Source organism: Musa acuminata, chromosome BXJ3-4 (assembly GCF_036884655.1).
Source record: "Musa acuminata AAA Group cultivar baxijiao chromosome BXJ3-4, Cavendish_Baxijiao_AAA, whole genome shotgun sequence".
Lineage (NCBI taxonomy): Eukaryota > Viridiplantae > Streptophyta > Magnoliopsida > Zingiberales > Musaceae > Musa > Musa acuminata.
The window spans coordinates 10799371-10936563 of NC_088352.1; the positions used below are offsets into that span (position 1 = coordinate 10799371).

The 137193-nt window shown below is 40.6% G+C and overlaps 21 protein-coding genes and 1 long non-coding RNA gene across 38 annotated transcripts in view; 12 read left to right on the top strand and 10 right to left on the bottom strand.

The window, feature by feature from the left end:
• The first annotated feature begins 2704 nt into the window (after positions 1–2704).
• On the top strand, positions 2705–4512 carry LOC103981381 (ethylene-responsive transcription factor ERF118-like). Of its 2 annotated transcripts, none has more exons than XM_009398099.3 (2): positions 2705–3245; positions 3327–4512. In XM_009398099.3, the coding sequence occupies exon 2, from the start codon at positions 3446–3448 to the stop codon at positions 4286–4288; it is 843 nt and encodes a 280-aa protein (XP_009396374.2). In that variant the 5' UTR covers positions 2705–3245; positions 3327–3445; the 3' UTR covers positions 4289–4512. The 2 variants fall into 2 exon arrangements, with proteins under 2 accessions (XP_009396374.2, XP_009396375.2); XM_009398100.3 differs by having other exon boundaries at positions 2705–3149.
• A 4615-nt stretch (positions 4513–9127) lies between these two features.
• LOC103981382 (F-box protein At4g02733) lies at positions 9128–24973 on the bottom strand. Its single transcript, XM_065150018.1, has 13 exons — positions 24579–24973; positions 23081–23256; positions 21855–22049; positions 21670–21780; positions 11876–11965; positions 11676–11793; positions 11295–11359; positions 11111–11183; positions 10940–11002; positions 10763–10827; positions 10615–10686; positions 10254–10506; positions 9128–9421 (listed from the first exon to the last, which is right to left on the bottom strand). Exons 1-12 carry the CDS (start codon positions 24888–24890, stop codon positions 10287–10289), a joined length of 1560 nt encoding a protein of 519 aa, XP_065006090.1. The 5' UTR covers positions 24891–24973; the 3' UTR covers positions 9128–9421; positions 10254–10286.
• Positions 24974–25642: 669 nt separating this feature from the next.
• Positions 25643–27505, top strand: LOC103981383 (uncharacterized). Its single transcript, XM_009398104.3, has 8 exons — positions 25643–25804; positions 25880–25945; positions 26043–26140; positions 26232–26269; positions 26380–26467; positions 26550–26792; positions 26879–26944; positions 27023–27505. The coding sequence occupies exons 1-8, from the start codon at positions 25720–25722 to the stop codon at positions 27203–27205; spliced, it is 867 nt and encodes a 288-aa protein (XP_009396379.2). The 5' UTR covers positions 25643–25719; the 3' UTR covers positions 27206–27505.
• Positions 27506–27624: 119 nt separating this feature from the next.
• LOC103981384 (cycloartenol-C-24-methyltransferase 1-like) lies at positions 27625–32138 on the bottom strand. Of its 2 annotated transcripts, XM_009398105.3 has the most exons (13): positions 31758–32138; positions 31263–31376; positions 30748–30814; positions 29626–29699; positions 29413–29497; positions 29278–29333; positions 28992–29046; positions 28815–28862; positions 28645–28728; positions 28340–28540; positions 28143–28268; positions 27953–28050; positions 27625–27860 (listed from the first exon to the last, which is right to left on the bottom strand). In XM_009398105.3, the coding sequence occupies exons 2-13, from the start codon at positions 31343–31345 to the stop codon at positions 27800–27802; spliced, it is 1038 nt and encodes a 345-aa protein (XP_009396380.2). In that variant the 5' UTR covers positions 31346–31376; positions 31758–32138; the 3' UTR covers positions 27625–27799. The 2 variants fall into 2 exon arrangements, with proteins under 2 accessions (XP_009396380.2, XP_065000990.1); XM_065144918.1 differs by having other exon boundaries at positions 31263–32138.
• Positions 32139–41703: 9565 nt separating this feature from the next.
• Positions 41704–42240, top strand: LOC135635516 (photosystem II 5 kDa protein, chloroplastic-like). Its single transcript, XM_065146628.1, has one exon. The coding sequence runs from the start codon at positions 41748–41750 to the stop codon at positions 42081–42083; it is 336 nt and encodes a 111-aa protein (XP_065002700.1). The 5' UTR covers positions 41704–41747; the 3' UTR covers positions 42084–42240.
• A 2603-nt stretch (positions 42241–44843) lies between these two features.
• LOC103981388 (calcium-dependent protein kinase 20) lies at positions 44844–50063 on the top strand. Its single transcript, XM_009398108.3, has 8 exons — positions 44844–46282; positions 46868–46991; positions 47203–47346; positions 47526–47678; positions 48142–48257; positions 48453–48620; positions 49029–49259; positions 49571–50063. Exons 1-8 carry the CDS (start codon positions 45782–45784, stop codon positions 49724–49726), a joined length of 1593 nt encoding a protein of 530 aa, XP_009396383.2. The 5' UTR covers positions 44844–45781; the 3' UTR covers positions 49727–50063.
• A 5950-nt stretch (positions 50064–56013) lies between these two features.
• Positions 56014–61092, top strand: LOC103981389 (zinc finger CCCH domain-containing protein 24). 8 transcript variants are annotated; one of them, XM_065149046.1, is made up of 4 exons: positions 56014–56263; positions 56503–58934; positions 59468–59652; positions 60559–61092. In XM_065149046.1, exon 2 carries the CDS (start codon positions 56526–56528, stop codon positions 58773–58775), a length of 2250 nt encoding a protein of 749 aa, XP_065005118.1. In that variant the 5' UTR covers positions 56014–56263; positions 56503–56525; the 3' UTR covers positions 58776–58934; positions 59468–59652; positions 60559–61092. The 8 variants fall into 8 exon arrangements, with proteins under 8 accessions (XP_065005118.1, XP_065005120.1, XP_065005119.1 ...); XM_065149048.1 differs by having other exon boundaries at positions 59474–59652; XM_065149047.1 differs by lacking the exon at positions 59468–59652 and having other exon boundaries at positions 60559–60799; positions 60951–61092.
• An 842-nt stretch (positions 61093–61934) lies between these two features.
• LOC135635368 (oleosin 18 kDa-like) lies at positions 61935–62661 on the bottom strand. The gene has a single exon (XM_065146400.1). It carries the CDS (start codon positions 62529–62531, stop codon positions 62103–62105), a length of 429 nt encoding a protein of 142 aa, XP_065002472.1. The 5' UTR covers positions 62532–62661; the 3' UTR covers positions 61935–62102.
• A 2861-nt stretch (positions 62662–65522) lies between these two features.
• LOC135634757 (uncharacterized) lies at positions 65523–66901 on the top strand. Its single transcript, XM_065145318.1, has 3 exons — positions 65523–66124; positions 66201–66386; positions 66467–66901. Exons 1-3 carry the CDS (start codon positions 65627–65629, stop codon positions 66764–66766), a joined length of 984 nt encoding a protein of 327 aa, XP_065001390.1. The 5' UTR covers positions 65523–65626; the 3' UTR covers positions 66767–66901.
• Positions 66845–68486, bottom strand: LOC135634758 (uncharacterized). Of its 2 annotated transcripts, none has more exons than XM_065145321.1 (6): positions 68339–68486; positions 68183–68241; positions 68021–68082; positions 67454–67927; positions 67175–67379; positions 66845–67084 (listed from the first exon to the last, which is right to left on the bottom strand). In XM_065145321.1, the coding sequence occupies exons 1-6, from the start codon at positions 68484–68486 to the stop codon at positions 66974–66976; spliced, it is 1059 nt and encodes a 352-aa protein (XP_065001393.1). In that variant the 3' UTR covers positions 66845–66973. The 2 variants fall into 2 exon arrangements, with proteins under 2 accessions (XP_065001393.1, XP_065001392.1); XM_065145320.1 differs by having other exon boundaries at positions 66845–67102.
• Positions 68487–68905: 419 nt separating this feature from the next.
• LOC103981393 (E3 ubiquitin-protein ligase BIG BROTHER) lies at positions 68906–74923 on the bottom strand. Of its 2 annotated transcripts, none has more exons than XM_009398115.3 (8): positions 74689–74923; positions 73857–74014; positions 73101–73335; positions 72441–72475; positions 71641–71685; positions 69782–69909; positions 69340–69448; positions 68906–69251 (listed from the first exon to the last, which is right to left on the bottom strand). In XM_009398115.3, the coding sequence occupies exons 2-8, from the start codon at positions 73995–73997 to the stop codon at positions 69198–69200; spliced, it is 747 nt and encodes a 248-aa protein (XP_009396390.2). In that variant the 5' UTR covers positions 73998–74014; positions 74689–74923; the 3' UTR covers positions 68906–69197. The 2 variants fall into 2 exon arrangements, with proteins under 2 accessions (XP_009396390.2, XP_018681066.2); XM_018825521.2 differs by lacking the exon at positions 74689–74923 and adding an exon at positions 74502–74674.
• A 1145-nt stretch (positions 74924–76068) lies between these two features.
• Positions 76069–76720, top strand: LOC135634747 (cysteine proteinase inhibitor 1-like). The gene has a single exon (XM_065145302.1). It carries the CDS (start codon positions 76202–76204, stop codon positions 76568–76570), a length of 369 nt encoding a protein of 122 aa, XP_065001374.1. The 5' UTR covers positions 76069–76201; the 3' UTR covers positions 76571–76720.
• A 1379-nt stretch (positions 76721–78099) lies between these two features.
• Positions 78100–79247, top strand: LOC135635783 (cysteine proteinase inhibitor 1-like). Its single transcript, XM_065147117.1, has 2 exons — positions 78100–78459; positions 78727–79247. The coding sequence occupies exons 1-2, from the start codon at positions 78100–78102 to the stop codon at positions 79012–79014; spliced, it is 648 nt and encodes a 215-aa protein (XP_065003189.1). The 3' UTR covers positions 79015–79247.
• Positions 78476–81381, bottom strand: LOC135635782 (putative pentatricopeptide repeat-containing protein At3g01580). The gene has a single exon (XM_065147116.1). The coding sequence runs from the start codon at positions 81345–81347 to the stop codon at positions 79326–79328; it is 2022 nt and encodes a 673-aa protein (XP_065003188.1). The 5' UTR covers positions 81348–81381; the 3' UTR covers positions 78476–79325.
• A 9234-nt stretch (positions 81382–90615) lies between these two features.
• Positions 90616–96539, top strand: LOC135636936 (WRKY transcription factor SUSIBA2-like). 5 transcript variants are annotated; one of them, XM_065149159.1, is made up of 7 exons: positions 90616–90946; positions 92634–92828; positions 94235–94310; positions 94383–94775; positions 94861–95026; positions 95117–95275; positions 95919–96539. In XM_065149159.1, exons 1-7 carry the CDS (start codon positions 90671–90673, stop codon positions 96481–96483), a joined length of 1830 nt encoding a protein of 609 aa, XP_065005231.1. In that variant the 5' UTR covers positions 90616–90670; the 3' UTR covers positions 96484–96539. The 5 variants fall into 5 exon arrangements, with proteins under 5 accessions (XP_065005231.1, XP_065005233.1, XP_065005232.1 ...); XM_065149161.1 differs by having other exon boundaries at positions 94404–94775; XM_065149160.1 differs by having other exon boundaries at positions 94235–94298.
• Positions 96540–96712: 173 nt separating this feature from the next.
• Positions 96713–99007, bottom strand: LOC135636937 (polyol transporter 5-like). The gene is made up of 2 exons (XM_065149163.1): positions 98773–99007; positions 96713–98298 (listed from the first exon to the last, which is right to left on the bottom strand). The coding sequence occupies exons 1-2, from the start codon at positions 98897–98899 to the stop codon at positions 96884–96886; spliced, it is 1542 nt and encodes a 513-aa protein (XP_065005235.1). The 5' UTR covers positions 98900–99007; the 3' UTR covers positions 96713–96883.
• Positions 99008–107382: 8375 nt separating this feature from the next.
• LOC135635461 (probable polyol transporter 6) lies at positions 107383–108953 on the bottom strand. Its single transcript, XM_065146541.1, has 2 exons — positions 108863–108953; positions 107383–108785 (listed from the first exon to the last, which is right to left on the bottom strand). Exons 1-2 carry the CDS (start codon positions 108951–108953, stop codon positions 107383–107385), a joined length of 1494 nt encoding a protein of 497 aa, XP_065002613.1.
• Positions 108954–117807: 8854 nt separating this feature from the next.
• On the top strand, positions 117808–119357 carry LOC135634920 (transcription repressor OFP7-like). The gene has a single exon (XM_065145674.1). It carries the CDS (start codon positions 118037–118039, stop codon positions 118982–118984), a length of 948 nt encoding a protein of 315 aa, XP_065001746.1. The 5' UTR covers positions 117808–118036; the 3' UTR covers positions 118985–119357.
• A 953-nt stretch (positions 119358–120310) lies between these two features.
• On the bottom strand, positions 120311–123253 carry LOC135635087 (indole-3-pyruvate monooxygenase YUCCA2-like). Of its 2 annotated transcripts, none has more exons than XM_065145937.1 (4): positions 121898–123253; positions 121537–121785; positions 121333–121455; positions 120311–120600 (listed from the first exon to the last, which is right to left on the bottom strand). In XM_065145937.1, the coding sequence occupies exons 1-4, from the start codon at positions 122621–122623 to the stop codon at positions 120424–120426; spliced, it is 1275 nt and encodes a 424-aa protein (XP_065002009.1). In that variant the 5' UTR covers positions 122624–123253; the 3' UTR covers positions 120311–120423. The 2 variants fall into 2 exon arrangements, with proteins under 2 accessions (XP_065002009.1, XP_065002008.1); XM_065145936.1 differs by having other exon boundaries at positions 120311–120609; positions 121898–123250.
• A 3568-nt stretch (positions 123254–126821) lies between these two features.
• LOC135635352 (uncharacterized) lies at positions 126822–129624 on the top strand. The gene is made up of 4 exons (XR_010495603.1): positions 126822–127199; positions 127357–127662; positions 127757–127869; positions 127947–129624. It is a non-coding gene; the product is annotated as an uncharacterized LOC135635352 (long non-coding RNA).
• Positions 129625–131195: 1571 nt separating this feature from the next.
• On the top strand, positions 131196–134554 carry LOC103981400 (zinc finger protein GAI-ASSOCIATED FACTOR 1). The gene is made up of 4 exons (XM_009398128.3): positions 131196–131786; positions 131874–132270; positions 132366–132592; positions 133116–134554. The coding sequence occupies exons 1-4, from the start codon at positions 131624–131626 to the stop codon at positions 133862–133864; spliced, it is 1536 nt and encodes a 511-aa protein (XP_009396403.2). The 5' UTR covers positions 131196–131623; the 3' UTR covers positions 133865–134554.
• A 413-nt stretch (positions 134555–134967) lies between these two features.
• LOC135635753 (vicilin-like seed storage protein At2g18540) overlaps positions 134968–137193 on the bottom strand; it is a 2925-nt gene continuing 699 nt past the window's right edge. Inside the window, exons 2-5 of the mRNA XM_065147052.1 lie at positions 137143–137193; positions 136936–137016; positions 136523–136828; positions 134968–136454 (exon numbers count right to left, since the gene is read on the bottom strand). The exon at positions 137143–137193 is cut by the window's right edge and continues 134 nt beyond it. Of these exons, the coding sequence (XP_065003124.1) occupies positions 135198–136454; positions 136523–136828; positions 136936–137016; positions 137143–137193 (1695 nt within the window). The 3' untranslated portion in view covers positions 134968–135197. The remainder of the gene's footprint in view (positions 136455–136522; positions 136829–136935; positions 137017–137142) is intronic.

Here is a 137193-nt window from a genome sequence, read left to right on the forward strand (position 1 = left end):
TACAATTTGGCTACATAGAATATTGTCATGAGGATTCCAACCACCATGTTCAGTAATGATGAGGGCTTAACTTCTCTTTCTTCCACATCTCCACCCTGCTGCATGAATAAGTCATCATCTTGTTTGGCTTGTAGAATGGTTCAGAAGTTCTTGTGATGCATGCAGCATGAAGATACTAAGCACCGAAGCATGCCAAGGGATTGCTCAACATATAACTGCAGGTTGTGGGTCTTTACAGCCACATATCTGCTGCCTTTTTTTTATTTCAGGTGGATTGAGCATGGCCTTCACTCTTCGTCAAGACATAGCTCCTAAGTGCAGCACATGATTGATGTGAAGTTGCACCCTACACAGTAAATAAGAAAAAGGAGAAGATAACAAAGGCAATTATTAGTTTGAGCAGCAAATGGAGTCACCCAAGTCCTGATTGGTACTACTACATCCCTCAGTAATTCTATAACCAAATGGGAGGTGGATTAATCCACATCCAAGAAAAATAAGCTGCTTGGTTTTGATTGATCTCTATACAGTCAATACAGTGACATCACTCTGTGAGGGCTGTTCATTTGAAAGTATGAAACTGAAACTCTAATCAAAGCATTTCTTTGTTTGATAGACAATAATTAGGCTCCAGATATGGATCAAAATGTGTGCTCTTAATCTAATGATAAATTCTTGTGGTTTAGATCACCAGGAGTAGGATCAATATAATAGGCCATTAAGTGGAAGAAGAAGAAGAAGAAATGATTCGGATCAAATTCTATGCTGTTGGAGGAAATGAGACTCATGTAGGCAATACCATTCTCTGAAAATAAGTTCAAGTCCATCTAACATTTCACACCAAGATGCTGCTGTTCACAGGGTAAATATATGTATGCACATAAATAGGTTTCTGACACCAATTACCTGAACTATACCTGTGAGCACAAGCTATAAATAGGTTTCTGACACCAATTACCAATATGATACCATGTAATTATTGGGCATGAGGGTCCATTTACTTGATTTGCCTGCTATTTCAGATTTATATTTACTTGTGCCATATCTATCATGCTTTTTGAACATTTAAAACACAAGCCAACAAAATATCTGCAGAATTTCTAGTGCTTGCAGGCACACTACACAAGAGTTCGGATCTGATCCATTATTTCTTTTTCGGTATGAAAATTTCATAAGAAATCATTAGGAAAAGACATATTATACTCCATCAGCACATATTAACCTAATTAAATTGAGTCTTGGAAGATATATTATAGTAGCCAAGATGCAATGTCCACAGTTTAAAAAAAAAATAGAAGTTCCAAATCCTGCTGTAAGCGCCGAAACGAAATGAATACTTCATTTTCTTGAAAAAAACCTTATTGTTCAGTTGCCTAAGAGAGTGTTCAACAAAGAGAGAATAAATTCTTAATGCAGTTACATTCCTCCAATGTAAGGATTAGTAGCCATTAAACCAAAAGAACTTGTGTATGAAGGACCTCTTTTCCATATAAATTTGAGATTCAAAAAATAAGGTATATTTTGAATTGCATCTCAAGTTGTATATCTGAAGTTGGACATGTTTTTGCTACTACATCATTTTATTTCATTCTCCAAAAATAGGAGGCATTCACTTCTTCTTGAAAGGTTTGGTTATTACTCAGTGATCTGAACTCCCAGTACATGAATTGATGACTCCCTATACATATATATGGCTTGATGCTGAGAATTGATTCATGGAATTAATTGCCTGTTATGCTAAACATGAACAACTGGGCTTTGTAGAGTTTGCCTGTTTCTTAGTTAGGGACACCTGCATCTGACACATTTTTCAAGGCAGGCAGGTGATGCTCACAAATGCACATTGATGTTGCAAGAGCAATCATGACTCTGCAATGTTTGGACTACCTTGAACTCAAAGGCATGGAATTGTTCTCATTTCTGAGATGCATTGTGTATCAACAATTTGGCCCATTCAAAGGAGTCCAAGCATCTCTGGGCTCAACCCCAGTCTTGTTTGGATCCTTTCATTTCTTTATTGAGCATGACGACAGCGTTATTAGATAATGTTAAAAATATGGTATTTTCCGAAGATATTTATTTGGGGAAATTCGCCCATATTTCTATCCATATTCATCTCGAATGCAATTAATTGCTGAGTTGACTTGATACAAGTCGATTGGATAAACAAAAGAAGAAAATCCCATTTTACTTGAACATGCAATAAACAATAGAGTAATGGTTTAATTAGTTTCCAAAAGGCCCTTTATTTTTATTTTTTATTATAGAAAAAAAGTTCCGATTCAATCTACACTAAAAGATTGCTTGTATGTAAACCATGTTGTTCGGCAAATACGTAGCTGATAGAAGATAATTCAATTTAGTCACAGTACGGAACAATAATCTTACGAACAATAATCTCTTAATATTAAACAATAAGATAATGGTGATATAAAAAAATCGGAAATCAAACCAAAATGATGCATATTTTATGCCGTTGATAAGTAAAATATACCTGAGATTGCTTACGTGTCGCTGGGAGGAGGTTCCCGCCGCTCTCGAATGGCCCGGCAAGACTTTTGGCGGGAGAATGGATGACGTCTTCGCGCGCTTTGTCCTCGCGGCTTCGCCATCCTTGGCGGGAAACGAGACTTGGCCTGCGCGCCACCGCCTCCTGCACCAATTAAATGATCCCAAGAGACCGAAAAAAAAACAAAGGGAGGGGAGAAAGAATGGGTAATAACCGACTCGGAAAAGCAGATGTTGATGTCGTGTACTGTCACCGCATGCCCTCATGCCAGCCATGACCCATGACATCCACGCTCCGTCTGCGCTTGGTACCCGCTCATCTACCTGCCATACGACTGCCGCACAAGTGCCCATGTGCGACCGACTTCCAATCAAAAGGGAGGTATCGAAGCGGGTAGCCCATGTAGAGTAAGAGATTCCTTTTTTACTAATATTCACGTATAATAAGCTCGCCCCCCGACCACGCCCATCGCAGCAGCAGCAGCAGCGGGAAAAAGTGGCCCCTTTACTCGCTCCGAGAAGGCAACTTAGAAGAAGAGAGACCTGACCAGTAGATATATGTCGGTTGTCGCCGGTCGGCTGTTGTTGTTGTTGTTCTGCTTACTCTTCGCAGCGAACGGAGCACGACCGGTTCTAAAGAGGTTTGACCCACTTCCTTCTCCTCCTCATTGTTCTTCGTCAGTGTGCATGAAACAGAGGCTGCTGCTCCTGGATTCCATGCGCTTCAAACACACCTGGTAGGGATCTATCCAGAGAAAACAAGGTTGTCCTTTGTATCGATGGGTCGAGATGTTCACCTGAGTGTTCCGATTTTGCAGGGCTGGTTTTGGATTCGGAGTGAAGTATTTGGGTTTCCTGCACTTAGATCGGCGTTCTGGCCTTGCCTTCACTTGACGCGTTCGGGTTGTGGTTCCGAGGAAGAGAAGAAAGAAGAAAGATGGGTGCTTTGTGTGAAGGCCGGATGAGGAGGAACAGGAAAACGAAGAAACTGGATCAGTTGGACTCGTCCGGTTCGAATCCGACGAAGAAATCGGAGGGGTCGGCTTCTTTCGAGCCCGATTTATGGAAGAAGACGAACGGTCGGATTGAGGCGGTGAGAAAGGTTCGTGTCTTCTTCGCCGACCCCGAGGCCACCGATTCCTCCGGCGAAGACGAGGATGAGAAACTTGGGACCAGACCCAAGAAGAGGAAGCGAGTTTTGTACGAGATCGCTTTGGTCCCTGCACCTAAAATCCTAAAACCCCCCATCACATCACACCTGAAGGCGCCGCCGAAATCGGTGACCTCCTGCAACCCGGCTGCTACCGAGACGCAGAAGGGTGTGCGGCAGCGGCGGTGGGGGAAGTGGGCGGCGGAGATCAGGGACCCCATCCGTGGCGTCCGCCTCTGGCTCGGCACCTACGCCACCGTCGAGGCGGCAGCCGAGGCTTACCGAACCGCCGCGTGTCGGATCGAGGAGGAGAAACGTGGCTTGCTACACCAACGCTGGGACACTTGGGACGACGGCGCCTCGGCCGCGAGTTCCGTCTCGTCGTCCTGCGTGTCAGCGCCGGCGCCGCCCTCTCCGTCCTCCGTGCTCGATGTTTCATTATCCGCCAAGGGGAAGGCGGTGGCGGCAGCTGATTGGCTGGGGGAGCCGGTGGTGCCGGAGATGGAGTTTGGGCTGGACGAGGAGCCCTTTTTGGTGGGCGAACTCGGCGAGGACTTGATCGGGCTGGGTGATTTGCCGCTGTGGGAGCAGCAGTTGGACGGTGGCGATTTCTCCTTCCTCGATTCGTAGTCCATCCGACGCCTTTCGTTATTTCCAGCTTCGAAATGTGGTGTTTTCTATTTCGTTAAAATGTAAATGTGTTGGAAAAAAAATCCAATATATGTCCTATTATTATATATAAACCACTGTAATGTTTCCGAGTTATATGCATGTCCTCCTACATCATCATAATATCATCATCCTATGCTATGGTGATGTAGGACTTGTATCGATTCTATCGTCAGATTGGGGTTAGGGCTAAGCTTAATTTTTGAATGTCATGAGTTTCCATGCAACCATGCTTTCTGAACTATACAGTGCTGAAGGCTTCAAATGATCAGCCGTCGTCTGCTGAGGGAAGTCACTACTAAATCTCCACCGGGCAGAATCTTAACATCACCACTGCATTCAATGCTGCTGCAAGAATTAGGTACAACTAGAGATCTCTTGATGGTTCTTCCTGTCATCTTCAAAATCTTTCTGGTTTTAAGCAACAGATTTCTGGTGATGCTGCATCTTATCAGAACGTCTTCAAAGATCACGATAAGATTTTTTACAAGATGCCATGTTCTTTATGGGACAATTTTCTAATTACTTACAAGATTTCCTTCATTGGTTGTGCTCGATTGGCAGTGCACTGTGAAGGTGTTTCACCGTCGAGGAACGTGATGGCCGGACATGGCCGCATGGGCTATTAGATTGTCAGTTGGCCATATAAAAAGAGGTGCATCACTGTGAAGGTGTTTCACCGTCGAGGAACGTGATGGCCGGACATGGCCGCATGGGCTATTAGATTGTCAGTTGGCCACATAAAAAGAGGTGCATCACTATGGGCGACGCACAAGCGGGCGGATCATCGATGTATCGTTCGTAAGACCTGCGCGTGTGTGCGTGATGGAATGCAATAACGATGACATCATGATAATTAAAGTTTTTTTTAATAAAAAATATTTTTATCCTTCAAAAATTACAAAAAATTCAATCTGTGTTCTTAAATTTTATTTTTCTAGTTATGCCCTTCCGAAATCGAATATTTTTATTATATATCCCATGTAAATTTATAATTTTACCTTTTAAAAAGTATTATTATTTATTTATATTCTTAATTATAAAATTAATTAATTTGATTCATTCCAATCAAATATTTTAATCGCACTTGATCATGATTGTATTTTGACTACTGACTGAATTTAGATTTGATCAATCAAACTTTCGAAGGAATTCGAAGAAAGTCAAATTTTGATTTTTTTTTTTTACTTTGATCAATTTTAATTTTGATGGGCATAGATGCTTAACCTAAAACTATAAGCCTAATTTATATAGTCCAATTCTAGATTTATCCAATTAAATAGAGTTGATCGATCTAATTTAAGTTTCTATATAAGATTTAAAAAAAATATAAATTATAGTTTTCTTTTATAATATTCTCATATAACATATTGATAAAACTTTATATATGATAAGTAAACATTAAATTATTATTCATGAATATTTGTTTAGTTATTCATATGCGAAAGTTTAAAATTATATAATAATATTTATTTTTCACACATGGATATGATTAATGATTGTAGTTACCACGTGAGCTTTCTTGTTAGCTAATTAATGTTCAATAATTATTATAATAATTATTATTTATTATTATTAAATTATTTTGACATAAACTATTTTATTACAATGATATTTTCTTTGTTACATTCTTATAAATATCACTATATTTTTATATTAAATTATTATAAATAATTTGAGCATATACAATTTATTTTAGGTATGTTAGATCTTGATTAGACTAGTTGAAAAGATCACAATGATAACTATTGAAAGTCCTACAAAATAAATAATTATGATAAATTATTGTAAAAGGTCTAAATGACTCAATCTTATTATATAATTCATAACTAACGCATTGGAATGTTTAAAAATTAATTTAAATTTATTAACAAGTCATTAGTTGATATTTTAATGAAAGAATTGATTGATATTTAATATAATAGTATTTAGAGAATTCAAGATTATATCCTCGATATGCTTGACAAAATTATAACCTTAAGAACTTTAGGTATAAATATAGTTGAGTCATTTCTTGTATAATTTATTTTTAATCATATTTATTCTTAGTTTGGCCCATTTAAAATTTATTATAATAAAATTAATAATAAATAAAATTTAAATGAGCTGAAGAGTAATATGTGTATAAGAAGAATTTAGATTAAAGTAAGAAATACTCATAATATTTTGGGTACTACTTAAGAAGTAGGTAATAATAAAAGAAAGTTAAAGTATAAATTACTTGAGTTTTTAAATGCTATATAAACTTATAAAAAAAATCATAGTAAAATATTACTTTTGTAATAATAAAAGAAAGTTAAAATATAAATTACTTGAGTTTTGGTTCGAAAAAAAAAGGTATTAGTTTGATCTTTATATGTTTCAAATCAAACATTACATAAATTTTTTTCTAATATTTAATAAATTGAAACTTATGCTTTAACTTATATTACCAATAAAAAAAAATATTTTAATATAAAAATTATGAAATATTCATCATTATAGAAAATTATTTTAAAGCGAAAACAATAGTATTTAGTATTTGTCACTTATGCTTGAAGATGACTCTAATGTTATGTTCGTATAATTCTAAAAATTTAATTTTTTTTATCTAGAATTCATAAGATATTATTTCTTTTTTTATGATTGTAAACTCAACATATTTATAATTTCATAAAAATTAATTTTTAAAATTTATATGATGATTTGTGCAGAATTAATATGAATTTTGAATTTGTAATGACCTCGTAATCAAATATTGGAATGAAACACAATTTCATAAACTCCTTGAGATTATATATAGTTACATCTATATGTCACTCCAAGTTTTTTTGTTTTAGTGGAGAGAGATATTTTATCACCCTTATAGATTACTTATTAAGATATAACTATGTAAGGTCTTAAGCTATTGACACCTTTAGGTATACATATACATAAATAATATCAAAAGATAATTAGATAAAAAAGTTAAAATTATCAAATTTAATAAACGTGATAAATTTTATGACAGTTATGATAAGCTTAATTATAATTTTAGTTCTTTTGCTAGATTTTTAAAGAAATTAAGTATTTGTACTTAGTATGCTTTAAGAGCATAATAAATTATTCTTCTGTACCACAATCGAGATGAACTACATGGCAAACGTCCCGAGCAATGTGGCGATGATGAGGTACATCATGAAGATAATACTATGATTCATATAATATCTTGATTAGTCTCACATCAGAAAGGTAAAATTAAAATTAACTTATAAAATTTTAATAAATATATAATTATTAATTTTACCTTATATATTTTAATTAGTGATTTAGGTTAAACAAGATTGATAGATCAATTAACCTATTAGGCTTGGATCGTAATATTTACTTGTCGACCTTATATAGGATTTTGTATCTCTTACTAGAGAGATTTTGTATCTCTTGATTTATAGGATTAATTTGATAATCTTTTATCCATAACTATAAATAGGATTATATGGATAGTTATTATAGGGTTATGATGTACACCACATATTTATAGGATTGATATCTGTTGCAAAGACATCAATGGTTATTTATATCAATAACTATAAATAGGGACCCTCTAAATCAAATTTTAAATTGCAACAATAGTTATTTATATTAAAATTCATTTATTTACTACTGATGGTCACACTAATTTCTGAGGAATATCGATCAAAATAATAAAAGAAAAGGCAAAGACAGGATTTCAAGGAAGACTAACTTCCGTAACCAAGTTGCTAATACATAGGTAGAACAGAATACTTTATTCAGATATATGTGTCGCAGATCTTTCGCATCACTTCGAGGAAGCAGCTTTGACTTAAATTAAAAATTAATACTTATCTATTATTTTAACAAAATATTGGATGTAACAAAAAAAAAGGGATCAATTGAAAAATAATACCTATCTATTATAAAAAAAAATCACATACTTCATTATTAACGAATATGACAATTAAATCATGTTCATATTCCTCGTTAATCAATAAGATTTAAGTTATCTGTTTGATCATTATTAAAGCTGCTATTATTACCATTCATGTTATGAAATAACCTCTTTCCACGTAACAAATATGTAAAAGCAACACTGCACCGGATGATGCAATTCTACAGACAGTAAAATTACGTAAGTGTATGTGTAATTAGTCTCTATATCGTCATGTAATTGCAAAGCTTCAAATGCCACAGCAAAAAATTAACTCGACCCCGTTACCGAAGACCTCCAATCACACAAGTCCGACTCGGGTTGCACCGAGAAACATGCAATCGACAACGGAACAAAGTGGACCAAGTCAGCGCTGGGAACTGGTCGCTCGGTGGAGCGCGATCCGTGGGCGGAACCACGCGCTCCTCCCCACGTCAATCTGGCGATTCCCAGATCGTACCGCTCCTCGCCACCTTATAAGGACGCCACCCCTCCACCCCCTCCTTCGCCGCAAGCAACGCAATCATCACTTCCTGTTCCATCAGAACCAACCAGAGGTCGGCTTCCACCGTAGCAGCAATGGCGAACACCAAGATGGCGGTGGTTGCCCTCCTCGTCGCCATGCTGGTGGCGTCGTCCACGCCGGCCGCGACCGCCCTCTGCTTCGACGACTGCTACAACCGCTGCGCCAACGGCCAGGTCGGCAGCGTGTCCTGCGCCAACATGTGCACGCAGGCCTGCGTCGTCCCCACCACCCTCCCCGACGGCACCGATCTGGCCTCCTTGTACCCCGGCAGCGGCAACTGATGGTGATGAACTTGTTCTTGTCCCCCATCTTTGTTTGTGACGTGTGATCTGTGTTGTTTGTGGCAGTGGCAAAACTCATTGGTCAATAATAACAATACCGTCAATCATTATACCATTGTGTTTTTGAAGCTCGTATTTGGTTTCCGCAAGCTTGAATTCTTTGGGTATGCACACGGATTATTGCCAGCAATAACAAGTAATCAAATAGCAGCATAACCTGTTTACAGAGTGCTGCTGATTGTCAAGGTGAAGATGTGTATTTGGCGAGACAAATTACATACAGAATAAAAGCACAATGATACGGACTGCCTAGATTTACAAGCAGTGACTGCCTTCGATCCCCATTGTCAATCGTTCTCCATGAATATGTATTGGCGCACCTGTTTGCAAGAATAGACTTCAGCTGAAGGCCACCAAAATTACAAGTCTAACATAATCATAAAGCGCACAAATTGACCTCTTTGTCATTATAATGAGACTCAGCAAACTTCAAAGCCTTTACTACAAGATTTATAATGCTTAGTTACAACATCGGATGCTAAAAAACATAAATTAAGACCTTTCTTTTGGTCATAACTTCCTCCTTTTGTCGGTTCCACAAGACAGAAATCAAGCTGAAGTTTGATGGGGCTCTTAGTTCTTGTAGATTAGCCGGTGCTGAATTTGTTACGTGTATTTCAGAAGGAAGAATCTGGAAGTGGGATGTTCTAAATTTTGTTCATCTTCAGTTGGTATAGGTAAATAGGGAGGTGCATGGGAAGGTCATCAATGGGAAATTAAGGATTTTAACTGTCAGCATCTAGGGTTCAGGGAGGTTCTGCTATGGTGATTTCACGTATGAAAGGTGATGGGTGTTCAAGGGTTGGCATTTGCCCACTTAAATGTATCAAGATAGTCCATCATCTTTGTTCTGTAAGGATTCTCACATCTATCATGAAGAGGGAATTGAGTAGTAGATTTGTTTCATGATGTGAAACCGATAACAAAATTAGCAGATGCTGGCATCCAAAGATCCCGAGGAGTTGTTAAAGTTGAAAGTGCAGTACATGTTGAAATAGTTGTGAAGTTGCAACCGTTCAGGCAAAAATAAAAATAGAAATCAGATGACATTTGTGTTGTGTTTTGGGTTGTCCAATTTGAAATATTATGTTATGAAATTTCAAGACCATTTCAACATTAATCCCAGTCAGAAGGGTTGGTGGATATCCATACCTCTCCAGATGGTTGATGATGCATCGAGTTTTCTTAATCAATCTCCCATGGGAACTCCAACTCATAGAAGCTATCAGCATCATAAAATGGTATTGGATAAGGGGAATCTCCTCCATTCCCGCTGCCCTGATCACTGCTGTAGCTGTTTTCAGATATATTTGTCCAATATGGATCAAATGCGACATTATGCATCACTGTCAAACCCATCCCACAGCTTGTTTGACCGTCACTGAGGAGATTGGCATCAACCAAGCTGCAATATGAATGGATGCAATGTAGAAAAAAAAAAGTTTTCAAAGAGAAATTCCTTCGACAAAATATATACTGTATCACATAAAGGCAAAGAGAAAGGAAGAGAGACCTCCCTCCTGGAAATTTGGCTAGCAAACATACTTCAGGTCTTTGTTTCATAAAATCTGATATCAGCAGTGCACTGCAACATTAAAATTTTTAAAAAATAGGAATTAGTTTCCTGGAAGACTGGAGTTTCTCAAAGATAACACTGTTACCATGGATTATAGCATCTATAGTTCCAGTCATTGTCAGCAGAGAGGCCATCTTTGTTTGAAATATCCTGCTCCAATCAGTCCAAGCACAAAGCAGTTGTCAGCTTACAAACTGAAAATTTTAGTTGACAGGAATCTTCGTGTCTAGTAGAAAGCAAAGCACATGCCTCAGTGACCTACCAAATATCTGAGGAGCTTGAAGTCACCAGCAAGCAGGGCTGATAAAAAATGTGACACTTCAACCTATATAAAGCACAGATATGAAACACCACATGTTCATAACACTGGAGTACAAATGAAAGTTGTCCATTGGTGATATGAAGTGAGTAATCTGGCATTCTATATTCTCACTTCTTTAAGATGCAAACAGTCGCATAAGATCAAGACCTCCAGCATGTGAGCATTCATGTCACTGCCAAGGTTCCTGAACAAGTGAAAGTTGTGAAATACAACTCGAAAGTGACAAAGGCAATGGAAAGCTGGCATAAGCACAAATCAAAAGAATAGAGGCAGCAGATGCAATAAAAATTCAAACCTCAAGAAGGTCCCTGTAATTGAATAACATGTTGAAAAATCAACAAACTTAAGGTGGCGAAGTCCCTGTGTAAGCAAAGAATCATTTCCATGAGCGCTGAAGTTTATATTTCATTTATGTAGATGATAATGCTTTGAAAAATCTGAAGTTCCATGTTAGATATATATTCTGGCAAGCCAAGTCATAACATGGATATGGTTACGTTTGTGATAGGTTCAAACAGAAAATAGTTATTTACAAGTAATTTTTAATCAAGTCCAATCAGGTAAGTTTGTGACATTTTTTGACAGTATAAGAAAATGCTGAGTAGATATAGAACTTCTAGCTCATGCAGAAACAGCTTAATGTGTTTACTAAAGAAAAGGAAGAACAGAGGACTACCTTGATCAGTATACTGACTTTGTGATCATGTAGCTTAAACCCCCTTAGAGCAAGCGACATTAGATTTGGACAGCCATGTACCAGACCAGTGCAAGTTGGGGTGTTCAAACTATAATCTCTGCCTGAAAAGATAGAAGGGTTTTTAACAAGCATGTTAGAGTATAAAATATATGATTTTGAAGCAAATAGAAAAATGGAACTTGCCAGTATCAGAGGACTCGAAGAACAAACGCTCTATAGTGTGGCAATTCATGCTGACAGCATCCAACATTCGCTTGGGTTCAACATGGCTGTTGACATAGGCATGTTAAGAATCTAGTTCTAGCTGTGGTTCAAGAGAATATATGTGCTGGAAACTCACCAAAATCTATCTTTATCAGATTGAACTTCACATGTTCCACAAGATAACATGGAGGAACAGAGACGAGTAATTTGTCAACATGCCTAGAGTCATCCGTGTCTATAAGCCTATAACAATGGATGTCTAGCACGTGTATTATACATACATATACTAAGGTAATATATAATAACGTTGGATGTAACATTGATGTTCATAAAGAAATAGCATATTGACCAGCAAGATTAGTTAATATGATCTAGTTATCATAATTCACAAAAATAAAAGGTGTGATGTCTATCCCCTATACAGACATTCTTCATGCACAGCTTTGCATAATTTTCCATGTCAGGTGATCAAAACTAAACTTAGCATCAATCTGCAAGCACACGGGCCTTCATTGTCTATGACAAGAACCTAAAGTAGTCGACATAGTCAAGATTAAATTCAGTGATTTAAAAAGGCGCTCGGGCGAGGCGAGGCCTGAGCGCCTCGCTAATCTCTCAGGCGGCGCGCTTCAAACAGGCGCCACTTGGGCGCTCGCCCGAGCCCAGGCGCTGGGCGCTTCGGGCGAGCGCTTGGGTTAACCAAGGCGACCGAACCAGGATTTTAGGTCTGGTTCGGTCTATGATGGTTAGTTGGTTCAATCGAACCAACTAAAACTAATATAAGTGACAACCGAACCCTAATCCTCGCCGCTGCCGATCCCGATCCCGCTGCTCGCCGCTGTCGCTGCTGCTGTCGTCGCTCACACCTCCCGCTGCTCGCCGCTCCTGCTGTCGCTGCTCGTAAATGCTGCCACTGTCGCTGCTCGGGCCTCCCGCTGCTCGCCGCTCCCGCTCCTGCTGCCGCTGCCGCTGCTCGCCGTTGTCACTGCTTGCAAACGCTGCCGCTGTCATTGCTCGCGCCTCCCGCTGCTCGCCGCTGTCGCCGCTCGCCGTTGCCGCTTCCTCTTTTCTCAGTCAGCAAGCTCAGCACCCCTTTACACTTCCTTTTAACAGTATACGTATACTGTATACTATATACTGTTAATATTATTAAGTTTATTTGAAATGATTAATTTTCAATACTATTAATAGATTAATAATATATTATTTTGATTTTAATACTATTAATTTTTATTTATTTGAAACTTTTTATTAATGTGACATTGTGATTTTGTATCTTAGATTTTCTTAATTTAATAATATATTTTTATTTAAAATTTTAAATAATTATATTTATTAATTATATTTTATATTTTATATTTTAGAGCCTCGCTTCGCTCGGGCGAACGCCTAGCGCCTCGAGCATTTTTGGATTTTGGCGCCTTTTGGCACCTAGCGCTTTTTAAATCACTGATTAAATTAACATATTAAGATTTTGCAATGAGTCAGATTTGGCATAGTATCTAACAACTACATGGAAGGTGGTTCATGATAAAGTTATCAGTAGTATGAACCAAAACCAAATCAACGGCATCATATGATGACTTAGAACAAAGAGGACTCAACTATATAAATCTGATAAGAATCAAAGAGAATGCTCATAAAAAATTTAAGAAAAGTATGATAAATTGAAGTCCTTATTTAGGGATACCCAGAATCCAGATATTTAAACATGGCAGATAAGCTATTGGTAAGACCCTTAAGGTTTTACCTTAGAAAAAGGGGAAGAAAGGGATAAGATCACTTCGAGGGGATCGACCTCCTAGGGTTTGCCAAAGGCTAAGAAGTATTTCCCTTGATAGCGAAAAGAAGCAGTTACATTCCTATTTATAGAGTTCCACCTTTTAGTCCACAAGGACTTGGACTCCTAATCAAAATAACAAATCTCAAATAGACCCTTAGTCGGCTAGAAGGCCTAGTCGACTCCTACTGGAACTGGAACCCTTAAATTTCTGAGTCCTAAATTGATGTAATGCTCTCTTGAGTTTTCTAGTTCCAGTAGGAGTCAGCTAGGGGTCTTCCTTAAGATTTATTATTTTGATTAGGAGTCCAAGTCTTAATGGACTCAAGAGTGGAACTCTATAAATAGGGATGTATCTGCTTCTTTTCTTCATCAAGGAAATAACATTTCAACCTTTAGCAAACTCTAGGAGGTCGATCCCCTCGAAGTGATCTTATCATTTTCTTCCTCTTCTTCTTTTATGATAAAACCCCAAGAGTCTTATCATCAAGTATTAGAGCAGCAATCCTCGACGTTCCCGCTGCAACTCTCCACATCCTATCTCTCGCTGCAGCCGTCCTCAGCCGCGCCTCTCTCTCTAAACGGACCGACTCCTCCTACGATTCGTGCACCTTGGTATACAGTTGGGCTCTGCCGAAGATTAACCTTTGGTTCTTGCGCGCCTTCTTCTTCTTGGTGTCGAGTTCCTTTTTCTTCGCCAGCACCGACTCCGGGACCACTGCCTTCGCCCCCTCCGCCACCATCTCTCTCCTTAGTGTGCCTCTGCTGGAGACGACGCTACCAACGTCTCCTTCCAGCAGCATGCCTTCCATCCCGCTGATCTGCAGTTCCCACACCGATTGCTCGACGTCCCACTACTAACCAGTTGCATGATTGCCACGTTTTCCCAGTCGAGCCCTTCTTCTTCCCTCCCTTCACTGTCGCCGTTGCATTTCCCCCGTGACTCATCGTAGTTTACTCTGCTCTCACTATAGACACTACCGCATAGAGGGCTAGGGTTTTCGCAGAGACCCTCGGCACTCCCACAACCTCCCAGCGACCGCAATGAGCCCTCGACGACGCTGCTCCCAGCTACACCACCATCGTTGCCTCCCAGCCCTCAACAGCAATGATCCCTCCATGTAGCAACCGCAACGAGCATCGCTGCCTCCCAGCCCTCGGCAGCAGCACCCTCTATGCAACGACCACAGTGAACCCTCGACGACGCTGCTCCCAGCTACGCCACCATCGCTGCTTCTCAGCCTCTTGACGTCCAGGGCTTCATCGACATCCTCGCAGCCACCCTTCACGCCCACAGCGCTGCCACCGATCAGCATTACAACAGCCGCACTGAATAGGGCAGTGTTGATGCCCTTGACCCAACACCAGAAACAAGAGTTGGGAATTACATATTTGCAGTCCTACGCAATGGCTACCGACGATTCACTAAAAGCTTAGCTAGAAGCTTTAGAAGCCAGAATTGAGAACTGGCTGCAGGAAACCCTTAACGATTTCAAAAGGAGCCTATTGAAGAACTTCAACAAGTTTCAACAAAATGAAAACTCAAGTTCGGCACTGAACCGATATGGAGACACAGGAACAAGACACCAAGAACATGACACAAGCTACCCACATATGAAAGTGGAATTTCTAAAATGGGAAGATAGAAATCCGACTAGTTTGATCTCTAGGGCAGAAATTTTTTTTATTTTCACAGAACTCCAAAAGAAGCCAAGGTGGAAATAGCTTCAATCCAACTAGATGGAGATGCAATCCAATTGTATGATTGGTACGAAACCTATCACGAGATCCCCTCGAGGGAGCAATTCAAAAGAGGACTTCTTGTTCGCTTTGGACCATCTAAATACGAGATTGTTGATGGGCAGCTCACCAAAATTCGTCAGACTTCTACAGTGCTAGAATATCATAGCATATTTGAGCGACTATCAAATCAAGCCAGAGACTGGTCTGAACGGCGACTGGTGGGTACATTTATTGAAGGACTTAATCTAGATAGCCAATGTGAAGTCAAGGCCCGCCAACCCCGCACTATGACAACTGCGATCTCATTTGCACATTTGCATGAGGAAAAAAACAGCATGGAGAATCGCCGAAACAGAAGTGACAACAAACAGATAATCAACAAGCCGCCCACCACATCTATTCCCAATCGAAATCCTAACACCCGAAGACTAACTCGAGAAGAACTCAAGAAAAGATCAGCGAAGGGTTTATGTTGGCATTGTGATGAAATGTGGAGTAAGGAGCACCGATGCAAACAAGGGAAGCTTCTAATGGTTGAACCGATCGAGGAACCGGAAGTTGACGATGTGGACTCCGATTATGAAGGTATGTATACTGATGATGATGTTATACCTATCACACATACAGTACATGCATTGGCCGGCTATTTACGGGTGATAGATAAACTATGAAAGTTGAAGAAACTTTGATACATCAAGCCTGTTACTATTTTAATTGATTCTAGTAGCATTAACAATTTTATGGACAGTAAGGTTGTTGCCCAAATGGCCTGCCACATTGAAGGCTGTGACAAATTTTAAGTAAAGATCGCTGATGGACGGATTCTAACTTGTGATAACAAGTGTTCGAAGATAAAACTGATTATGTAGGGCCAAGAATGGCTTGTGGATTTTTTTTTGCTACCCTTGGAAGATTTTGAAATGGTGCTTGGAATTGATAGCGAAAAGAAGCAGTTACATCCCTATTTATTGATTTTCATCTTTTAGTCCACTAGGACTTGGACTCCTAATCAAAATAACAAATATCAAATAGACCCTTAGTCGGCTAGAAGGCCTAGACGACTCCTACTAGAACTAGAGAACTCAAGAGAATACGTTCTTTATATTAGTTTATGACTCAGAGAATTTAGAGGGATCCTAACATTCCTCCCCCTTTCAATTCAACCTTGTCCTCAAGGCTGAGCAGCATCAAACTCTGGGAACTTCTCTTTCAGCGCCTTGTAGGACTCTTAGGTGGCATCTTCCATTGGTAAGTTGGTCCATTACACCAGCACTTCACTCACAAGATATCTGCGGCGCATCACAACCCGTCGATCAAGCAGTGATTTAAAAAGCGCTAGGCGCTAAGGTCCAAAAACACCCGAGGCGCTAGGCGCTCGCCCGAGCGAAGCGAGACACTAAAATATAAAAATATATAATATAATTAATAAATATAATTATTTAAAATTTTAAATAAAAATATGCTATTAAATTAAGAAAATCTAAGATATAAAATTAATAGTATTAAGAAACCTAGCAATAATTTCAAATAAATAAAAATTAACAGTATTAAAATCAAAATAATATATTATTAATCTATTAACAGTATTGAAAATTAATTATTTTAAATAAACTTAATAATATTAATAGTATACAGTATACGTATACTATTAAAAGGAAGTGTAAAGGGGTGCTGAGCTTGCTGACTGAGAAAAGAGGAAGTGGCAGCGGCGACAGCGGCAGCGGGAGCGGCGAGCAGTAGGGAGGCGCGAGCGGCGACAGCGATGAGCAGCGACAGCGGGAGCGGGAGCGGCGAGCAACGGGAGGCGCGAGCGGCGACAGAGGCAGCATTTGCGAGCAGCGACAGCGGCGAGCAGTAGGAGGCGCGAGCGGCGACAGAGGCGGCGTTTGTGAGCAGCGACAGCGACGAGCAGCGGCAGCGGGAGCAGGAGCGGCGAGCAGCGGGAGGCGCGAGTGGCGACAGAGGCAGCGTTTGCGAGCAGCGATAGCGGCGAGGGTTAGGGTTGGGTTCTCACTTATATCGATTTTAGTTGGTTCGATTGAACCAACTAACTATCATAGACCGAACCAGACCTAAAATCCTGGTTCGGTCGCCTTGGTTAACCCAGGCGCTCGCCCGAAGCGCCCAGCGCCTGGGCTCGGGCGAGCGCCCAGGCGGTGCCTATTTGAAGCGCGCCGCTTGGGAGATTAGTGAGGCGCTTGGGCCTCGCCTCGCCTTGCCCGAGCGCCTAGGCGAGCGCCTTTTTAAATCACTACGATCAAGTATGACTTGCGGTTGAACTTGAGCCTCACCAACAGCAAAGATGTCCGACAAATGGTGTTGCACTACCTCATCTTCACCTAGCTTCTTTTTAAGGCAAGAAACATGAAAAATTGAGTGTATCTTGGAGCTAGCCAGCAAATCCAAATGGTAGGCAATTGGTCCAATGCATTCTAATATTTTGTAAGGCCCAAAAAATCGAAGAGACGGCTTCACAGAGGGCGGGACCTTTATAAAAGTTTGCTTATAGGGCTGAAGATGAAGGAAAACCCAATCACCCATGGTAAATTCTCGTTCACTTCGGTGTTTATCAGCTTGTTGCTTCATTCTTGTGTGGCTGTGAGGTTATCCTTTAAAAGCTGAATAATCTTGTCTCTGTGAAGCAATTCCATATCCACATGATCAACTTTAAAGGAGGCAGGTACATATTTTGCAATTGCGAGTGGGGTTCGACCATAAACTGCTTCAAAGGGAGTCATTTTAATAGAAAAATGATAGGAAGTATTATACCACCACTTTGCCTAGGGAAGTCATTTAGTCCATTCCTTTGGCTTATCATTGATAAAGCATCTGAGATAATTTTCTAGGCACCTATTTACTACTTCAGTTTACCCAGTTTACCCATTTGTTTGTAGATGATGAGCAATACTCATGTTCAACTGAATACCCTGTAAACAGAAAAGCTCTATCGAAAAGGTGCTAGTAAAAACTCTGTCTCTGTCACTAACAATGGAATGAGGAACTCCATGCAATTTAGTTATACTCTCAACAAAAATACAGGCAACACATGCGACAGTATAGGGATGTCGTATAACACAAAAATGAGTATACTTCGTAAGCCGATCCACAACTACAAAGATAGTGGTTTTCTGAATATCATCTTCATGTACTCTGATTTGGTGATAGCCCGACCATAGGTCCAATTTAGTGAAAACCTAGGCTCCTCCCAAATCATCAAACAACTCATCTACTACTAGAATAGGATATTTGTCTTTCATCGTAATGTTGTTGAGTGTTCTGTAGTCTACACACATCTGCCATGAGCCATCCTTCTTTCTTACCAGCAAGACTGGGGAGGAATATGGGCTGACACTAGCCCTTATGACCCCTGTTTGTAGCATCTCTTTGACAATCTTCTCTATCTTTGCCTTCCGAAAATATGGATATCTATAGGGTCGGACGTTTGTTGGTGCTCTCCTGGGTAATATCGGAATTCGGTGATCATGAGGTCGAAGAGGTGGGAGTTCCTGTGGCTCTGCAAATACATCTACAAACTCTTTGAGCAATGATTCGACATCTTCGGTTTAGTTGTGCACTGCCGCTTCCTTTTCAATGCTCTGCAACTGTACCAAGAATCCGGTGTGTCTTTCGAAGAACCCTCTCCATCCAATGACCAATGACAGTTGTGAACTTACTTCTACGTCTTCCCTTTAAGATCATCTGCTTTCCATTAATAAAAACCTTCATGATTAGCTTAGAAAAATTCAAGGAAACATTATCTAAGGTTGATGGTCATTCAATTCCAAGCACTACTTCGTAGTCTTCCAAAGGTAGTAAAAAAAAATCCACAAGCAATTCTTGGCCCTACATAATCAGTTTTATCTTCGAACACTTGCTATCACAAGTTAGAATCCGTCTACCAGCAACCTTTACTTCATATTTGCCACAGCCTTTAATGTGGTAGGTCAATCGGGCAACAACCTTACTGTCCATAAAATTATTAGTGCCACCAGTATCAATCAAAATAGTAACAAATTGATGTTTCAAAGTTCCTCCAACTCTCATAGTTTGCGGGTTAGAGTAGTCGGCTAATGCATGCACTATATGTGTGATAGATTCAACATCTTCATCAGTATCCATACCTTCATGATTAGAGTCCACATCGTCAGCTTCCGATTCCTCATCAATCGGCTCAAACATCAAAAGCTTTCCTTATTTGCATCAATGCTTCTTACTCCACTTTTCATCACAATACCAACACAAACCCTTCGTTGATCTTTCATTGAGTTATTCTCAAGTTAGTCTTCAGGTGTTAGGGTTTCGGTTGGGAGTAGATGGAGTGGGTGGCTTGCTGATCACCTGTTTGTTGATACCTCTATTTCGACAATTCTCCATGCTGATTTTTTCCTCATGCAAACGTGCAAATGAGATCGTAGCTGTCATAGTGCGGGGTTGGCGAGCCTTTAACTTCACATCGGATATCTAGATTAAATCCTTCGATAAATGTACCCACTAGTTGCCGTTCGAACCAATCTCTAGCTTGATTTGGCAATTGTTCAAATCAACTCTTATATTCTAGCACTATAGAGGTCTGACGAATTTTGGCGAGCTGCCCATCAACATTCTAATATTCAGATGATCCAAAGCGAACAAGTCCTCTCTTGAATTGCTCCCACGAGGAGATCCCATGATAGGTTTCGTACCAATCATACTATTGGATTGCATTTCCATCTAATTGGATTGAAGTTATTTCCACCTTGGATTCTTCGGGAGTTCTATGAAAGTGAAAAAAAATTTTTGCCCTAAAGATCCAACTGGTCGGATCCCCATTTTCCCATCTTGGAAATTCCACCTTCATGCGTGGGTAGCTTGTGTCATGTTCTTGGTACCTTTTTCTTGTGTCTCTAGATCGATTCAACGTCGGACTTGAGCTTTCATCTTGTTGAAACTTGCTTAAGTTCTCGACTAGGCTCCTTTTGAAATCGTTAAGGGTTTTCTGCAACCAATTCTCAATTCTGGCTTCCAAGGCTTCTGGTTGGGCTTTCATTGAATTGTTGATAGCCATTGCGTAGGACTGCAAATCTGTAATTCTCAACTCTTGTTTCTAGTGTCGCGTCAATGGCATTAGCATTGCCTATTCGATGCAGCTATTGTGACGCCGTAGGGCATGAAGGATCGCTACGAGGATGCCAAGGGAGCCTTGGACGCCGAGAGCAGCATGAGGGCTCGTTGCGGTGGCTGCGTGGAGGGCGCGCGGTTGGAGAGCAACGTCGGTGGCGCGGTTGGGATGCAACTGCGGAGTCAAGAGCAGTGTGAGGGCTCACTGCGGTCGTTGCATGGAGGACATGTGGCTGGAGGGCAGCATCGGTGACGTGGCTAGGAGGCAGCGGCAGAGGCGTGGTTGTTGCAGCGGGAACGCCGACGGTCCCTGCGTGGAGGACGACATGGATGGGCTGGCGGGCAGCGGGAAGAGTAGCAAGATTGCACGATTGGGAAGTTATAGCGGGATGTCGAGCAATCGGTGTGGGGAGTTGCAGCGAAAACGCCGAGGATTACGACTCTGATACCAAATGGTAAGACCCTTAGGATTTTACCTTAGAAGAAGGGGAACAAAAGGATAAGATAACTTCGAGGGGATCGACCTCCTAAGGTTTGCCAAAGGCTGAAAAGTATTTCCCTTGATGGCGAAAAGAAACAGTTACATCCTTATTTATAGATTTCCACCCCTTAGTCTACAAGTATGAGCATATGATCATAGTGCCTTCACTACAATGAATACATACAAGTATCATAGTAAGGTATCGTAGTGCATTCATTGCAACAGATACCACACAGTCCTATACATGTGCATTCCTAGACATATTAAAGCTGACTAATTATGTAAATTAACCAAGCATTCATAAGTTCTAAATTTCTAGAAAGTCTGGAGGATCCTGCACTGCGATCGGTACTGAATGGTTAAAATTGGATAAGAACTATTTCTGTACTAAAAGTATTATTAGAAGAAAGAGCACGGTCATTCGTTCCCTCAACATTAAAGGTGCCTTGTTCTCTAATAGCTTAGTTATTTTTTCATCAAACAAGTCCTCCACCACCTAATAAGTAGTAAATTTTTGTTATATATACAGCAACATACACACCACAATTAAGTTGATTATAATTTTTAATCCTCCTCCAGATAAAAGCGAACAGCATCACATTTCACATAGAACACTAATAACCAAAGAGACTGGAAATATGCCACGACAGTTTATTGTTTATACTTACAGGCCAACAACTTCAAGGTCAAGTAGAAATGGACAGGAAGATAAAGCTTTGCAAAGTGCAAAATTGTCCATTTTATCAATGTTATACAGGTGCAGACTCCTCAAGAAATTCCTTCACATAAAAAAGAAAAACTAAGAACAAAAGAATAGATAACAAAAAGCTAAACAACTTTAATACTTTCATACCCTGCAGCACCACCATCCACACTTAGAGCCAGAAGGCAAGACCTTGTAAGAAGAGAGGTCTCCTTGCCTTGCCTTGGTCTCTTTTGAGTCCATGAAAGGCCTGATGTATCCATGGGATTTCTAGTGGAATAGGACATAGGTCTAGAAAGTTCTGTTGTTGAAGCTGCGTTAGGCCAAATCCCAAGCTTGAGTGATCTGTTTTGGAGAACAGTTTTTAGAAAATAATTGGAATAAGCTTCACAGGTACATTTTGTTTACATTTAAGACAGAAAGAAAATGACTTGTTAGCCATCACTATGGTGAAACCCCTCCGTTTACCTACTCATAAAAACATGCATATGTATGTTGGCAGAGAACTTAAAGTTAGACTTCAATCTCAACTTCTATATGATCCCACTACTAAATTGCAAAAGGGCATAACATTTAACTAGCTCAGTGAAGCACAGGCTCGATTGTAGACATTGCATAATGAAAGTAATTTTAAAAAGCAAGCTATAGGGTCCGTAAGAGATAATATAACACTATTATGAAAATGAGATGGTATAACACTTGGTAACTATGGACAACTTTGTGCTTAAACCAGGTATCTTTAAGTTGTATACTGCCAAAAAATAGGCTTTGTGGCATATATTATGTCCAACAGTATACTCAAGGAACAAGTAACAGCATCCTGAAATTTGTTTGCCACCAACGGCTTTAATCAAGTTGACATCAATCTGAAAATGTAATCTTCAAGATATTTCAATAGCAGGAGGCCGAAACATGAATCCATCACTAGCAACATACTCGATAAAATCAGCAAGTTGATTGGTGATCCTGTTAGCTTCTCAACCTATACGACTGCCTAAATAATAAATTCCAAAAAATGTAATCTTCAAGATATTTCAATACTAATCAACAAGGCCATACCAGACAATTCTCAAAAACCATCCAGATGCATTGGGCTTTCATGCTTAATATAACCAATAAATCTAACACCAGCATGATGGCAGAAAATAAGGCCATGTTCCAACTCAAAGCATAGCTGGTTCTAACACAACATCTTCAATTTTAACAAGATTAGTTATTGGAAAGTAGGATATATAGCCAACAAGTCAATCCAAGAGTCTATCAGAGAAAGGAAGAATTTCTAATTCAGCAAGCAAACCACCAAAGGCAATTGATTGAAAAGAAAGGAGATGAAAATTCTTGAACGAATGGATTTTACTAAAATGAAGGAATCTTACTGAAGGTTTTTTCCTGCTCGTTGTATCATTGTAGAGACAACTGTGTTATTAACCTTCGGCATTTCAGCTGTTAAGTCAATATTCACATAGCACATTGGATCTGTTGCACACTTGTTGAACATTGAACAAGTAGCTGCAGCATAACAAAGACTTTGTGTATCCAACTTAGAGAACACCTTCAGAACACCATAATGCATGAAGTTATTTGTCAAAATGATGCTATAAAAAACTCAAGCAGATGGACTGAAGGAAGAATGCATGGTAGATTCTTAAAAACAAAGTAAAGGGATTATAGAAAAAGAATACTTTTTCTAGAACCACATTGCATGTTGACACTTAACAATTAGACCACACAGCCACATACAGAAAAATGAAGATAATGAGAAAACTAAATGAAGCCAATATATCATAAAGCAATCAAGGAACACGAAGCACAAAAGTAGAAATCTCTCTCATGCAAATGAAACTGAATTCAGTGTTGTATTAGGAAATAAACTAAATCAGCAAAAATGAAAGTGTATAACAAATAAATACAAAAGTAGTACACAATTCTGCAGTGAGCCAGTGAACATGAGTATATATATTCAAATTCTCTGAAGATGAAACTAAATTCAGATGACAAAAAACAGAGAGGACCGTAAAAGGATGGTAAACATTTTAAGTCTACCAAAAGAAAAAGATCCAAGACATTGGTAATTATAAAGCAAAACTCTTGCAGCATTATAATGAGAAAGAGCATACAACTCATGTAGCTATAGAGATGGCGAGAATTAAGCACTAAGAATTCCCAGGATCTGCTGAAAGAGTCATAAAGTCATAACTCAGCCTAAATTTAACTGGATCAAATTTAATTTGTATCAAGAGATAGAGGGTTCATATGAGAAGAGTCCAAAGTAGCTGGAATTCCTTGTTGGCATTGGAAAGGTTGGGTTGCAAACAATGGGACGCCACTTCATCTTTTCTGATAAGAACTATAGAGGGTCGAACAGGAGTGATATGATACCATATAATACACATCTTACAGCTGTAATGAGGGTGGATAATATATGAATGTGTTCTATAGACCTTAAGGTATATCTGAAGTATTATTTTCAACGAAGTCTTCGATTCTAGAGTTCCTCACCATCTCTTCTTTCTTTTTTTTCTCTTCCCCTACGTCTCTTCTCTCTCACTCTTATCTCTCCTTGTTCTCCATCTTCTCTCTATTCTCTTTCTAGGGGTAACAAGCCAATCTAATATCTGTTAGAAACAGCCGCCACTGTTTACGACAATTGGATGCTCACTGATCCATTGTCTTCCTATGCGTTATTATCCAGTTCAAGGCATACTCTGTTCATGTGGACTTTAGTAGCAATAAACTTGGAAGACATTATTAATCAACTACAAGCATACAAGCGCGTGCCTGTCATCACACATCACTGTAAGTAATCAAGAAGAGAAACGGATTCTTCCGGAGTACACCGACAATAGATTAAAGGAGAGGATCCAGGTGATTTACTCTGATGGTGAGATCGGAGGAAAGGGGCCAGGACGAGGAGTTGTGCTTGGACGCGCGCCGCCGGGCGGATCTCCTGGCAGCCTCGAGGATGGCTGATGCAGCCTCAATCGCGCTCTCGACCAGCCTATCCTTCTCCGCTTCCAGGAGACTCGACTCGAGAAGGCCCTCTAGCGAGAGCTCGAAGGCAACGGAGGGGTCCGGGAGGGCGAGCAGTGCCTCGAGGACGCGATCCATCTTCCGGGGCTGGGGCGAAACCCTAGGATAGCAATCGGCGGCGGAGGGGCACCGGCGCTTGGGGCCGATGGGATCCATCACGCCGTGGCGGCGGAAGCGGGGACAGACAGCATCCCGGGACGCGCGTTGAGCATCCCTTTCTTCGGCTTCTTTGCCGTTTTGATGTGCACTTGGTCGCGCCTGATAAGGTGCACCCGGCGGAGCATGGTGGTCCCCCGCGCCAAATGTGGAAAACGTGGGCCCCCGCATGCAGATGTGTGGGCTCGTTATTGAAGCAAATATTTGTTTCCTGCCTTATTCGTTCCAGACGACCTTTGCGGGGAGCGGCCGAATCCGATCCAACCCAAACCCTGATCCGACCCAAATGTTATTAGACCGGGCCGGCTCAAGTCCACCAATCAAGCTTAATTTTTACCGCCAAATAAATGAAATCTAATCTCAACCATTTATCTTTTAATAGTGAACATTACAAAGAAATGCATATTATCTTGTGCATATTCGATCATTGAAAAGAACATACAAAACAAGAACAAGAACAAGAACAATGTCGTTCTTTTACTTGGAAAAAGAAAAGAAAATTAGCAAAACGACGCGAGGGTCAAAGTGTTCTTTGACACGTTTCTGGGCGTGACAACGAGATGTTTACGTTAGCAGGCCATAATTGATTGATAACCCGGACCGGCACGCCAACCACCGTCCACACGTGTGTCCAAAATGAAGCCACGTGGCCTCGACTTGTAAACGTCCGACCGACGTGCCACGATAATATCCTAATCTAAGCTTGTCGATGTTCGATGCCATCACCTTCACGCCATGGCGCCGTTAAATACGTGGCCTCTTCTTGGGGCGGCTCCTTCCCCGACCCTCTCTTCTTCTTCTTCTTCTTCTTCCTCCTCTCTTCTCACGGATGCAGCATCCTCCTCCTCCTGTTGCTTCCGTTGCTGTGATGGAGTTCCGTGGTTCCAAATCCCCATTCGATTGTCTTCTATTAGGTAAAGTTCGTCATCGGAGTCTTCTGTAATCTGCGTAGATTCGTGCCTCTAACTGGTCTTCTTCTATATCTCAAGATCTCGATGACACCTTGTACTCTTCCACAATTGGCATCAGACAAGCTTGCAAGAAGAACATCGAAGGTGCCACCGATGAACACAAGCAGAGACGAAGCATCTAAAGATTCTCTGTTCCTCATATTTCATTGAAACTGTTGCTCGATGGTGTTTCTTTCTGCAGATTTTCTCGCTAGCAAATGCGGTGTATCAGAAGGACGAGCCTCCGCTCTTCGCGTCGAGCACTTTCGGTCCCACGGCAGCTCCCTCGCAGGCCTCCTTGTATTGCATACCCTCTCTGCGTTCTGAATCTTCAGTTGGCATGACCTTCTCGACGAAATTAGACTTGTAATTTTTGGTCCAATTGTTTCAGGCTCTCGGTTATGACGTACACCCTGACGAGTACCACAGGTACGATGGAGACCAATTCAACATGGGCCAAAGAGACAGGAAAATGCATTGACGAAGTAGCAGGAATAGACATGATGTTGTTCTTGACTTGTTTTATTTGATGGCGTCAGCTTCGTTCATGGGAGATTGCCGTACGAACTGATCCGACCTGATGCGGGGTTGCGGGAGCTTCTTCTCAGCATTCCCCAGCCCAAGATCGTACGCGTTTAACCTTACCTTCAAATTCGATGGCATGTTGTGTATCATATCTTGTCTGAGAGATTGCTTTCGGGTGACGTAGCTGTTCACCAACTCGGATAGGCAGCACGCGAGGAGGACTCTGCGGAGGTTGGGCGTCGAGGAAGACTGCTTCCACCGCATCATTTGCTTCGAGACGATGAACCCCCACTTGTTTAAGGACGAGAGGGAAACCGGGTCTTCCGGGCCATTACCGGCCACGAGGAACGTGGAGGTGATCCTTAAGCCCTCTGCGGCGGCGATGAAGATGGCCGTGTGGCTCGCTGGCTTCGCTCCTCATCGCACGGTAGGGACCAACCCAGCGATAACAGTGTATCTACCAGCTGAGGAAGAACAACATGTTTAACATTGTTCTCCTTTTGGGTGTATCAGCTGTTCGTGGATGACAACGAGAGGAATATTGCAGCAGGGAAAGCAATTGGCCTCCGGACCGCTCTGGTAATACCGCCACCATCTCCTTCTCCTGCTTTCCTTGGAGATTCCTATATAGAACAGAGCCATGTTTTGTTTCTGAAGGTCGGGAAGCGTGAGAGGACGAAGGAAGACGATTACTTGTTGGATAGCATCTCCGAGTTGAGGCAAGTGATACCGGAGATTTGGGGCGAGCAGGAGAAGAAGGGAGGTGGCGAGCACGGGGCGGCAACAACAATGAGGCGTGACTTGGATTCCATCAGGGAAACCACCCCGATCGGCGCTTAGTCGCCATCACCTCATGGCCGGCATCGACAGCACGCCAAACTCTACTGCTCCTGCGTCGCCATCGCCATTGCTTTGGACAGCGATCTATGTGATCCTTCTTCCTCGTGCATTGCTGACAGGATCTGCATCCTCTCCTCCGTCATCTTCTCCGCTACTGTGACGCTGATGGCGGCCACTGGCGGTAGAGGTTGCTTGTTGTATGGCCTAAAGATTACGCTGATTGATGGACGCGATTGAGATGTACTGAATGGACCCAAGTTTGCGTAACATGTTTAATACAACGTAAAATTTAACGTGAAATTACTGCGTAACTCAAAAGCTTAAGCTATCAAGAAAACGATGGATCAATTTATAGCATAATTGTTGGATTCTGTCATCAAACAATAAATATAGTTTTTCATGTGTGTGTGAGATAGATAGAGATGAAAACTGAACACCAAGTAATTATTGATCCTCGAGGATGCAAACCAAAGTTTCCAACAACAACATCCAAAGTTGGAAAACGAAAATAGTTAATGACCAGTGTTGTAGTTTTAGACTTTGCGAGATCGCACGGCACTTGTGCAACTAGCAAATTCAGAGCCTTGAACTTTCTCAAGAACGTGAGAGAGGCTTTCTGGCCAAAAAGAAGTGTATTGGTGTGAAGATCTCCTTCCTGCAACAAGAAACAAATTGGAGGCCACCTCAATAAGAACCACCGATATCTGATGGTGTCTCTACAAGCACAAACGTAGCAATCTGTCTCACCTTCCACCTTCCACAAGCCCCTCGGCGGCCGTCTCCAGGAATGATGAGACTCTCGCGCTTCCTGCCGGCGCAATGCGAACAAATTCCAGAGCCTTGACCTTCAAAATAAAACAGCAAGCATTATCCACTTCAACAAGAGCAAATGCGTCGGACTGTGATCAGGTCTTGGATAAGTGGAAACATTCTCTACCATGGCTCTAGTAATCCCTCTCCCAAAAGCCGTCAAGCGGAAGCCACTGAGGGAGAACCGGTTTACGTCCAATGGCGAGTACCAAGGTATAGGAGAACCCACCGCAAGATCCCTCGCCCATACGACCTTAAAAGGAAGCCAAGCAAAGAGGATGTGAGCATGTGCCAGACTGATGAGGGGCATGTGATCCTATTTACCTCGAATCCTGCAAGTTTCAGTGCATCAACACATTCTCTTGTGGTCTTTATATCTGGGAGTCCATTGCCAAGCTCGATTTCGGCCTTTATTTTCTGGTGACTTTGGTTGTTTGGATCGAAGTGATCGGTCATGAACCATTCAGATGCGGCAAAGCACTGGCCGGGCTTCAGCACCCTACAGATCTCTCTGTAGCAGGCTACCTGCTCATGTACGTCACAAGTCCAAGATCACCCATGATTGTATCAAGAGATGGTCACCATTAATCCGGAAATAGCCGAGACAAACTCATAAGAGAAAGCATTACTGGATCTGGTGCATGGCAAAGTGCATCGAACGCGTAGATGCCGTCGAACTCGTTATCCGAAAATGGCATTTTCAGGAAGTCAGCCTGCACTTGTGTTCTCTTCTTTACGTGAAGATTTGGAAAGAAAGAAATAGAATACACCACTAATCATATAAAGGATTGAAACAGACCTTAACAAAGTTGCACGAATGACTTAATCCCGCTAATCGGTTGAGCTCCTGAAAATGATATTTGTTAGAACCCCAAAAAAATTAAAATTAAAATGAGTGAAATATGTAAAACTAGACTTAGAAAGGCCGTCGCTAATGTCACTGATATGCACAGATTTAAAAGGGACATGCACTTACTTCTCCTCTGGAAATCTGATATTCATTGTTGTTGATCCCTGTAACGGAAGTTAAGCTGCAAAGATCCAAAGAAGTCATAATCACAATTGCATTGTCATGTTCAGCAGACATCAAGCTGACCATACTCATCTACAGGTTTCTAAGTAGGTATCAATCTCATGGGCACACTTGTGTAAGAAGGTATCAACAATGGTTCCCAAAGAAACCAGTTCTAGCCAAGATAGTTAAAGAAAAGGCTGAATTACCAGCAAGAAAAAAAAAAAACATTCTCATGATTTGAGCATACCTAAACCTAGCAATCTCTCTTAGAGGTCCACCGATTCCGGAACCCACATCCAGAACCTGCATTAAAGCAAAAATCGGAAGGTGTATGTAAAAAAGTTACTCGATTAGAGTCAAATATAAGAAGAAAGATGACAACCTTCATCCCAGGTTTCAGTCCTAGTTGTAAGGCAATGAAGTGCTCATGGCGCTTAATGCTTTCGCCAAGAGACTCCCCTTTCCATCTTGAGAAAATAAACTTAGAATTTCAGTTTCTGTTTTTGCATACTAAAAATCATGAAATCTATGCAATCGGTATATGCAATCAGATATGTGGATGAATTAAGTTCAGCAGTATAGGGCAAGTGCATGCCTGGGAGCAAAATGGAATGACTGTCCCCAACCAAATTCATAGAAGCTTGTGGCAAGATCATAGTACTTATTTACCTGAAGTATGAGGAAGACATCACAAACCGTCACAAGACTTTTTTTGACAAAACAAATAATTCATTGCAATGCCACAAATTTGATTTTTTTGAGGAGCAAACTACACGTCTGGCAACACAAATAAATATGAAAATGAGTAATATTGTAACTTTGGTAAAAAAAATTACAGAAATCAGATATGCTTGTCCGAGCCGAGAGTAGTTCGTACGAATGAGAATCGCATTCCCTATAATTGTATCCCTGAACTCATGATCTTATTGCTGTCACTCTCGGAAGCTTATTTGAGTACCCATCGACAGAGCACGATGTAACTAATGTTTCACAAAGATTACTGAAAATTCAACTATGCACATGAAACTTCAAATCTGCAGAACAAACAATGGGTCTGAAGTAGTCAAAGTAACAGCAGCAGCATAATTGTCACTCTATGCTGCAGTTGAGCACGAATATATGATTATTTCACTTTAAAATGTCATACGGATGCGACCGTAATTCTTAAAAGTCATAGCGAATGCGGTTTCAGTGTCCAAACAAATTTCTCATAAAAAAGAAGATAAAGAATGAAACTGGTAGTACTTCATACAAATTAATCCTGATTCCTAAAATTGTCACTCTATGCTTCATACAAATAAATTGACCCGTTGACCGAGCACAAACATGTCACAAAGATTACTGAAAATTCAATTATGCACATGAAACCTCAAATCTGCAGGACACCAATGGGTCTGAAGTAGTCAAAGTGACAACAGCAGCATAATTGTCACTCTATGCTGCATTTGATCGCGAATATATATGATTATTTCACCTTAAAATGTCATGCCTATGCGATGGTAATTCTTAAAAGTCACAGCGAATACAGTTTCAGTGTCCAAATAAATTTGTCATAAAAAAGAAGAAGATAAAGAATGAAACTTGGACTTCATACAAATCAATCCTGATTCCTGAAAAATAACTTGAATAGGCAGAAAATTTGGCATGTCCTATGCTAGGCAATACAATTGAGGTGCATAGATGATCGGATAGGCAGTCCAGTTTGCAAATAACATACCATATCGCTGTAGTTTGCTTTTCTTGTTTCCTCTTCACCACCAAAGCAGACATGATATTTTTCGTACCTAAACAAACAGTAAGGCATCGAAAAATACTCATCACTCTGAAAATTTATGCCTCAGGAAACTGCAATCTTTAAGCCAAGTGCACAGTATCGCGGAGCAAATACAAGGCCGACTCGAAAAAAGTTTCAACATTTTTTTGCATCACAAAAATCATGCCTTCCTTCTTATGCCAGTGATCGGAAAAGGTGATTAGTTCCACTACCATTTTCTTGCAACATTTATTTGATGTAAGGATGCGGCAACATGGATTCACCAGGGTACATGCTTTCACAGGGGAAAACAAGGACGCATCTAATGCGCTAAAGCATCCGCAAGCCAAGGTGCAGTGCAGTCACAAATCAAGGTTTCAGTTCAGTGCAAAAGCCGGTGCTTGAGCGCTGGTCGCTGCAGCCTAAGAATGACATGCAGAACAGAACTGATCCTGAATAAGATGAACAGAGAAATATACCGATCCACAGCGGACTGCACGTCTTCCTTCTTGATCGACCCTCCCAGTCTCGTAGCGAGATCCATAGCACCGGATTTCGACATCTCGCGATCACCACTCTATTGTCCACCGAGTCTGTTGATACAAACTATGGGAAGAATCAAAGACGACTAGATAGAGTTAAAGATATAGCATTCAGTTAGATGAATAATGCAGCGAAAGAAGCAGTTGGGTTCTGAAAATAAAGGCCACAGAGTTCTTTAAAACAAGACCCACTTAAAATTGTACAGAAAGACACACATCAAGAAACCATGCGATGGATTTGGACAGTTCGAAGATTAGTTATGTTTACAGTTCCCGCTATTAGTTTTACTTGCGGTAACATTAGAAATAATATCTCATGGATTCAAAAAGGAGAATTAACATTGGCAAAAATATAAACCATAATGAAATTGGAGGGAGGAACATATATGAAAGGCAATGGCTGATCGACGCATTAGCATTGCTGATACGTACTTTTGCCTCTACGTGAGAATATTGACATTGTGGCGCGCGAACGAGGCGGGAATCCGACCGAGCTCAACCGAGATCCGCTGCGTCCGTGGTGATCGGATCGATCCAAGGGTGCAGCTGAGCCAAGTCCATTTAAGGATAGATTCGAGTTCAGATCGAGCTTGCTGTTCTTTAATTGGCTGAGCCGACAGATATTTTCTACCCGGCTGTTGGATTTATGTGTGGTATTATTGATACTTATCCTCTCCTTCATGGCAGTCACACATGATGGCCCACAGCCCATATCTCATCGGTCGACCGCCGGGAGAGGAACATCCCCATACGGCAAAGCCATCCTCCCATGGCTGCTCTCTCGTTCGGCCCTCCTCTTCGCGGAGTCAACAGCAGTCGCCTCCACCCCATCAAGCCCACGCCCAGGGTGGTGAAGCAGTCTCCGCCATGCCGAAGCCAGCTGTCGGCGGGGCCTGCCGGGGGCGGGGGAGAGAATGAGAAGGAGAAGCGGAGAAGCAAGGAGGGGAAGACATGGAGGGGGCTGTTGGTGGAGATGTACGGTGAGGCTGGCAAGCTGGGGAGGGGACTGTTGGAGGGCTTGTCACCCAAGCAGAAGGGGGATTGGAAGGACGTACTGCTCATGAGCTTCTCTTTTGCCGTGTACGTCTACATCTCCCAGAAGATTGTGTGTGCTTATTGTGCATGGATGTCCATGATCAATCACCCTTGACATCTGTGTAGTTTCTTTTGCTTTTTGTGTACATACATATTGTGTATGTACATGTATATGTTGCAGGAACTTTCCTTACAATAAATAAGATTGACTGGCAGTGAATGCTTTTTGTTTATTGACATGTAGTATATATATATATATATGTATATTTTATATTTTTTAGGGGACAGGAAGATATGGAGTCATAAATAGTATCACCCTCGACCAACAGTAATTATGCTATACAAGTTTTGATTGATCTTCTTTTCTATTATTTTTTTGGGCTCAGTTCTCACCACAATGATCGGTGACCTTTGAGTGAGCTGCAATCATTTTGAAAGGTAAAAGAAAAGTGTATAATGATTGCACTGTTGAATAGTGATAAATATGCTTGAGATCGCTTAAAGACTATTATGGAGTCTACACACAGATAGATAGCATCAACCTCAATCAGCAATAATCATGCTATAAAAGTTTTGATCGTTCTTTTTTCCTATTATTTTTTCGGGGTTTAGATCACAGCACAATGATCAGTGACTTTTGGTTGAGCTGTGATCATCATTCTGAGAGGCAGAAGAAAGTGTATATTGATTGCACTGTTGAATCATGAGACAATGCAATAATTATGCTATAAAAGTTTTGATTGTTCCTTTTTCCTTTTATTTTGTTGGGTCTATAGATCTCAGCACAGTGATTGGTGTACCTTTGGTTGAGCTGTAATCATTTTGAGAGGCAAAAGAAATTGTCTATTGATTGCACTGTTGATTCATGATAAAATGGTGATCAACATGCTTGAGATTCCTTAGATGATCAAAAGACTATTATGGTGTCTCTCTTCTAACTTGATTGAATGACAACTATCTTATGACAAGATTAATTTGGAAAACCGATAGACTCAAATGAGAACAAATAATTTTTACTCTAGGATAAGAAATCTTTCCTCCCCTTTTTCTTCTTCTTCTTCTTCTTCTTCTTTTTATAATTGTTGTTCTTATCATTTATTATTATTGCTATATCCTTATTGCGTGTTGATCGTTGTTTTCTTTTCCTTTTTGTTTATTTATATATATTTAATTAGTATTTCTATTTTCTTCTTACTTTCCTTATTATTCTTGTTTCTTATTCTTTTCTCTTTTGCTCACTATTATTATTATTATTATTATTATTATTGGTCATGATATTTTTTTAGATCCTATTTTCTTTTTTGTATAAATAAAGAGTATAGGAAACCTTAAATACAAAACCCTAATACACCTTTTTTTTTCCTTTCAAAGTAACCCTTATCCATCACGATTTTATTATGCTAGAAGGACCAACAACAAGTTCAAAGTTGACTTATGTTAAATTTTATATGACATCATAGTAAGTCCAAACTGATTAAGATAAAACATCAAGTTGCTGATCCTTTTTCTTTTTTTTCTAAAATCACTTAAGTAATTAAATATATAATATCAAATAACTAGTTTTTTTTTATTTTTTTGACGATCAATCCAAATAAACTCGAATCTATTATGATTTAGGACAAGAAAATTTTAATTTACAAAATTGACTGATTCATAATTCATAATTCATAAATCATACTTAGACTTCAAATATAGTTAAATCAGATCTAATCGCGGAAACACTACACTCCCCCTCCCCTATCTTAGTTTCGCACTAATACACATCAATAATAAAAGATATTCATGTCGATCAAAGTATTATAAACATCCATAAATTATATATAAAGAAAAATTATCGCAAAAGGATAGATGCTAGAGAGATAAAACATTATATTTTCCATATAAGACAGGAGCAATAAAAAAATATGAATCTCTACCTTTCTCCCTCTTGGCGAAGCTGTACGGTCTTCGAACGTGGTGGTGATGAAGTATGTATATATATGGAGAAGAGGATTAGTCCTAACTCTGCAGCCCATTATTAGATACTAAATGACGTTATAAGATGACATTACTGGTATGAAAGAGAAAGGGAAAAGATGCATGAACCTATAAAATATGATTCTCTTGCAATTTATGTTTTCTATATTCGATATTTTTTTAGAAAAATAATATTTGTTAAACAAAAAAAAAACTTTTAAGTTTACTAATCAACTCAATTGGCCACTCGATTACACACCTATAGAAATGTTTACAATTGAATTCGCCAAAATTCACAATGATATGCATGATATTAGATGTATCATCCATTATATTGTAGGATATTTCTAATTATTTTTATTTAAATAAAATTATATTAGTTTAGGGAGTCTTTCAATTTCTATAAGTTGTCGCGATACAGCATATAGAATATTTTAATCTTCTTTCCTTAAATATACTATGAACAAGAAAAAGAAAATAAATAATGAAAAGAGGGAAAGAATGTATACCAAAAGGAGGGAAAAAATTATCAATCTATACCAAAAGTATATTATCATTACTCCCATAAAAAGTGAGTCTGAAAGTCAATTACTCCCAAAAAAATCAACTACAATTTTATTTGATCTTATTTTTCTCCTTATTATTTTTTCTTATAATAAAAGACCATTAAAACAGATCAAAATATTACAATATAATATTAAAATTTTTATATTATATGTTTTTCCTGATGATATGATTTCATAGTTCATGTGCATAATGTCTAGAGGCACAGGATTTTTATCATAAGTGTTGTATGTTATTTTTTTTCTCTTTATTTTTATATAAAAATTAAAAGTAAACTTATTGTTACTTGACCTACTTAAGATTTGATATCAAAGCAAAATAATTTTAGTTATTTAATATTTAAATAGATTTTCATTAGTTTAGAGAGTTTTTGTAAATCTATAAGATGCCACATGGCAACATCGGAAGAATAAAAAGAGGAAAAGTAATCATTTTACGAGAAATGGAACACAAAGAAGGGGGATTACTAGATAAGCAAATCCGAAATTTGATCTTCTCCAAAAATACAAAGTACAACGTATTTGATAAGCGTATTTTCCTGCTTCATATTATTATTATTTTTCTTATATTTAAGGCCTGTGAAAAGATGTTAGAATATTAAATGGAACCACCTATTCACATTCTTTGTGAATCGACATTGTAATCTATGATGAGAGTGCTCTGTAGTTAATCCACTTTAGGACTTCTCGCTGTGATTAGGGGATAAGCCAAAATTGAAAGCATGAGACAAATTTCAATCAGGAAGTCGATAGCACAAAAGAAATCACATTTATCCCCTCACCAAATCATACGAGAAAGAAGTGTGTCATGTAGAAGTTGCATGATGGCTCTCTGTTAGTAATATTTGATGCAAAATGTGTTTCTAAATTATTATAATAGAAATATAATAAAAAATAATACGAAAATAAAATAACGTACCTCTAGCAATTGTTGTCAAGAATTTTTACAACTATTTTTTCTTGAACTTTGATACTTCTCGGCTCAGAACTCTCGCTTTAGATAGTATAGAAAATTCTTTTGATTTCAAAGAGATGTTGAGCCCAACGATCAAAATCCTCGTTTATATAGATGTTCTCCCATCAAAAATATTTATTATCACCAACTCATAACGTTCAAGAATTAATTCAAATTTATAATGTTTGGACCATAATTAATAATTTTAATGATATTAAATATTTAATAATAATGGTTATATTTAGAATAAAAAAATTAAAATATTTAAAACATAATAAATAAATAAATAATAAATAATAAACTTAATGAGAATGATTATATTATTATTAAATAAAATATTTAATAATAACGGTTACATTCTCTCACTTAATCTTTATCGAATAATTTTCTTAAGAAATAAATACATGAATCATAGTGATAAGTCCTCTAAAAGAAAGGATTATCATATCACGATGTATTTAGTTTCTTAATCTTAATGTGGTAATATTACTTAATGAATAAACCTTATGTTTATTCTTGGTCCAATAATAATATATTTTCTCAAAATAATGTGCGCATGAATGAGAAAATATCATAATATATAAGAGTTTTAATATCATTACAAAGTGAAACCAAGTCTCATTTTCTCTACGTGATCTCAACAATCATCAATGAAGTGCTAATATGCTCAATGACTACTTTCTTTTCTTTTACACGTTCTCTTATGGCTAAATACTTAATGTCGATGTGTTTACTTGACTTCCACTTTTATTATTTTTAGTCATAAAGACAACAACTAAATTATCACAGAAAATTTTTAATGACGTAGAAATAGAATCCATGATTCTAAGCCCAAAAATGAAACTCTTAAGCCATACACCATGTGAAGTAGCCTCAAAACATAAGACAAACTCAACTTCCATGGTAGAAGTAGCAGTTAAGGTCTGCTTAGAGCTTCTCCAAGAAATAGCTCCACCAGCTATCATAAAAATATATCTTGATATTGATTTATAAGAACCAACACAACCGACGAAGTCTGAATCTGAGTAACCAATCACATCCAGATTGTCTGTATATTTATACATAAGTATATAATCTTTAGTTCCTTGTAGATACATCATCACTTTCTTTTTAGCTCTCTAGTGGTCTATACCTGGATTACTCTAATATCGTCCTAACATCCCCACAACAAATGCAATATCAGGTCTAGTATAGATCTAAGCATACAAAAAGCTTCATATGGCAAAAGCATATGAGATGTTTTTCATTGATTCTCTTTCAAGGTTGTTCTTTGGGCATTGGTTCAAATTAAACCTATCACATTTCATAATGAGAGCAACACTCGGTGAACAATCCTTCATCCAAAATCTTTCTAAAAGTTTATTGAGATAGGTTTCTTGTGATAAACCTAAAATACCTCAAGGTCTATCTTTATGGATCTTAATACCATTAACATAAGATGCTTCACTCATATCCTTCATGTCAAAATGTTTAGAAATGAATTGTTTCACCTCGTGCAATAAACCCTTATCGTTGGTTGCAAGCAAAATATCAACTACTTATAAAATAAGGAAACATATTTTACTCCCACTGACCTTGGTATATGCATTGATCTATAAGATTTTCAACAAATCCGAATGAAGAAATCACTTCATAGAATTTAAAATATCATTGGCGGGACTTGTTTTAAATAATATATAGACTTCTTAAGCTTACAAACCCAGTGTTCACCAAGAGAAACCTTTAGGTTGTTTTATATAAACCTCTTCCTCTATATCACTATTAAAAAATATTATTTTTATATCTATTTGTTGCAACTCAATGTCAAAATGGACAACCAATGTCAAAATAATATGAAGAGAATCTTTCTTAAATACAGAAGAAAACGTGTATGTATAATTGATTCTCTCCTTTTGAGTAAATTCCTTTACAATAAGTCTTTCTTTATATCTTTTAATGTTACCTAATGAATCTTTCGTAGTTTTAAAGACTCATTTGCAACCAATAGCCTTTGCTTCATTAGGAAACTTTATAAGATCCTAAACTTTATTGCTCATCATGGAATTCATCTTTTCTTTCATAGCATCATGTCACAAATTTGATTCGTTGCAACTCATTGCTTACGAAAAAGGTTTCAAGATCATTTTTGGCTCCAATATTATAGTCAAATTTTTATAGATATACAACATAATCACTAGGAATTGCTGATCTTTTATTTCTAGTAGATCTTCTTAATGTTGTATCATTGTTTCCCTAAGGAACTTGTTGTTCAGGAGCTTGTTGTAATTCCTGAACTTCTTGATCTATTAGAATACTGTCAGCAACTTATGAAATTTCAATGATTAGTTGTTCAGCACTAGTTTGTATTTGAGGAGTGCTATTAACTATAACAAATATATTATTTGATATGGAAGGTTGAGATTCTATATGATCATGTGTAGAAACTATGTTCCTAAAATGATCTCTCCCACTAATTATGTTATCCTCAAGAAATTTAGTGTTTCTTGATTTTACAATCATAATTATATGAGATGGATAATAGAAGTTGTAACCTTTGGACTTTTTGGCATATGCAATGAAATACTCACTAATAGTCCTCGGGTCCAGTTTCTTCTTTTGTGGATTATATATCCTGACCTCATACGAACATCCACAAATGCGCATACGTTGCAAACTCTAATTCCAACCTTTTCATAATTCAAATTGTGTCTTTTGGACGACCTTGATTGGAACTATGTTTAATATATACATAGTCGTCTTTAGTGCTTTAGTCCACAAGAACTTAGGAAGATTGGAGTTGCTAAGCATACTCCGTACTATGTCTAATAATGTTCGATTTCTTCTTTTTGCAACACCATTCTGGTCTGGAGAACCAAGCATAGTATATTGGGCAACAATCTCATGTTCTTGAAGAAACTTAGAAAAAATGACTAGGTGCTTGTCCATTTTTAATATATCTACCATAATATTCTTCACCTTTATCCGATCTCACAATTTTAATTTGTTTACTACATTGGTTCTCAACTTCAATCTTAAATACTTTGAAGCCATTCAAAGCCTTAAATACTTTGAAGGCATTCAATGCTTCATTTTTGTTATGAAGCAAATAGATATACATATATCGTGAGTAATCATCTATAAAGGAGATGAAGTATTTCTAACAATGTGTGTCCATATCTAGACAACATATATCAGTATGAATGATCTCTAATATGTCTGAACTCATATTAGCACCCCTTTTGGATTTATTGGTCTGCTTTCCCTTAATATAGTCCACACAAGTCTTAAAATTAGTAAAATTAAGAGATATGTTTGAATCTCCGATGTCATAATATAGAGGAGTCATCATTAATATTACACCTTTTAGTACCAGCTTGAACATGCATTGAACTTTGAGTATCATCATTTTATAGTAAAATATGATAAATACCATCAGATAAAATATCTTTCCCAACACAATCAGATTTATATAATAAATGAAATAATGTATCTTTAAAATTAAAGGAATATCGAACTGGTACGAGTATGGAAATAGAAATTATGTTTCCTGAGAAACTTGGTACATAAAAAGTCATTTCCAATTTTAAAATAAAACCACTACTTAAAGTTAAAATGCATGTTCCAATTGCTTTTACATGTGAGCTTATCTTATTTCCTGATAAGATACTTTGCTCACTTCCCATTGGCTTCCTTAGGTTTTGCATACCCTGCAAAGAGTTTGCAATATGGATTGTTGATCCAGAGTCAATCCACCATGTGTTAATATTAACATTAATCATATTAGATTCATAACACAAACGATGTTGGTTTACCTTTCTTTTCACGTCATTGTTGGAATTTCGTACATTCCTTTTTTCATATGTTAGTTTCTTTTACAAAAGAAACAGTTTGCTTCTTTCTTGATATCAACGTAGGATGGTATTTTATCTTTTCCTGCCGATGAGCATTATGATTGGCTTGATTTTTGTCAGTTTTGTTCTTCTTACGAGTGGTTACCACCAATACACTCTCACCCAGTTCCATCACTAGCCTCTCTTCTTCTTGAACACACATGGTCATTAATTTATTGATTGATTATTTATCCTTATGTGTATTGTATGAAATCTTAAATGACCTATATTGATGTGGAAGGGTGTTTAGAATATAATGCATTAGGAAATATTCTGATATATTAACCTCAAGTTTCTTAAATTGAGCAACAATATCTCGTATTTGCATTATATGCTCAGCACACCCTTTATGTTTGTGAGTCTAAGGGATGATAATTTTATTATTAGGGTACTTGCTAGCATCTTTTCCGAAGTAACGAATTGCTCATCAATAGCTTGTAGCAAGTCTCGGACCTTCTCATGGTGGTCAATAAAACCATGTATGCCAACAGTTATCTTAGTCTTGATAAATATCACGTTGAGTAGATTGGATCGCTCCTATCGCTCATATAACAAGACCTTAGTTAGAGTGCTGGTATTATTGACTACATGTGGTTTGTCATTCCTAATAGCATAATCAATATCCATCTACCATAAATGGAGAAGAACCCTATACTCCCATATCTTATAGTTATCACCCTTGAGTTCGAGAATGTCACATCGAATATCAGATAAATTAACAGTTTGAGAAACTATATAAAATCAAATATGTTTATGTCAAAATTTGAGGCTTAATAGTTTAAAGTGCATATTTTACTAATGTGAAACATGCAAAAAAAAATATGAATCTCATGACATAAAAAATTACTTGTGGGCTAAATTCTTGATTCAAATAGATTCAAATAGTCATTATGATAAAACTATCAAATTAATTATAAAAATAATTTGATATTTTATCTTGATTAATTATATTAAATATAATAAAAGATTATGTGAGATAATAATTATTATATTAAATATAATCAATTATGATGTTTAATTACTTATGATCCTTATTTTAACTTTATATATAATTTTAATTAATTAAGGATGATGTGACTAATTCTTTATTAATTAAGATTATATGGATCACTAGACATTTTGGACATATGAAATTGACTCATAAGCATAAATTAATATAATCAAATATGCATATATAATATGAGTATTTTACCAACTTCAAATATTGAAAGGTTATATTCTCATTATTTTTAACATGAAATATATCAAGAAGTTCAAAAAAGAAACCAAAATAAAGTCATATTCATGGTATAAAAAATGAAAACTCTTTCATATCAAGATAGAGGTCAATTGGCTCCGAAACCAAATCTTAAATATGTTTCTAAATCATTATAATAGAAACACAATAAAAATTGATACGGGAACGAAATAACATACCTCTGGCCATTATTGTCAAGAATTTCTATAACGGTTTCTTCTTGAACTTTGGTATTTCTTGGCTTAGAACTCTCGCTTTAGATGGTGTAGGAAATCCTTTTAACTTTAAAGAGATATTGAACCAAGGACCAAAATATTCGTTTATATAGATGTTCTCTCGTCAAGAACATTTATTATCAACTCATATCGTTCAAGAATTAATTCAAATTTATAACGTTTGGAAGAAGAATTTTAATGATATTAAATATTTAATAATAATTATTATATTTAAAATAAAAAATCGAAATATTTAAAATATAATAAATGAAGAAATTGAATGATAAACTAAATGAAAACGGTTACAGTATTATTAAATAAATTATTTAATAATAACCGTCCTCCGCGTAGAAATGGTTGATCCGAAGCTTGAATACGTGGAGAAGAGAACGGAGACGTCCTCGTGCTCTCGATAGAAGAAATCCCACGTGTATTCGAGCCATTGGAAGGTTCATTCCTCGTGATAAGATAGACGAATTGGCACCTCACGAGTCCCATCTCCTCTCCGCCTCCGTTTACTTCTTATTAGAGCAGTGTTCGATCTACCGACCCACTCAGCTTGCCAGAAGAGCAGCATTGCGGCGACGCGGCCATGGCATCACTCACCATGATGGCTTCCTTCCTCGGCGGCGCCGTCAGCATTCCTGGCCGCCCCTCTATCAGACGTCGCACCGGGCAGGGCCTTGCCGTGGCCCAGGCGGCTGCCAAAAATCGAGACGTGGCCCAGCCCAACCCCGAAGCTCGCGGCGACGGCGAGCGCGAGGGTCGGCGCGCCGTGATGCTCGCGGCTGCCGCGGCCGCGGCGTGCGCCATCGGCCAGGGGATCGCGAACGCCGAGGAGGAGCCCAAGCCGGGGACGCCGGAGGCGAAGAAGAAGTACGCGCCGATCTGCGTGACCATGCCGACGGCGAAGATCTGCCGCAAGTGAGGCTCCTCCATCCGTTTCCCCCTGCTCAGGGAGGTCACTCCCAATCTAGCTGAGTCGGGCCTTGCGCTTTCATGTAGTCCTCCTCCGCTTGGTTTAGTTTGGCGTGTGCCAATCTGTAACTATGCGTGACTCTATATCCATGTTAGCTTTGGGAAGACGCCCTTCGTCATCGTCAGCTTATGAGCTGCAGCACTCGCCAATGGGGATTGAAGGCGACTCGGGTCTTTGGGCTTACCAGAGTCGCCTTCGATCTCGTCTTCCGTATGCCTTCTTCTTAGCTTCGTAAAGACGGCAAATTTTGATGCTTCAATTCTTCTTTCTTCATTAAATGATACAGAAATTATGCACAGTCAAACATCTAGAGAAGTGCTTAATGTCAAAGTAAAAAATAGATCCAAGGAAATCTTTGCAAAGATATTGATGTGTGGGTGTCTCGGTTCCTCTTCACACTAACCTCGTTATGGATGGACTGCCACCTGCTCTGCTCCCCTCACATACACTGAAGTATCTCTGCCGATGGAGGGGGCTAAGTACAAACACATCGACAAAACCCATGCAGATGGCAGAGAACCGAAGCTTCGCAGAAGCTCAACTCCCTGCTTTCCGCAGCAGCGTTAACTGCGGCCCAACCACACGTTAATCAGACCTTCCAACACTTACCCGTACATTGTCTGCCATCTGTACGCAGGAAGACTCCTTCCAAGAACCCTCGCCCTTCTTCTTCTTCTTCTTCTTCCCAGTATTTAAGAGGTCTTCTCCTTCCCGACTCATCCAACTAATGATGGATGATAGATACTCTGACGGCATGGGCGGGGGAATGGCTAAGCTTTTAGTACTTCTTGCCATCTATTTAATACAATTTTATTCGAATTATTCCTTATCTTGTTTTAATTAAATAATAAAACAAGACAGAGATTAAAATTATGCGAAAATTTAATATCAAGATTGAAACAAGTATCGTAGATCAAAGATAAAAATTGTATATCTTTGAACATGATAATCAACATGATATTTCGAATGTCGCAAAGTAACATATTGTAACAATCTATAAATACGTTAATGATACGATTAGGCCCGTCACGTTAATCTATACGAGAAAATAAAAAGTTAAATATGAAAAAAAATAAGAATAGAGGTTAGGATAAGTAATTAGGAGTTTCTCCCATCTCCTAATAAATTATCATAAATAAAATTTCTTTTTATTGATCGATAATCTCATAATTCAATTAAGATCTCAATATATTTTAACCAATTAATCAACATAAAGTGTTATAACTACTGCTAATGGATCAGAGTCGACAGCCTGAGGAGAGAGACAAGGATGGGGATGGAGCACAGGACTCGATGGAGTTTCGTGTGTTGAAGGGAAGGCTGAGCCTTACACTGATGGAGCAGCCGAAGAGGACATTAGGGGATGCTACAGCATCGTTGCTGTGCATCGGACATTTGATGTGTCAGGCGCCATTGCTAAATAAGTCAGTTCTGTTTTTTTTTTTTTGTGTTAAATAGTTTTTTATTCATCATCGTATAAATATTTTAGATGATCACAATACCGAGATATATAATACCGTATCATATCGATGTTTCGAAATTGACTTGATATGATACAGTACCAATGTACCGAGCGATACACCATAATATACCGAATAAATTTATATATTTTTTTATTATTATAACACGATAGTACAGCTACAATATAGCACTGTAACGTATAGTACTATAGCACTACTATAATGTAATAATGTAGCACTGTAGCAGTATCGGACGGTCCGCATATCGGTATATCGTCGGACCGATATGTATCGCCTGTACCGAACGGTACCATTCGGTACTCCATACCATGTGCAATATATCACTATTATATTAACATTTGAGGTATAAATTTATTGAGTGGCATCTTAAACCATCAATGTTTAATAAATGATAAGATTCGTATCTTGGGATGATTTATTAATATTTTTATAGACTTATATTTTCTTATGATTTTTTTAAACCTCATTTGAAAATCATTCTTCTATCATTTTATTCATGACTAAATACTATTAGTTTATTAGGATGATAGATGAGAAAAGAGATTTAAGAACACCATAAAAAGATTAATAAAAATAATAATAAAATACTCTAAATTATCTTTTTGTGTGGTTTGGGACCAAATTATCTTATTTTCCGATGTGTCAACTCCAAAAAAAACAAAGTACTGAGAGTAGATCTCCGTTGATTTGGAATCCCCCCTACGCATCGAATAATCGATTAAGTTGGTTAGCACATTCCAACAAGCGTTATTCACGGGTGGAGCTCCACACAAAGTCAACGGTTTCACGGTCTCCACATGATCCTGCCAAAGTCAAATCAAGTCCAAGCCCCAAGCGACACGTTTTCCTCGATCGAGATTCGAGTTCCACGTAACGTGGTTGACCAATCAACCAGATTTGCCAGGTTTCCATGTCTCTCGTTCCTGTTTCCAACCCTTGGGTTAAGTCAACGGGCAAGGTCTTGGGCTCGCAAACTTTTGACTGTAGCATGCCCACAATAATTTCTCATGTCTCCTTTGATCATACTAAATGGAATTATTTAGTTATACTTCTAAAAATTATCGATTTTATACATTTATATTCCTAAATTTAAATTTAGTGTCTGTAAAACTAATGTGACACAAAGATACGGAAGATCGATATATTTATTGAGGATGATAGCTTCCTTAGTGGCATTCATGTAGCCGGACAAAGATGGAACAGGACGGATAGGTGCTTCTCTGGGAGAAGTCAAGATTTTTAATGCTGCAAATTTCCGGGAAGGTCTCGCAATTTATTATTTGCCTCTCTTCCTACAGCTTGATCTTTGAGCTCAAAACACCGATGTTTTCTTCTGTGAGAGGAACAGCAGAAAGAAATCATCTGCTTTGATTGATAAGACTGCGTTTTCTTTCTTTGTAACTGTCGAGAGAGAGGGGAGAACTGGTCAGCATATTCTTAGATGGTCAAGTCTTGTGTTTGAAAGTGTAGCTCGGTACACAAAGGAGGCTAAAAATAATCTAGAAGTGGGCATCTTCTTCATCCCTGTAAGCCTTAGCTTGTTAGATTGATGTCGCAATTGGAGGGAAAAGAAGGCAGATCTTTTCTTGGTTTGACCAACTTAAACAAGTGATCTTGCAGCGTAAGAAAGCGAGCAGAATTTGCCTCTCGTTTCTCCTTCCTTTTCATTGTTGTTGCGAGTAGAGGGAGGCCCAAGTTGGAATCTTTGACCTTCTCCTCCCACCTTCCTTAGCTGATTCAAACCCCCCATCTGTTGAATGAGTTGTTGCTATTTATGACGTTCTAGTTCTCTTGTTTAAGCCCGGGGATCGTAGCACGCCTCATGACCCCATAAAAACCCTTGCTTTGCACTCGGTTCTGATCAGATTGAGAGAGTTGGAGAGGGGAGAAGGGAAAAGAGAGGCGCCAGAGCCCAAGTTTTTTTTTTTTTGGAAGAAGCTAAATTGGGAGGAACAACGGAGGAAAGAAGTGGATTTGGGTGATTCTTATCCAAACAAAGGCGCCGTTTTCTGTCTTAGATTTTCCAACGGGTTTTACCTTCCAAGCTTGATCCTTTAATTTCGTTGAGGGGTTTTGGAGGATTCCATCTTAGCTAGGCTTGGTTAGGTTAATCCCTGAAGTAAACGTTGAAGATCAGATCTTGATCGAAGAAATTGCTGAACTTTGATGGGGAATTGCTGCGCCGCCCCTGTTGATCCGGAGAAGAAGAAGGCGAAGAAGAAGAAGGAGAAGAAACCGAACCCCTTTTCCACCGATGGCCACCACGGACCCACACCCAGCCTCGTCGTCCTCAAGGACTCCGCCGGCCGGGACATCCGGAGCCGGTACGACCTCGGCCGGGAGCTCGGCCGTGGGGAGTTCGGCATCACCTACCTCTGCACCGACAAGGACTCAGGGGACCTCTTCGCCTGCAAGTCCATCTCCAAGAAGAAGCTGCGGACCATCGTGGACATCGAGGATGTGAGGAGGGAGGTGGAGATCATGAGGCACTTGCCAAGCCACCCCAACATCGTGAGCCTCAGGGACACCTATGAGGACGACGCCGCTGTCCACCTGGTCATGGAGCTATGCGAAGGAGGGGAGCTGTTCGATCGGATCGTTGCGAGGGGGCATTACACCGAAAGGGCGGCCGCCATGGTCATCCGAACAATCGTCCAAGTGGTGCAGGTAGTTCCCCTTCCATTATCTACTTCTTTTTTATTCTAAATTGGATCCCTGTTTTCCATTTGCTAATCCTTTTGATCATAGAATTCATCGACATTCTTGCTATTTTGTGCACTTGGATCTCCTGAGAATATATATACATATTTGTCGTGAAAGGACAATGTTCTTCCTTTTTTTACTTTCTCTGTTGAGGAACTATTTATTTTATGCTGTGTAATCACCTCAAAAATTTGTTGATAAACCATTTGTGAACTTCTACGGACAAAACTTGCAAAACATTTGTTTCTCTTTTTTTTTCCCGGATCTTTAGCCTCCTTATGTTGGTCCTAATTGCTCTCATTCATGAGCAAAATTGGGGGTACTCTGCTTGTTAGTGGCAGTTCCAGGATGCATTCTGCTTAGGTTCAATGGCATAACATGTTCATTCAAGCTGGATTTGAACATTTTCATGCCTGAATTATGACTCGTCTATATATGTCGCTTGAAATACTATGCTTTTCGAAGCTGGATTTTAATGTTGGTATGACTAAAATCTTATCAAATTAGTTAATCTGCTGATATGTAATTATTTGCTCTATGCCGTCGCAGAATTGCCACATGCATGGGGTGATGCACCGAGACCTCAAGCCTGAGAACTTCTTGTTTGGAAACAAAAACGAAAATGCCCCTTTGAAAGCGATCGATTTTGGGTTGTCTGTATTTTTTAAACCAGGTATTACAATAATATGAAGAATATTTTGATGGTATCTTATCATGTTTTCCTGTTATTATCCTTCAGCATGAAACTCAAAATGCTTTTTGATACCTGAGTTGCTATAAGTTCATGAAAATTCATTCGCCGGTCATACCAGTTAATGGAGCAATAGTGTGTAGGTGATCTCATGATTTCTGACAGCTTTGCTGGTTTCATTTTTGCTGCACAGGTGAGCGCTTCACTGAGATAGTTGGTAGTCCTTACTACATGGCTCCGGAGGTTTTAAAGCGAAACTATGGCCCGGAAATTGATGTCTGGAGTGCAGGAGTTATCCTATACATCCTGCTTTGTGGTGTGCCACCATTTTGGGCAGGTAATTTTCTCCATTGAAAGCCAAAAGGAAGAGAATTACAGGGACGGATAAAGTTTGAAATCAAACCATTTGATACTTCATGCGTTACCAATTGATGAACTGTACAGAGCTATATAGTCAAGTCCATATGATAATCCACTGAGCATCTGTTAGTTAATTAACATCCGGTGCTTATGCAGAAACGGAACAAGGCATTGCACAGGCAATTATTCGTTCTGTTATCGATTTTAGAAGAGACCCGTGGCCAAAGGTTTCTGATGCTGCCAAAGACCTTGTCAAACGGATGCTTGATCCAGATCCTAATAGACGTTTGACAGCTCAGGAAGTGCTTGGTAAATCTTCATTACCTACCTGTTCTTCATTAAGTATTGCTTGAACTGACATTTTTCTGTTTGACTAAATCATATTTGCTGTCCTTTCTAAAATGTACCAAGCACTTTAAGGAAAACAATCCTCCTATCATGCTTCCCAATAACATGAGGGAACCGAACCCATGAATAACAACATCCAGAAATGATTGTGTCCGGTAGGCAATCTTCAATTTCTTTTGTTTTTACATCAAATAAAGTGTGCAATGCTGGATACCAAAAACAAACTTGTTGAATTCATCATATGACGAATAGCTTTTTGTCCTTTTCATGTAGGATGTTTTTTTACAATACTAATATACTGTTTCCTTCAACTTAGATTTAGACTTCACAAAAACTATTTGTGCAGTCTATTGGGTTTTATCTACATCTAAAGTAATTCATGTGGCATATGCTTCATTCTTAAAAGTGTTTCCCTGCATTGCAGATCACCCGTGGTTGCAAAATGCCAAGAAGGCTCCCAACGTTAATCTTGGTGAAAGTGTTCGCGCAAGACTGCAGCAATTTTCAGTGATGAACAAATTTAAAAAGAAAGCTCTTAGGGTAAGAATCTGTTGCATGTATTAATGGACTTCTTATCCTCTTTAACACCTCATCATAAGCAATCCTATGTGCATGGCCATGTTTATCGCAGAGTCATCCTTGTGATACACTTGATCAAGATTCACAACTTTTTATATATTCCTTGTCATCTGGCAGAAATTTAATGCTGATACATTTGGAACTGCATTCCTGCAGGTGGTGGCTGAACATTTATCTGTGGAAGAGGTTGCTGATATAAAGGATATGTTTGAGAAGATAGACGTGAACAGCAAAGGGCAAATAACACTTGAGGAGCTAAAACATGGTTTGCACAAGCTTGAATACCCGATTTCTGATGCAGATCTCAAGATACTAATGGACGCAGTAAGTTTCTTCCTGAGCATTTAGTTTTTATTTATTATCCTCTGTAAATTTGTACCTCAGCAAGGTAATCTCATGCTCAATTATTGGTTTAATTTGGTCTGTCATGGAATGTTAAGGGTATGAACATGTGATTTCGTGATTTTTGATATCTTGTTATGCTTGTTTAGGATTTTTTTTGTTGATTGATATGAACATGACATTCCGAGATTAGATGCTAAATTGTATCATTCAATAATGCATGGTGTTTTGGTTGATTTCTCAATAAGCTTGAAGAGTTTAGCTGTGCAGAGATTATTCTGCAAAAGCAGACCCTGCTATGGTGCCCAAGTGTAGCATACAACAGATGCGAGTGCTGAACATGAATACTTACTCTTGCTATTTTAAACTTGTTGACCTTCTTCATGACAGGCCGATGCCGATGGAAACGGCTCTCTGAACTATAGAGAATTTGTTGCTGTCTCTATCCACATAAGAAAGATTGGAAATGATGAGCACCTGCACAAGGCCTTTCGATATTTTGATCGAAATAATACTGGATACATAGAAATTGAAGAGCTCAGTGACTGTTTGGCTGATGAATTGGGTCCAAACCATGAAGAAGTGATTAATGCCATTATTCGTGATGTAGACACCGACAAGGTCAGTTTTATACTTATATGTTAGCTTCCAGTTGTAGCTCTATTTCTCCCCATTTCCTTTTATATTCTGTCTCTTTTCCTCTCAATATAAAAAGAAAAATCCTTCTCAAGGTGTAAAAATATACCTATTCTAGTTTGTAGAATGTAAACATAGATCTAACATGAAGATGTTGGTAGTTTTCCGTATCAGAAGGTTATCGGTCGACAACTTTCTAGATGAATGATAAGTAGGAAAAGTGCATCGTGCTTAGACAGTTCTCATGGTAAAACACTAATAAGTTGAAATTTTCATCTTCTTTTCTTCAATTTCAGGATGGGAAAATAAGCTACGAGGAGTTTGCCATGATGATGAAAGCGGGTACGGATTGGAGGAAGGCATCAAGGCAGTATTCCAGGGAACGATTCAGTAACCTAAGCTCAAAACTGATGAAGGATGGATCTTTGCAGTTGAAAAGCGAGGATAGATGAGAACTGAACAGACATATATTTGCGAGTTTCAAACTTGAGATCTTGTTTGGTTAGCTTTTTGATATATTTTTTTCTTGTCATATTTGTTTCCGTAACGATCCCGAAAGTTGGTTCTTCCCACTTTTTTCTTCTTTTCTTCGGTTTCTTCGATAGAGCAAGGGGATTGTGGGCATTTGAGATTGACAATATGTGTGGACTACAAAGGGATGCCAATGGGTTGTGTGGTTGTATATATGCATGTATTTGCATCTCCACAAGTTGGAAGGGACACAAGTGCTATTTGTATTCTTACACCTTAAATATATAATTCAGCAGATCTGCACATTTGATGTCATCAGATTTGGTTGTCGTTAAAGTTGCTTGTGATACCTCACTTTGTTGAAAACCAACTGACAATTCACAATCAGAACAAATTAGTCAATTCCATAGAAATATAGAGAATGCTGTGAACAGTTGTAGCATGTGGCAAACTTCTATGAATCTGATATTATTTGTAAGATGTGAGACTTCATTGGTCTGATGTCAACTTTAATCTCTCTCCCTTTGATTCCTTCAAATGCAAAGACAATTGTTGTCCAGTTTGTCAAGGATATGACAATTGTGCTTGCCTAATTGTTCTAGACTTGTTGACCTTTGCCTTCCAATGCCATCTGAGAATTTTTCCTGACCTCTTTTCTGATACAGTGAACAGTGACATTTACAAGAACAGGAAATCCTATCAGAATCTCTGTAACTATAATCTCAGTGATTTCTTTCAGCCCCCACTGTGACCTTAATGTCATGATTTCTGTCCCAGTAACAAAAGTTTTGAATCGAAAATCGAATCGGATCAATGATTCGACGGTTTCGAACCGAATCGGAACTGGTTTCGATAGTTTGGTTTTGAATCGGCCCCCAAAAAAAAAAAAAAAAAAAAGAACGATCAAATGCTCATCTAAATAAATAATGAATGATTAATTAGAGAGAAATTAAAAAATAAAATAAAATGTGTTCCTGAATTCGGAAGTGCTTGAAATCGATTCAGTTCTAGAACTAGATCAGAATAATTAAAAATATTTATTATTTTTAAGTAGTGGCCAAATTCATTCCTCGAACTTGCAGATGTAATAATCATTCAGTCGTGATATATATCATCACATAGCCTCCTCCGTTGACTCTCATTCACCCGTATAACAATGCTGACGGTAGCTCCTCACACAAATGCATCCATGACAGTCTTCCCTTAGGACGATCGACATGTCGAACTCTCATCTGCGCCTTGAGCTGCTATTCCTCCAAAGTCGCTGTCCAGCACGTCACGAAAAGACATGGCTGGAGAGATCTCCAAGCTCGACCGCTACTTTTTCTCGTATGATGGCAACGGGATGATGCGAAAGGGAACAGCAAAGAGTGCTTCGTTTCCAAAGAATACGAAGGGCCGTGACATCCTCCCGTCACTTTCCATCACCCCCCCTCCCCCCCCCCCGTCTCCGTCCTTCCCCGGAAAACACCTCTCTTGTGGGTTGGGCATTGAAAGTGAGGAAGCCGTGTGAACTCCTCGAGGCTTGCGTGTAACAATTCACCGGCAGTCCGATAATGATCGGAGGACTGCAGATAAATTTGGTGTCGGCCACAAGCGGTCGGTGTTGAAGGTGAGATGTCCATTGCGTGAGGCTCGTGTCCTGTGCCGGCGGCTTTCGAGCATGAGGTCTCGAACTGTTCTCGATGGGGATGAACCCAAACTGCCCTCCTCTTTATGGTAGAATCGTTTTCACACGAGGACAATTTGGTCTTTTAACACATCAAATTTCATTATTTGAATAGTTCTCTTCTGATTATTTGAATTATAGTCACTATCTTTTAAATCTAAAGTATTAACCAAAAACTATTCATATTTTATATGTTATATATATATATATATATATATATATATATATATATATATATAGTCGATTTGAAACAGATGATTTTAATTTTGATTCTAATTTATAGAAATCGAAATCGAATCGATCCCAATTTTAGTTCAATTCGGAATCATCGAACCATTGACTTAATATCGATATATTTTTAGATCTAAATTATTAATCACTATATCATAAAAATTATTTATTATTTAGTTGTTAACATTTAATCGATTTAAAACTTATTATTTCGATTCTGATTCTAATTTTTAGGAATAATGATCCTAGTTCAATTTAGAATGGTTGACCCGATTCGATTTCGATTTTAGATTGAGTTGATTTTGATTCGAACTAAATATTGATCATCTCTATTTTTAAGTTTATTATTGACAGTTAGTAAATTAGTTTACTTGTGAATAATTGCACTAAAATTTTTACATTCAAAATATTAATTTAATTATGATGTGGCATATGAACGTTAAAACTTCATCGGTTAATTTATTTTGCACTAAAACATTAATGTGGTTTGTGATGGACTCATCCAATTGAGATCCCATCAAATTAATCGGTAAATATCTTAATGTTTGATAGCCATATTTTGAGAGTGGGTTCCATCTTTATCATTTAACTTTGTATAGAAAAAGAAAAGAGGCATGAAACCACAAATTCATTGGATTTTATTTGTGAACGACAAAAAAAAAATTTATTCCACAAAAAAAGGCTCAAGATTTTATAAATTACTATATATATCTTTATTTTATTATGGTTTAAACCAATGAATGAATAGAAAAATAAAAAAGTAAAATTATAAATATAGAAAAATAAAAAAAGATATGGCACTCTTTGATATATTTGAAAAAAAATATAACCCTTGTGGATGAATTCTAAAAACTATAATATTTCCTAATAAAACGCCAACATCATATCATATAAGAAGCATTTTCTAAACGTAAAATGTGAAAATTATCCGTTTGGAACTTAGGATAGTAAATAAAAAAAAATGGTGATAATTAATTAGGAGATTTATTACATATTATCTCATTAATTAGATATATTTAATATTTCAGTTCCTATATTTTTAAAAATTATATTAATTTTTTATAATTATGAAAGTGAAAATTTTAAGTCATTATATATGATTAAAATAATAATCTTATAAGATTAAAAATTAAGAGAGAGATTTTGTTAGAACAATAAAATTATATATTTTACTTTCGTAAATATAAGAATCTTAATATAATTTTAAATTCTAAAGATAACTAATTAATTAGTCCTTAGTGAGGGGTTGATGGAATAAAGATTTCACATATTACAGTGCATGTGTGCTTAGTGGATTCCCACATCTCGATGCCTTGGAAAATGGAGAGGGAATAAAGGCCTCGGAGTTCTCATGTCTCTTTGGCCAAACACCGGAGGGATGGGGGATAGTGTTTAGGATAGAGAAAGGGGGTAGAGAGAGAGAGAGAGAGAGAGAGAGAGAGATGTGACTATGAGTAGCACCACATGACTATGAGAGAAGTGTCAACTTAACACCTATTTCTTGACTGTATTCCTAATTTACAACATGACATCGATTCATGAATGGTTTCACCATCGACAAAGGTGCTTTGGGGAGTGAATAAAATTATTTGTTTTCTTTTTTCTTTATAAAATTTGAATATATCATATTTGGATTTATCAAAGGGATGATTAACTCATTAACTTAAGTTGTAGATTTATTTGGTTTTCTCATAACGTCCAATATCATATTCACTCTAGGATAATTTATTATGCCGAGATAATTGACCTATAGGTATAAATTATTAATTAAAATGCTTAAGCTCGATAGTAATGATAGACTCCCAATTGATATCATAAAATTAATCAAAGACAATATCTTCTACATCGTTGAAGGATGATAATAAATGTTGGGAGAATTTAGTTGTACTAAGTTTTAATTTTGCATTATGATGTTTGTTGATTAAAACTCGATATTTCACCCATATGTTTTGAATCATGTATAGTACTAAAATTAGAATATTTGGCTTCTCTTTCTTCTTTTTGAAAAAAAAATATCTATCTCTTAAGAGAAAATAATTAGTTAATATTTTTAAAATATTTTTTTATAAAGATAAAATAATGAAAGCGAGATTCAAGTTCAAGATGTTGCAATGATGTATCACTCACTTAATGATATTTGATACATTAAAATTAATTAGATATGAAATTTATTACTCATTTAGTGAGCGTTCTCAATATTACGCCTTAAAAACAAAATGAGATTTTGAGTTTCACGAATTTCATCTCTCAAATGCTCTCTTGTATATCCAAAAAATAATTTTTATAAATCTTTTTTTTTCTTTTTGGAAGATAGAAGAGCGAAATAATCAACCTATTGATATATTGGAAGGCAAAAAAAATTCTTCCAATATCTCAATTTTGAGTTCAGAAAATAAGTTATTTATATCACGATTCGAGTTACAAAATTAATTTCGTTATATTTGATATATCTATTTGTATCACGATTCAAGTCTCAATAAAATTGTGTGCATTGACACTTTATGGCACACGAGAGTCTCGCGGATATATATATATATATATATATATATATATATATATATATATATATATATATATATATATATATATATATATATATGATATTCCTAAAAAATGATGTTAACATGATTCATTTTAGTGATTAAATTAATATGAATTTGATTAATGGGGCAATCGATATGGGAATGTACATAATAACTTTGGTTGGTCCATATTAATGGGATTTACTAGTCCATTTAGTTGAGGAGAACTTGTGAGTTGATTTGGTTCACTTTTATCGTGAAATTACATTACTTTCCTAAAAGCCTTGAGATAGACAATATTAAAGTGACATTTGTTGAGATAAAATTGTCAAAGGAAAAAAAATAATATAAGTATTGTTAAATGAGAAGACATCGCAAAATTTTCAATGGATGATAATAAGAAAAGGTGATGAACGTAGTGAAAATTTAGACTCTTTTTCCATGTCATTAAGATTATCCACACTTCAATTGTCATGAAAATAATTTGATATCTGAATTATTATATATATTTTTTATTTTAATTTAGTGATAATGTAATGACTTAGCTAACTAAATCATAATATGCATCGACCATGATTTATAATCCACATGTGGTATGATTAGTATGATTCATAATGATTATAATCCTTTCGTTGATGATATGACACTAATAGAAATATTATTTTTGCACATACAAAGAACCTTACTTGCTTGAGATGATGACTGATAATCTCAATGTCAAGATAAACTATAACTCTCGGTTATTTGGACACATGATTATACAACTCATAGATACGTTCTCTTATTATATTTTTTGAATCATATAAATCTATTATCGACTTAGACATCAAATAAGCCTCGATATGATATCTCGATGTAGTTTTATAGATTATCTATCGAACCTCTTCGGATACTATTAACTACGATGAATTTAGAAGTGAACATCGACTAAATCCGAATTTATTTTTTATCAAATAATATGACTTAACAATCATCATCATGTAGATTGTTTTTATTATTATTTGGATCATGTTATTCCAACAAGATTAATGATGTGAAAGATTGGGCGATTGTCTAGTGACATCGATCGGTGTTCGTCCTTTGACCTTCTCGCGAGAAGCTTTTCCGAGCATGCTGATTTGATTTGACAAAGCAATCTTTGTGATGTCCGTGGTTGGGACATCGAGAGCCACAGATCATGCCATGATTGCTCGTTGGGTGCTTGAGAAGTCATGGTGGCTTTGGAGACAATGTCCGAAGTAACCACGCATGCATCATAAGAGGACATGACATGCCTCCTATCTTTGCCAACCGGACAGAGATGCGCCGTTCATCCATCAAACGTTGGAGGGGCGCGACTCTACTGCCCGAATCTCAAAGCATTCGATGTTCCGACCCGATTCGACCGCGCCACCGACTCGGCGACTCGGCTTTGATAGGCCGGTCTTGGGGTCCAGTACGGCGCCCGGTTCGCGGAACGCACCCGGGATTCCAATCCAGCAAGTCTCGACCGCCCCTCGAGACACGCACGCGACCTTATCCGGTGACCGGATTCACCTACCCACCCGGTTCTCCGCACCCCCGTCCCCTTTTGCACCGGCTCGGCCGGTCACCCGTCGGGATTCGAACTCGGGCGGTCCCGAACCCGTTCCCTACCCCGAAAACCAACAACTTCTTTTAACGGGACCCACGTGGGTCCCATCATAAATACGCAATAACACGGAAGGTAGAGAAGAGATTATTGGCGGACCGTCCATCGCGATTTGGATCGAAATTTAAAGCGCGCTCCGTTTCGACGCGCGTAGGATAAACGACGGAGGCGAGGCGTTAAATGGATGTAAAAAGAAAAAGGTGGCCCTCATGTGGGCGGTGTCTCATTTGGTTTCATTTGGGGGTGGGTTTTGTGGGGAGCGACCGAGACCTCTCATAAATCGGCCGTGGTGGTGTGGTGTGGAGGCGGCGCCTAGTTTGTTCTCCGGATCACCACTTGCTCGCTTGCGGCGTCGGCCGTCGCCTTTTCCCGGTCCCGCTCCCCTGGTGGTTCAAGCATCGGGAGCGCATTGACGCCGGTTTCGATCGCAGCCTTCCCGATCTACTCTCTTCGGCTGACGGGATCCGTGAGCTCTCTCAGATCTCTCTTCCGTATTCTCCGAGTCTCTGCTGATTTATTTGACTCTTTTGGTGTTCTATATGAGAAATAAGGTCGTCGTCTTGGCGATCCAGTCAACTTGTGCGTACTTCGTTGAGGATTGGAGTGAGAAGAATAGTGTTTTGGTCGTTTTCTTTGGATCATTTCAGCGAGTTGGTTTTGTAAACGCGATTTTGTCGAGTCTTCTGATGAATCTGTGGATTTTAGGTCTATTTCATGCCGGCCGCAGCATGTGTGGTGGTCCGGAGCGCATAAACCCTTCATCGTCGTCGTCGCCGGCTCCAACCTCACGGGGAGGGCATCAACAACACGGTCCGGTCTTGGGAATGAATCATCTCACCGTCGAGATCGCTGACTCCTCGAGCCTCCTTGAACTCGCAGCCAACAACGATGCGGAAGCATTCGGGCGATCCCTCGATCGTGACCCGTTGGCCGTGGACGACGTCGGCCTCTGGTACGGCCGCAGGAAGGGCTCCAACCGCATGGTGCTCGAGCACCGAACTCCCCTGATGGTGGCGGCCACGTACGGCAGCCTCGACGTCCTCAAGTTCATCCTCTCCCTGCCGTCTGTCGAGGTCAACCGTGCGTCCGCCCCAGACAACACCACCGCGCTCCACTGTGCTGCATCCGGCGGATCCTTTGATGCTGTTGATGCCGTGAAGGCACTCCTCGCGGCTGGTGCCGATCCTACGTTGGTCGATGTCAATGGGGACCGCCCGGCCGATGTGATTGTCGTGCCTCCCAAGTTGCCTGATGTGAAGAGTGCCCTCGAACAGCTTCTTGGAAGGCGCAGTAATGCGTCGGGTGGTGGTGCCGATCACCATCATCTTCCCCTTGGTGTGATGACCGACTCGACGAGCTCCAATTCGCCACCGCGTTCTTTGTCCCCTGATGAGGACGGCACTCAATCGTCCAACTCGACTTCCTCTCCTCCGACGGCAAAGGACCCTGACCTTCCCCCGGTGAGGGTGTCCGAGAAGAAAGAGTATCCAGTAGACCCGTCGCTTCCAGATATCAAGAACAGCATATATACCACGGATGAGTTCCGTATGTTCTCCTTCAAGATCCGCCCGTGCTCTCGTGCTTATTCGCATGACTGGACCGAGTGCCCCTTCGTCCACCCTGGTGAGAACGCCCGGCGGCGTGACCCGAGGAAATACCACTACAGCTGCGTCCCGTGCCCTGACTTTCGGAAGGGGTCGTGCCGGAGGGGAGACATGTGTGAGTATGCACATGGGGTGTTCGAATGCTGGCTTCACCCGGCGCAGTACCGCACGAGACTCTGCAAGGATGGAACCAGTTGCTCCCGCCGGGTCTGTTTCTTTGCGCACACGAACGAGGAGCTGCGTCCGCTCTATGTGTCAACTGGCTCTGCTGTTCCTTCTCCACGTGCAACCTCTGCTGCAATGGAGATGGCAGCTGCGATGGGGCTCATGCCCGGCTCGCCGTCATCGGTCTCTGCTGTTATGTCTCCCTTCACGCCACCCATGTCGCCGTCGGCCAATGGTATTGGACACTCTTCGTTGGGTTGGCCGCAGCCAAACATGCCCACGTTGAATCTTCCTGCAAGCAATCTCCAGGCAAGCAGGCTGCGCTCATCTCTCAGTGTGAGAGACATCCCTCCGGATGACCTCTCAGCAATATCCGAGTTTGATGCCCAGCAGTTGTTGAATGACCTGTGCTACTCCCGTCTGAGTTCTTCTGCTGGGAATTGTGCCATCCGAACCAATACACTGAATCCATCAAACCTTGATGATCTTTTTTCAGCAGAGGTCGCCATATCTCCAAGGTACAATTCTGATCAGGGGGCTGTGTTTTCTCCGTCACACAAGGCAGCTATACTCAACCAGTTCCAGCAGCAGCAGAGCCTGCTCTCACCCATTAATACAAGTGTGTTCTCACCGAAGGCGGTGGATTCTCAGCAGCTACCTGCTCATTCATCACTCTTACAGGCCTCTCTGAATACCTCTTCTCCTGGTGTCATGTCTCCACGAAGCATGGAGCCTGTCTCTCCTGTGAGTTCTCGTCTGGCTGTTCTTTCACAAAGGGAGAGGCAACAGCAGACACTCAGGAGCCTGAGCTCCCGTGATCTTGGTCCCATCTCATCTCCTGTTGTTGGCTCTCCTGTTAACTCATCATGGTCCAAGTGGGCATCCCCCTCCGGTACACCTGATTGGACAGTGAATGGTGAAGAGCTGGGACGTCTTAGACGATCATCATCCTTTGAATTACGAGGAAATGGGGACGAGCCTGATCTGTCATGGGTCCATTCACTAGTGAGGGAATCACCACCGGAGAAAGTGATCTCTGCTGCAATGGCTTCTGCTGGTCCTTCAAGCTTGTCTGCGGTTGGTGGTGAGAATTTAAATTCAAACGGTCAGATGAATGGGCATGATCAACCTGCATTGCTTGGTGCATGGCTTGAGCACCAAGAAATTTTGGATGGGAAGCATTCAGTAATATTTAACAGTAATATTTAATGACTCTTATTATACAATATTTTTTGGTTGGTTGGTGAAGAAGGAAAAGATGCAGAAAGGAGTGATTTCAGAGATTCATTTCTTCAAAAACCGATTTATTATAAACTTCATGGAGTTCAGTCAATTCAAATATAGGGGTTGAATCAAGACCGACTCCAGGTAAACTGCTTTCCTATATTTTGAACTTTTAACTCTTTTTTCTTTTGGTTTACTTGTCTAAATCCCCAGTATATGTTTTAAGGCAATGAAATTTGTGTAGTTTTCTTTCTTTTTTCCCCTTAGTGTTTGCAATTATAATGTCCATCTTTGGTGGGATGGATAGTGGGTAATGGAGTGACAAGGCTAGTCTCTTTGAAGTTGCATCTTTTTGAGATTTGGCAGGTTTTATTTTGGTTGGAGAGGAAAGATGATCTAAAGGCATTTAGTGAAGTGCCCCACTTGAGGACCTACATTATTGCAGTTGGTCGAACCAAGATTAGGAAAAGTTGGTGCATAAGTTATCTGCTTGATGTAGCACTTGATTAAGCTTTATTTCTATTTAATCAAATACATTATTTTTTATAATTGATCCTAATTTTATGTGGATCATCCCTTGGTTATCTTCATCATATCCTTGGTTGTTTGTTCACGAGTTGTTGCTTTATGTGATGTTCTTCTTATTGATCTACATGTACACATTCTTGATTGAAAAGATGCAGTCATGGTGGTGGGGCAAGTTATAGGAAATTCGGGAAGAACTTAGTCATGCAGCATAATATTTTATGGATGTGTGTTGTTGCCATCTCTTATTCCTTACTGACTTTGTGGGATCCTAATGGAAGCTTATGATGGTGACTGCCTTTTGGATATGTTGTATGCAATCTCTCAAGCAAACAAAGTACGAACTTTGTTTCGATTTTTTGGTTTATGATTTGGTAAATTCTTTGATTTTCTGACTATATTTCGTAAATTGAACTTTACAATGTTCAGCAACACTTCTTGTTCTTTTTATACTGAAGAGATGAGTTCTCGGCTCGGAGTAGTTTGTGTTGGATGTGATAGGGAACAATTCTGTAGTGTGGTCTGAAAGATCAGGAAAATTGTTGTCCATAATTTATATGCATTGCGATATATATCATATTGTTAAAGTTATATGAAGCATTCTGTCAATTTATGTTGCTATTTACATGGCGGCCTTTAATTGGACATTCTTTCTATTTCTAGTGGAACCTTGGATGTAATGTCGCTCTGGATATGATAATTTGGAGAACTGGCTTGTGGCTAATGAACATTTGGTTGTGTTCCTTAATCGTTCTAGGTTCTCTACGAAGATGGTGATTTGTGATGGTTCAAGTCCTTCCTTAATGCCCTGTAGTGAGCATGTCTGGGTTTTAAGGTGTCCTTTCCAAGGTTGTGCAAGAAAAATCAACATCAATGTTTGGGAATTTATTATCGCTTTTGTGGTCTAGATGCCAATTTCATCTTGAGGTAGAAATGAACTTGTGACACCTAACTGGGATGGTTAATATGGAATGTGTCGATTGATTATTGGATGTAGATGGTTGAGAGTTTGGCATTGTTAGGTGAACAAAACAGTTGTCCTAACCAGTGCTGCTACCTTGGGATAGCATTGATCACTTTTGAGTCTTTTGGTGGCAACCGTGGGTTATAGGGGACCACATTTGTGTGTACTTTTTTGTGTTAAGGGACTTTGCATCTTCTCTTCAACCCTTGGCTGTATGACACTATCAGAATTACAAGTGGAGGAACTCTGACATGTTATCTTGCTTGATGGGCCAAGTAGGTGGTGGGTTTAACTCACTGATGGAGCTTGGAGATCTTTGTGGAAGTTTGCTGACGAAGGCATCCAGGATTCAGTGGATGGGCACTGGGAGAGCCTTAACAATCTACAGAAGATGCCATAACCATGAAGGTTATGCAAAGAAACCGGACTTGGAGATTATTATTAGGGAGCATTGGCTACATGTGAAAATGCCAAGAAAGTTCATCCAACATATGGCCTACCATGCAGTTTCATGTCAGAGGTAGGTGACATGTATGTTGCTTTTACTTTTGTTGGCAGTATAAAGGTGAGCAGGAGATTGTTTCAGAGTGATTGACTCTTTATTAATTTGTGATATGTGTTGGATGTTATGCATCTGTCCTTACCTTTTTCTTTTCCTCCCTCTTTTAAAGTGGTCTGATGGGTTGGTGGTGCTGTGTACTAATGCTGTGAGCAACTTTGGTGCATGCACCAAATGCCTGGATCTGAGTTTGCTTGGAACAAGACTCTACTACACATTAAATGGCATTTAAGGAGAGGAATTTGGACTGGTTATTGGCTTCTCTTTATTTTTTTTATTTGTTTTATTTTTTTGATGTCATTAAATTGATGGTCAACACATGTTAAATTGCTTTACTTTTATATAAGCCCATGTTCAATTATTGGTCGGAAAGCATACAAAGAATGTGGCTCTGTTTTCTTCATATGTTGATTGAATGGTTGGAAGCATTAATACTAATAACTTCTCAGACTGAGGCTGAATTGATGTGCTGTGTCTTCTTTGTGATGTGACTTAAATTGAGGAAGTACTGAAAGCAAATTAGAAACCTCTGTGTAGGATAAAGTTTGAAGTGCAAAATGTCCTGGAAGTTCTAATGGTACTTGAGCAAATCTCATGGTTTCCAGTATATCCAACTTAAATTTCCATCTAGTAAAGCATCATCATGTTGAATTTAAGTCAACTGAGCACAGTTTTTTTTTTTTGATTTGAAGTCATTAGCATCAAGTCACAAATTTAGAGTTCACTCAAACCAATACAACACTAGCTTTATAAAAGGAGAACACAGAGTTAATTGTGAGGTTGTTGTTTATGGCATTTGCAACTGATGAAAGGACTCTTAGAAGATGTCCATCAATGGACAAAAATAATATAACTCTAATTATTCTGTCTTCTTTATATGCTAATTAATATGTCTAATTAGGCAAAAACTATGGTTTTTATTTTTCACTTAATTGTAAGAGTAAACATATGTCAGGATTACAAAAAAGAACAGTGTCATGTATTAGATGTTTCAAATAAGTAAATGTCTCGACGGTCATTCATAATTTGTCATCCACCAATGAACATAACATTCGTTCATTAAGTAGTGTTCCGTGAAATCATATCCCAAGAGAAATAAAACCAGAAAGAAAAAACACTTCCATATTTAAGACGAGATTGGAAACACGTAGTGGCAACAACAGCGTAGAAAACAATCATGAGAGCGCTGGAGAAAGAACTCTACGAAGCTATGTACGTCGTAACACAGGAGACGAACGACTACACGTGAACAGACATCGTCGCTTCATGCTCTCTTCGTCTCCTCCGCCCGGCTTCTTGCGGCCTGCGCCGCCTCGCCCACCCTCCGCTTCGCATTCTCCATCTGCTCCGGCGCCTTCTGCACCATCCCTCTCGCTTGCTTCAGCAGGTACCAGATCGACGACAACCCGGTCAACCCCAACGCGCCCGACGTCAGGACCCCCGCCACCGTCAGCGCCACCAGGAGCGCCGCCGGCACCAGCACCGGGCTGAACAGCAGCAACAGCGGCGTCAGCAGGGCGAGCCCGATCACCGAGCCGAGGAGCGTGAGCCCGGCGAGGGCGAGGAGGCCGCCACCGAGGGGAAGCAGTGTGGCCACCGCGAGGGCTTGGGAGGCCGAGGGCTCCTTCTCCGGGAGGAGGTCCCTCATGGCTTCGATCGTGTGGCGCTCGCGCGCGCGGTCACGGTCGCCCATCGTTTGTGCAGGTGACGACGATAGATGGAGGTGGAGCGAGCACGTACGTCGGGCAAGGGGAAGCTCATAAAGGAGGAGAAGGGGTTGACACGTGTGGATAGGCTGACGCGTGGGGGGAAGAAGTGAGGAGGTGAGGGCTTGCATGGGTTACAGTTTGACGCACACGTCTGTTGACATGCACAGAAATCAAATGCACTATTCAACAGCTTCGATCGATTTCAAGCATCGAAGAAATAATTGTTTTGATGATTAATTAAGGAACGAAATCATGCGACCCACCCATTGATAAATCAAAGCTTTCAACAAGAATGCAGCTCTGATGATTTAGTTTGATGATGTGGGTGGCTGTCTCAGTGCAGACCACACCAATCTGGTTAGTCTGATCCGTGCTAGCAATTCATCATGCCCAATGTCTTCATCTCCTCTTTCTCGTATTATCTAAAACCATTATATTTAGTTTTCTATAATAAACAAACAAGAGAATATATTTTTTTTTACATATGATTACTGACAGTACGTGTATGTGTATATATATATATACAGAGGGAGTCAGCACAGTTTGGTTCAGTCCCGGGTGCGCAATATCATCCATGTCGGTACTCGAATGGCGAGGACCGTCGTTTGGTACGGTCGAGCTTGGGCTCTGGCTTCAAAGTCTAGAAACTCCCCTTGGCTGACCGCGTGCCTCTCTATCATCGGTCCCTACACGGGTCGGGGTCAGGAAGGGGACTCTCGATTTCGACCCCTCCAAAGATTTGGTTAGAATCGAGTGAAAAATGAGCCAAATACCACTTGTTGCCGGTCCGACGATGAGTTTTTATCCCTTCACCAAGGGACCAGCTATACCTGTCGTATTTATGATCGTCGTCCCTTCAGACAACGATCTTCCTCTTGGGTCGGATGTTGGGTGTCTTCGGCGTTGTGCAGTGGTATTGTATTCGGTGTCGTCCTGACCTTTATGGGACGACACTATACTTGGTCGACGTCGTCTCGATCTTTGTAGGACGGTGCTGTACTAGGCTGGTGCCGACCTGATCTTTGCGGGACGACGCTGTACTCGATCGACGCTAACCCGGTCTTTGCAGGACGACGCTATACTCGGTCGGTATCATTCGGATCTTTGCAGGACGACGCTATACTCGGTCGGTATCATTCGGATCTTTGCAGGACGACGCTGTACTCAGTCGGCACCGTCTGACTTTTGCGGAACGACGTTGACTAAGGGGTTTGGTCTAGTACGTTGATCTTTACGTTGATGTGATTGTAAATAGTGATTGGAGGGTAGGTTATCAAAATATGCCCTATCAGTTTAGATATGACGGTGTAGAGATCCAAAATATGGAGGATAGAGAGAGGTTTGGATCTTAATTGTTAACTGTCTTAGCACTTGTGCACGCCATTATTATAGTGTAGTGTAAAGCATGTTAAAGCAAAGCGTGCACCCCTTGACATCATTCATTTTCGACTTTTTGCCACAGGATGTCTATGCTTTTTCCTCATGGATGCTAATGTGTCGCAAAAATTAGATCCACCTTTACGAGAGGAATACAAATGAACTGTGCCTTCTTTTAAGGTAGAAAGGCAAGTGATTCACAAATCAATGCACCAAATTGAGAGGCTCCTCGTGGATGCATTGTAAGTGTGAGGTAATTAAGGAGGCAGACTTACTAGTCTTTTCAGAATTGGGATAGCATTTTTTACTGTAATTTGCTGAAAGACTTGGAGGGCAAAAAAAAAATTTTTTGAAGACTTAAAATAAAGAGCACAATGATCCATAGATAATTTCATTTTATTTTTGTTAGTCCCAAAAATTTATAGGAAAATGATCAAACGTGATCCGAATTTATATACATAAAATACTGACATAAAAAACATTAAACTCCTAAGATATTAGGAGTATAAGAATCAAGATAAAAAAAAGTTGTTCGATCTGATATTTTTGACACTCAAATTAAAAGAAATCCTTCTGTTAAATATAAGCTTTTTCTATTTAATAGTAAAGAATACGAAAAAAAATTTACTATTGTATTTCTCTTCATAAATAGCAAAGAGGAAAATCATGAATAAGAAAGGAAGTTTATTTTTTTTATCATAAATGATAAAAAAAACTTAAATTTATCCTCTCTAGTTAGATAGCATATAATAATGATATATGGAATGAGTAGCCATCAGTATATCCCTTATCGTTAATCTATCAACTCAAAAATTATTGATTTAATTATTTTATAAAATCGATGAGTTTTGTTTTCAATCTTCAACGTACTGTTGAAATTTGAGATCAGAATTGTTCTTAAAAGAGAAAATATATATGTATGTTTGATCTCTCTTAGTTCTCAAGGAACAGATATGGATGACCAATTTGGGTGCATGGAAAGACGCGTCTCCATCCCCTAACGCGATCCCAATTGGTCACATCTCCCTCGGACACAGAGTTCCCAATCAAAGCACAATGGATGAGACTGCAGCCCATCTCCCATGGAACAGTAGTGTCTTTTCCAGTCAGACTGACTACCTTCTCCCACTGCAAGTGTTTGTTTGTGCGAGGAAGACAAGCCCTAAGATTCAGCAACAGATGCTACTGTATCCTTCGACAAGGCTGCCAACTCCGGCAACGCTGGCTTTAACCCCACATGTCCGTAAAAGGAGTTATCATTCACGCCATGTTCGTCTGCCTCCTCCTCCATACTTGATCTTCAAGTCATCACATACGCACACACTCTCTCTCTCCTTCCTCCCTTTAATACCTATGGCGTGCTCTTTAAACAATGATCTCTGCCCATAATGACTCGTAGTGAAACCTAAACAACTAGAAAAGGATCATAAAAGGGATGTCGACACATTCTTCAAGTCCTTCAAAGAAGAGAATGATCGCATTCTGAGAGACTGTGCATTCGTTTGCGGTCAACACATGGTTAGCGTAGGGGTACACGACACTTACATGAGGTGAATGATGACTACTTATGTTGCCGGTCCCAACTAATGCACCCTTACCCTTCTTCACCTATCGAACTGCATGCCTTCCCGCCAATAAAGCCACCTCTCCACTGCACGCATCGGCATACGCATCCCATCCCACCGTTCTGCCTCCACCAGAAATGGCAAACCAGCACGTAGGAGAGGAGCAGGAAGCTCTTTTCCACTCCTCCCCATGCGCCCTTTACTACGTGCAGAGCCCTTCAGCTGCCTCCCACACCAACAGCCACCCGGCATCCGAGTCGGCCCTCCTCTCCCCCTTCACCCAGGAGAGCTTCCCCAACAACAGGAACCGCGACGAGGTGTCCCGCTTCACCCTCTCCCGCTACTCCTCCTCCCGCGGCTCCAACAACTCCTTCCTCCAGGAGAAGAAGGCCGGCTACGAGAGCCGCGTGAAGAAGGGGGAGCGTCAGCGCCTTCGCATCGTCGGCGTGAATGACGGTGAGGAGGACGGGGAGGGCACGCGAAGTGGCATGTGGAGGTTTGTTTCGCTCGACCCATCCTCCTCCTGCTGCTGTGTCGCGTTCCAGGTGACATGGAGGCTCATGTTCAGTGTGGGTTTCGCCTTTCTCGTGTTCTTCTTGGCCACGAAACCCCCACAACCCAACGTTTCTTTCAAGGTATTCGATCTATACACACACCCATGATGCAGCGCGGACCAGTCTGGGTTTACATGGATCGTCTTCTTGCCTTCAGATAACATCAGTCGAACAATTCAGCCTCAGAGAAGGCCTGGACAACACAGGTGTCGTGACCAAGATCTTGACCTGCAACTGCTCCATGGAGATGGCGGTGGACAACTACTCGAAGGTCTTCGGCTTGCACGTCCGCCCCTCCGCCATGGAGATGGCCTTCGAGCACATGAAGTTTGCAAGCTCACTGGTAAGTTTGCCGCCTGCCATGCATCCAAGGAGCCACGGGTTCTGACCTCTCTTCTTCCCTTCTCGCTGTCCACACTGCAGAGCGATGGATCATACATCGATACCGACTCTTCATCGGCACTGACTCTATACCTGGGCACCAAGAACAAGCCGATGTACGGGGCCGGGCGAAGCATGCAAGACATGCTCGAGTCAGGGCGAGGCCTGACACTGGTCGTTCGGGTCAGATCAAGATCGAGCTATCGGGTCATCGGAAACTTGGTTCGATCGAGTTATCGTCACGACGCGGAGTGTCAACTGGTCCTACGCGGCGCGTATGATGAGGGGGTCCACACCGTAATCTACAACAGCACCTGTTTCATCTCCACTGCTCATGCGTGATGATGATGATGATGATGAGATCATTTTTTGTGTGAAACGTTACGAATATATGTTTGTTCAGATGCAATACGCCTACTATAATTGCAAACATGTTTTATTCTCCCACACCTATATAATTAATTGAACAGAAAATAAGGCCAAAATTGTATAATGGCCTTAAGGATCTAATTCACCAAATAAGTGCAAGGCTTTAAGAACCAGAATAGGTCAGTTGAGCTCCCTTTGTCTGTTTGTGTCAGCAGCAACAGATAAACTGCTGCAGTGTTCATCAGTTACTGGTAATAATGCCTTCTTCTCCTCTCTGTTCTGCTCCGCCTCCTGAAACATCGCCCTCACCTAATCAAGCATTTTTTAGATGGAAGGAACGCAATCTAATAGATACTCGACGGAGAGGTTGTGATCGCATACCAGAGTTGCTGATTTAGAAGGTTTGCTGAGAGGAGATCTGCCATTGGCAGTGGCCTTTGGGTTCCTTGTACCGCGACTTGACGGGGAAGGGAACCGCTGCGGCGTGGGAGGAGACGCTCTTACTTCCTTCACCGCTATCGGTTTCTCGATCTCAATCCTCACTGCCATTTTGGTGCTTTTCTTTGTTGATGATGAGTCATCTTTCCTGCAGACAATTTTACGAGCTCAATTCTTTCTGAATCCGTGGAAAACCGAGTGCAGATACTTATGTACGATTACTTTGGGGTCAGTGGCATTCTATCCTCTGCTTCTGAGTTGTGAACGATGTTGGCGACCTTCTTCTTGACTTGCTTCTTGGAATCTTCTTCAGCTGGAGGAGTCCTCCCGCGTCCGACCGCTATCTTCTTGAGCTCGTGGCAGAACTCGGAGATCTGGCTCAAGATGTCCTTCCCGGAGAACAGATTCCTGGCGGACAGTGTGCTCCTCAGCCGCGGCTGGGCCTTCCTCTGCTCCTGTACCTGGCTCTCCTCCTCAGCCTTCTGCTGGGCGCTCGACTTGATCATCTCTTTCACGGTGTTCCGCGCCTTGGGAGCACCAAATGGGCGGCTGGGACGTGGCGGCGTCGAATGATTCGGGTTTTGGTTCTCAAGATCTTCCCTGATTTGTTTCGTCGCAGCAGATTTGGTCTTGAGGGGAGAGGCTTGGAGGAGCGGGGCCGCGATCCCTGCTCTTCTCTTCAGGTTGTTCTCGTTTCTGAAACAGAAAGGGACGGAGGAGAGGAAGCCGGCGTCACTCCAACAGCATCTAAAGGAACCAGAAACAAAGAATCCACAGCCAATTCATTACCCGTGAACGCTGTTCCTCTCGCCGAGAGGCACTCTCTCCGAGCTCGACCGCATCAATTTCGCCTAGTTTCGTTCCAATCAACCAAGCAAATTTCAAGGAACAATCAGATCAGAGCTTCCAAAGAAAAAGGAAGAAAGAAGAATAGGAGGCTATGATTCGGACCTTGGGGCTCGGCGCTGCCGCAAGCTTGAAATCTTTGGCGGTCTTCGGATGCTTACAGTCTGGAAAGGAGGGAAGAAGGAAAGAAAGAAAAAAGAGAGTTCAAGAATCGCAGGTTATTGAGCGAGCGACGGAGAGGCGATGGAGCAGGGGGCGTACCGTTTCGGCAGAACCAGGCGTCGTCGTCGACAGGGGATGCGTTGGGGCCGGTGAGATCGAGCCATTTGGGGGCGTTGATGTTCTCGTAGGCCTCGTCGCGCACGTACCTTGACTCGATGTTCTTCCAGTCGATGTCGGCGGGCTCCATCCCTCGCCGTTCCACGGGAGGAACGAATGGGGAAAGAGAAGCAGAGACCGGAAAGGGAAGCCACAGAACTCGAGACACCAGAGAGGGAGAGCGGGGTTTGTTGAGGAGGGGGTTTTGGTTGCGTCGGCAACCAAATCGATTCCGCGGAACGTTACGCCCCGTGTTAATTTTTCGACCGTTGGGGAATGGGTCCCGCCCTAGGTTTTATTGTGTTAATTATTTAGCGGAGCATCTGGATACTCTCTTCACCTCCCTTCATTGTTGATATAACTTGCATCACATGTAACATGTAATTGTTGGAAACTAGAAAATTAGGACCTTCATGGTGAAGAACAAGAATGCAGATGAAAATTCCAGAGTTTGATTTGATTGCATAATGAGGTAAAGTGGTCAAAATTATTAACCTGCATCACCCAAACTCAAACACAATGAGCTTTTACTTGGGAGAATAAGAAGGCAAATAATTCATCATTCATTCATACGACAATCACCTAATCCTGACCAAATGATTGTAACAATTTTTACCTGTTCGGAATCTACAACTGTGTTTGTGCTTCCTACTGTCTGTGCATCACAAATACTAAGTACAACTGTGGAATCAATCAAGTTTGCTGTCTGATATTTCTGACACAAATCGAAAATTAAGGAAAACAAAGCAGCTTCTGCAGTAATTGGCTAAACACATCTTGGACGTTATATGCTAATCAGAAATCACTGGAGCTTTGGTTCCTCACATCGTACCTCGGCAAGGCAAATTGGGCATACCTACAAATTAAACAAAGAACGACTCAGCAATAGTGCAGAAAAAATTTCAACAATACCTTCATTGAATGATAAGAGTAGTTTCGGCTACCTTCTTGATACCAAGCCATCTTGTGACACAGGTGGAATGGTAGACATGCTTGCATGGAAGAATTATTTGTCGATCCCCTCTCTTATATTCCTTCTGGCAAATGACACACCTGGAACCAGAAAAATTGTAAATTTAACAGGACAAAACCAAGATAGCAAAAATGTTTCAATTTTCAATCATTGTATGGCACACATATATTGTGTATATACGTCCACGAGACTGGTATAAGTTCAAGTCATTGATGTGCTGACTGACAGAAGTCAAATGGCCAATGAACATTTTATACAAATTGTCGGAATCTCTGTATTGTTCAGAAATTGCATACTCTAAACTGATAGAGCCCAACATCATTATTTCGATGATGATCATGATGCTATTTATGCTGTGAAGGAAAGCAATATATATGCTTGATAGTCTGAGGCCCATGAGGATGAGGGTTTACCTCTCACGTTGTGATTTCTTTCTAGAAAAGAAGCTACACTTGTACTTTGTGACAGGAAGTGAAGCAATACATTCTTGAGTAAGACCACGACTTTGTGTTCCAACTGTCTCACCCAACTCCAGTAATTCCTGTATGTAAAAGTAGAAGTCAATTTCAAATTTATATCCGTGGGTGACAAAAATGATTATGGAGTATTAGTTGGTGGTTTAAGGATTCATCAGTCAAGTACCACACATTTATATAGACCATATTGATAGTGTCAACATACCATGCAGGTCCAGTCCAAGCATGGAATTCCATATCGACCAGTATTTGAAAATTGGAACCTCAGTGGTCAATGCATTGCAAGAGTATCTTTTGAATTTTTTGTTAGTCATTTTGAAAGGCTATATATATAACATTTTTTTATGCTGAAATCTGATAAATTCATTTCTTCAGAGTCAAGTGACATTAGTTGAGCTAAATATTCATTTAGTCTTAAGATAAAATTCACTTGTGTCAAGCTTTCCTTTTTATTTTGTCAACTTATGTTCCTCAATAGTGAGTAACAACTGATTGATCTAATGTGGTAACATACTTTATGACTCTCTATTTTCTGCTGGTTTTTCCATCTATTATGTTTCTGTTTGTTACCAACAATTCTCTTTCAATTAAAAAGTGCATTGTATAAAGAAATAAAGTTTACATCTTTTGTTTTTTTTTCATGGAGTGCACAAAAGATGGTTATGAAATTGTCTTCACAATTCTGACTCTTTAGTTTCAAGTTTTTTCTTACTGGTTTGTGCCTAAAAGTTACTATATCGTGGAGTCATTTCAGCATACTACTATTGTTGAAAATTCCCTTGGAAAATGGTTGACAAACATTTTCTTTTGTTATTCTGCTTCTATCTTAAGTTGCCTATGCTTTATCATCAACTCTTCATGTCATACAAGAAACAATTTCCTTGCAAAATAAAGAAGAAAATTATGAATTTGTTAATTTTCCCAATTTTACTTCACCCATCTATGTTCCAAATAGCACACCTTAGACCATCCGCAAGATGTTCATTTTAGAAGTATCTGATTTCAAAAAGATCGCTTTCTCATGATAAAACACAACTTTTCCTACAAATAAATTGTGTTGATGTAATTGCAACATGGCACCAACAGTAGGCAGCAAGTAACAGCAATGACATGGAGTGCTTTGTGGGAAATAAGCTGTAACAAAAATATTTTCATTATACAAAATTAACCAATTTGCTCCATATAAATTTATGAAATAATAAAATTTGCCATCAATTTATGTATTAAATATTTGCTATTGCTAGTGGACCGCGCTGATGATATTTCCCATCCAGGTTTCTTTGTTCCACACAACCAACTTTTACCAGAGTCTAGACAAAATTAAAATCTTCTCCATCCTTCAAAAAGAGTTTACCTAACTAAACCTTATAAAATCTCCAATGATGTGATTGCTATCAATAGAACTTCTCACATACACAGATACTTTATGTTTTCTATCATTAGTACATTCAATGATTCCAATTAGTTGCAAAACTGCCGGACTATAAGATGTATGGTGTTGGGTGGAAGCTGGCTAATCCCAATATCCTATAAAAGCACAGTCCCTTCTAGTGTTTGTTATGAATTTGATTATTTTGTGCATTTAATTTTTAATGAGAAAACAGAGCAATAAATCCCCCAGGGAAATTTTAAATAATAATATCAGATGACATATCTGAATGAGCTTGTTATTACTTCACTGAATCCAGAATCAAGTATTTAACCAGTCAAATTGAGCATGAATGTCAAGAACCTAGTTAACATCCTAACATGGTATATCAAATCTATGTGAAATGGTCCGAGGATAAATAACAGACCTCGTACGTCATGTTATCAGGATCAACATTGTCTTGCCAAATGACCTGTAACCATGTAAAAGGAAGAATTAGCAATCTGAGATACACAATTGAAGCTAATAAGTGAAAATTTATTTCTTGCATAGGTGACTCGGAAATCATATTTATTCTTACTTATCAGTCATATTAGAATTTCTCAAGTGTCTAATTCAGTTTATATTTAACATTGAATTTTCATATATTTTTATTCTCATATTATATCATATTTATTGATGAAACAAAGAAATTTCTACAATATTCTTTTTTTTTTGTCACTCTAATCTCTCTTCTAAATGTTAATATATCTTCCAGTTCCCCTCTTCATCTATACTTTTTGTTTGATGAATATAATGAATCTAGACATATTAAAGGAGCTTCCAAAGTAATTCATCAAACCAAGTAGGAATTTCCTGCAACTAAGTACTTAGATGACTATCAAAAGACTAAAATGAACTTCTCAATTTTATTACCAAAGGTCAAAGTACATGCAACTATCAGGTTAATGATCAACAATCTGAACAGAATCGTGTCCCTTGACTGGATAAGAAATCCAATATGGAAAACCAAGCATGAAATGTTGCTAAAGCACCACCACAAGCATAGAAATAGAATAGGACATCTTTTTATTGGGAGATTAACACTTTGTTTTAATTTATACTGCTTGTATGTCACATCAAAAAATCCTGGAATCTTTATGATGTAAAAGAATGTGCACACACGGCTATAGGAACAAAGAATTGGTTGCAAGTTTTAATCACAATACATGTGGAAGAACTTCACACCTGAGAACCACTGGCATTCTGTTGCAGTTGAATGCCTGCATGAATATAAATAAAATTAATTTGTTGACATCATAAACCAGAAACTGATAAAGTTAATTAGACAAATGACTCGAAAGTGATAATTGTATTATCTAACATACAAAGATCGTCGATTGACTACTATGAAAATAATGTATACTATATTAACTAAAGTTTCAGAATTTGCTTTGATTGGACTAATGGTTCTCTAGTTTCCTTTCGTATAACTTGAAATTATCAAAATTATAATCATACATAAGGAAGAAAGTTTGCCGAAGATTTACATACAATTGTTGGATAGTTGTCTATGTACTTAAATTTCCCAGATAAGAACATCAATGGAATGTACATGTAACAGAGAGTGATGCCTGATTGAGGTAATTTAATCTCCATTATCACACCTCAAAAAACAAACTATTATACCACTAAATCACAAAGCAGAAGATTTTTTCTTTGAAATAAAGGAACCTATCCTGAACAAACAAATTATCAAGCAGTTAATCCAGAGGCATTAAACAAACAAATATATAGATATCTTTCAAACCAAGTGATTGTATATCACCCATGATTGGTGTTTCAACAATTTTTCCAGTAGAACACTAGATACATATGGGAAACATGATGAACTGAAAAGTTACTTACATTCCTCGGTTCTAGGAGTTCTATTTGCATGAGCAAATTCATTGCTTTGCTGGGTCTGCTGTGGCAAGCCTAAGTTGTTCAAAGCTGCAGGGTTGTCCCATGCTCTCCTTCCTCCATCCAATCTTTGTGTATAATCATAGATATCAAAAGTGTGACCAAAATCATAATATGAATTATTAGAAGATCCAGAGAATCCATATTTGTATGGGTGCATCGTTGACCAGTATGTGTTTCCCTGCAATATTAATCACACATATATTTACTCAAAATGACTCAAGGATGAATATATATTATGATGCAGAGTTAAATTCTTCTTGGACACTAGCAAACATAAGTTACTAAAAACACGCATAGAAAGGCGATAATATAGTAGTTGTCTTGTGTTTTCACTAGAAACCAATACTTACTGATTTGTTCTGAAAAAAAAATAAAGAAAAAGTTCTCATCTTGCTTAGAAATCAAGTGTAAAACGACATTGCCTTGAAGGATGCAAATAGGAAAAGCACAAGTTTCTTATATTTTGTTAGGTACACTTGGGTAGAAGTCACATAAAATGCTTACTAGTGAATCTGAAAAATCAGCAGAAATAGCTTGCTGCTTGGTATTAAGGAACTTGATCGTTACTTAATCAAACCGATCGACTGATCATGATATCGGCAATATTAAAATGTCCATATTTTCAACAGTTAGCAGAAGCATGAGTAATATTCATGTTACAAGATACTGGAAATAAATACACAACATTGTTCAAGCTACCTGGTCATGAATAGCTTCTGCAAGGACGGCATCAGCCTGAGCATAAGTGAGGCCTTCAAACAAATCCATCAAGCTTTCCGTAACAGTGTAAGGAAATCCAGTATTTATATAATGAACCTCCATCTGTCTGTTACCATCCATTTCTGTTAGAGCAAATCCTGCCAAGCGACAATCATCAAATTTTAACCACAAAGATCTGAAAACAAAAAGAACTACACAAAACAGGAACTAACATAAAAAAAGAATTGCTAAAGAAAGAAAATACAATTAACACGAACTGCAGATATGAAAAAATAGCTAATGAAAAGAAATGCAATCAAGGCCAACTGCTTATTTAAAGAGTATAATCAGGAAATAATAAAGTGTTCCTTTCTCGACAGGATTCAGAGTCGATCCAATTTGCCAGAAGATCGGGTAAAGGGCAAATCGTAACAGCGCATGCAAACCCAAGTTGCCCAACCTTGTCGCCTAATTCGTCAACGTGGCAAGTCATACTCCAACCAAGATTGAGATGGATTTTACATTTCAAAGATGTGCTTAGATTAAAAAGAAGAAAAAATTGGAATTGAGGTGAATTCGTTCGGTCAAATTGCTGAAATATGACAACTTTCCTCCGAGAGGCCCATTGTCAAGCTAAAATCTAACCTGTTGAAGTTGGTACCAACAATGAATCACCCACATGTGGCATCAAACTATAAGCATCATCCCTTGTCAGAGATCAAGAAAAGCATGGATAAGCACACGATCTAGTGGGTATCAGAGTATCACGACATGATCTTTAAGAAAAGCTCAAAGATCGCCGGAGTCCTGAACGGGAAGCGAGCATCCGCACCTCATTCGAACGCGATCGAGCAGGCTGCTTCGGCCTCCAGCGGAGGTCGAGGAACCGATCAACGCCGGCGAGAGGATCGCAGGTCGTGTGGCTGAAACAACAATGGCGGTCGACTTAGAGGAAGATATGTTGTTGCGGGTGGGGGACGAGAAAGAGAGAACGAGGGGGTTGGCCGGTCGTTGCGTGTTCGTTCACCCTCTTTATACACTCCCATCTCTCACTTCCCCTTCTCCTCCTCGCTGCTTTTGTTTTCTTCCAACAAGCTTTCTTCATATCCATATCATTGTTGACGCTTTTACATATACACCCTTACAGAGTTCATAAATACCATAAATGTCCCTATAAATTTGTATATTCATTAAAAAAATCATATCAATCACTACTAAAATTATCAAAAACTATTATAAATTATCATTTTTTTGTCATTAAATTACACAGAAAGCGTCGTCCCCAATTTGGTGGTTGTATCACTTACAACCATAATAACCAAACTTAATTGGCAGCATTCAACGACTACGAGGAGAAAACATTGGTTTACCGGCACCTAAATTGATCCACACCCAAATCGATGATGTGAGTCATCCAGGGATGGGACCCACGCACGCTGGAGTCGCTGCCCGGCCTTGGGACTCTTTTCCCTTGTTTTCGCCGAAAGGAGAGAACAGTGGTGGTGGTGGGTGGGGGCACGCATTCATCTCCCTTTGGCCGAGCGTGAAAGAGAGCATTGAATCAGGAGACATAGTAACGTGACGTGATGCTCTTTTACCAGTAACTTTATGTTCTCTGTGGGTCAGATCGATTGCTTGCTTGCTGTCGCCGATCCGCCGAAACCACGTTAAACGCAATGCCAAAGAGAAGGTGACAGTTTAATTAGTTGGATAACCATTGAGAGTGTGTGGTTATCCAACTAATTAAACTTTGCTTCACGTACGAGAGAGTGTGTGGTTGAGTGCCGGTCGCCAAATCTTGCCCACGTCGCACCCGTAAAGTAAGCTTTAATTCCGGTCACGACTCCATTATATCTGTCGTTAAGAGAAAGCTACAGTAGCTCGCAGAGGAGTACCGTTGTTGGTGGTGTGCTGGAGAAGCGGGGCAGCCTCCTCAACAAGCAAAGCAGCTTTCTTGGGTGGAGTGACAAAGAGAGAGAAGGGGAATCCAATGGTTGCTGAAAGGATGCTGAGCTTAAAGTGTGTACACAAGTGATTAGTACGAGTCTTCCACCTACAAGCCTTTCGCTTGAGATTTAGGTGGTAGAATGATGATGTCTTGTGACCGGCATCCTCATTCAATCATGCATGGGGGATTCTGGGATAAGATTGTACATTTCCAGCAAATATTAATAATGGATCATTGGAATGAATGCTTGGCTTCAATGCTTCCCAGCTCTCAGAATGGGCTCCTCCACCGCACCAAAACAGTGCATGCTTTAGGCATGGCTACCTAACCCTCTCGGCGTGCCTCATCGCCTATACAAACCAAACCAGATCACCACCCCACCGCGACGCGTACAACCATGAGACCCCTTGTACCTCTTCTCTTTCTCCTCCTCTCCGCCGTCGTCTCTACCTCTCACGCTCTCGCTTCCGCCCCGTCTTCCCGGAAGGCTCTCGGTGGCTGGACCCCCATCAAGAACACCGACGACCCCCACGTCCGCGAGATCGCCGAGTTCGCCATCGCCGAGCACAACAAGCAGGCGAATGCCAGTCTCGCCTTTAGCAAGGTGGTGAAGGGCGAGACGCAGGTGGTGGCCGGGACGAACTACCGCCTGGTGCTGCAGGTGAAAGATGCAAGCGGCGCGCGTGTGAAGTACCAGGCGGTGGTGTGGGAGAAGCCATGGGAGAACTTCCGCCAGCTCACCTCCTTCAAGCTGGTCAAGAGCTAATTACTACGTGCAGCAGGGTTTGTGTTCGTCATGGAAGCTTGCATTGTGTACCTTAACAGCGTCTTCTTCTCACTATTATAACGATAGTCTTATGCTTAAACGAGTCTTTTCGTGGGACCAATATTGAATCTGAGAAGAACTGTTCATGGTTGTGGTTTGTGAGAAAGGATAAGATCACGAGGGATGAGTTGTAGTCCTCTTCTGCGTGATGGAGATCCGTGACAGAGCATGGCCAGCTCTCTGCAGAAAGCATATGTTCCATCATATGCAGATGATGCTGGGATTCATATGCCCCTGCTTGCGGCTGGGCCCTGTGAGCTGGAACAAAGGGATGCCCACCGTCTGCCTCTGCTCTACTTTGTTGCTAGAAGCTACCAGCTTTACCATGTAACACTGATTTTTTGGATAATAGTCTAAGCTAAAAATATGTTAGGCCAATACTAAGGCAGGGTTAGTATAAATTACATATTTCTCTGTTATATATATATATATATATATATATATATATATATAGTTAGTTAGTTAGTTAGTTACACCTTAATACCATGATTTTTATAGGTTTGATTAAACTTTTTTGAAGTAAATTCATCATCCTTATTAATCAAAAATCATTTTTTTATTCATTAAAACCAACTAAAATAATTTTTTTTTTGTCAATTATTATGATGTAAGAAAATTTTTTATCATAAAATTTTATCATTAAAAATTATTTTCATCAAATCTATGTAATAAAGGATGTCTAAAATTATAACAAATTTATTATTTATATATTTAATTTTTTATTTTCAATTTAGATGATCTTTTTATTTGTCCAATGTTTTTCTTTTTCTATCAATCATCAGAAAGAATATGATTAATTTGAAGGTGTTAGCTACTCTAATTGGTAAAGATTTTGAAAGGTTATCGTAAAATCTTTTAAAAGAAAAAATCATGATCACTTTTGATTGTTCATCTCCTATTATCTTTTTATAGTGTAGTGTATCTTCCTTACATTTGAAACTCATCATATCCCAGTATATCTCCTTTGATTATTGTCCTAATTAGCAATATTAAGAATCAAGCCCACTGTTAGGACTAAACTCATCGTATCGGAAAATTACTTTAAAATGTTAAGGATTTAACATTGGTTAAGAACGAAGGATATTTTTAAACATAAATAATATTATTTTGATTTTGATGAATTCATGCAGTAGAATAGTCTTTAGAGTAGTGTAAATATAAATTATCATTTTTTCATGTGACTAACATTGAAGCGATTCCAATCCATTGATAAATGGTGCCCATTTGCCGGAAATGGAGCCTACTCTCGAGACTCACAGGAATCGGTCAAACTGTGGGCGACACGTCACACGTAGATATATTAGAATAACTGCGAAGTCCCTGTCGGCATTTAGCGGCCGCATTTGGATTCGAACTCGGCCGCGTAGGATGGGCGCCAATGAAGTCGGTTCACGTGCGTGCGGCGTCGCTGCTTTAAATGCGCCCACAAATGCCCACGTCTCCCCGTACAGTTACATCCATCGATCGCCATGAGATCCCTTCTTCCTCCTCTTCTCTGTTCCCTTCTGGCCTCCACCGTCTTCGCCACCTCCCACGTTCTGGATCCCCCTCGTAAGGGGCTCGACGGCGGATGGACGGCGATCGAGGACCTCAAGGACCCCCACGTCCGCGAGATCGCCGAGTTCGCCGTCTCCGAGAACAACAAGCTGGAGAAGACCAACCTCACCCTGAGGAAGGTGGAGGGGGGCGAGACCCAGGTGGTGGCCGGGACGAACTACCGGCTCGTGTTGGAGGTGAGAGATGGTAGCGGCGCGTCGGCGAGGTACGAGGCGGTGGTTTGGGAGAAACCATGGGAGAGTTTCAAGCAGCTCGCGTCCTTCCACAAACTGGTGAGCAGCAGATCTGTGCATGAAGCTTTTTGCATCGTTATTTCCTTTATGTCACTAATAGCTTCGAGTCAACAGACAAGGAGAAGTGCACCAATCTGATCTCACATCCTACGCAGTTAAAAGTCAACACTCCTGAGACAAAAACTCGACTCATCTCTGATTCCTTATATGATTTCATCTATCCCAATTTCTTAGTCGACCTCTCTCTGCCTAATATGTGACGTTTGTCTTCTCATCCTCACTCCCCCTTTGTCTCATCTCACAAAGGTGATCGTCGGCGGCTGGACCCCGATCAAGAACATCAGCGACCCCGACGTCGGTGAGATTGCAGAGTTCGCCGTCGCCGAGCACAACCATGAGGCCGGGACCAATCTTACTCTGTGCAAGGTGGTTAAAGGCGAGACCCAGGTGGTGGCGGGGATCAACTACAAGCTGGTGATCGAGGCCAAAGACGGCGGTGTCGGCGTGGTGTCAGAGTACGAGGCGGTGGTTTGGGAGAAGACATGGGAGCACTTCAGGAGGCTCACGTCCTTCAAGCTGCTTGAGGCCCACTAAGTTCACATGAGAAGGTTGCGTCATGTCGTCGCGCGCTTATGCTGCTAATGCGACTAATAAGATCGATTAGTCTCAGAAAAGAAACACTAGCTGTAGTTGGGAGCTTTTCCTCGATGCCTTTGAGCATCTTCCTGAAGGGTTTTTTCCAGCATATTGGCAATGGCTCTTCGACTTATATCCTCTCGACGTTTTGCAATGTTGAGAAGCTTAATGATCTTATTGTGGATTCTGCTTGGAATGTGTCTTTCAGGAAAATAACCTTCCTCCCTCGTCTTCACTGTCAATTCTCTCAATAATCTGCAGATCCTCTCCTATCCTTGATGGAGCCCCTCACCAGCTAAGAAAGCGTGAACCTCATTATTCACCTCAACTGAACTATATGCTGGTGTTTTCCTTAACCCTCTGTCCATCATCAGTTTCTTAACCCCCACCATTTGATCCCACTTCCCATCAAAAGCATAGATATTCGAGAGAAGGTTATAGTATCCAGCATGCTCGGCCTCTTGTTTTAGTAGGATCCGTGCTGCCATCTCTCCCATGTCGATGTCGTGGTGGATTGCACAACCAGCAAGCAATGCACACCAAACGTGAGGGTCAACAGGGCCTGGCATGCGTTCAATGAGCCTGAAGGCTTCTTCCAACTCTCCAGTTCGCCCGAGGAGATCAACCATGATACCACAATGCTCTGAAGTAGGTGTGACCCCGTAAACATGGCTCATGCTATCAAATATCCTTCTCCCTTGCTCAACCAAACCAGCATGGCTGCAGGCAGACAATAACGTCATGAATGTGACAGCACTGGGTGTAATCGATGACTGAATCATACGCTCAAACGTCGCAATTGCCTTCGTTCCAAGACCGTGCATTCCATATGCAGCTATCATAGAACTCCAGAGCACCGCATCCTTCTCACTCACTGTTTCGAACACTTGGACAGCATTACCCAAGCTGCCAGACTTGGAGTACAAATCTACGAGCGCTGCACCAACGAAGACCTTATTGTCGAAACCACTTTTGATCAAGTAGCAATGGAGACAAACAGCATGGCGTAGAACTCCTAACAGCGAACTTGCTGTCAGGACCTTCACCATTGTGACGGCATCAGGATTAGGTCCATCCGATAACATGTCCTGGAACACTTTCAGTGCCTCATTGGCCATACCATTTTGGGCATAGCCACCTATGACAGCAGCCCACGAGACCACATCTTTCTTCGGCATTCCATTGAAGATATCTATTGCTTCGGTATAACATGAACACTTCATGTACATGTCAACAAGAGCAGTGGAAACAACCAGCTCTGAGTCGTATCCTCTTTGAATTGCATACTCATGAACCTTTCTTCCTTCACCAAGATCGAGAGCCAGCGTGCACGCTCGTAGCACGCTAACCAAAGTGATGGAATTGGGTTCTACTCCTACCTCGATCATCCTCTTGTAAACATCCAGAGCTTCCACGGCATTCCCGTTTTGAGAATAACATGAAATCATACAACTCCATGTGATGACATCTCTCTCGGGCATCATGTCGAACAGCTTCCTCGTCATTCTAATCTCGCCCAACTTTGAGTACATGTTCAAGACGGAATTCGCCAGCGACAAGGCAAATTGGAAGCCCATTCGAACCAAAAACCCATGGCAAGATTTCCCCGACCGAAGATCCCCCAATTGCCCGATTGCAGAAACCACGCTGATCAGGGTGACAGGAACAGGAGCCACACCTTCTCCCACCAGCATCCTGGAAAAGAACGATACAGCCTCTTCAGCGTTGCCATTCTGCTGATATCCGGTGATCACTGAAGTCCGAAGCACGACGTCCGGATCAGGAAACCCGTCTAACACTGCTACAGCGTCGCCCATCTCCCCACACCTGGAATACATCTCCACAAGAGATGAACCGACGAACAAATCAGAGCAGGCCTGTTGCATCTTGACCACGAGGCCATGGATGGCTTGGCCATGCCGGAGTGCTGAAAGTCCGGCACACGCTCTGAGCACAATAGACAACGTGAAGTTGTCGGGTCGGTCAGACAAGGACGTCACCGCGGTCATGCGGCGGAAGAGGTGGAGCGTCTGTGGCAACTGACGAGCACCGAGGTGGGCTCGCAGCACGGCATTGTATAGGAAAGTGTTTGGATGAGGGATTTCGTCGAAAATCTTGCGGGCGTCTTGGACGTGACGGAGTTTCGAGTACGCAGAGGCGAGACGGGTGGCGAAGAAGCAGTCTGCGGCGGCGAGAAGACCGGAGCGCAGGAGGAGGGAGTGGAGCTGAGCTATGGAGTTGGCCTCGATGCAGGATGCAAATAGGTTGGACAGGCATTCCCTGCTTCTCATGTCTCTTCTACCGAAGCAGCCTTCACGAGTTACCCCTCTCTCTCCTCTTATATATATATATATATATATATATATATATATATATATATATATATATATATATATATATATATATATATATATATATATATATATATATATATATTTCAAAGGAGATAAAACTTCGATTAACTCAGAGTCTGGTACAACAGACGCCTTATTATTCAGTAAAGACTTAGAATTAGATTTAACCTGATAGAATAATTAATTTATCAATTTTTTGGTGACTGAATTAATATGTTTAAAATTAAATTTTAAATAATAAATCTATCAGACATAAATAAATTTTTATTTTTATTTCCTTATGATGTGGGATTAAATTGAAGTGTTATATTTTGAAAAAGCTTATAATAATGTTAGTACAAAGCCAAGGTGGTTATTAAGAATTAATTCAACATTAATAGCGATCATATATCAAATTGGAGGGTTACAAAGTAATAATTTACTAAGTTAATTATTTTATCAATATTGAGTGATCGATCTTATTTAACATCCTCTATATTATAATCTAGTAAAGATGAGTTTCTCTTTATGTATTAGTCAATAGGAAAAATTATTATAGTTGAATAATTTTTTTTTTCTCTTTATATATTAAAATTGGTTCTTCATCAAAATACTAACGTGTTACCAAAAGTAAATATTAACCAGTATAAATAATAGAACAATAAATCAATCATAAAGTGAGACATCAAATTTTTTTATATGAAAAACCTAATGCGAAAAAAATTATGAAACCGTAGTTCACTTCAAACTTTCATTATCACCAATAATAATAATAGGTTTATAATAAATCTTCTCCAAAATAACTAAATGATCATAATAACATCAAAAATAGATATATCTTGGCTACAATAACATATCATCATCACCATAAATGGATTTCATAAAAGAAAAATTTTATATCTCACCAAGTGGGTAAAATAGAAAAAAATCTTAGAGATGATAAACTGTATATCGACACCGTTAGGATTGTAGAGCTTGTTGTAATAATACTTCACATAAAATTTAGGCTAAAACTAACGAAGTTTAGCCATTTGATCGTCAAACAAAAAGTCTCAAAATCTAACTTTCTCTCTTTGTTCTTTTTCTGCTTCACTATAGTTTTCAGCATGTCTCTCTCTCACGCATGTTTTCATTTTTCTTTTTTTTAATAAATTAGATTTAGGCTCAATACCCAAATCAATAATCTGAGCCCACCTATGGGTTAGACTCAATAATTCTCCCTCTCCAGCTCATATGAGCAGTATTAAGCCCGCTCTTCGTCTACCTACTTCAAGTTTCTCCTTAGATAAATATTTGGATAACATGCCTAATTCATTTTCATTGGTATGCACATTTTCTAAGTGTAATTATTTCATCTCAAGCACATCATGAATCCAGTAAAATCTTATATAAATATATTTGATTTAGAATAATATATTGAATTCTTGGAGAGGTGAATGACACTAACCATCATAGTAAATAATATATCCTTCCTGTTTTAAACCTAATTCTTGTAGAAACTTTTTCACCCACAAAGCTTCCTTATAGGCTTCAATAATTATTATGTATTCTATTTTTGTGGTTGATAGAGTAATGCAATTATATAACTTATACTGTTAAGAGATTGCTCCCCCTATAAATGTCATTAAGAACTCTAAAGTGGACTTCTTGGAATCAATATCACCTGCTATGTCTGTATTTGTGTATCCCTCTAATACAGGTTCACCACTTCTAAAATATAAATACAACTTGGAAGTACCTCTTAGATATTTTAATATTTATTTTACTATTGTCAAATGTATCTTACCAAGATTAGAGAGAAATCGATTGACAACTCCAACTGCATGAGCTATATTTGACTTAGGACAAACCATAGCATACATCAAACTGTTTATCGCAGATGAGTAAGGTACTTTGAACATATCTTCTTTTTCTTTCTTACTTGTAAGATATTATTTCGAACTAAGCTTGAAATAACCTACAAGTGGAAAACAAATTGTTTTAGCTTTGCTCATATTAAATCTTTCAAGAACTTTTTCAATATAAATAGCTTGAGATCGTAAAATCTTTCCATTATTTCTATCACGAAGAATCTCTATATCAAGTATTTGTTTTGTCGATACTGAGTCTTTCATGATAAAAAATTACTTAGATCTCTTTTAAGCTTCTCAATTTTACTAGCATCATGATTAACAATCAACATATCATCAATATATAGTAGGAGAATAATAAAATCATCATCTAAAAACTTCCTTGTAAACACATAATGATCAGATGTGGTTCTATTTTTTCTTTGGCTCATCATAAAGGAATCAAACTTCTTATACCACTATTTGAATGCTTGTTTGAGTCCATATAAGTTTTTTTTTAAGCTTACACACTAGATTTTTTTTTTTTTTGACTTTGAAACATTTTGGTTGCTCAATGTAAATTTCTTCTTCTAAGTTACTATAAAGAAATATAGTTTTCACATCAACTTACTCAAATTCTAAGTTCAAGCGGGCAATCAAACTAAGAACAACTCGGATAGAGGATACTTTCATCACAGAAAAAAATATTTCTTCAAAGTCAATACCTTTCTTCTAATTAAATCCTTTCATAATTAATCGTGCCATGCATCTTTGTTGTGAGTTATTATTTTCGATCTTCAATTTATAAACTTATTTATTCTTGAGAGTTTTTTTCCCTTTAAATAACTTTACCAAGTAATATGTGTGATTCTTAAACAAAGATCTTATCTTTTCTTATATGGCTTTAACCCAATCATTCTTGTGCTTATATAGAAAAGCCTCTTAGTAAATATCTAGCTCTCCTCTATCAGTAAGCATAATATACTCATGTAGAAGATATCTTGTAGATGGTTGTCGCTTTCTTATGGGTCTTATGCTAGTCATAGGCGCCCAGCAAGCCAATCACGTGAGAGATGACACGTGTAACTTGATACAGAATCTTTGTTGCTTATTATATTTTGGCATATATCACTTTATATATATATATATATATATATATATATATATATATATATATATATATATATATATATATATATATATATATATATATATATATATATATATATATATATTGTAATGTCCTTGGATTTGTGCAATAGGAATCGGATCGTGATGAGATCACGAAAATGAGATCGATTCACCTTTAAACACATATTCTAAATAATCCTGATCATAGGTTACTCGAGAGGGACATCGTGATAATCGGACAGACTGATGTGCTGTATACCCGTCCATATGATGGATGCAGCAGGTCTCATAGCTGCTCGTGTAGGGACACTAGGGATATAGTACAGGTGCTCATTGGAGAATGAGTTCACTGATTGATCCACTTACGGAATGCTAGATGGTTGATAATGCCTTATTGTCAAACAGTGATTCCGTAGTCCTAGTGGTATATCTGGTCCTTAGACTTGAGACACCAAGGATGTCCTATATGAGTGCTCCACTCTTTGATACCAGACTTATAAGTTTGGTTGTCCCAGATCTAGTACAACTGGTCATTGGGAGTGGTAGTCGACCTTACGTGGGCTATTGAGTGTCAATAGAGGATCATCCACTCTCGGCATCATGAGAGGAACATCTCATGTGATCTTGCTCAGACAAATCCTTGGCTAGGGTCATTCGGGTTGAGACAAAAAGAGTTCTCCGGGAGAATCCGATTAGAGCGAGACTCGAGTAGAAACCGTATGGGTTTGACAGTACCATGCTAGATATACGGTCTCTAGGATATTAGATGGATGAGGGACTATAGGTACACGGTAACTGAGGACAGATATGTCCAATAGATTGGATTCTCTTGTATCGTCTCGGGACTATGACGTAGTGGCCTAGTACGTCCGTAGTCGATGAGTCAAGTGAATTATTACAGAGATAATAATTCACTGAGTTAGAAGGAGTTCTAACAGGTATGACTCACGGCCAGTTCGATATTGGGCCTAGAGGGTCACACACATATGGTAGGCATTGCGATGAGTAGAGGTTCGAATATGAGATATCCGACGGATCCCTTGTCTTATTGGATATTCAATAAGCCCCTGAATTATTGGATCCCATGGACGAGATCCAATAAGAGCCCATGAGAGATTATTGGATATAGATCTACTAATCTAAAAGGCTTGGGTTATTGGATGCAGATTCAATACCCATTAGGCGAGGATCCATTAGGGTTTGATAAGGGACCTCTATAAATAGGAGGGATTCAGAGCCTCATAGGCTAGAGCCTTTGCTTGCCTCTCCTATTCTCCTTCCCCTCTCCACCTCAGAGCAGGCATGGAGCTTTGAGGAGCGTCGTCGCAGCCCTGCTGTGTGGATCACCGCTAGAGAGGAGGACGCTTGACCTCTTTCACCCTCTCCTAATGATCTGCAAAGAAATAGGGATATACGATCTCCTTAGGTAACACAATCTATTATATACGTAGTTTTTTAGTTTCGCGGATTTTGCACATAAATCTTCGCACGACGACGAACATCTCTTTGGGAATCGGGGATTTTGTTTTCTTATTCTTCCGCTGCGCATGTGATGTCACCCCAAAGATTTTCCCAACATCTTCTTAATGGAATCTCAATTGGTAATGGAGGTGCTTATTTAAATTATTCAGTTGGTTCAACATTATCAATTGTAGAAGCATAATCACTGATATTCTTGTTCATCTCTCCTATGATCATTATGAATTATAGGCGGAGGGATTTGACCAAACTCTAAGGAATATAAATAGAGGTTTTTGGCTTCTTAACATTGTCATCATCATCAAACAATTGGTCTTCAAGAAACACAACATCTTTGTTTCTATTAATCTTATTTATTGGATCTCATAATCTGTACCCAAACTCTTCATAACTATACCCCAAGAAAATATATACTTTTGCCTTATTATCAAGCTTGGACATATCATCTTTGATAATATAAACAAATGCTTTATACCCAAAGACTCTCAAGTGATCATAAGATATGTATTTTCCTTTCCACACTCTCTTTGAAACATCACCTTTCAGAGGAACTGATGGAAAAAGATTTATTAGATCAATTGTAGTTTTCATAGCCTCCCCTCAAAATGACTTAGGTAACTTGGCATGAGAAATCACACACCTAATCATTTCTTCAATAGTTTTATTCATCCTTTCTGCTACACTATTTTGCTGAAGAGTTTTAGGAACTATTTTCTCAAACCTGATACCATATAACCTATAATAATTCTCAAAATAACCCTTATACTCGCCACTATTATCTACTCAAATACACTTTAGCTTTCTGTCAGTTTCTTTTTCAATACTGATATGAAACTCTTTAAAAACATCAAGTACCCGATCTTTAGATTTCAAAATAAAAGCCTAAATTTTTTTTAGAATGGTCATCAATAAAAGTAACAAAATAAAGAGCACATTCGAGAGTTTTAGTTTACATAGTATAGACATCGATGTGAATCAAATCAATAACATTTGATCTTCTAGATAATGAATATATATGAAAGGTAATTCTATGTGTTTTTCCAACTAAGCAATAATCACAAAATTTAAGATATGTACCTTGTAACTCTAGTAAAAACAACTTTCTAGCAAGAGTTTGAAATTCTTTCTCATTGATATGACCAAACCTCTGATGCCAAAGATATATGCTTTTACCCTTTTAAATTGTATTAATCTCTTCTTCGTATATCTTAGCTTCCATGACATAAAATGAGTTTAGCTTCTTTTCTCTCGCTATAATTAGATAACCTTTAGTGAGATTTCATTTACTTTCACTAAATAGTATGTAAATCTCTCATCTTCAAGTTTGCTTATAGATATTAAGTAAAGGTGAATATCTGAAATATTTCTAACATTTTTGACTATCAATTTATTCTTAATATCGGTCTCAAAGCAAATATCTCTATTACTCATAATCTTAGATGTACTATTGTTTCTCATTTTAACATTGTCAAAATTACCGATAGTGTAAGATCTAAAGAAATTACCATGAGAAGTAATATGAAATGAAGTACCATAGTCAATTACCTAGTTATCATTATGAGCTACAAGACTAACACATCCGTTATCATAAATAATAATGATATCACATTCAGCAATAACCGTATTGGTCTCTTTCTTATTTTTCTTCCTTTCAGTTTGTTCTCACTTCCAAAACCTACACTCTTTCTTCATGTGACTCGGCTTGGAAACACTTATATTTCTTTTAGACTTGGAACTTCTTTTATAATCATGTGGATTTCTATCGTGACTTCTTCTATGTCTTTCTTGTTTTTCAATAACAAATATATCATAAGAAGATTTTTCTTATTCTTCCCTTTTGGTATCTTCATTTAGCAAAATATCTTTAACTATATTTATGATTAAAGTCTACTCTAGCGTAAAGTTTCAAATTATCACTAGATATGTTTCTTAACTTTTCGATACAGAGCTAATAAATAACAATCCTTGCATCTCATCATCTACATTTATTTTCATAGCAATCAGCTTGTTTGCAAGATTCTAAAATAAACTTATATGCTTAATAATATTACCATAATCTTTATACTTTAAATCGATAAGCCTTGTGAGAGGAGAAATTTTATTTTCCATTGTCTTTTTCGCAAAGAGATTTTCTAATATTTGTCAAACAACATCAGTTTTGGTTTCATCAGAAATATGCTCATGCAAATTTATATTCATCTATCTTCTAATATAGGTAATAACTTTTCTATGTTGAACCTCTCATTCCTCATCTTCCATAATAGAGAGTTTTTTTAATTTTGATAGATTTATATAAATCTTTACAATAGAGCAAATTTTTCATCATATGTCTCCAAGTGAAATAATTTGATGAGTTCAGTTTATTCATATCAATTAGCACCAAATAACCCGATACTCTGATACCACTTGTTGGGAAAAACTATTATAAGGGAATAATTTTTTTCCTTCTTCGTGTATTAAAATTGGTTCTTCATCAAAATACCAACTTGTTACCAAAAATAAATATTAACTAGTGTAACATAAATAGTATAACAATGAATCAATCACAAAATGAGATATAAAATTTTTTTATGTGGAAGATCCAATGCGAAAAAAATCACGGGATAATCCACCTCAAACTTCTATTATCACCAATAATAATAACTGATTTGCAATAAGTTTTCTCCAGGATAACTAAATGATCATAATAATACATCTTAACCCAACAATAACATATAATCATCACCCATAAAAGAAAAATTTTAAGCCTCACTAAACAAATATAGCAGAAAAATATCTATAATAAATTACAGATCGACACCATTAAGATTATAAAGCTTATTAAAAAAAAATTATATAAAATTTGAATTAAAACCAATAAAATTTAATCATAAAAATCTCAAAACCTAACTTTCTCTCCTCTTCTCTCTTTTTCTAAGTAGTCACAGTTTCCATCGTTCGCACGCTCCTCTCTCATGCATGTCTTCACCTTTTTTTTAAAAAAATAATTAGATTTGGACTCAATGTCGAAATCAATCAGTCCAAACCCGCCTGTTGGACCCAACAATCAAGTGATAGTAACATGTTGACGTAAGCCTGATGTGTGGGAGATTACATTCGTATTATGTCTCCTTGATGGTAATCGTGAGATTTCAATTCACAACTAATTCTAATGTACCAACTAACGCACTTACTACTACTGAGAGCAAAATCATAATAAGATCATCATCGTTATTTATCCTTTTTTTTAATATTAAAAATAAATAAATCGTACATGCAAATTATGGCCTCTCAAGACGCGAGGGAACAATCCTACTTATTACTACATAGTTTGTCATTGCCAATATACATATAAAAATATACTAATAGTCATAGTTAGCAATGATTAACTTTAATTATTATTTTTTCTTTCGATGAATGTCAATGGAAAAAAGAAAGATCGGACAATCATTGACCATGTCCTCCTCTCACGTTTAATTCACTACGTATTATAATATGCTCACCAATGTCACTTTGGAAGAAGACTTGGAAGAAACCGATGAGCCCCACCACAGCCGCAATACCTCCCTTGGGTTTCTCCATCAGAATAAAATGGTACGTCCTGCCATCATTATTACCTAAGAAATCAAAGCCCACAACTTCTGATTGCTCGCCTGTGGACGAACCCCACGTCGTACTAAAATATGCTGCACTTAACCTCGGAATAGTTTAAGCTGATGTCACAACCACGAACGATTGATTAGTAGCCAACAATTCACTCGATCGACAACTTCATAGGTTCACTCGTGAAGGAGATGTATGATTCATGAACTAAATAGTAGCATGGTGAACGTATGATTGATTAGTAAACGTTAGGTGTATTTGATGCATCAAAAGGATCGAATGAGACAAACTGTGGGTTGGGTAATGTACCACCTACTCACATGAGCTCCTCGATTCAAGAATCATTCCATGCTTTTCTTAAACTCAAATTGCTCATATTTTAGACTCCATGCATTCATTCATTGTAACGCAATTCGATCATTCATTTACTGATTTTTATTTTTAGATTTACTAATGCTTCTTTTTTTTTCTTTAGAAAAAGATGTTGTTGTTGTGATATAATAATAATAATAATAATAATAATAATAATAATAATAATAATAATAATAGTAATAATAATAATGATATTATGCTGTCATGTTGTTATGAAGAAAAAATAATGTGACAAAATTAATTATTTTTCATTCTTTATCATATGCAACATAAATGAACTTTTACGATTTCATTAATAATGAACGATATCTATGATGGTTATTATTTTAATTAGTAAAATAAATGAAAATCAAATTCAAATATTATTAGTAATCATGAAAATATATGTAAAAAGATATATATTAATGCATCTTCCCACAGCTACGGCTTACTGACACCACAAACTGTACCCACAGCTTTCGTACCCACTTTTCTACCTCATTTACTCTCCCCCTCAATGATTTCTTAATCACAAGTTTTGATCACTAATCATTCGCTTCTGTGAGGGAAAACTCGGATCACGTGAATCTCTCATGCTCTTAACATGGGGAACGAACAGGGGGCATAACAGTCAATTCAACCGGTGTCTCGTTCGCCTGAATCGCGAGGGGCATCTCGATATTTCAAGTCGTAGGTAGGGGTAGTTATGTCAGTTAGAAATCCCCTTCAATTAATGGGGCCTTTCAAGTCAACCGCGTCGCAGAGCGATTGTCGCTGACAAGCACTGTGTTTCCCAAATTGCCCCTCCCGTCATTGCCTAAATCCCCCGACCTGTCCGCGCCCTTCGGTTCTCTCCGTCTTCCCCACTGTCACTCTCCCCTACCTCCTCACTTCCGGTTGGATCCAGAAATGGAGGGGAATCCCGAGTCGGCGGCGGGAGATCTCGGCTGCGGAGCTGCGGAGAGCCGTCCTCCGGCGCCGGAGCTGCGATTCGAGGGATCCGGGGATGGGAAGGAGGGGAGGCCGGATCCTGGGGCTTCTCCGCTCGCCGGAGCGAACGGGGCCAGGTACAAGTCGATGTCGCCAGCTCGGCTCCCGATCGCGCGGGCGCCGTGCCTCACGATACCCCCCGGGTTCAGTCCCTCGGCGCTGCTCGAATCTCCTGTCCTCCTCACCAACATGAAGGTGCGCGATCTCTTCACATGCTCACTTTATCTTTCTCCTCTATTTCTTGCTTTGCTTCATCGATTTTTTCCTGCATTTATTGTTCGAATGTCGAGTATTTGTTGACGGTGTCTTTGCTTGGTGCGAAATGAAATCCCTTTGCCAGCGAATCTCCCAGGACGTGAGCTTCTGGTTGGCAAGGAGAAACCTTTCTTTTCCTTTTTGATATGGATTTTTTTGTTTATAAAGTGTACATAAAAGAAAATTTCATGTCAATCAGGTAAATATTCTCCACTCATGGATGACTAGAGTAATACAGAGGAGTGACATCAGAATCTTTTCCTTTTAGGATGTCTTCGGTGTGTGCATTCGATGCCTTTATTGGCTTTGTCAGCTGAGTTGATGTGCACTGTTAACTCGATCTGTAGATAGTTCATGAAATCTACACCGTGTTCTTCTTTATTTAAGAGGCCTGCTACTTTTTAGCATTGGATTGAGAAAGCAAAGTTGGTGGAATCGCATTATCTTTGGTCTTTAAATAGATTCTTATTCTCACTTCATTCCATTCTGTTTCCTTACCTTTATTCCGGTATATGTTTTGTGAAATCGTATTAAACGCACGCTTTGGTGTGAGTTCGATTGGGAACCTCTCCTACTCTTAAAAGCCTCCAGATCGTCCTTGTTCCGACGGACTTGTGGTTCCAAAACCCATCTTTTTGTGGGTTCTCAGCTGTTTCTGCTTTGTTGTGTGAGCTTTTCCATATGTTCATTCTTGTTCATCTTTGAAACATCAAAATATATGTGCAACTCTTGAGAGAACTCTAGTTTAAAAAATTGGTTGGATAGCGGTAATTCATGTACTTATTCTCATGGGGTTTTAGTGGGTAGAATCTGTTACAAATTGATTTTTAGTTTCATGAGGTCTTTACGCTGTGATGTGAGGGCGGATTCAAAAGGCCGATGGCATTTAAGAGCATATATATTAGAAATTTGGTTAAGGAAGCCAGTAAAATGTCCGTTCCTCTTATGCGCACTCTGTTGAGTAGCAATTGTCTTGCTTCAGTGTCAAATAATGGTATTGTCTACTTCATGGTGATTTATTGATGTAGATTTAGTTTTTTTTTTTTTTATGAGCAAAAGAAAGTATATGTCTAAAATTACATAAAAACGGAGGTATTCGTAACTATTACATTTGTAATTCTCAGTGCTTCCTTCAGCTGGCTTTAATCTGTACGCAATTCTTTATCCATCTTAAATGCTGTGTTGACTGCCTTATATATGAGAAAAAGCTCTAGGCTGAGTTTCAATCCGAGTGTCCACGACCGGCACTATGGTATTACTGTCACTTCCATTCCTATATATCTTCCAAAGGCCTGTCTGTCTTTGTTTGCTTCAAATTCTTAAAACCCTAGAGAAGTTAAAACATTTGGTTCCTAGCATCTCAATCGTGTTTCTTTGGTGAATAATTTTACTTTGTTTTATAGTAGTTTTGGAATAAAAGTCCATGTTATATCAAATCAAAGACAAGTTGTGACAGTGATCCTGATCATTCATCCCTCGATAACTTGGGTTGCTGGGACGGTCATCTATGCTGTTCGAGAAGCTTGTATCTTTTACATTTCTTGTAATAGATTAATATACTTAAATCTCAACCGCAGAACTAGGAAGTCGAAATTGTTATTTATATTCTGATATGCTTTTTTTGCAGGCTGAGCCTTCTCCAACTACCGGAACCTTCAATATGTGCTCTATCATGGATAAAACTGTTTGTATTGAGGTATCATCTTCTACAAGGGATACTTCAGATGTCAATGCATATGATGGAGGGAATTCTGGAGATTTTGAGTTCAAACCCCATGGCAGAGCATCTTATAATCCTGACTTATCCTCATTAAAACCTTCGGTAATTTCCATTCTTTTTTTCGGTAACTTAGATAAAGCATTAGTGTGCATTTTTCTTGAGAAAAAATCCCCTCTTTTTGCCTTGTGCTAATAACTTTCTGTGAAGTGTGATTTCCTGTGTGAGAGAGATAACAATATGAACTTGTTTCACAAAGTCCACCAAGAAAATGAAAAGGCGTTGAATGACAACCAAATTTCAGCTGATCTGTTGGTAATAAAATGACAGACAACAGATGGTCTGATCTGCTCAGCTTAATTATACAGAAATACAGTGAGAATAAACAGTAGTTCAGGAACACTAAGAGTATGCAAATTAGAAGAATAAGATAGAAGAGAATAAGAGCCACATAGCATAGCAACTAGAAAAATGCTTTTATTTTGCCACAAAACACTGATATGCATCCTCTATCGCACCAACTAAGCACCTTTCTTCAAGTAACTCACTACTAGAAAATAGGACTGCTGAAGTTTCAATGAGAAAGATACTTACACCTTTCTAAGTCTTTCATTGACTAGCCCAATTAGTTATGTGCATCACCGTATAACACAACTATGTCGATTTAGTTTGGTAATACACTAGACATGGCCAATCCATTTATTATTAGGTTAAAAATTAAATCCTCAACAAACATTCTATTAGACATATACTGATAACCAGTCTGAGAATCCATATAATAAATGAATATAATATGGGAGTTGGGTACTTCAATTATGGAAAGAGTAGATTCATGAGAGGGTATTTCATAATGATTGTTCTAGTTTAATATGTTTATTTTTTTTCCAAGTAAATCACATGGCTTTGCCCAAGTACCTTGGATAATCTGGTTGGTTTTTGATCTATTAGAGGATTCTGGTCCATATTTCTCTTTTCTTTTGCTTTAAGGTCTCTAGATGCCAATATTCACACTTGCTCAAGTTTTCAAATTCTTTTCCAAATAGTTTGACAGCCTTGATAATTACAGTTTACTATTTGACTCTGAAATTTAATGTTACACCTTGGAATGGATTGTAGATTTTCCAATATGATGTGAAAAAAAAGCATGACAGCGACAAAGTGAATAATATGCTCAGAATGCTTCTCCTTGCTATTCAAGTCAACTGTTAAGCTTTTTTGTGAATATATTAACAACGACAGGGGCACTTGAGAATTAGTGGTGGACCTCTGCAGCTATGCTCAGTTGTAAGAGCTCACAGTTTTGCTGCATGTATGCTGCAGTTGTACACATAATTGATGCAACTGACTAATTTCTGCTGCCTAATTTTACTGCATCATAATATGTCATAGACCAATGTTTTTTGACATTTTGGAGTTGCATTCTACTTTTCTTTCATCAAAAGGATATGCTATTTTCAATGCAAATGACCACTTGTTGTAATGCTTGTTATATACCATGTTCTTTGTTGTAGGGATCTGTAGGCTTGATCCAAGAAGAGAACATGCCTTCTATGCAGATTCCAAGTCAATCTCAAGGTCAGTGCAGAGGTACCTCCAAAAATGAACCAACTCTGTTGGCTTCAGCTCCAAATTCAGTTACTGAAATGTCCAATGTGACAGCTAGCCTACCATCTGAAGCAGGTTCTGGTGAGTTACAACAGGCAAAAAGTTTAGAGCAAAGTACGCAGATGTTACAGTCAGATCCCAGTGAACCTACTCCGTCAAGTATACTTGAAAGATCTGCAGAAGATGGTTATAACTGGAGAAAATATGGGCAGAAGCATGTCAAAGGTAGTGAATATCCTCGGAGCTACTACAAATGCACACATCCTCATTGCCAAATGAAGAAGCAAATAGAACGTTCTCAAGATGGACAGATCACTGAAATCATCTATAAAGGTCGGCATGATCACCCTAAGCCCCAGCCTAATCGTCGCTCTGCAATTGGGGCAGTTCTCTCCAGCCAAGAAGAGGAAAAACCTGCCGAATTTTCTTCTTTGATGGGTGCTGAAGGTAGGGGATTTTCATGAGCGGATACTGTATCCTTTTCATCAATTTTTCACTTACACTTCTCTCATCGTGGAGCATGAATTTCCAGATAAATCAGCAAATGTGCCATTCCACATTACTCATCAGGTTGATCCTAATGGTACGACCGAGTTGTCTCCTGCCTTGGTCAGTGAAAATGATGTTGAAATTGGTGGTGGGCAATCCAATAACTGCAATGAGTTTGTTGGAGATGGTGATCCGGAGTCTAAGCGCAGGTTGTCTCTCTTATTGTTAAAGTCCAAGGTTCACATGTAAAAGACAATCACATGATCTAACTGCTTGATTTTTGCAATATCTCTAAGCAGGAAGATGGAAAATGCTAACATTGAATCTGCTTCAATTGGCAAAATGAACCGCGAGCCACGTGTTGTAGTGCAAACTGTGAGCGAAGTTGATATCTTGGATGATGGGTATCGTTGGCGAAAATATGGGCAGAAAGTGGTGAAAGGAAATCCTAACCCAAGGTAATTTTCATCTTCTATGGTTAAATTATGTTTCGTATTGACTGATGATTGCTTCTTGTCTTGCCTACACTTGTTCTATGTTGCTTGTGACCTTTTAGCAAATAGTTAAAAGTATAAAAGAAAAAAGTATGGTGCACGTTCAGGAGGAAACTTTGGAGATGGCTATGACTTGCACTTTTTAGAAATTATTATATTTGTTTCCAGGGATAGTCACCATTTGACAACAGGTAAAGTTTCTAGAATTTAACAGTCTTCTGACTGGAAAACTGTGGTATTATGGTTGTGCTACATTGGTATGTGCTAAGTTTCTTGTTTTCTTTTTCTTTAATACTTTTGTTCAATCTTCTTCTGATGTCCTTTTTATCTAGTCCCTGATGATTGCACATGAAAACTGAGATTTTGATAGTTTTGGTGTAAAAATTTTACGAAACAATAATTCCTCTTAACAGATAGACCTAAATTTTGCTATTTTACTTTATTGAGACATGCTTAGGATACCATGGTTGTGATCAAGGCTATAGATACTAGCATTGATACCCTTACCGAAATCATTGGACCGATGCAGTATAGTATGTCTTGGTATATCAAAAAGAGATACTTAGGGGAAAAAACACATCTTTAACTCTTCCTGATTGACTTGCAGGAGTTACTACAAGTGCACAAATTCTGGTTGCCCTGTTAGGAAGCACGTTGAGAGGGCATCACATGATCCAAAGGCAGTGATCACGACCTATGAAGGAAAGCACAATCATGATGTCCCTGCTGCAAAAACAATTAGCCATGAAATGATCACAACTGGTGAAAGTTCTCTGAGTAGCCACAGTACAGCAGCTCTCGGTGGTATGATGAGGAATTGCGGCACCAGCACCAGAACCTTTCCCCACCCATTCACACAAATAGAGGAGAGTGACACAGTCAGCCTTGATCTTGGTGTTGGCATCATCCCCTGCCAAAGTAACATCTCAAATGAGCAGCAGCAGCCTTTAGAAATCGAACAGTTACAGCACTATCAACCACAATCCATGGATTGTGGCAAGCTGGTGATCCAAACGACCCCATTGTCTTCCCTCAATGGAAGTTCGCACACCACCAGAATTTATGAGTCTGGAGAAGATGAGGGTGAGGGATTTACATTTAAGGCAACTCCCATAGATCCTTCATCTAATTTGTATTACACGACTGCAGGAAATTTGGTAATGGGTCCATGAGATGTCTTCAAATGTTTGATGCCAAAATAAAGATTGGGTTGCCCTTCATCGATGAACTTTGTTTCACCAATCTTTCCTTTGTTTGCTCCATTCATTGGTGACCACTGTTTCTTTTGTTTTCTTATCTTGTGATCCATGATTAGATGTATCCTTCTTTGTCTTGTTCCATTATTTTGGACTCGCAAGTCAAAACTCATCTTAGATTGCATACCCACTTCGTTGACTTTCGAACACTTGGCCGGCGATGTTGTCATCGTCAAACCCAGAAGTCTTTGGTTGGTAGACTCCCTCCAATTCTTCCACTTCAAATAAAAATTTCTCATCTTAGCTCACAACATTTCATATATTGCTTTTTGGTACTTAAACTTCAATTTTCTTGGCAGAAAACCCCCTTCATTTATTATATTTTCTCGTTGCCTTGACTTGCGTTCGCCATCTCCACCCCGTTCGTCGTTTCCTTCGTGTCATTCCTCGTTCCAAACAAGTCCTCCATGTCCTCGAGCGTCCGCCCCCTCGTCTCCGGCAAGCACGCGAAGAAGAACACCCACGCCAACGCCGCGATCCCGCCGTAGAGGAAGAAACTGCCGCCGATGGTGATGGCCTTGTAGAGGGATATGAAGGTCATGGTGATCACGCCGCTGGTCACCCGGTTGACGGCCACCGCGATGCTCGCCCCCTGCGCCCGTAGCCTCAGGGGAAGGATCTCCGAGCTGTAGACCCAGGTGATCGGGCCCAGGCCGATCGAGAAGAAGGCGACGTAGGCCAGAATCGACGCGATGCACAGCCCGACCGCCCACCGGAGCTGCCCGTCCGGGTGGTGGTCGATGAGCGTGAGCCCGAGGCCGAGCCCGGCCAGTGACAGGATCATCCCCCCGGTGCTGCTAAGCAGCAGCGGCCGCCGCCCGATGCGGTCCAGCAAGAAGGTCGCCACGAGGATGAAGAGAGTCTTGGTGACGCCGACCGCCACCGTGGTGCCGAGCAGCTTGTTCTTGTCGTGGATGCCGGCCTTCTGGAACACCCGGGGGCTGTAGAGCACCACCGAGTCGATGCCGGAGGCCTGCTGGAAGAAGTGGATCCCGACGGCGGTGAGCAGCACCCGCCGGACCGCCGGCGTCGGCCTGAGCAGCAGCTCCCTCCACACTCTCCCCCCCTGGTTCTTCTTGGGCGCGGGCACGACGTCGTCGTTGCAGCCCTCGGGGATGCCGGCGGCGGCCTTGATGTCATCCAGGCGGAGCTGCGCCTCCTCCGGGGTGTCAGAGGTCATGTCGAGGACCCGCCTGGCGTCGCCGAGGCGGCCCTGCATGACGAGCCACCTCGGAGACTCCGGCATTGCGAGGACGCCGAGGGCGAGGAACACGGACGGGATGGCGCCGACGCCGAGCATGAGACGCCAGCCGAGGGACTCGCGAAGGCGGGCGAATCCGTAGTTGGAGACGTAGCCAAGAAGGATGCCGGAGTTGATGAATACCTCAGGGAAGGAGGTGAGGAAGCCACGGGAGGAGGCCGGGGCGACCTCGGCTGTGTACACGGGGGCGATCATGAGGGCGTAGCCGACGCCGATGCCGGCGACGAAGCGTCCGAACATGAGGAAGGCATAGTTAACCGCGAAGCCCATGAGAAGGGCACCCACGAAGAAGATGCCGGCGGCAAAGACGATGGTGTAGCGTCGGCCGATCCAGTCGGAGGTGAAACCGGCGGCGTAGGAGCCTACGAGGGAGTAAAGGTTGAGGATCCCCAGGAGGATTTCCACCTGCGTGTCACTGATCTTGAGGTCATCCTTTATAAAGATTGCCGCTCCACTCATCACTCCAATATCTTTGGATGCAAGAAACAAAACACCACATCATCATCATCGTCATCAGCTCTTCAGATGGTCAAAATAGCTAAAAATTAACGATAGCATAGTGTTGTATCCTTATAAATCAATCTTATTCTTAATTTATTTTTGATATTAATAAATCATCATATGTTATGATATTATGGTTTTTGATATTAATTATTCATTATTTATCATCGTCGATACAAAATAGACGATGATGGGACTTATAAGAAGACTCTGATTTCTTTACTCGTTATGTCTATAAGGTAGAAGGTGACTGTGAGATTTATAAGATCTCTAAGTCTCAATCGAGATGAGACTAAATATGCTTATCGATGCCCACTATTAGTGAGTCAAAGGTCTTATCGTTCTTGTGAGACTTCAATTCCCTACTCGAGGGATTACATGTGCTTATCGAATTTATAAGGCTTAGTAAGAAACAAAGCAGGGGTGAGTAGGATTCTGATTACCATATCCCAAGAGAATGGACGTCATGGAGGCGAGCATGGCGCAGGCGAAGGCGAACCTCTTGCTCTTGCGCTTCGCCGGTGCGGCCACCATTCCGCGGTGGGAGTGGTCAGGGACTTCGGCAACCATGTCGGCTTCTTTCTCTCTCTCTATCTGACCTCTTTACCCGAAGGTATGGAGTCGTGGACGAATGGGAGCTCACAGAGAGGCCTAAGCAGTGGCTGTGGGCAGTGGAGAGGAGAGCGCCGGGAAGGGATTAAATAGGCACGGGATCTCATCACATGGCCATCTCCAATGAACAGCAAATCTTCTCCTTTCCGAATGGGCTCGGATTGCGTGTATGAACACCGCGGCGGACTCCTTTTGTCTTCTTATCTCGTCCTTACTGTGGCAAGACTTTGAGAGTTGACCGCAGACGTCGACATGTTATTAATATTAACATTTCTTCTTATTATTTGGAATCACAAACGTCTTCGGATTAATGAAATTACTGCTCTTCACTTTATTGTTGAGTTGTAATGAGATCAGTGTGTGGGAAGACAAGTATTAGGTGGTCTGTCTCGTCCTTGGAATTCTTGGACTGGTTAGCAACCAATGCTTTCTAATCATCAATTTAATGTACACTCATGTCATCAAATTTGTGGAAGCCTCAACAAAACATTATACGAAAGGTAATACAAAATATTATATCCGTAAGACTTCAATTACTTGATGAAAAGCTTCTGAGTATCAAATCACGCCCTTATCGTTTATCATTTGTTGATAGATGATATTAATTAATCTTTTGTTGGGAGTGCCTTCCAAGTCATTTGTTGATAGATTAGATGGCTACTTGTGGTGGCCGCCCACTTGCTAAAGGAGGTCTCCTGATTTCAAGCTTGTGGGAGAAAACCTACCATGGCCTCCACAATCACACTAAACCATACAAATGAAATCAAACCCATATGGGCATGCAATCGTACAGATGAAGTGTTTAAGATATGCTTGATTTATAAGGAAATAAGTTTAGCATTTATGGGATGCATGACATGTTTATCTATGAAGCAGACAATGAAAGGTCGAACAAGTGTTCTGCCGACTAACATTACATATCTTCCGAAGATTCTGAGACCATGACATGACATAAGAGTCCATTCTCACGCAGCCTCCAACTTTTCACTCGTAACATTATTATTGTATCTTCCACGGACCTATACACATTGTGTACATCTAAATTATGATGGTTCGTAGATGTATACATCACAAACAAACAATTTCATGCTTGTCAAAATATTTGATCATTAGTATTATCGTAGTTGAATTGGTACTATTACTATTCGATTAGAAGAAGAATCATGTTATGTCAAATAAGATTGAAGATATATCACAGTGTGTAGTCATCGTTTTTTTATGAAATAAATATCTGTAAAAAATGAACATCATGGAGACCCATCATAAGTGACAATAATTGATGTGAGAATAGCTAATGCATAATAGAAAAAATATTGAGAATAAATCCGATGGATACTTGTTTAATGCTCAAGCTAAATCAATATTGAGTAAAAAAGAAAGATGTAAAATGATCGAGGAAGAGTCTCATTTTATGGTGAGAGAAGAGATTATTGATCATTGCAAAAGTGTTTATTCACCCATTGTATTGTTTCCTATTTTGATGATGATATGATAAATAAGTTGATGGGGATATATACGATATGAATGAATCTATATGACATTTATATGATTAGGTTCATCTAAGTGCCATTTATATGTCACATGGATCAAATACAAATGTAGAGCATCAAAGTGGATGCATCAAACATTGTCACGTAATTAATCCGTGTGATAGAGTTATAGATTCTCAACTCTATCACTGCTCTGTCCATATCCACTCTATTAAGACCTTTACAACAAAAATAAACAAAAGTAAAAGGAAAGAGAGAAGGATAGATAAGGCATCAATCACCAAATCCAAACCCCCCTTCCTACTCGAATCATCAACAGAAGGTGTGTGTGTGTATATATATATATATATACACCACACACACACACACCTTTTGGTTGGGTGGGTGAAGAAGCGAGTCAAAGCCGTGGTGGAGCAGCCATCTTTTTGGGAGGATGGGGCGTTGATCTCGTGCTGCAATGTTGTCCTCCCCCTTCAATCTTTATGGCGAAGGCGTGGGCTGCGTATGTCTCCGGTCAACGGGGAAAGAAGGCATGCGTGGATTTCGGGATCAACTCACCACAACACTTTTGGTTGATGGTTGATTGGAGTCAAAAGAAGATGGGCCCGCGAACAATTATTTCCTTCCCTTTCCACGACCCTTAAACCCCTGCTGAGAGACTTCTCTCACCTCGAGTCTTCTTCTTGATCACCACCACCTTCTCATCTGCTGCTGCATGAGAAGAGAGGGTGATCATTCCAAGAACGGAGCCACGGAACGATGACGTATTAGCTACTTAGTGGTAGATTGGGTTGGTGATTAGATTAGTTTGGTGAAACGAGGATCTCTCTCTAAGTGCAGAATGGCATTTAGAGATCCCATCGTGTTGTGTCTTAGGGCACCTGATCTGAGATTAACCTTCGTGTCTCCCGTTCCCATATCATGGAATTCTTCTTGGATTCCAATTATTCATGTTATCTTGCAATAAATACATGATGATAATATGACTATGTTACCACTTTATGCAATATATACATTATAGATAATAAATAATAAATCATTGTTGAGAAAAAATATGTTAAAACGGAATATTCTTTTCTCGTGTATCAAAATAAGTTCATCATCAAAATATCAACTTGATATCCAAATCTTTTCCCGTGTATCAACCAGCACAGTATAAATAATAGAGCAAATAATCAATTACTGAGACCAAATCTTTTAACGTGAAAAACTCAATATGAGAAAAACTACGCGACCGTAGTCCACCTCAAACTTCCACTATCAATAGTAATGATAACAGGTTTACAATCGGTCTTCTCTAGAATAATCAGAGGATTACAATAACATCAAGATCATAGATCTTGGCTCAAGAATAGCATATCTACATCAGGATCTCCTTATAAGAGAATTCTAAGTTTCACAAAGTAAATATAGTAGAAAAGCACCTTAGAGAGGGTAAAATATAGATCAACACCGTTAGGATTGTAGAGTTTGCTACGAGAATTCTTCACGTAAAATTTGGGCTAAAATTGACAACGTTTGACCACCGATCGTCAAGTAGAAAACTCGAAAACTTTACTTTCTCTCTCCTCTTTTTCTTTGCACGCCGCCACACTGCACATACACCAGCACACATGTGTACGCTACACGATGCACTCTCTAATTTTGTTACTCACCCCTTTTGTCATTTATTAGTGATTTGGGCCTAATAGATCCAATTGTCCAAGATCACATATCGGCTGGACCCAACAATTCTCCCATTCCAACTCATATGGTGGGCTATACTAAGCCCGCTCTTTGTCTACATGCTTCAAGCTTCTTCTTAGGCAAAGACTTTGTCAACATATCTGAATCATTCTCATTGGTATGCACCTTTTCCAATTGTAATTCTTTCAACTCAAGCACATCACGAATCCAGTGATATCTCACATCAATATGCTTGGAACTATAATGGTATGTTGAATTCTTGGAGAGGTGAATCGCGCTCTGATTGTCATAGTAAACAATATATCCTTCCTGTTTCAAGCCCAATTCCTGTAGAAACTTTTTCATCCATAAAGCTTCCTTACAGGCCTCAGTAATTGCTATGTATTATGCTTCTGTGGTTGATAGAGCAACACACTTCTGTAACTTAGACTGCCAAGAGACTGCTCATCCTGCAAATGTCATCAAGAATCCCGAAGTAGACTTCCTGGAACCAGTATCACCTGTCATGTATGTATCTGTGTACCCTTCTAACACAGGTTCATCATTATCAAAACATAAACATAACCTGGAAGTACCTCTTAGATATCTTAATACTCATTTCACTACTGCCCAATGTTCCTTTCCAGGATTTGAGAGAAATCGACTGACAACTCCAACTGCATGAGCTATATCTAGCCTAGTACAAATCATAGCATACATCAAATTATCTACTGCAGATGAGTAAGGCACTCTAGACATTTCTTCTTTTTCTTTCTCACTTGTAGGACATTGTTTCGAACTAAGCCTGAAATGACCTGCAAGTGGAGAACAAACTGCTTTGGCTTTACTCATGTTGAATCTTTCAAGAACCTTTTCGATATAAGTCTCCTGAGATAACCAAATCTTTCTTTTCTTCCTATCACAAAGAATCTTCATGCCAAGTATTTGTTTCATTGATCCCAAGTCTTTCATGGCAAAAGACTTACTTAGCTCTCTTTTAAGCTTTCCAATTTTTCCAACATCATGACCAACAATCAACATATCATCAACATATAGCAGTAAAATAATAAAATCATCATCTGAAAATTTCTTCATAAATACACAATGATCAGATGTGGTTCTATCATACCCTTAGTTTATCATAAATGAATCAAACTTCTTGTACCACTGTCTAAGTACCTGTTTGAGTCCATATAAGCTTTTCTTAAGCTTACACACTAGATTTTCTTTTCCCTTGACTTTAAAACCTTCTAGTTGTTTCATGTAAATTTCTTCTTCTAAGTCACCATAAAAAAATATTGTTTTTACATCAAGTTGCTCAACTTCTAAATTCAAGCGGGCAGCCAAACAAAGAACAACTCGGATAGAAGACATTTTCACAATTGGAGAAAATATTTCTTCAAAGTCAATACCTTTCTTCTGACTGAATCCTTTCGTATCTTTGTTGTAAGCTATTGTTTTCGGTCTTCAATTTATAAACCCACTTATTCTTGAGAGCTTTCTTCTCTTTAAGCAATTTTACCAAGTAATAGGTGTGGTTCTCAAGTAAGGATCTCATCTCTTCTTGCATGACTTTAACCCACTCACTCTTATTCTCATGTAAAATAGCTTCTTGGTAAGTTTCTGGCTCTCCCCCGTCAGTAAGCATAACATACTCATGTGGAGGATATCTGGTAGAGGGTTGTCGCTCTCTAGTGGATCTTCTCAATGGAATCTCAACCGGTGGTGGAGGTGCATGTTCAGTTGGTTCAGCATCATCAACTGTAGGTGTATCATCATTGGTATTCTCACCACAATCTTCTTGTTCATCTCTCCCATGATCATCATGAACTACATGTGAAGGAACTCGGCCCAAACTCCAAGAAATATAAATAGAGGTTTTTGGCTTCTCGATATTATCACCATCATCAAACAATTGGTCTTCAAGAAACACAACATTTCTGCTTCTAATAATCTTCTTATTTACTGGATCCTATAATCTGTACCCAAACTCTTCATAACAATATCCCAAGAAGATACATGCTTTTGCTTTACTATTAAGCTTGGACCTCTCATCTTTGGGAATATGAACAAATGCTTTACACCCAAAGACTCTTAAGTGATTATAAGATATATCTTTTCCTCTCCATACTCTCTTTGGAACATCACCTTTCAGAGGAACTGATGGAGAAAGATTTATCAGATCAACTGTAGTTCTCATAGCCTCCCCCGAAAATGACTATGGTAACTTAGCATAGGAAAGCATACACCTAATCCTTTCTTCAATGGTTCTGTTCATCCTTTCTACTATACCATTCTGTTGAGGAGTTTTAGGAACTGTTTTCTCAAGCCTGATACCATGGAACCTGTAATAATTCTCAAAAGGACTCCTATACTCGCCACCATTATCTTATCGAACACATTTTAGCTTTCTACCAGTTTCTCTTTCAACACTGATATGAAACTCCTTGAAAACATCGAGTATCTGGTCTTTAGATTTCAAAGTAAAAGCCCACACTTTTCTAGAATAGTCATCAATAAAAGTAACAAAATAAAGAGCACCTCCAAGAGTTCTAGTTTGCATAGTATAAACATCAGTATAAACTAAATCAATAACATTTGATTTTCTAGATGATGAATATGTCTGAAATGCAACTCTATGTATTTTTCCAACTAAGCAATGATTATAAGATTTAAGAGATGTACCTTGCAACTCTGGTAAAAACTGCTTTCTAGCAAGAGTTTGAAGTCCCTTCTCGCTGATATGTCCAAGCCTCTTATGCCAAAGATCTATACTTTCATCTTTTCAAATTGCATTAATCTCTCCTTTGTGTAACTTAGCTTCCATGACATAAAAAGAGTTAATCTTCTTTCCTTTTGCCATAATTAGATAACCTTTAGTGAGTTTTCATTTGCTTTTACCAAAATAGTGTGTAAAACCCTCATCATCAAGTCTACATGTAGATATCAAGTTAAGACGAATATTTGGAACATGCTTTACATCTTTGAATATCAATTTACTCTCAATACTAGTCTCCAAGCAAATATCTCCAATACCCACAATCTTAGATGTACCAATGTTTCCCATTCTAACATTACCAAAATCACCAGTAGTGTAAGGTCTAAAGAAATCACCATGAGAAGTAACATGAAATGAAGCACCAGAATCAATTACCCAATTACTATCCTGAGCTACAAGACTAACACAACCTTCATCACAAACAATAGTGATATTACCTTCAACAGCAACTGTATTGGTCTCTTTCTCATTTTTCTTCATTTTATTCTGTTCTCGCTTCCAAAACCTACACTCTTTCTTTATGTGACCTGGCTTGTTATAGTGAAAACATTTGATATTTCTTCTAAACTTGGATCTTTCTCTATATCCATGTGGATTTCCGCTATGAGTTCTTCCATGTCTTTCTTGTTTTTTAGTAACAAATGCCCTAGAAGAATATTCACCCTGTTCTTTCCTTCTAGCATCTTCATTTAACAAACTGTCTTTAACCATATCTATAGTTAGAGTCCTCTCTAGCGTGGAGTTACAAATTGTCACCACATATATTTCCCAACTTTCTGATAAAAAGCTGAGAAGTAATAATCATTGCATCTCATCATCTATATTCATTTTCATAGTAACCAACTTGTTTGCAAGACTCTGAAATAGGCTGTTTGCAAGACTCTGAAATAGGCTTATGTGCTCAACAATGTTACCACAATCTTTATACTTCAAATTTACAAGTCTTCTGAGGAGAGAAATTCTATTTCTCACTATCTTTTTCATAAAGAGGTTTTTTAACCTTTGCCAAAATGGGTTTCTCATCAAAATACCAACTTGATATCCAAATGAAAATATCAGCACAGCATAAACAATAGAGCAAATAATCAATCACACACAGTGAGACCAAATCTTTTAACGTGAAAAACCCAATGTGGGACCGTAGTCAACAGGTTTACAATCGGTCTTTTCTAGAATAATCAGAGGTAATCAATCACACACAGTGAGACCAAATCTTTTAACGTGAAAAACCCAATGTGGGACCGTAGTCAACAGGTTTACAATCGGTCTTTTCTAGAATAATCAGAGGATCACAATAACATCAAGATCATAGGGTGAATCTCCTTATAAGAAAATTCTTAATCTCATATAGTGAGCAGAAAAGTATCTCAAAGAGGATAAAATTTATATCAACATCGTTAGGGGTTAGGATTATAGAGTTTACTGTAAAGATTCTCCACATAAAATTTGGGTCAAAACTGATAACATTTGACCACCGATTGTTAACAGAAAACCTAAAAACACATAACTAATAACATTTGACCATCGATTGTTAACAGAAAACTTAAAAACACATACTTTTGGTCAAAACTAATAACATTTGACCATCGATTGTTAACAGAAAACTTAAAAACACTTACACACGTGCACGTTGCACGATGTACTTTCTAATTTTGTTACCCTAAACTTTTATCCCTTTCTCCTTTCTTTCAATTGGTGATTTGGGCTCAGGCCCAATTGTCCAAGCCGATATATCGATCGGACCCAATAATCGTAAACTCAAAATAGTGAATATAAGGTTTATGTATTTTAGTCCTATCATCTAAGTTGCATGAGAATAAACTACAACAAATAAAACTCTCTCCTCACTTAAAATTAAATTAAATTAAAATTAAAATTAAAATTATCATATAAATTAAAATTATTTTTCCATCCGACCTGTTATCCAAACTTGGATCCATAGCATTCTATTGGAGTCCGAGTAAATAATAGCTTCAACTCTTTGAATTATTTTTTTAATTAGTCACACATCGAAAAGGTAACATTAAGATGAATATGTATTATTATTAATTAAATATGTTTATACTCAATAAACTTAATGAATTATAATACATGATTTAGTGAAAGTATATTAAGCCATGCTGAGTCATCAACAGCATTGTTTTGTAGATTCTTTGGGACCCAAAACATCATCCTCTTCTCACTAAAAGCACGCGAAATGAATGCGACGTACCTCAGACTTGTTATTTCGTAATCAAAGGATAAAGTCCTTAATTGCTTGTCTTTTCTATTTCTTTTAAGCATCAACTGGTCAACCTAAATTGACCGGCAACAATCGTGTGTGCTGGACAACAATCGAAGCCCACGAGGAACAATTCCGGCCCATATCGCCGCCCTTTTCGATTACTCGAGTTGATAGATACTACGATTCCCGATTCAAATTTCAATTCGATTACTCAAATCTTTCATTAAACACATATAAATAAGCAAAACAATCCCCCATAAACACAGGAAAAGGAAGAATGAAATTATATCTCAACCTTTTCCATCTCCACCGCATGCTGTTTCGGTGGCTTCTTGTCACCTCGTTTCGTGAAGACCTCCTCCATCTCCTCCTCCAACGCCCTCCCTTTCGTCTCGGGGAGGCAGCAGAAGTAGAACACCCATGCTACGACCCCAATGCCTGCGAACAAGAAGAAGGCGCCGCCGATGGTGATGGCCTTGTAGAGCGAGATGAAGGACATGGACATGGCGGAGTTCATCAGCCTGTTGATGGCCACCCCCAGGCTGGCACCTTGTGCTCTTAGCCTCAGGGGAAAGATCTCGGAGCAGTAAACCCATGTCACCGGACCGATCCCACTGGAGAAGGAGGACACGAAGGACAACATGAACACCACGGCCAGAATCTGCGCCCAGATCAGCCTGTGAGGTGAGTGCTCCACCACGGTGAGGACGACGCCCAGCCCTACGAGAGACAGTATCATCCCGGTCAGGCTGGAGAGCAGCACCTTCCTCCTCCCCACCTTGTCCACCAGAAGAATGGCCACCAAGATGAACACGGTCTTGAAGACACCGATGCCGATGGTGGCGAGGAACTGCTGGTTCTTGGTCATCAGCCCGGCCTTCTTCAAGATCCTGGGACTGTACAGGAGAACGGCTTCGATGCCGGTGGCGTGCTGGAAGATGTGGATGCCGACCGTGGCCGTCAGAATCCGTCTCACCGGCGGCGTCGGGCGCAGTAGGAGGTCCTTCCACACGCCCTCCCCGTGGTGCTTGCTCGTCACGTGGACCACGTCGTCGGTGCAGCCCTTGTCGATCCCCACGGCGGCCTTGATATCCCCCAGCCGGCGCTCCGCCTCCTCCTTGGAGTTCGACACGCGGAGCAGCACGCTCCTGGCGTCCTTGATGCGGCCTTGCATGACCAACCACCTCGGCGACTCCGGCATCAGGATGACGCTGAGGGCCAGCGCGACGGAAGGGACCATGGCAACGCCTAGCATGGCGCGCCAGCCGTAGATCAGCGGGAGCTTCCGGAAGAGGTAGTTGGCGAGGTAACCGAACAGGATGCCGATGCTGATGCAGATCTCCGGCAGGGAGCTGAGGCAGCCGCGGGAGGACGTGGTGGCGATCTCGGCAGAGTACACGGGAGCTATCATGAGGGCGTAGCCGACGCCGACTCCCGCGATGCACCTGCCGGCTATCAGCATGGCGAAGTTAAGACCCAAGCCCATGAGGAGCGACCCCAGGAAGAAGACGGCGGCGCCGACGACGATGGTGTAGCGCCGTCCGATGAAGTCGGATATCCGGCCGGCGGTCAGCGACCCAACCAAGGCGCAGGCGTTGAGGACCCCGGCGAGGACTTGGATCTGGGTGTCTGTCGCCTTGAGGTCCTCTTGGATGAAGATCATGGCGCCGCTCATGACCCCAGTATCTGCCATCATCGGCATCCAAATGAGGAAGCAATGAAACAGAGGACTCACACGAATGATCAAGGATAGATGAGCTCACCATAGCCCATCAAGACGGAGATGAAGGAAGCGATGAAAGAACAAGCGAAGGCATACTTGTTCTTCCCCTCGTTGGCCTTGTGCTGCTCCATTGCAACTCCACTCTCCGTCATCTTCCACACACGAGTGTGTCTTCTGAACTCCCTTTCTGATTCGGATGCTGCAGCATTAAATCTTGCGTTGTATTTATACGCCAATATCTACAGATGGATAAGATTATTCTCGGAGTAGTAGCCGCAATCTGTTGGAAATGCACACATTGCGATCTCATGGTATGTTCTGAATCTGATCGACTAAACTTCCTTTCTTCGACCGTCCCTATCCGAATCTTTCGCATCAAAACAGCATGGACGGTCGAGATGCGGGGAACGGAGGGTTCCAGATCAGCTTTAGTCATCGAAAGTTGGGCCCCATTTATCCTTAATGTTATCCGTATCTAATTTCTAGTTTTGACTCTCGCCAGGTTAGACCGACACGTTGACAGATGCACGGCGTGTACGGGTGCGTCCGTGAGTCGACCATGCGGCGTGGTGTGGTTCGGCCTGTGTGACGTGGTTGGCTCAAATTGGGATGTTGGGTTAGGGATTGGGTCGAGTGGATCAAATCGACTCAAATTGATTAGCACCCGATATGGATCGAGATGATGACCCGATCATCCGAATAGTGACTCGATCCAACGATACGAGAGTCAAATCGATTAGCATCGGATATATGTGATCTAATTATTTATAGTGATTGGACCTAATGTTTTCTTTATAGAATTAGAATAATTAATGTTGGGGATTCTTATGCCGTCGTCGAGATATTAACATGGCTTTGTATGATCCCGAGTGCGCACAGTCCCCCACACATAAGTTTGGTTAGCGAACGTTAGTGTCGAGTCGGGTTGGGTCAAGTTTTTGTCTCTCGAGTAAGGTCTCTCTCTTGGCGGGTTGTTACTTCTTTTCCTTGGGTCAAGTTTTTGTCTCTCGAGTGTGGTCTCTCTCTTGGCGGGTTGTTACTTCTTTTCCTTGGGGGTTCATGTACAAAGGCCAAAGTCGAGAGAGGGTTTCTTGGTTTAGCCCCTTCGAATGTTGAGTAAGTATTAAGTTTAGTTGAAGTGTTTGAGGCCTCCTCGGTGCCAATTAGAGGGTCGACCTTTATACTTGTGAACGAAGGCCAATCATACATGATCGACTTCTCGGATGGTTGGCTTGTACTTATTGTTGGGCTGATGGCCCATATTCAGCCCATGTGGGCTTTATCAGCCCACAGCCCACACTCTCTCTTAACCTAACCCTAATTAAGATTAGGGAGGTGTGGTGGCTGCGTTTTAGAGGCAGATTAAGGCTATAAAAAGGCAGCAACGAGGCAGATCTTCGAAGCCACGAGATTCCAAAGAGAAGAAGGAGATCAAGGCAGAAAAGGAAGAGAAAGAAAGGGAAGAAGACAAGGACAACGCAGAGAGACTGTTCACAATCATCTAGCAGTGTTCTCATCTCAGGTTAGATCAAATCTACAGTAGACTCTTGCTGTGATTACTTGGGGAGGTTTTAGATATTGTGGGCAGTGACGTGATCCTTGTATCCCAGTTATTCTCTTGTGGTTGTTGCTAGGGTTTTGGGCAAGAGATTGAGATTTGTATATTCATTATTCTCATAGTGGATTATCTCTAGTTTGCCCCGTGGTTTTTACCCTTCACATTGAAGGGGTTTTCCACGTATATCTTGGTGTTCTGTTTGATTGTGTTTCCATTTTATTCCGCTGCGTATTTTGGTCTTCTAGTATTTGTTCCTATACAAAGGTTATTCCTCTTTTTATCCCCATCAACTGGTATTAGAGCGGGGTTTTGGTGATTTAATTTTTGTATTTGAACATGGAGGCCAGTAATATTTCTCGCATGATTAGTTTAAATGGAAATAATTGGATGATATGGAAACCAAGAATGGAAGATCTCTTGTATTGCAAAGATTTGTATGGACCTTTGCAGGGGGATAGTGCAAAACCTACAACTATGACAGATGATGAGTGGAAGAGGTTAGATCGAAAAACAATTGGGTTTATTAGACAGTGGCTTGATGATAGTGTCTTTCACCATGTTTCTACTGAAATTTCTGCATATTCTCTTTGGAAAAAATTGGAAAGTCTCTATGAGAGAAAAACAGTTGGCAACAAAGTTTTTTTGATCAGAAAACTTGTGAACCTAAAATATAGAGAAGGTGCTTCTATTGCTGAGCATTTGAATGAAATGCAGAGTATTACTAACCAGTTATCCTCTATGAGAATGTCTCTTGATGATGAGTTGCAGGCATTGTTACTTCTCAGTTCATTACCAGAAAGTTGGGAGACACTGGTGGTTTCCCTCAGTAATTCTGCGCCAGATGGTATTGTCACTATGAGTCAAGCAACAAGCAGTTTGTTGAATGAGGAGTTGAGAAGAAAGAGTTCAGCAACATCTCAGAATGATTCACAGTCACTTATCTCAGAGAACAGAGGAAGGTCAAAGTCCAGAAGCAGTTCACGTATGGGTAGGAGCAAGTCAAGATCAAGAAAAGATATTGTTTGCTATAACTGTGGTGAGAAAGGACATTACAAGAACCAATGTAAACAACCTAAGAAGAACAAGAAAAAGGGAAAATAAGTGGAGTCTACAGAATCAAAGGATAATACTACAACTACAGTGCAGGGTGGTGATTATTTGATTTTGTCTCCTTCTGATGATATTTTTTCTTGTGTGTGTCAGAATCTTGAGTGGGTGATTGACACAGGTGCTTCTTATCATGCTACACCTCGGAGGGAGTTTTTTGCTACATACAGGTCTGGAAACTTTGGTGTTGTCAAGATGGGCAACTATGGCACAGCAGACATCATTGGCATGGGTGATATCCATTTAAAGACCAACCTTGGCTGCAAGTTGGTACTTAAGGATGTGAGACATGTGGTTGACTTGAGGCTGAATTTAATTTCAGTTGGAAGACTAGATGATGAAGACTATGAAAGCAGATTTCACAGAGGGCAATGGAAACTCAGTAAGGGTTCTCTTGTTATAGCTAATGGAAAGAAATGTCATACTTTGTACAGGTTGCAGGCTAAAGCTTATGGTGAGCAGTTAAATGCTACAGAGAAAGACTTCAGTATGGAGTTGTGGCATAGGCGATTGGGATATATGAGCGAGAAGGGGCTGCAAACTCTTTCCAAGAGAGAGGTATTACCAGATCTCAGAGGTATACATCTGAACCCTTGTATTGATTGTTTAGCTGGTAAACAACATAGAGTTTCATTTGCTAGTGCTGCTTTGTCTAGAAAAATGCATGTCTTAGACCGTGTTTATACAGATGTATGTGGTCCTTTGAGGACAAAAACTCCTGGTGGATCTGTTGATGTTCTTGGTATAAGTGGTGCACTTTATTTTGTCACTTTTATAGATGATTTTTCTAGGAAAGTTTGGGCCTATGCTTTGAAGACCAAAGATCAGGTTATTAATGTCTTTAAAGAGTTTCATGCCAGGGTTGAAAGGGAGACAGAAAGGAAATTGAAATGCATAAGATCAGATAATGGTGGTGAGTATACAGGATTGTTTAATGACTATTGCAGGTCACATGGAATCCAACATGAGATGACAGTTCCTGGTACACCTCAGCATAATGCAATTGCAGAGAGGATGAACCGCACCATCATGGAAAAGATCAGATGTATGCTTTCACAGGCCAAGCTACCCAAAAGGTTTTAGGATGAGGCTTTGAGGACTGCAGTTGATGTGATCAACTTATCACCATGTACAGCCCTAGATGGTGATGTTGCAGAGCATGTATGGTCAGGGAAAGATGTTTCCTACAGGCATTTGAAAGTGTTTGGTTGTCGTGCATTTGCACATGTTCCAGATAATGAGAGGTCCAAGCTGGATGGTAAGTCTAAAGAATGTATTTTTCTTGGTTACTCACATGATCAGTTTGGTTACAGGCTTTGGGATCCAGAAAAGCAGAAGGTGTTCAGGAGCAGAGATGTGATCTTCTTTGAGGATCAAACCTTTGAGGATTTGAAGAAGAAGGCACCAGCCAAGACTTCTGCAGAAGGATTAGCAGATTGTGACCCAGTTACTCCTCCAGTATATCAGGGTGATGGGGGAGATATGCAGGAAGATGGTGCAAAACCTGATATTGATCTACCTGTAGGACATGTTGAGCAAGAAGAAGTAGGAGAGCAAGTTCCCGTAGAACCTCAGTTGAGAAGATCTTCTAGACAACGTCAACCTTCCAAAAGATACTCTACAGATGAGTATGTGATGCTTACTGATGCAGGTGAACCAGAGAGTTACCAGGAAGCAGTTGAGAGTGAGCAGAAAGAGAAGTGGTTAGCTGCTATGCAGGAAGAGATGGATGCTCTTCAGAAGAACCACACTTATGATTTGGTGCTGCTACCAAATGGAATGAAGGCCTTGAAGAACAAGTGGGTTTTTAGGTTGAAGACTCAAGAATATTGTTCTCAACCAAAGTACAAAGCTAGATTGGTTGTGAAAGGCTTTGGTCAAAAGAAAGGTATTGACTTTGAAGAGATATTTTCTCCTGTTGTTAAAATGTCTTCTATTCGTGTTGCTCTTGGTATTGCTGCTAGCCAGGACTTGGAGGTTGAGCAGTTAGATGTGAAGACAGCTTTCCTTCATGGTGATTTGGAGGAAAAAATTTATATGGAGCAACCAGAAGGCTTCAAAGTCAAAGGTAAAGATAATTTTGTCTGCAAGTTAAAGAAGAGCTTGTATGGGCTAAAGCAAGCTCCAAGACAGTGGTACAGAAAGTTTGATTCATTTATGACAGAAAATGGATACAAAAGAACGACTTCAGATCATTGTGTGTACATCAAATGGTTTGGTGAGGATTTTATTATTCTCTTACTTTATGTTGATGACATGCTTATTCTTGGGAAAGATATGTCTAAAATTGACAGGTTGAAGAAGGAAATGAGTGAGTCTTTTGCAATGAAGGACATGGGGCCAGCAAAGCAAATACTAGGCATGCAGATTTCTCGTGACAGGAAAAACAAGAAGATTTGGTTGTCACAGGAGAAATACATCGAGAAGGTATTGGAAAGATTCAGTATGAGCAATGCTAAGCCAGTTGGTTCTCCTCTTGCAGGTCACTTCAAGTTGTGCTCAGAACAGAGTCCGTCAAGTGATGAGGAGAAGGAGAAAATGCAAAAGGTTCCTTATGCTTCAGCAGTTGGAAGTTTAATGTATGCAATGGTATGTACGAGGCCAGACATCGCATATGCAGTGGGTGTTACTAGCAGATTTCTTGCAAATCCAAGCAAAGAGCACTGGGCAGCAGTGAAGTGGATTTTTAGATATCTCAGAGGGAGCTCTAAGGTTTGTTTAAGCTTTGGAGGTGGACCACCTGTGTTGACAGGTTACACAGATGCAGATATGGCAAGAGATATAGATACGAGGAAGTCTACTTCAGGTTATGTACTTACTTTTGCAGGGGGAGCTGTGTCATGGCAATCCAGGTTACAAAGGTGTATTGCTCTCTCCACCACAGAAGCAGAATATATTGCTGCTACAGAGGTATGCAAAGAAATGTTATGGATGAAAGAATTCTTACAAGAATTGGGGCTGAAACAGAAAAATTATGTGGTGCATTGTGACAGCCAGAGTGCAATCCATTTGTGTAAGAACCCAATGTTTCATTCCAAGTCAAAGCATATAGATGTCAGATACCACTGGATTCGAAATGTATTTGAAGAGAAGCAGTTGCAGCTTCAGAAAATTCATACAGATGACAACGGAGCAGACATGTTGACGAAGACCTTACCAAAAGAAAGACAGGAGATATGCCGACAGTTGGTCGGCATGGCTTCACATTGAGGAGTCATGGGACAGCCTCCCTTATGGGCTGAAGGGGGAGGTTGTTGGGCTGATGGCCCATATTCAGCCCATGTGGGCTTTATCAGCCCACAGCCCACACTCTCTCTTAGCCTAACCCTAATTAAGATTAGGGAGGTGTGGTGGCTGCGTTTTAGAGGCAGATTAAGGCTATAAAAAGGCAGCAACGAGGCAGATCTTCGAAGCCACGAGATTCCAAAGAGAAGAAGGAGATCAAGGCAGAAAAGGAAGAGAAAGAAAGGGAAGAAGACAAGGACAACGCAGAGAGACTGTTCACAATCATCTAGCAGTGTTCTCATCTCAGGTTAGATCAAATCTACAGTAGACTCTTGCTGTGATTACTTGGGGAGGTTTTAGATATTGTGGGCAGTGACGTGATCCTTGTATCCCAGTTATTCTCTTGTGGTTGTTGCTAGGGTTTTGGGCAAGAGATTGAGATTTGTATATTCATTATTCTCATAGTGGATTATCTCTAGTTTGCCCCGTGGTTTTTACCCTTCACATTGAAGGGGTTTTCCACATATATCTTGGTGTTCTGTTTGATTGTGTTTCCATTTTATTCCGCTGCGTATTTTGGTCTTCTAGTATTTGTTCCTATACAAAGGTTATTCCTCTTTTTATCCCCATCACTTATCGTGCGAGCACTGACCAAGCTGCATGGATTCTTACCACATATTGTCATTCCAAACTTTCCAAAGCAATTATATGCTATGTAGCACGTCTTAGATGGCCTCAAACAATGCAAGAGTAGGCGATCACCTCATTTGATCCCAAGGTGGCACGTCGACGCAATATGCCGCTTCAATCTCGAGCCTCCTTGTTGGCACTGACGTGGTTGCTGATTATTGCCACATGGGTGGTACCGAAATATATCATATCAATTAATATTCTATTGATTCATTTATCAAAAAATTAGATCATGTTAACTCATTTGGTTAATAAATATATTTTTTTCAATAATTGTAATAAATATAACTATGATCATACGAATGCTATTATTGGTCTTTGGAGGAAAAATAAATATTTTTTTGAATTTATATAATTTATGTGCCCCTAAGAACTCGTAGTTTGTGACATTTTCTATTCGATTTTATAAGTTCTCCATATTTGGGTTGAGTAGCTTTAAGAATATTTTAAAACTTCTGCATCAAGCATAAGAATAATAATATTAGCTCAGACTAAGAATTGTAAGTATTCTTTAATAAGATAAAATAAGAGATATCGAAAGAAAAAATTATTATATTAAATAACGTATAAGACAGACAGTCACACCTATCACTAATAAATGGGTTGTCTCAAAAGACAAAGTTTAAATGTTAACTCCCCTACGGACAATTAAAGCGATGAAAAAAGCGAAGAAAGGAAGGAAATTGTGATGAGAATAATTAGTGAAGGATGATTGTGTTTGGGACTTTTCAGAAAAGTGTCTCTAGCTTTTAATTTAATTTAATTTAATATCTTATATTTCTTGTAACACATGTGTATTCCATTTGTTCTGTCTTTGCCCTACTAAGTCTTCACTTTCACCCTGCAATACTTTACTTTCATCCTTAAGATCTCGTCGCACAATTATCCCATGATGACTCGCATTTGCACCATGAGATCTTATTGTCCCCCTCACTCATCTCCTTTCCATGGCTTTTTCTCATGCAAATAAATAAAGTTGAAGATGATGATGGAATCGAACGTTAGACAAAGATTACAAGAGAAAATGTTATGAGGGGAGGTCCTACAATTAATATTTACAAAAGACAACAGGCAAAAGCGATATGATGAAGACCATTAGACGATAACGAGGGTCTTAAAAGAAAAGAAAAAAAAAAAAAGAACTGAGAACACAAAAAAGCCTTAAAAGAAAAAAAAAAGGAGTTGTTTTCTTCGGAAAATTCGTCTTAAAAAAAGGGTATAGAATAATATAATTCCAATTATAAACCTATATTTAATCAAATAGAATATTAATAATTATATTTCTTAAGATAAGATAAAACATAGGTCGCGTCAAGTGTTGTTCTTTAGGAAGTGCCGTCGTACACGGCCCAGCCAACGGGTCTTATCGGGTCAAAAAGCTCATTGCGTGAAGCTGCCTCCATGATTTGGTGGGAACAAAAACGAATCTGCCTCCCAACGCCACTCTATTATTTCTTTCCAATGATGATGTTGAAGCGTGAGGTAGCAAAGGTTTCATGTGGGGCTCCCTCCACGGAGTAGCGTAATCGAGACTCGCTCCATCTCCAACTCGATTAACCCTCTAATTCGACTATGTATTCCGACTCGGATCCACTATTGTACTTCTCCAATCCTGCATCCGTGTCCTGTATTGTTTTTTGAATCCGAATAATACAAAGGGCATCGCAATAGAACACGAATCGTTCCTCGGAAACGGGAAGCCCGATCTTTGCCGCGATCCTCCTCAAAAGAAGCGGCGAAGACCGAGCGGGCGACGTGACATCCTCATAATTCTCCGCAGACTGCTTGGTATGCGGGAGACGGCTCCTTCATCCGACGGTGAGAATGGCTTTCTACGCCCGACACCAAGGGTGGAGATTAGCCCGCATGGTTTTCTGCGTACGCGCATAGTCTCGTCGACGCAGGCTACGTCTCGATCGTAGCCGTCCACCCATGACAGGATCCAACGTCGCCCCGAAGCAAACTGGTCCCGGCCCTACGATCGAGATCGAACGGAGGCTGATCTCCGAAAAAAAAAGGTCAAGCGACCACGTGGGTCGCATGTGCTGTAGCCGGTTTAGTTCGGAGGAGGATCCGGACACGCGGGTGTGCGTGCTCATCGTCCCGTTGCCGACGCGTGTTATCTTAAGCAAGCTGGTCGAGATCTATCGGCACACATGGCTTTTCCTGTTTGCGGGAGGGAGCTGATCGTAACCACATTGCTCGTTTGGCTTCAACCGCACTTTTCGCGCCCTAGATTCCGTGTACAAGTTGCGAAACGTACGGCCCCGACCCCAAGTGTCGTAAAGCACGTTTGGCTAATCCCAAGGAAGCACTGTGTCGGGCTTATGGAGGTTTAATTATCGGTAAAGGAAGCACTTAACTGTGTAACTTTGACAAAGAAGCACATCACCGAGGATGAAGAGGAATGAATCGGTCAAACAGAATGATTTGGGTCAGCGTTGATTTCTCTCGCCGATTCTGGGCCTAAAGATGTGCTGTCAAAGGCCAACGACTTCCTTAGATCATGTGATTAATCATGATAGCGTCTTCCCGAAAGAATAAGACAGCGCTCGGTGTTGCTTGCTTGCTTGCTTTTGAAGTCCACACCGTCGAGCCTACGTAAGTTTTCCCATCGCCACCTCTCACGTCCGAATGCGCTCCTCCACGATGGCCAAACGCCTCCGTCTCCGCTTGTCCCGTGTGCTACCCTCCGGCTTCCGCTTCAAGGGCAACGGCGCCGCTTCCTCGCTCGTGAGCTCCGACGTCGACTTCCCTGCGCCCCCGCCTCCCCTCCCCCGGCGCCTCCACCCTCCACTCGTCTCTGCCTCCTGCTGCCTCCCCTCCCGCCGCCGCTCGCTGCCCGAAGCCGTCCCCCCGCTGACGATGGATTCGCCTGCTTACCTGTGGCGGAAGGAGGAGAAGTGGTGGCACGTCGTGGCCTGCGCCGCCGACGACGAAGGCCACTCTCCCTCCACTCCTCGCCAGAAGATTGACTCCGATGATGGGATCTTCCCCCCGCTGCCCACGCGGCGGCGGGGAGCGGAGCTCCGCTGGGGGCGCCAGCGGAAAGTGGCGTCGAGGAGGAGGACCTCGCTGCGGCGACTTCCGCGGGGCGGAAGCAACTCCTCGGCCGACACCGACAGCGGATGGTTCAGCAGCGAGGAGGAAACAGGGACGCTGATGTCGACGACGGACGTGGAGTCCTCGGACAACGTGATACGGCGGCGACGGAGGAGAAAGAGCTTCGGGTGCGGCGGGGGGAGGAGGAGCTGGCCGTCGCCGGAGGGCTGGCCAGCGGTGGGGAGGCTGATCCCCTGCACCGCGCCGGCGGTGAGGGAGAGCTTCGCGGTAGTAAAGCTGTCGGAGAATCCGAAGGAGGACTTTCGGCGCTCGATGGCGGAGATGGTAGTGGAGAAGGAGATCTTCGACGCGCGAGGGCTGGAGCAGCTGCTTCGCTGCTTTCTGTCCCTGAACTCCCGTCACCACCATGCCGCCATCGTCGCCGCTTTTAATGACATCTGGGACGCCCTCTTCCCACCGCCGGCTGATGCCGCCGGCGCCGCCCGCCGCTGCTCTTCCCCGCAGTCAACGTTATGGTAAAGGAGGAAGTCTGAGGTATCAGAATAATATGCGTGTGTTGTTGGTGTGGTTGTGGGCTTGTCACAGTGCTGCCACTGTGGGGATGCATGCGGAGGAAGACAACGGTATTGGATTCCTTAAATGAGTTGCGAATGAGTACATTTCTTGTTGCAGAGAGAAGAGCATCGAATGGATACGACTAGGAAACTACAAGAATGAAAATTAAACTGCTGTAAATTGTAGATAAACCTCGAACTTTGAGGTCATCCCTGCGACCCGCAAGAACATCCCAAACTACAAACACTAAAAGCTAGAAATCATCTAGTTACTCGACAAATCCAGGACTGCAACCGATGAGATGTTTGAGTAGTCTCAGAAAAAGAGCCAAAAGTTGGAAATCGTGGCTCTATCTAATACTAAAGCAGACACGCAAAGCCCAAACAGAGATCAATCCGAAATCGATACCCGATCCAAGATCGGGTAACCTTGATAGAAGTGATGCGTCATCAAAGCAGATGTAGAAATCTAACGAAGTTAAGAAAGAGATGATCATCTTAAACCACGAGTAAGATGCAATATGCATTCGATTCCATCTAAAATATTTACAGGAAGGAAGTAATCAGCAGTAAAGGTGAGAGACCCCTGAAAATTCATATCCTGCATCGCGAGGAAGAAAGACATTTCTTTCGTTCCTTCTCTTTCAAAGCATCGTCCAAAGCTTAGTTCCAACGTCTTTGTTGGATGAACTTTCACTCGGAGCACATGGAGACTCGTTGCACGCTTTAGTGGGGCACCAAAATTTTGGACGGAACTGCTGTTGGCATCATGGCCGCACCACAGAAGCATGGATAAGAATGCAAGAGCTGATGACAGCCTTAGCTTTGTTTGATAGGTTGGCGGTGCCAGTAGATCTCCTCAAGTTGCTGAAGCAGTGGGCAGGGTTTTGGACTTTGTTTCTTGAAACTAAAAAGGCTTCTCCATCGCCATCGATAGTAAAACAAAGCAGCTTTTCTGATTGAAGAAATCAGTCCCATCAATCAGTGACGTATTTGACTTTGCAAGAGAAAGATATCGATGATGATGGAGCTGCTGGTAATACCAGAGACCTTTTGGTGTGAAGAGAGTAACATGAAGTGTAATCTTCCTTTGCTGTTCGTAAGGAGATATATAATGCCTCAGATTCCTAACACAATCTAATGATTTGAACCTTCAGGTTTGTTTTCACTGGCATTTTCTTGGCCGAAACATGTAACCATTGGAGTCTCTTCAATGCCAGCTTACAGGACTGAAGGCTACAAGTCAACTAGTAATGAAAAGCTGGAAAAGAAGAACAGTGAGAATGCTACATATCCCCTCTGTTTGGCTGTATCAATCAATCTATACAGAGAAAGAAACAAACCAAGGACGTGATAAATATTATCATACATGGAGTACAAGGCTACGTGATCTTTGAGTTACAACTAAGATCTACAGCTCCAGTGGTTGGAAATATCCTGTGCTATCTTCTGGGCATCCATGGCAGCTCCCAGCAATCCTCTCCTGGTGAAACCAGTGGCATACAGGCCATTGTTTCCTCTCCAGCTATTAGGGAACGAAGTCCCCGGGAAGCCATTCTTCTGACTGAAGAACTCCTCGTCCTTCTCCTCCTTGCAACATGACAATTCCACTGTAAGATACATGGATCGCTGGTTTATACAACAGTGTGTGTGTGTGTGTCTATGTGAAGACAATATCGTGTGGGTCATCTAAGCGTACGATGGCCGCCACATCCAAGAGGGTCCCTCAGTGCAGAAGCGTACCACATGATTGCACTCTCTCCCGTCCACACACAGAATGGGCGTCGGGGAGGTCAGACTCAGATGTGTCCTCTCGGTGCTCCCTTCACTGGTACTGCATGTGCTTGCAAACAGAGCGGGTGGAGCGGATGCATCAGTACGCTCTTTTTGAAGTGGTGGTGAATTGGATGTCTCTGCCATGGACCAAAGTCACCATCGGAGTTCAATTGCATGTTCTTCTCAAACGAATCGCCCTCATCGCCCATGCTTCCAAATTGCTAGCGATAAGTGGAGAGATCCTTTGGGTGCACTTGTGAGGTGTGATGTCCCTGGAGCCATGAACTATGTTTGTTCTTGTATCTATCTATCTATCTATCTATCTATCTATCCCAAAGTTGAACTCTCTTCACACAGGAAATCATCAATCAACTGCAAGAGGTTCTGCAAGAACTAATCCTATGGAGCTCTCAGGACCTAATCCGATTTTTTTCTCAGGCTCTCTCAGTCTTAAATGTGACCAGAATAGATTTAGCTTGTCGAACAATTATAATCTTACAGTGATCTGCCTACAAAGTTTGGGATATTCTCATGTACCTTGAGCCAGGAAGTGACGCTGCTTCTGTAGCCTGTTGCTAAGATGATGGAATCGAAGTCCTCATGCGTACCATCCACGAAGTCGACCCCTGTATCTGTGAACTGCTTCACGTCAGGGACAACCTGCAGAAAACCACTGAGAATTAGGCTCATCTCAAGATCATCATACACATTTAACCCTTGTTATCATCGCAGAAAGAGAACCTTAATTTGGCCGCTTTTAATCTTGGCCAAAGTGCCGATGTCCAATACTGGGGTCTTGCCGGTGGTGCTCTTGAGCTCCAGTGGCCCAACCTTAGGACGCTTTATCCCATATTTCCCTGTATCTCCCAGTATCAGCCTCGCGCAAAACAGGAGGAAAGCATCTGCAGCTTCAACGGGAATCCACTTTAGCAGGAACATGGAGAGTCCAAACGTTGAGATCCCAAGTAATTCCCTCGGCAAGATGTGCAACTGCAAGATCATGAAAACGACAGAACACAATTGAGTCCAAGAGGAAGTAGGCAAAGCTGCAAGAGAGAGAGAGAGAGAGAGAGAGAGAGAGAAGGGACGATTAGTAGCTCACCTTATCTCTAACCACCATGGAAACCTTAGCATCATTGTAACAGAGGTCCAAACCAACCTCCATGCCTGAATTGCCACAGCCCACCACCAAAACCTTCTCTCCCCGGTGGTCATCTCCCTTCACGTAGCAGCTGGTGTGCAGCACCCGTCCACGAAACTTTGAGATCCCGCGGATATCTGGCCACACAGCCTCTGCATTCTCCCCCGTCGCAACGACGAGCCACCGGCATATGAACTCCAAGTCGTTCGTCTGCACTCGCCAGAACCCAGTGCTCGGATCATACTCGGCGTGCCCAACCTCCACGCCGAACAATGGTTTGATGTCGAAGTGTTCGACGTAGGCATCCAAGTAGCTTACGAACTGCTGCTTGGTGGGGTACGTCGGCAAGTCTGGTGGGAAGGCCATGAAGGGGAGCTCGCAGTACTGCCCGGGGAGATGAAGCCTCAGGCGCTCGTAGGTCCTGAGCTTCCACGAAGGGGCGATGCAAGTCTCTTTCTCGAGTATCAGAGAAGGGACACCTCTGTCTTTGAGGCACGCAGCTGTGGCAAGACCTGAAGGTCCAGCTCCTACGATCAGGGGGCCGGGAACCCAGACCTGCTTGAGATTTGACGCCATGGGTGGCCCATAGAGCTTTAGTTGCAGGATTGGAGAATCATGCTGATTGCCCGTAGTAAACTCCCCTGCGGTTGATCGCTTATTTTCGATTCTTCTTTGCATAATCGTCATAAGAACAACAACTATTGGAGAAGCTGCTGTAGAACTAGTGATCGCACACAAGTGTTGAAGAGAGAAAGATCCTCAGCAAATGTGTTCTTAAATAGAGTGAAAACAAAATGCTGGATAAAAGGAGAACTAACTGAGAAAACAGTGTCTACACAGGCTGAAACTTCAAGACTTCTGATGAGCCAGATTTGAGAGCACAAATGGAAAACTAAGAGTGTTGAAGAACATAAGAGGGGTTTGTCCAAGAAGAGACAGAGCTTGGATCACTTGGTTTTGGCTGCAGAGCTGCTCATATATATACATATATATAGCAGTAGCTGGAACAGAGAGGTTCTTCATCATGGGGAGGAAGGTCTAGTCCAAGATAAATGGCTTAGATACAACCTCCTACTCATAGCAATTTGGCTAACTAAAAGCCAAAAAAGAGGAATGAAGAGATAGAGAAGATGAAAACAATTGGGCAGGAATCAGAACATATACACACACACATACTAAATACCTGTGAGAAAATCCATAGCCACAGGAACATTAGATTTCAACATGCAATAAATGCCTGTCTAATATTACTTCTCTTTCCCTTGAGCAGAACAGCTTGAGCTGCCATTGGTTGATCTAAGGAGCATATCTTTCTTCTTGTAGCATAACTGGATTTGCAATGTGTGCAGTACTCTCTCTCTCTCTCTCTATATATATATGATGTCCAACTCTTTCCCTTTGTAGTTATCTAGTTGTATTTTTCTAGTATGTATCTATCTATGTGACATGGCCCAGTGTGATGTGGGGACTTAATTCCCCTGCCTCTTAAATTGGGTATGGGCACTACTAGAAAATGAAACTTTTGTCACTGCTTGCACAAAGACTTGTGGAGGCCCAAGTCTCTCTCTCTCTCTCTCTCTCTCTCTCTCTCTCTCTTGTTTCAAAGGAGATTGGAAGGAGAGCTGCTTTCAACACTTTTTATGTTAATGCAAGTTCTTAGTCATAATTTGTTAAGGTATTATTATATTGGAACTTCTCCTAAAAAATTAATATTTTAGGATTGAATTTTAATTCATCAAATGATTTAATGTACATGATGATAGATTTTTTTACTTTGAATGATAAACCTTTGGAATTTAGTGACCCAATCAAAATTTTATAAGTATTTACTATTATCAATTAGGATTAAATGGTATTGAATAAGGGTGCCCTAAAGGAAGAGAACAATGTAGAAAAGCCTTTTGGGGATTTTTTTTAATTTTTTAAAGACTTTTTTGTTTTATCAAAAGATGCTCATTCCATAAGAGCTATCCTTCTACTAATTTTAAATATATTCTTGATTTGATAATCAATCCTTTTTTTTTCTTCTTATGGATCAGTCTATAGTGTGAATTGGTCTATCGAATTATATCAGTTCTTAGCTACAATATATTTTTACTATATTATAATATATTTTATAAATATTATTATAAATAAAATAAAAAGATGATAAAAGAGTCAAAGTGCTAAATTAACATGCAAATCAATAAATATAAAGTAGGAGAGTTTTGTAGCTCTTTGTTGCTCTACCTTATCCTCCAATGCACAAAAAATTAAATGAAGATATCATGCACTTTATTCTTGATTATGCTTATTTTTTTTCATATTTGAAATGATAAGGACCTGAAAGACATGAGATTTCTAAAATTAGGGATCAGGTATGCATATTTGAGTTTATGCCTAATTGTAGGTAAATCTATACCTAATTGTAGGTAATAAACCAGAATCATATGATTACCTGATCTCGTAACCTTATATCTATTATGATCCTGTGCTAAACCTAATAAAAAATAAACTTTCTTCATGTTAAAAAAACAATAAACACAAAGGTAATAACAGAAAAGATAAGTCTTCTAATAAATCCTAATAGGAAGCCAACCAAATATTAAATTTAAAAATTATAACACCTCAAGTAACAAAATAATCTAACAAAGAATAATAGGAAAAAAGGCATTTATATGTCTATCCTTTTTAAGCTTTAAAATAATATATTTGTCACTCTTTAACATAATGTAGAGTATATATCCCTTCAGTTTTCATCATAAAGTTAAATGTAATGGGTGATAATACAAAAGAAAAACCTATATATATATATATATCACTCTCTCTCTCGCTCGGGTAGGCTCGCGAGCTTACACCGAGTGTGAGATTTTGCCGACCGCCAGCGTTTACTGGGTTGCCTCGGCCGCTGTTTCCTCGCTTCCTTAATCCTTTTCCGAGATCGTCATTCCGTAGCTAGTCTTCTCCTAAGTATTGATCTTGATCTCGATTCATTTTTTTCTTGCTTTTTCATGTTTTCTTCTGCGGGGTTTTGCACGAAACTTGGATGGTTCTTCGAGTCTTGGTCAACAATCATGTTAGTTCGTCAGAATCGAGACTCGTTTATTGCCAGATGGAATGATTTTGGACACCACGCCAAGCCTGACGCCGACCCAATTCCTGGAACCACTGCTCCTGGGGAGGTATTGGTTCTTGTATTCTTTATTCCCGTCTGTAAATTATGTGTGCGGTTTTATGGCTTCAAACTTCGCATTTCGCACTTCTTCTTCAGTTTATGATTAAAAGAATTTTTTTTTTTGGCTAGAAAGCTTTTGGTTTGATTAGATTGGTTGAGTTACTGCGTGTTAGGTTTTTGTTAGGCTGTTTGGGTCTCGATCGATCACTTTCTCTATTTCGACAATCTTCTTGAAGTTGGCCATAGTGGAGCATATTTTTGGTTCTCTCTAATCTGATCTGATGAATATAGTGCACACTGAGCATCTGTTTGTCAGGTCACATAAGTTTATTTTTCGGTTTATGAAACTGATAGTGTTTTGGTTGGTATTCGAGTTCTTTGTTGTATTTGGTGAAGACTGATGTTGAATGATATGGGAAGGAATCGATCCGGTGATGTTCAACGTGGTTAGCATGGAAGTGAAGTGATATCGAGGATTAATTGATAGTGGTGGAGTAGTCATGATTCAGCAGATCACTGGTGCACGATGTAATGTGAAGTGACAGTAGCAAATGAGATGGAAGACCACGGGAATGAAGACAAGGGTTGGTAGGTGGATGAATTTCACAAGATAAAGTATATAATTATGTCAAGTTATAGAGAAACCCGAAAATGTTTCATTACAATCCACAAAGAATCTTTAAAAGTTACATCAAGAACACATCACATATCGAAACATCTTCATAGAAACCTAATTAGGGCACCATTGATACAAACAAAAGGAATTCTAGAAGAGAAAAAAGAAACGATGAAAGGGCACTCACTCTGCAGAGTCTCCAATTCAGTATCTGAAGACAGCATATCATTTTTTGCTGGACAAAGGTGCCAAATTTCTTTTTGTGATAGTTGGCCTAGATAGGGATTTCTTTTGTTTAAAAGTGGTGGCCAAGGCTTAAAAACCATGATCTGATGAGAAGCAAATTGGCCAGTCTTGGAAGGAGGCAACATGAACTTGTGAATGGAAACTCTACTTTGAAGTAAAATTGCACCATAGATTCTGGTACACTTTTGTCAGAATTTTATGCTTTCTATTTCCCTGGACTTCATGCATCAGTAATGGGCCTAACAGGAGCATGTGACTACTTACTTGGCTGGTGGAAATCTTTGCATCCATTTGCTCTGGTTTGAGTATGATGCAAAGCGTGGCAGTGGGTGATGCTGTTGCAGAAGCCACAGTTGAGAGTGAAAGCAATGTTCCAGCTGAAACCTCCTTGACCAATATTTTAGGCATAATTTAGAAGGTTCTAGAATTCTGACAGATCGACACCCAGTTTAAGGAAAAATATGAATATTATGATCATTATGGATATCATGATTTCAGTGGCATATCATTAGATAGAATGATAAGTTCTGTCTTTTTCACACAAATAATATCTACATACATATGTTAGCTTGATAATCCTTTGCAGTTTCTTCTCTTTCTCATGAGATAGAAGACACTCATGATGCTCGAATAATGATATAAATTGATTTTATAAATTTCTAACCAGACAAGTTTTCTGAGTTCCTGCATGTATTTTTTTCTGCACTGATGGTACATTGCTCATGGCCATTAACCTTTTTTTATTATTATTTAATCATGGTTTCTGATTCTAGGATGTTCTTCATCCTATGTTTGTTCAATCTCAACATACTGTTTTTTGTAATTCCATCAATTATATATCTATCAAAAAACTGAGTTAGTTCGGTTAATCCCCTTATACCCATGGTAAAAACCGTTTGACTAGATTTCATCCAAGAATTCAAGCACTTGTTGGTTCTGTGGTCTTAATATAATATTTTGTGACTGACCATGAGCCTCTTGTCTCCCTGTTTTTCAGGTGAAGTTTAGAGAATTGTCTCAGGTATTAAACAGCTTCTTCTCTGAACAAATGCAAGCTTTCTGTTTCATATGTTGCTTAGACTGCTTCCGGTTTTTTTTTTTTTTTTTTCTTTCTTTTTCCTAATGCAGAGGTCTTAGGTTGACAATTGACTTATTGTTTTTGTTCTTCATTGCAGATTGGTTTCTGGGTGAGGCAGAGACTCCCACCTTCCTGTTCTTTTTTGTTTGCATAAGCTTAAATATTCTTGGTAAGTGAACCTTTTTATCTTTCACCTGTTTATTACTTGAAATTGAGGATTTTTGTTAATTCTTTTGAGTTTTTTTTGTCAAATAAGTGAACTTTGAATTTCCTGCCCTGAAGTCCCTTCCATCTTCTTCATTAAATCTATTTTTAACAAAAATCAGCTTCTGTATCAATGACGAAGTCAATTGGCATCTCCAAACATGAGCATCGACAGTAGCAATTCTGAATGATTTATCCTGGGCTGCCCTGCTCATGTCAATTGGCCATGAGAACACTGTGCATGCTGATGAAGAACCAAATGCAGATATGAACTCCTTTTTTGCCCTTATGGGCTATTCTCCAGGTGGTAAACGCGTTAGCTTTGCTGATGATTTACTGCTTCTTTGTGATGGCAAGAACAGATCTGTTCAAAGGCTACAGCGAGCAAAATTTAGATGCAAGAGACCCTCCATCTGTTAAGATACAAGGTAAGGCACCATTGGAACTCAGGATTCCCATTTGTAACTTCCAGATTATGTACAAAGACCGGTGACTCTGGAGAAAATTTCTCCTAAATTGCAGGTGTTCCTAAATTGTAGATTGTCTACGGACAAAGTGTTCCAATCACAAATCAATCGCAAGTGCATGTGGTGTCCAAGTGTGACAAAAGGAAGATTCATCAGGTCCAAGAGCTTGTAAGTCTTACCGTTTACTACTTGTTCCTGTTCTTCCAATTCTTCCAAAGATTACAAGTACATGCTTCGATGTGCAGGTATGTTTATATGCAGGATTCTTATCGGGATACCAGCCTGCTTTATACTGGTCCTTAATCTGAGCAGATTCAAGTTATGTTTTGGTCCCCTACCTTGATTGACACAGCGAGGCTTTCTGCCATCATCTTTTTCACCAGATGATCCATCTTCTATTGTCTGTCGAACATGGAGAATGTGATCTGTCCATGGCTTCCATTCCCAAGCAAAGATTTCCTTTCACGTGCATCAGAAGCTAATGGTCCAAATCGGTCGTACGGGTGTGGTGATTTGTGCACCTCAAGAGAGTACTCTGCTACTGCGTGTTGCTCTGATACAGATATATGCCAATCCACCAGGAGCTGAGATCTATCATGCAGATGTTTAATGCGATACTGTCTCCAACTCTGTTTTAGTGGCGTAATCGCATTTCCTGCAGCAAGCAGACTGAAATGGTGGTGGCTTCCTGCATTCTGATACGTGACAAAAATCCTCTAACTCACCATTACAGAGATGTTCACTTTTCTCCACCTCGCTCTCTCTATGGGGCCGCCATGTCCTGAAGAATGAGAGAGCCTGGGTGGTGTTCCAAGGAAGGTGTGTCAGCCATTGCTCTCCCAGTAAATGGTTGGAGCCACTGCATGCTTGTGAGGGAACAAGGAGACTGCTTCCTTTGCAAGGTGGAAATATGACCCAAGTAGTCCAAGATCTAAGCCAGAATGGATCTTTACAGTCTGACAAAAGCTGCAAGGTCTATGAATGGCGAGCAATCAGGTTGCAGGGGTAGACGTGGAGTTATTGCATCCTGCACAGAATCGAAGTCATCTTGGTGATGATCTATCTACACATGGAAGCACTGTGAAGAACACTGCAGTGCATGAGCCAACATGAACATGGAACAGCTAGGCCCATGCATAAGTTTCCATCAAGGCGTCGGGATCTGTCCTGGTTAGAACATCCCTTCACTCTGCAGCAGGGAATTGTACCTCCCCATTCATTGCGGAGCAAATGCAAGTCAGTGAAAGAGACGACAGGGTGTTCGAATAGGCCAGAATTCTGTAAATTAGATGCCTCGATAAGGGTCTTAATTGGGGTCATCAATGAATAGTGCTTTGAAGGGCCTCAAACTGGGTGTTTGCCGGAGACTGCTACTTCAAATGGGCTTCATCTGAAGCTGACAATAAATGCAGCAATTCTACCCCCAGAAAGAAAACTACGTGGCCTGAGTTGTGGGATCTGAAATGAATGAGAGCAGTCATTGACCTCAACATCCTTTCATGTGGGGAGGCAGTGGCAGAAATCAAGTCCCCACACAACATCATTGCAGGTGGAGCACACAAATGCACAGTGCAGGCCAGCAGAGGAAACGAAGGCCAAGAGGGGAGGAAGAAGAGGATGAGGATGATCTCGTGACCCATCATGATGGAAAAGTGTGATCAAACCTTGCAGAGAAACTAAGGCAACAATTACAAGGACTTTAGTAATGAAATAAAATGGATGATGAACTATGTTGTCTTGTTGCTTTCACCAGCCCCTTCTCAACTCAGTTTGTGTGTGGGATCATGGGTGATATCAGATTCTGGCTGTCTCCTATCCTGATAGGTGACCGGATGACTTTTCTTTTCACGAAGGATGTAACAGATGCTTCAAAGATATTATCATCGGACTCAACTACATGAATTGGTTACTGCAATTGGGACATGGAGACTTGACGAGAAAACTCCTGCTCTCCTGCATTTCTCCTTAGATTTGAGGAACCGCAGGTAGATGTTCTCTTTCTGACAAGACTTCTGAATCAACAAATGCTATTATGTTTGGGCAGAATATAACAATAACATGTGGGCATCGTGAGTCCCAAATCTTCCGAGGAAAGAACAATTAGCCCACCTAAGAGAGTCAATCTTGGGACCTCCCAATCTGGCATCTACTCAACAATATAGAATTTGATCATATTATCATTTCCTAAAAAGATAGGATGAAATATGTGTTAGAGCTAGTCCCAGAAAATTTACCAAAGTGTATAAAAGCGACAAGAACATCAGATTTACGTGGTTCAGTCAATTGACCTTGACCTACATCCACGGATGAAAGATGATCAAATCATTATTATAAAAATGGGATTATTGTAAATGTCTTAGGAAGATATTTCTAGGTCATAAAACACCCGAAAATACTAAACAAGAAAAAAACTCAAACTATAAGCCCAAACTATTTAACTGAATGTGAACTTAAACCCAAAGCAAACACTTAGGTTTTTCTTGTGGTACATCCGACTTCAAAGCACATGCCCTTTATTTATAGGTTAACCATGATATACCTGATTTTTCCGATGTGTGACTTGTCAAACTAACAATGTGATTTTTTATTTATTTATATATTTTAATATATCATCAATTGTATAGATCTACACCAACTTGATATCAGCAAGCTGTAAGCTGAGACTGATAATATTGGAAAAAGAAATTAAATTGTGAATGGAAATCATCTGTGTAGAATGATTTAGAACTGAAGCCTTTAGATATTTATTTTGGGTGTTATGGAGCTGATCTCTAATCAACTCTTTGTTCCATAAGAAACATATGCATCGAAGTGACCTCCACAGAAAACAAAGAAAAGAGCACAGCGCAAGAGGAACCCGAACAATAATCTATTCCTTGAGCAAAATGGTCAAAGGAGCTAAACACCTACAAACGAAGGATTTGGAACCTCCAAATGTAAAAATAAAAAGGAAGAAAACAAAGCATTATCAATGAAGTTGATCATGAAGAGAGAGAAGAGTAAAAGATTTTGCCGGCTTTTTGGTCGTATCCAGTCGCCTCCTGCAGTGGCAGTGCAGGCAAGCTTTTATGATCTCTTTACGTGGATACATACCATTAACAAATTGCAAAAAGACTGTTGGAATGCAAAAGTTGGGACTACTCACTAATCAAGGCTTCTAAACCTCAACATTAAGCCACACAACACACGTGTCTATACGCTATTTACTCCCCAAGGCTGTCGCGTGTCCCGTAAACCTCACTCATTTCCCCCAATTTTTTCTAAGAAAAATATTTAATTTATAGGAATAAAGTAATTTATATGAAGGGGCCTGCGCTGCTGCGGACAGATGCCCCTCTTGCTTCCCACGTGGACAGGTATGATGTCTCCACGTCGTCTGCCTGGGTTTAACCCCGGGGCTCGACCCATCTCCTAACCCGAGTTAACTGCCTCCTCCCACCGCCTCAATAGACCTTCTTTTATTACGTCGCGTCCTGTTTTCTATCTCTCTCCTCTGTTTTCTTTCTCGCTGATCAGGGTCGCCCAAGAAGACCAGAAGCAGTACGCTTACGCTCTCAGCCCTCGAGTATCGCCCGGTAATGGGAGGCCGAGTGGTCAGCTTTGTCGTTGATTCGTGTCGGTTTATAGGGAGGCACCGGTCGGAGGAAGGGGAGAGTTAAAAGGTTCGCCCTTTTCTTGTAGTGGAGGCTGCTTTACTCAGCGCGTCGCCGGTGGATCGGTATTTTGTGTGCCGGCGAGGTGGAACGGTGGTTGGGAGCGCCGGTTTTCTTTTGGATTAGCCTGGCGTGTGACTGTGTTAAAAAAGACTGGTAGCTGGAGAAAGCTTCTTCCTTTTTGTTTTGGGCTCCATCTCTTTCTTCCTTTTTTTGTGTGCATTAAAGTTGAGAGAGAGAGAGAGAGAGAGAGAGAGAGAGAGAGAGAGATGGAATTGGAGAATTCCTCCGTCATGACTGTCTCCAACTCTGGCTCCGGCGAGGCTAGTGTGTCCTCCTCCAGTCAGCAACAGCCCCCTGCGCCGCCGCCTCCACTTCCTCCGCCTTCGATTCCGGGGGTCAAAAAGAAGAGGAACCTCCCCGGAAATCCAGGTGAGTGAAACTGGAGTTTCTTGAAAGTTAAAAGGTGAGATCTTTTTCCACCATGTACTAATTCGAGTTGAATGTGGTGGTCGGTAGATCCGGAGGCGGAGGTGATCGCGCTGTCGCCGAAGACGCTGTTGGCCACCAACCGGTTCGTGTGCGAGATCTGCAACAAGGGGTTCCAGCGGGACCAGAACCTGCAGCTGCACCGGAGGGGGCACAATTTGCCGTGGAAGCTGCGGCAGCGGACGGGAAAGGAGGCGCGGAAGCGGGTGTACGTATGCCCAGAGTCGAGCTGCGTGCACCACGACCCGTCGCGAGCACTTGGCGACCTCACCGGCATTAAGAAGCACTTCTGCCGCAAGCACGGCGAGAAGAAGTGGAAGTGCGACAAGTGCTCCAAGAAGTACGCCGTTCAGTCCGACTGGAAGGCCCATTCCAAGGTCTGCGGCACTCGCGAGTACCGCTGCGACTGCGGCACCCTCTTCTCCCGGTACTTAATCTGGTCGTCGTGGCTCTGCTCTCTCCGATTTGGATCTTAGATATCGTTGTCATCCTTCTTCATGGTGTTTCGTTGTGGTTGGTTAGGAGGGATAGCTTCATCACCCACAGAGCATTCTGCGACGCCCTGGCGGAGGAGAACGGGAAGAAAGGGGGAGCAGCGCCACCGACGAACTCAAGACCCCCATCAGAGGATGATGGAAAGGCAGCTGCAGCTGCAGAAGCAACAGTAGCAGCAGCGGCGGAGGAAGCTCCGGCCGCGGTGGCGGCTCCGTCGTCGCCGCTACAGCAGGCAGCGCCACTGGAGCAGCAAGGTCGGTGGTCCTCCTTTGTGTTCGTATGTAGTTCTTGTACTTCTCGTTTTGGCTTTGCGGAAGAGTGCTATTTAATTCGAGGGAATGGGTGGAGGAGAGAAACGAAGGGGTTTTGTCGGATCTGAAGCTTCCGATGCAATAAAATAACGCGTGAAGTTAGCGGCGATTACGACATGGTTTTGTTGGTGTCTTTTGTCGCTTGATGCTCGCCGACAAGCCCTCGCCCTCGTCGCGGATCCAAGTGGAGAAGAGAAAGGTAAGAGTTTATGGTGAGAAGAAGAAGATGACGATGAAAAATGCGGCGACTTTTATAGAGAGGGACGTTTGCTTCCTTCCAAAAGCTCTGTGATTGGAAGCTTTCGATCGTTGCTACTAACTAAAGCAGTTGGATTGAATCGAAAGTCACAAGAAATCTACTCATATCCATGGCATCATTGCTCCTTTTTACACTGCTCTCTTTTCCTTTACATGAAATCTACCTTTTCTTTTTTGGTCTATCGACATGTTTGCAATCCTTTTGTAGAGCTGGAGAATCCAACCGAATTGCTGCAGTACATGCCGCCGCCTCCGGCCTCGATCGCCCACGCCAGCGGCGCCATCACCAGCAGCGGCAGTAGCAGTAGCAGCAGCAACACCAGCCTGTTCGCGAGCCTTTTCGCGTCCAGTGGCACCACCGCCGCAGCTCACAGCACCGCCACCTTGTCGGACCTTATGGGTACGATGAGCCACGTCGACCGGACACTCATGGATCCTCCCTTGCTTTGTCTTGCCACCAATGGAGGGCCAGCATCACTGTTCTCCCCGCAGGCGCAAGCTCATGATCGGCGCCCGTTCGCTCCGCCGCCTCCGTCCCCGCACATGTCTGCGACTGCGCTGCTGCAAAAGGCAGCTCAGATGGGTGCCGCAGCGACCGGCTCATCCTTCCTCAAGGGATTCGGCCTCGATACTCCCACGGGGCAGCAAGAGAGCAGCCTGCAATGGGGTCGTCGTCATCACCACCACCAGCAACTGGAACCGGAGCCAGCACCGATGCTATCAGCCCAACTCGGACTTGGACTCGCTTGTGAGCCAGACCTGATGATGGGATCCTCGCCATTGTTCGGACCGAAGCCGGCGACGCTGGACTTGCTGGGTTTAGGAGTGGGGCCGCTGGCCGGTTCCACCAATGTTAGAATACCGGCATTGATGACTTCAATAAGCAGCGGAGGTGTCGACATTGGATCAGGAGCGACCACCGGAGGGTGGGAAGGGGCGGAAAGAAAAGCCAAGTAGCCCCGCAGTTCTCCAGCCAATCGACTCTGGCGCGCCGTATTGTTAGTCCGGCAACCTAGTTCTCAGCGGCAGCTCGGAAGGGGAAGAGGATGAGGTGGGGGGGCCTGCATGTACTCCGTTTTGCACTATTACATCTCCATCGGACAGCGTCAGAGCTGTTCTTTCCCCATCTCATCTGCTCATTTTTTCTGTATGTTCGTTCTGCTCTGGTTTTGGTAACGTACAGGAAAAATATAGTACCTGTACACATCGTTTATTTATGGTTCTTGAGACATTGACGTGGGGTTCTTCAGCTTACCCCAAAAGACCGGCAAGTGCTGCCATTATCCAACCTGAAATAGAAGCTTGGCGGCTGGGGACGGATTACACCGAACCCATAAGTGGTGTTGGAGCACTGGGTTGGATGCGTTCGTTCACCACGAAGATAGGTCGAGGGGATTTACAGCAGCTGATTGCCATGGACAAGCAACAAGATGCAGGAAAGCAAATCATTCTTTATTTTCAGTTGTTCACATGGATTTCCTTCCGACTTCCCGTCTTCGCTTTCTCTTTCCACGTTCTGCGGCGGAGGTACATGATTTAGAGGGTTGCTTGATGTAAGGAAAAAATCAAAGTTGCAGCTTTTAGATTGGCGTTTGGTTTTGGTCAATTGTGTGTGTTGGAATGCGATTAATTTTGTTTTACTTCGCATTAGATTGACTCCTTGAAACAGATTAAAACATCTGAATCGACTTCTATGTCAATTTGGATAATCTAAATCGGATTTGTTTCAGGATGCTTATCGAAAAGTACCTTATCGTTCCAAAAATATCTCACCACCCAAACCAGGTAGTGCGACATTTGGTGGAAAACACCGTGCCCCAGTGGGTTCCATCGGGGAATCCGTGTATAGTCTTTCGATACCGTTCACGACACAAGATCATCGTGTTTGATGCTTCAAGAATCGTGTGCGGATCAAAATCCCCAACCTCGAGAGGGCCACAGCAACCACGATCTTCATGATTTCTAACATCTTACCGATCAGCGCTGGGCCCATTGGAAATGAAGAGATACGATCCACCGACAAGCAGATCTATGTTCAGTATTAGCACACCAAGTAAACGGAGTCCAACAGAAGAAACTTCGCATGCTACAAAAACATTACAGAAGACGAAAGAAGAGCATACACGAACAGAGAGAGAGAGAGACAGAGAGAGACCTTCTTATTTGCATCAAAGACTAGGAGAAGCTGCAGACACACCACACCCTATACTCTCCATGTATTATTCCACAGTCAACCTGAAGTCCCGCGCCACGTGATTCGACTCTATTGCCTGCTCTCATGCTATACTCTTCATCGTTCCCCGTCCACACACTGAATTCCTCTCAACTTCTCTCGGGAGCCTGCTCTTGTTCCTCCCGTTTCCTCGCTTCTTCTTCTCTCCTTGTTCCTTCCTCTTCCTCTATCCTTCTCGCTTCTTCCTCCTCCCCCCCCTGCCGCCTCCTCTTGCTCTCTTCTGGTTTCCTCCTCTCTCGCTGCTTCCTCTTCCTCCCTTCTTCTGGCCGCCTCCTCTTGCTCTCTCCTTTCGGCTTCTTCCTCCTCCCTTCTCCTGGCCTCCTCTTCCTCCGGTCTCCTACCTTCCTCCTCTTCCTCCCTCCTCCTGGCTTCTTCTGCTTCCCTCCTCGCTTCCTCTTCACCCTCCGTCTTCCTACCTTCCTCTTCCTCCCTCCTCTCCGATCTCCTACCTTCCTCCTCTTCCTCCCTCCTCCTGGCTTCTTCTGCTTCCCTCCTAGCTTCCTCTTCACCCTCCGTCTCCCTACCTTCCTCTTCCTCCCTCCTTTTGGTTTCCTCTTCCTCCCTTTTCCTCGCTTCCTCTTCACCCTCCCTCTTCCTACCTTCCTCTTCCTCCCTTCTCTTAGCTTCCTCCTCTTCCCTCTTCTTTGCCTCTTCCTCTTCTCTCCTCCTGGCTTTTTCCTCCTCTCTCCTCTTGGCTGCCTCCTCTTCCTCTTCTCTTCTCCTAGCCTCTTCCTCCTCTTCCCTCTTGGCTGCCTCTTCCTCCTCTTCCCTCTTCTTTGCCTCTTCCTCTTCTCTCCTCCTGGTTTCTTCCTCTCTCTTCTTGGCCTCCTCCTCTTCCTTCTTCCTTTCTTCTTCTTGCTTCTGTCTTTCAATTTCCTCCGTCATTTTCCTTTCCATCTCTTCTGCACACGATGTGCATGCCAGCATTACCGACTCACCCTGAGAAACTAACAAGTCACCGATAGCACTGGCATTTGGCGCATTGAAGGACGCTGCTAATACGTCCCGATCAATCGTCCGCAGCACCGACCTCTTCCCTGCCAGGAACTGAGGATGATTCTTACCCGCCATGCTGCTGAATCCAACAAAGACGAGAGTGTCATTGTTGTACGAAACTTGTGCCATGGGATGAAACCTCGGCACCACAAAGACGTCCCCTTCTTGGACCTTAAACTTCTTGTTTTGGCATTTGGAGACATCACCAACCTTGCCCGATGGATCACTGGGGCATATAACTTGCACCATGCCTTGCCCTTGTATCACCGTAGCAATCTCCGTAGCCCTAGGGTTCCAATGAGGCCCCATCATAGAACCCTTCAAGCATCGAACCCAAAGTTAGTGCACTCACAATACAGGGATTTCTGAGGACTCAGATGACTAACCGTGGCCAAGTTCACCATGAATGCAGCTAAGTTAGAGCCCTTAAGAGCTTTAAGGTCCTTGTGAGTCACTGCAGTGCTCCACCCATTACAGTTCTCCACGTCTGGTTTGGCCCTGAAGAAATTGAATGTCTTGGATTTGGTCGTCTTCTTCTTGTTTATGATACCAGTTGGGCCACGAACGCCCATAAGCGCCTCAAATACTCCTTCCTTCCATTTTGACTGTACTCTCGCATCTTTTTGGCCGAAAGGAACTATGGAGGGAGGGGACGGAGCCCATTTGATACCACGGATGCTTTCCAGAGAAGCCTTACACACACATCAATGGATTCATCATTTTTCCTTCCCTGGTTTATTATGATTCCGTATAATAAGAATTCAAGTATTATGAATCAAGAAGATCAAGAGTAGCCTACCCCAAAGCCCATCTGGAGAACTCGTTCATCAAAGCCTTGAACTAAGTCACTAATATTCGAGTAGGCTCTGACAGCACAACCCTGCAAGCAAATAGCATTAGTCTCCGATGGGGCACACATTGAAAAGGAAAAAAGAAGAGAGGAAAATCTAAGGAGTTTCCATTCTCTCTCTCTCTCTCTCTCTCTCTCTCTCTCTAGAGAACATACCAAGGGATGATCAATGCCTGCCGTGTCAAATATGGCATGAATTCTAAGCTT

What these genes read in the sequence shown, in the direction of transcription:
- LOC135635783 (XM_065147117.1), top strand. Translation starts at nt 78,100, where the DNA reads ATGAGATCCCTTCTTCCTCCTCTTCTCTGTTCCCTTCTGGCCTCCACC. An exon ending in TCGCGTCCTTCCACAAACTG is followed by an intron (nt 78,460 to 78,726) that starts GTGAGCAGCAGA and finishes CATCTCACAAAG; the next exon opens with GTGATCGTCGGCGGCTGGAC.
- LOC135636937 (XM_065149163.1), bottom strand. Translation starts at nt 98,899, where the DNA reads ATGGTTGCCGAAGTCCCTGACCACTCCCACCGCGGAATGGTGGCCGCA. An exon ending in GTCCATTCTCTTGGGATATG is followed by an intron (nt 98,299 to 98,772) that starts GTAATCAGAATC and finishes TTGCATCCAAAG; the next exon opens with ATATTGGAGTGATGAGTGGA.
- LOC103981393 (XM_018825521.2), bottom strand. Translation starts at nt 74,544, where the DNA reads ATGCCACATGTGGGTGATTCATTGTTGGTACCAACTTCAACAG. An exon ending in CTGATAACATGACGTACGAG is followed by an intron (nt 69,910 to 71,640) that starts GTCTGTTATTTA and finishes TTTTACATACAG; the next exon opens with GAATTACTGGAGTTGGGTGA. An exon ending in GATGGCTTGGTATCAAGAAG is followed by an intron (nt 69,252 to 69,339) that starts GTAGCCGAAACT and finishes TTTAATTTGTAG; the next exon opens with GTATGCCCAATTTGCCTTGC.
- LOC103981383 (XM_009398104.3), top strand. Translation starts at nt 25,720, where the DNA reads ATGCAGCATCCTCCTCCTCCTGTTGCTTCCGTTGCTGTGATGGAGTTC. An exon ending in ATTCGATTGTCTTCTATTAG is followed by an intron (nt 25,805 to 25,879) that starts GTAAAGTTCGTC and finishes CTATATCTCAAG; the next exon opens with ATCTCGATGACACCTTGTAC. An exon ending in TTGGCCTCCGGACCGCTCTG is followed by an intron (nt 26,945 to 27,022) that starts GTAATACCGCCA and finishes TTGTTTCTGAAG; the next exon opens with GTCGGGAAGCGTGAGAGGAC.
- LOC135634758 (XM_065145320.1), bottom strand. Translation starts at nt 68,486, where the DNA reads ATGGAGCCCGCCGACATCGACTGGAAGAACATCGAGTCAAGGTACGTG. An exon ending in CGGCAGCGCCGAGCCCCAAG is followed by an intron (nt 68,083 to 68,182) that starts GTCCGAATCATA and finishes GAACGAAACTAG; the next exon opens with GCGAAATTGATGCGGTCGAG. An exon ending in GAGAGGAACAGCGTTCACGG is followed by an intron (nt 67,928 to 68,020) that starts GTAATGAATTGG and finishes TTTCTGTTTCAG; the next exon opens with AAACGAGAACAACCTGAAGA.
- LOC135635461 (XM_065146541.1), bottom strand. Translation starts at nt 108,953, where the DNA reads ATGGAGCAGCACAAGGCCAACGAGGGGAAGAACAAGTATGCCTTCGCT. An exon ending in CTCCGTCTTGATGGGCTATG is followed by an intron (nt 108,786 to 108,862) that starts GTGAGCTCATCT and finishes CGATGATGGCAG; the next exon opens with ATACTGGGGTCATGAGCGGC.
- LOC135636936 (XM_065149158.1), top strand. Translation starts at nt 90,671, where the DNA reads ATGGAGGGGAATCCCGAGTCGGCGGCGGGAGATCTCGGCTGCGGAGCT. An exon ending in TATCCTCATTAAAACCTTCG is followed by an intron (nt 92,829 to 94,234) that starts GTAATTTCCATT and finishes TCTTTGTTGTAG; the next exon opens with GGATCTGTAGGCTTGATCCA. An exon ending in TTCTTTGATGGGTGCTGAAG is followed by an intron (nt 94,776 to 94,860) that starts GTAGGGGATTTT and finishes ATGAATTTCCAG; the next exon opens with ATAAATCAGCAAATGTGCCA.
- LOC103981382 (XM_065150018.1), bottom strand. Translation starts at nt 24,890, where the DNA reads ATGGATCCCATCGGCCCCAAGCGCCGGTGCCCCTCCGCCGCCGATTGC. An exon ending in CCTCCGATCTCACCATCAGA is followed by an intron (nt 23,257 to 24,578) that starts GTAAATCACCTG and finishes GGTGTTCTGAAG; the next exon opens with GTGTTCTCTAAGTTGGATAC. An exon ending in GCCAAATTTCCAGGAGGGAG is followed by an intron (nt 10,507 to 10,614) that starts GTCTCTCTTCCT and finishes TTCATATTGCAG; the next exon opens with CTTGGTTGATGCCAATCTCC.
- LOC135634920 (XM_065145674.1), top strand. Translation starts at nt 118,037, where the DNA reads ATGCGCTCCTCCACGATGGCCAAACGCCTCCGTCTCCGCTTGTCCCGT.
- LOC135635516 (XM_065146628.1), top strand. Translation starts at nt 41,748, where the DNA reads ATGGCATCACTCACCATGATGGCTTCCTTCCTCGGCGGCGCCGTCAGC.
- LOC135634747 (XM_065145302.1), top strand. Translation starts at nt 76,202, where the DNA reads ATGAGACCCCTTGTACCTCTTCTCTTTCTCCTCCTCTCCGCCGTCGTC.
- LOC135635782 (XM_065147116.1), bottom strand. Translation starts at nt 81,347, where the DNA reads ATGAGAAGCAGGGAATGCCTGTCCAACCTATTTGCATCCTGCATCGAG.
- LOC135635368 (XM_065146400.1), bottom strand. Translation starts at nt 62,531, where the DNA reads ATGGGCGACCGTGACCGCGCGCGCGAGCGCCACACGATCGAAGCCATG.
- LOC135634757 (XM_065145318.1), top strand. Translation starts at nt 65,627, where the DNA reads ATGGCAAACCAGCACGTAGGAGAGGAGCAGGAAGCTCTTTTCCACTCC. An exon ending in AACCCAACGTTTCTTTCAAG is followed by an intron (nt 66,125 to 66,200) that starts GTATTCGATCTA and finishes TCTTGCCTTCAG; the next exon opens with ATAACATCAGTCGAACAATT. An exon ending in TGAAGTTTGCAAGCTCACTG is followed by an intron (nt 66,387 to 66,466) that starts GTAAGTTTGCCG and finishes TCCACACTGCAG; the next exon opens with AGCGATGGATCATACATCGA.
- LOC103981384 (XM_009398105.3), bottom strand. Translation starts at nt 31,345, where the DNA reads ATGTCGAAATCCGGTGCTATGGATCTCGCTACGAGACTGGGAGGGTCG. An exon ending in GACTGAAACCTGGGATGAAG is followed by an intron (nt 29,334 to 29,412) that starts GTTGTCATCTTT and finishes GCTTTAATGCAG; the next exon opens with GTTCTGGATGTGGGTTCCGG. An exon ending in AGAGAGATTGCTAGGTTTAG is followed by an intron (nt 29,047 to 29,277) that starts GTATGCTCAAAT and finishes GGATCTTTGCAG; the next exon opens with CTTAACTTCCGTTACAGGGA.
- LOC103981381 (XM_009398099.3), top strand. Translation starts at nt 3,446, where the DNA reads ATGGGTGCTTTGTGTGAAGGCCGGATGAGGAGGAACAGGAAAACGAAG.
- LOC135635087 (XM_065145936.1), bottom strand. Translation starts at nt 122,623, where the DNA reads ATGACGATTATGCAAAGAAGAATCGAAAATAAGCGATCAACCGCAGGG. An exon ending in CCATGGTGGTTAGAGATAAG is followed by an intron (nt 121,786 to 121,897) that starts GTGAGCTACTAA and finishes ATGATCTTGCAG; the next exon opens with TTGCACATCTTGCCGAGGGA. An exon ending in TTAAAAGCGGCCAAATTAAG is followed by an intron (nt 121,456 to 121,536) that starts GTTCTCTTTCTG and finishes GGTTTTCTGCAG; the next exon opens with GTTGTCCCTGACGTGAAGCA.
- LOC103981389 (XM_065149046.1), top strand. Translation starts at nt 56,526, where the DNA reads ATGTGTGGTGGTCCGGAGCGCATAAACCCTTCATCGTCGTCGTCGCCG.
- LOC103981400 (XM_009398128.3), top strand. Translation starts at nt 131,624, where the DNA reads ATGGAATTGGAGAATTCCTCCGTCATGACTGTCTCCAACTCTGGCTCC. An exon ending in TGCGGCACCCTCTTCTCCCG is followed by an intron (nt 132,271 to 132,365) that starts GTACTTAATCTG and finishes GTGGTTGGTTAG; the next exon opens with GAGGGATAGCTTCATCACCC. An exon ending in AGCGCCACTGGAGCAGCAAG is followed by an intron (nt 132,593 to 133,115) that starts GTCGGTGGTCCT and finishes ATCCTTTTGTAG; the next exon opens with AGCTGGAGAATCCAACCGAA.
- LOC103981388 (XM_009398108.3), top strand. Translation starts at nt 45,782, where the DNA reads ATGGGGAATTGCTGCGCCGCCCCTGTTGATCCGGAGAAGAAGAAGGCG. An exon ending in TGTGCCACCATTTTGGGCAG is followed by an intron (nt 47,347 to 47,525) that starts GTAATTTTCTCC and finishes GTGCTTATGCAG; the next exon opens with AAACGGAACAAGGCATTGCA. An exon ending in GACAGCTCAGGAAGTGCTTG is followed by an intron (nt 47,679 to 48,141) that starts GTAAATCTTCAT and finishes CCTGCATTGCAG; the next exon opens with ATCACCCGTGGTTGCAAAAT.